This window comes from Salvia splendens, chromosome 21, assembly GCF_004379255.2.
Source record: "Salvia splendens isolate huo1 chromosome 21, SspV2, whole genome shotgun sequence".
Taxonomy (NCBI): domain Eukaryota; kingdom Viridiplantae; phylum Streptophyta; class Magnoliopsida; order Lamiales; family Lamiaceae; genus Salvia; species Salvia splendens.
In genome coordinates this window covers 23,220,312-23,360,482 of record NC_056052.1, presented here as the reverse complement: position 1 = coordinate 23,360,482, position 140,171 = coordinate 23,220,312, and the positions used below count along the sequence as shown (strand labels likewise).

Genomic DNA, 140,171 nt, shown 5'->3' with positions numbered 1-140,171 from the left:
CCAAAACCAAGACTCCTCACTACCCTCCTTATGCACATATGTTACTAAATATCCATCATCCTCTTCATCCGCCCCCTCCCTCGCCACGAAATACGCCTCCCCACCGTAACATCCCTCCCCAAACTCCCGCATCGCCACCGTGCAATCGCTGCCCTCCGCCCCAGCTTTCCACAAGTCAATCTTCACAACCCCACCCGCCTTCGGCATTTCAGCTATAACCGCCGCGTAAATATATCTTCATCCAAAACACAAACATAAGATGCTCATCAGGTTAAATGATTGATTTTGTCCCTTCATTTAGATAATTATAGTTAGCATCCCTCGTTTCATTTTAAGAAAAACAAAATGTCCTGCAAAAAATTTCTTGCCAAAATTAGAAAATATGTAAACCAATACTAGTATATAATTTACCTGTTCTTGTTTCCAGCGTAAGCTTGATTAATAACTCCAAATTCCATGTTCTTCCCGCTCAACACATACCTACAAACCACCTTCTTTTCTTTAATATCCAATTCGATCATTTCAAACCGCGAATGCATCAAACTCGTGTGGAGAAATCCCCGATCCGCCGCGAGGAAATTCGGCGCCACGATCACAATCCTTCCGCCGCAGTCTCCCTCCCAAGCATTAGTAATTGTAGAAATCGATAATTTTATTGCTTGAATATCACTAATGTATTACACATCATATATAGACTAGATTCCTCACTATACATGGTAAGATATTCCCTCAATCAAATCTTTATAATTACATGGTAAAGATACTACGTAATCTCCGCATTTACTCCGTGATCTCCTCGTTGATCTTGCAGAATATTCTAGGCCTTTCTAACACTCCCCCTCAAGTTAAGTAACGGGATCTCCAAAACTTAACTTGCCCAACACTTCTTGGAAGTTCCTTGCAGAAACGGCCTTAGTCAGGATGTCTGCTAGCTGATCCTCTGATTTTACATATGGTATCTCTACTATCTTCTCATCGAGATTTTCCTTTATGAAGTGTCGGTCAATTTCGATGTGTTTCGTTCTGTCATGTTGCACCGGATTCTCTGAAATGCTGATTGCAGCTTTATTATCGCATAACAACTTGCAAGTCTTCTGTGACTCCAAGTTCAACTCCCTCATCAACCTTCTGAGCCAAAGTATTTCAGTCAAGCCACTCCTAATTCCTCGGAATTCAGCCTCGGCACTTGAGAGTGCCACTACCTTCTGCTTCTTACTCCTCCAAGTTACTAAGTTTCCACCAACAAAGGTGAAATATCCTCCAGTGGATCGTCTGTCCATCAAATTTCCTGCCCAGTCAGCATCAGTATACCCGTGAATGTCTAGGTGTCCATTCTTCCGAAATAGTACCCCATGTCCAGCAGTTCCTTTTAAGTATCGTACCACTCTCAGCGCGGCTTCCCAATGTTCTTCTTGAGGACTGTGCATAAATTGGCTGAGGACTCCTACAGCGTAGGCAATGTCTGGTCTCGTATGGGATAAGTAGATGAGTTTCCCAACGAGTCTCTGGTATCTTCCCCGGTCAGTAGGTTTTGCCCCTTTTATGAGTTGGAGTCCATGATTCTGAACGATTGGAGTGTCTGCTGGCCTACAGTCTAACAATCCGATCTCTGCCAATAGATCTAGCACATACTTGCGTTGATTGATGAAAATCCCTTTTCCAGATCTAAGCACTTCAATCCCGAGGAAGTACTTGAGGTCGCCCAGATTCTTCATCTCAAACTCCGCAGCTAGGTGGTCCTTTAGTCGCTCTATCTCAGTTTCATTATCTCCAGTAATAATCATATCATCAACGTAAATAATTAAGCAAGTAATCTTCTCACCTTCTCGTTTGATGAAGAGTGTGTGATCAGAGCTGCTTTGTTGGTACCCATATTTCTTCATCACTTCTGTAAATCTGCCGAACCAAGCCCTTGGGGATTGCTTCAACCCGTATAGAGTTTTCTTCAACTTGCACACCTTCTCTTTCCCGAATTCTTCTGAAAAACCTGGTGGAGCTTCCATGTAGATCGGGTCTTTCAATTCTCCATGAAGAAAAGCATTAGTGACATCGTACTGGTGGAGAGGCCAATCCTTATTTGCCGCAATGGATAGGAGTACTCTCACAGTATTCATTTTGGCGACTGGAGAAAAGGTTTCAGAATAGTCGATACCTTGAGTTTGTGTGTATCCTTTCGCCACTAGCCGAGCTTTGTATCGTTCAATACTTCCATCTGGTCTCCGTTTAATGGTGAAGACCCATCTGCACCCTACTGTATGCTTCCCCTTAGGCAGTGAACTGATCTCCCAGGTATGATTTCTCTGCAAGGCTTTCATCTCAACTAGCATTGCGTCCCTCCAATGTCTGTCTTTTATGGCTTCTTCAAATGTGCGAGGTATTTCTTCCTCGTACAGTGCAACTTGGAATGCCCTTGCCATTTTTGAAATGTTAGCTTCAGCAAAGCTTGCCACTGAGTATCTACTCCTTCTTCCGATCTTCTCAGGTGAATATCTTTTTGGAGGAATTCCTCTTGTGCTGCGCAGCGGAAGTACATACTGTCCTGTGTCTTGATCAATGGTAGTTTCTTCCTCTGTATCAGGGGGGTTAGATGAAATAATCTCATCCTCAGAAGGTGTATCAGAGGTTACCTCGGATTCCGGTGCGGTTGGATCAAAGGAGGATGGCACCGGAGATGTCGAAGAGCTCGTTTCTGCAGATGAAATTGACTCATGGATGGTACCAACTTGCTCTGGTGGTCCCGTATCGAAGTGACTTGGCATATGCCACCGAAGGGAGTCGCTCACTTGGGTCTCCCCCTGTCTCTCACTCTCCCCCTGAGTCCCAAGGTGGTAATAGAATTCTGTTTCGAGGAAGTTACAGTTCATGGTAGTGATAATTCTTTTCGTTTTAGGGTCATAACATCGATATCCCTTTTGGTTGATCCCATACCCCATAAACACACACTTAATAGCACACGGGGAAAATTTGGTTCTTTCTTGTTTTGGGACGTGTACATAGACAGTGCAGCCGAAAATTTTTGGAGGAAGGGACAAAGCAGCAGGGATTTGTGTCAAGGTAGCCAGATGATCCAAGGGGGTTTTACGATGCAATGTTTTCGTGGGAAGACGGTTGAGAAGATAAATGGAAGTAGCAATGGCTTCGGGCCAAAAAACTGGTGGGACTTTAGAATCAAAAAGGAGCGCTCGAGTCATTTCCAGGATGATCCTATTCTTTCTTTCTGCTACCCCGTTTTGTTCTGGTGTGTGTGGGCATGAGGTTTGGTGTATTAACCCATTATCCCTAAAAAACTAAGACATAGAATTATTCACGAATTCCCCCCCCCCCCCGTTGTCTGATCGCAGGATTTTAATGGTTGTTTGAAATTGGGTCTGGATCATCTTATAAAACAAAATAAATTTATCAACAACTTCTGACTTATGTTTCATAAAATATACCCATGTAGCCCTACTGCAATCATCAACGAATATCACAAAGTATTTAAAACCTGAAATAGTGGCAATCGGTGCTGGGCCCCACACATCAGAATGAATTAAGGAAAAAACAGTCTCAACACGTGTATCATTGGGTTTAAATGAGTTACGGTGGCTCTTGGCCAAAACACACGATTCACAAGAAAAGTCTTTAGGAACAAAAAGTTTAGGAAATAAAGATTTCAGATAACCCGGAGATGTATGACCCATTCTTCGGTGCCAGAGCCAAGTCTCCTGAGTGGTGGGTCCGTGAGCAAGCATCGTCGTACCATCATGTCGAGCGATTTCTTCTACAAAATAGAGTCCCCGGCGTTCAGTGCCACGTCCAATAATCTTCCCCGTCCTGATATCCTGTAAGAGACAGAAGTTTGGTTGCATTAGCAGGGTACAGTTCAACTCTTTAGTCACATGACTAATTGACATCAATTTCTGAGATAAATTCGGCACATAGAGACAATTTGTAATCTGCACATTCGGGAATATTTCTATGGTTCCCGCCCCTTCAACTGGCGTTAACCCCCCATTGGCTGTTTGGATATGCGATTTATGGGTTTTATGAAGTTTCACGAAGTCCTTTTTGTCATAGGTCATGGTATCGGTGGCCCCACAATCAAAAATCCAACCAGTATCATCAAATTCATCACAATCCCGGGCCTCAAACGCATAAGATAAGTTTTCTAGGGGGGCAAACGAATTTTTACACACAATAGGGTCAAATTCGCGGTTTCTCCTAATCTGGGGGTCCATTTCGAATTTTCCTTTGGTCTGGGGGTCATTTTTGTGAACAAGCATATCTCGGGAACTTAATTGAAAATTTCCAGAATTTGAGGGACCTAATTGAGGGGAATCGGAAATATGGGGACTTAATTGAGGCAAATTAAACATAGGGTTAGGGTTTATTTCCCCCAACCCTTTACCTCCGTCGTCTGCGCCGCTCTCCATCTTCAGCGACGCCACCATCGCCTCGGCAGTCCGCCCGCCGCCACCGTCGCCACGTCGACCGCCGCTGGTCTGGAGGCCACCGGTTTCAGCCTTTCGCTCCTGGAATTGCACTGGTTCGCGGTTCCCTTCCGCCCCTGCTCCTTCTCGGTTTCGCCCTCCTTCGGTTCCAATTGCTACTTTGGCCTTGGCCGCCTTCTCCTCCTCCCACCAATCGGGATACCCGATTAATTGAAAGCAAGTATCTTTAGTGTGTTTGTGCATTCCACAGTGGGAGCACCAAAGCTTTGATTTATCCGGTTTGTTGTTTCCCCTGCGGTTGTTGGTCTGTCGTGGTGGCGGTGGTTGGTTCCGGTGCTGGGGTTGAGTCGGCCGGTGTTCTCGGGCTCCAAAGCCGAACCCTACTCCCGATGATGAGTCGATTCCAGCGGCGGCGGTGGGTGATTCGGACGCCGGTGACATGATTTTCAATCGAGCTGCCTCCCGTTTCACCCATCCGTACGCCTCGTCGACTGAGGGATACGGGTCTTCTTTGAGGATCTCACGTCTGACCCAATCGTACCTTTCATTCAGTCCGGTGAGGAACTTAAACAACCTCAATTCAGATTTGATGCTTCGGTATTGCGAGACTCCTTTGTCACAGCAATCGACGGTTTTGTGTGGGCACCGGTCGATATCCATCCACAATCCGTGGAGCTTACTCCAGTATGCTTCTAAACTTGTGTCTCCTTGAACAATTCTGCTTACTTTCTCTCGCAGGTCGTATATGAGGTATGAATCGGCTGAACTCGCGAAGGTTACCGCGAGCGTATCCCATAGGGACTTCGCCGTCTGGTGATGCGCGAAGTCGGCTATGATATGTGTCTCCATGTTATCGATTATACACGAGAAGACTATCAAGTCTATCTCTTCCCAATCGGAGTACCCCTTCTCTCCCGGTTGCGATGGAGTCGGGGTTCCTGTGATGTGGCGGTAGACCCCCCTACCGCCTATGGCCACCTTCATTAGGCGAGCCCATAGTGAGTAATTTGACCCGTTTAACTTGAAGGCCACGGTAACGCTTTTGCTTGATCTAATCTTCTCGGCAATTGGTTCGATTCCATTCTTATTTTCATCGGTCATCTTTGGTTGAGAATTGGATATGGTGGTAAGGTTTTTGGTCGAGAATTGTGTATGGTGGCTAGGGCTATGATGATATTTTTCTGAGCCAAACCTGCTCGGATGCCATGTAGAAATCGATAATTTTATTGCTTGAATATCACTAATGTATTACACATCATATATAGACTAGAATCCTCACTATACATGGTAAGATATTCCCTCAATCAAATCTTTATAATTACATGGTAAAGATACTACGTAATCTCCGCATTTACTCCGTGATCTCCTCGTTGATCTTGCAGAATATTCTAGGCCTTTCTAACAGTAATATGGAACAGATTCAACCCCGGCGTCTCGATCCACACCACACCGCCGTCGTCCGCCGCCTCCCGCGGTAAAATCCCGACGCGCGGCACCTTGTCGCGGTGGCACACCAGCGGCGTCCGCCCCCTCACCATCTCCGCCGGATCCATCTCGATCTGCACATCCTGAAACACGATGAATCTCTTCGTGAGTCCGAAATCATGTACGCACGCCATCCTCTTCATCGACGAGATCGTCAGATCCGATCCTCTTTTCCCTTCCGAATCAATTTTGAAAAACGTAAGAAACGGCGCGAAAACGTTGCATTTGAACGCGAAGACTTCGCCGGAGTCCTGATCGGAATGCGGATGCGCGGTCATCCTCTTCGTCATACCGCGGCCGCCGCCGAAATCGCAGCGGCCTAATGTGATGATGTCACCGTCCTCAGCTAGATGAATTTGGTAGGGTAGATCTGACTCGCATAGAGCGTATAAATTTCCGTTGAAACACGCCAAGCTCGTGTTGGCGGTTCCGAATCCGTTAGCGGAGGGATCGAATTGGCCGAAAGCGCCGCGCGCTACGGCTAGGAGGAAACTCGCGGCGGTGGCGAGGCCGCCGTGGCAGGAGGAGAAGGGGCTGGGAAAGAAGGCGCGGCCGTTTTCGGCCTCGGTTTTGAATTTGTAGGTTTTGACGTATCGGCTGCAGAAGGTGGCTCGGCCGCCGGATATTGTGATGGAGTGGAGCATGCCGTCGCCGTCGAAGGGGTGGTAAGGGCCGCGCGGGAAGAAGTGAGGGTTTGGGCCGTTGCGGATGTAGGCGCCGTTGAGGGAGGCGGGGAGGGAGCCCTCCACCACCACGCAGGCGGTGGGGGGAAGCTCCTCTACCGGCGCGAAGTTGCCGGAGAGGAGGTGGTGGGGATCGATTGATGGTGGGAGGGGTGAGTCTAAGAAGTTGGAGACAAAATCATCCAATGAGTAAAAGATTGTGGTAAGAAGAGATTGTTGCTTCTTTTCTTGGATTTCTACAACAACCTTTGTATTAGATTTTTTATCATAGGAATATATTGATGAAGTGTTGCTAGGCATTTTTGGTTGCAAATTATTTTGTTTGATTGGAGATGGTGAGCGCAATGATTTTGGAAATTTTGGAAGATGTAACACGGTTGCTTGTAACATCTTTTTTTGTGTTTCAATTGTGGGAGTTTACAAGAGAATGAAATTAATTTTCCGAAGAAAAAAGTGTTTATATTAAAGCAGAAGTGTTTTAACTTAGTTAGGCCATCCATAACGCTGTTCCTATACCGTTCCTATCTCGTTCCTTAAACCACTATTTGAGGGCCCCACTGTACTTTTTTACTCCTTTCCTTAACTAAGGAACGGAACCTGCAACCCTCCGTTTCTTATCCGTTCCTTAAATTACTATTCATTCAATTTCATTTTTTATTTTTATTTCCAATCCAATTCAATTAAAACAAACACACTTCATTAAAATTAAAATAACATTACAACATAAAATATAAATACAACTTAAAATTCAAAAAAATAAAAAAAGACATAATTAAAATCCTAAAAAAAATGACATAATTTAAAATACAATTTTATAGAGACATCCTTAAATGTTTTATGTTTCACTTTCGATGTGGGACAAAATCATTCAAGGATGTCTCTATAAAAGAGAAACAACCAAGGATGATTTTATCTCACATCGAAAGTGGAACATAAAACATTCAAGGTTGTCTCTATAAAAGAGAAATAACCAAGAATGAGTTTGTCCCACATCGAAAGAGAAACATAAAACATTCAAGGATGTTTCTATAAAAGAGAAACAACCAAAAATGATTTTATCCCACATCGAAAGTGGAACATAAAACATTCAAGGTTGTATCTATAAAAGAGAACAACCAAGAATGAGTTTGTCCCACATCGAAAGTGAAACATAAAAACATTCAAGGTTGTATCTATAAAAGAGAAACCACTAAGAATGATTTTATCCCACATCGAAAGTGGAACATAAAACATTCAAGGTTGTATCTATAAAAGAGAAACAACCAAGAATGAGTTTGTCCCACATCGAAAGTGAAACATAAAACATTCAAGGATGTCTCTATAAAAGAGAAACAACCAAGAATGATTTTATCCCACATCGAAAGTGGAACATAAAACATTCAAGGTTGTATCTATAAAAGAGAAACAACCAAGAATGAGTTTGTCCCACATCGAAAGTGAAACATAAAACATTCAAGGATGTCTCTATAAAAGAGAAACAACCAAGAATGATTTTATCCCACATCAAAAGTGGAACATAAAACATTCAAGGTTGTATCTATAAAAGAGAAACAACCAAGAATGAGTTGTCCCACATCGAAAGTGAAACATAAAAACATTCAAGGTTGTATCTATAAAAGAGAAACCACCGAGAATGATTTTATCCCACATCGAAAGTGAAACATAAAACATTCAAGGATGTCTCTATAAAAGAGAAACAACCAAGAATGAGTTTGTCCCACATCGAAAGTGGAACATAAAACATTCAAGGTTGTATCTATAAAAGAGAAACAACCAAGAATGAGTTTGTCTCACATCGAAAGTGGAACATAAAACATTCAAGGTTGTCTCTATAAAAGAGAAACAACCAAGAATGGTTTCATAAATTCGCAAGTCCATCAAATATATATGGGATATTACGAATTTCTTGTATTCATTTATTTGTAAAAATTGTTTTTAATTATAAAAACAATTTTTATAAATAAAAGTATTTTTTTTAAATTTGATTTTTTTTTTTTTAAATCGAATTATTGCGTCATCGTGACGACGCCCACTCGCGGGGTAGCGAGTGGGCGTCACGCACGTCGCGGAGAGAGCCACGTCGCCGAAGCGCGTGGCGGCACAGACCGTGCCGTGTCTCGTGCCGACGGCACCCGGGACGGCATGGGCACGGAACCGTGACGAAACGTAGCGCCGCAACGCGTTCCGCTACGGTTTCGTTCCGGAGGAACGAAACGCGGAACGCCCACGGCCCGCGTTGCGGGTACTCTTATATTATATAGACTAGTTAGGTTTGGCAACTCATAATAAAAAAAGACTGCGCTGGCTATAAATGTATGCGAATTGGGAGTATTTTTTATTGCATGAGATCTCAATATTGTATATACTCGAACAAAAATATCTAGTAGGGTACGAGAATAAAAATTTGATACATTAGATTTAATAAATATATACTACTATAATACATCAGAGGCCCTTCTTCTATGAACATCTTTATTTTATAAAATAAATATAATAGTATGATGTCATAAATTCATAAGTATATTATACACTTTAATTAATTATCACAATGTGTACATATAACTATATGAGTAATACGGAGTACAACTATAACGTAATATTGGAAAGTTAAATTACGTATTATTATTATTATTATTATTATTATTATTATTATTATTATTATTATTATTATTATTATTATTATTATTATTATTATTATTATTATTATTATTATATAATATGAAACATTCATAACCACCACCACGGCTCAACAAAACATGATTCCCATGTTAAAAATGGGAATATGAAACATTCTGACTGCGTGTACGATATAATAGAAAGTCACATATCACAAATTAAAATGCAAATACAAAAAGAAAAACAACACAACAGTAGAATACCGAGTCAAAATTAAAAAAAAAGGGCAGTAAAAAAATGGGATAATAGCTTTCTTATTAGTAGGATAATCCCCACCAAATTTATTCAAATGGAGGCGTATCATCTATGATTTGTCATAGCCCTCGGAACCTACACACACACACACACAAAAGCCCAGCCAGGCCCACGATCACGTCGTGAAGGCCCATCAGGCCCACTACAAAATCTTACCCAAATAATTACGGGCCACCAATTCACCACTCAAAAGCCCACCTTATACTATTATGAAACTATAACTAAGTATTACTTAAATTTAATTTGGAGGGGGCCAGAATGATGACCTTTGACCAGTATCATCACTTCTCATAATGGATTGAAAATAGATTACTTCATAAGAGTAGGAATTATTTGCTAAGCACCTCATTTAAATTTAATGGTTAATAAACGTGTGATTCGTATTAATTATACTCTCAACAGTCACACATGTATTATTTATTGACTGAAAATAGATTATTATAAACAGGAATTTGCTAAGCATGTATCCAAGCACTCCTTCTTTTATATCGTTGAATAATTTTACTTGCAAATTCTATTCAGCAATTATTAGATGAGTGTACAATTCTTTTTTTATGGAAGAACTATAGCCCAATAATCATTCTCAAATAAATTATGATAAAATTAAATCCATGCATTCTTCGCTAGGAAATTTTAAATTATGAAATTCTCGTCTACAAGCAAACTGACCTATGACTGAGCATTTATTAAATAGTTTTATTTTTGATGCATTTATAAATATAAGCAGAACACACTATATATGAGTTCAAAATTGAATAACAAAATCCACACATTATATATGTTGGATTTTTAATTCTGAATTCCTCACTGAGTAATTTCCTTTAATCACTTGAATAATCTAACTAAGTTTGTTCAATAAGATCCATGAGGGTTTTGTGATTTAAATTTAAATGTGCTTTTAAACATGATGGCTATATATAATTAGGTAGATATATCAATTAACTAACCAATTATTGATGCAGAGTTTACTTATGAATATTACACATTTAATAATATTATTAATAATAAATAATCCTTGCATTCCTTACCTGAAGATTTTAAATTATAAAGTCGCCGACAACAAGTTGACAAGCACTCCACGTGCATCTTGTGTTGTAGTAATTTAATAGTAGTATTAGTATAAATTTATTTCATATTATTAGCACAATACTACAAAATAATCTACGCGTAATAATATCACTCATTGTTAATCTAACTAAATCAGTTAATTAATAAGTAATATCACATGGTTTTGGTTTTATAAATTAAGATCACGATCTGTGCAGTAGCTGGACAGTAATACAATACTAGTATAATATACGCAGATACTTAGCTATTTCATGTGGCTTCAAATTAAAACAAAAAAAATTATATTAAAGTGCATATATATATATTACCTATTTATGCTACTTAATTATAGGAATTAAATAAAGAAAATTATTAGTATTGCTCCTTTCTTCGAAACCTGGATATTGTACTTCCTATTTTCTTCGTGTCCCGTTTATCTATTTTTGAACTTTCTTTATTAAATGTTTTATTTATATTTTACAAATTTCTTTTATAAATAGACCATACATTCTACTTACTCATTTTATTCGTATTTTATTATAAAACTAATACTCCGTATTTTATAATAGTATGATCTACATTCTTTTATCTTTTTCCACTCATTTTTTCCGGTTTTCTTCATTATAATATTTCATAAAATAAGTGTTGAATCAAAGTGGAATACTACTAAGAAATAAATGTAGTACTAATCAGTCACATTGAAATGGAGGTTTAAGTATGAGAAGAAGTCATATGAGACAGGTTCTTTCTATCCTTCATAATTACAGGTTCTTTTATTCTAAAATTCTCAATTAGTTGAGTTCTTTACTACTATCAGTTTAGTCATTCTCTATACATTTCTGCATTAGTATTAGCCGATGTTGTAAACCAAACATTAAACGTCAACATACCATTCTCGGCAACCTAAATTGAAAATTGTAATACTAATGATGGAGATCAACGACTATGAATGAATAAAATAGAGTAGTAGTACTGTACTTTATATTATATGGAGTAGTTTAATAAGTAGTAGTAGAATTTATACTAGTATATTTGTCACCACTATTAGCAATATTAGCAATATGAGAAGGAGCCCGTCGACGAGCTCCCCGCGGCCGCCTGCGCCGTCGTGGAGGGCTCCCTCCCACCCTGTCTCGCCGGCGCCTACGTCCAAAACGGCCCTAACCCTCGCTTCACCCCTCACGCGCCTTACATCTTTCCCGACGGCGACGGGATGCTCCACTCCCTCAAAATCTCCCGCCGCGGAGACGCCGTCTTCTGCAGCCGCTTCATCAAGACGTTCAAGTACACGACGGAGCAAGGTTATGGATACCCGATTTTCCCCAACATTGTCGCTTATTTCTGCAGCAACGTCACTCCATTTATGGTTCTAACCGCCGCTCGAGTCCTCCTCGGCCAGTTCAACCCTTTCACCGACGGCCTCGGCACAGCCAACACTAGTTTAGCCCTGATCGGGGGCGGCCTCCACGCTTTAATGGAGACCGATCTCCCCTACCAGGTGCGTTGTAAAAAACTAGAATTGAAATGCCAAAGATGAAGAATTTAATACTAATATAATTCGAATTTAATTGGATTTTTTTATAAGTAAAATAGAAAGGAATGAATATGACTTACTTGATTAAGCATATTTTCTTCATTTCGTACATACTAATGACACAATCTTACTAGCTAATTTAGTAAGATTGACTCTTTCTTGGGATTCTAAATTTATACTTATCTCTCTGCAATTGTCTTGGATTGTTAGCACCATCAAATTTTGATTCGCCAATTTGTTCTCTTCCATTAACCTTCCTATTTTCTCTTTCTTCAATTTTTTTTTCTTTCATTCGCTAATACTATGTTCTCCTCATACCGTTAATCATCTCAATTAATTTCTATTTTGATATGTTCGTGAATAATTATTTTATTTATTTTTGTTAATTTTCACTAACTTTATTTCCTTCGCATTTTATAATATAAAAAGTAGTAGTATTACATTCTTAAAACTCTATTTTTGTTTTATTATTAAAAATCACACCGGAGGGAGAAATCACCACCGTCGGCCGCCACGATTTCAAAAGCAGCAACCTGTACCTGACGATGACCGCGCACCCCAAAACCGATCCCGACACCGGCGAATCCTTCGCGTCATCCCTCCTTTCCTCACCTACTTCAGAATCGACTCCAACGGAAAAAAGCAGCGAGACGTCCCCATTTTCTCCCTCAAGAGCCCATCATACATCCACGACTTCGCCGTGACGAAGAGCCACGACGTATTTCCCGATCCACAGATCGTGATGGAGCCTCTCCAGATCCTCAGGGGGAAGCCGGTGCTGAGAATCAACGGCGATAAGGTGCCGAAGCTCGGCGTGATCCGGCGCGACGCGGGGGATGAGAGAGAAATGTACTGGATCGATGAGCCCGGGCTGAACTTGCTGCACGTGGTGAACGCTTGGGACGAACAAGACGGCGAAACCATCGTCGTCGTCGCGTCGAATATTCAACCGGTTGAGCACGTGTTAGAGAAGTTAGATTTGGTGCATTTGTCGTTGGAGAAGATCGTGATCGATGCCAAGACGAAGAAGATCGTGTTGAGGTCTCCATTTTCGGCCTTGAGTCTCGACTTTGGAGTCATCAATCCTCGTTATGCACAAAAGAAGAATAGGTAAAAACAGTCTTAATAGTAGATGACGCTAGTTTTAATAAATAGATAGAATTAAAAAAAAAAATTGGAAAATTTGTGTCACCCGATTTAGAAAGAAAAATAAGTGTCAACTTTAAAAAAGAATTAAACTAAAAATAGATAGAAACTAATTATGATTAACATGATTATTTGATGTGGACATTGATTTTTAAATGTATTTTCACAAATAAAATGATGTTTGTGCAACAGGTATGTATATGCGGCGGTGATGGAGACGATGCCGAGGATGGTGGGATTGGTGAAGATGGACTTGTCGTTGCCTACGGCGGATTGCACGGTGGGATGCCGGATGTATGGTGCGGAATGCTACGGAAGCGAGCCAATATTGGTGGCGAGAGAGGGAGCGGTGGAGGAGGATGATGGGTATTTGGTGACATATGTGAGTAACGGGAAGACACAAGAAACGCATTTTGTGGTGATGGATGCGAAATCGCCAAATCTAGAGATTGTTGCTGCTGTTAAGCTGCCTCGGAGAGTGCCTCAAGCCTTCCATTCTATCTTTGTTAAGGAAACTCACCTACTAACACTCTGATTCTAGAGTTCAAATTCGGTGTTTTGGATATATCATCATCTAATGTGTGTGTCTATGTTCCAACCATTTCATTTTTATTTGTAATTATGTCACTTCTCACTTGTACATGTGATAGGGGCTTGGCCCTCCCAATGCTCTTCAACCGATCAAGCCCACATCAAACGCCATGGAATCCAAGCTAATTAGATATCAAGATTATGTCTCCAAATAAACATTATTTTAGATGGAAACATATCTTTGATTACTTAGTCATATCTTTTAATATCTAGTCTTTGATTTATTAGCTATTTTCATCTCAGTAGAATTCTTATATAAGGAGAACTATGTTTAGTCTTTTGGGCATTGAGAAATATGAAATAAACTTCTATTCTCATTCTTGTTCCAAAAACCCTAGAACTTCAACTAGGGATTATCTCTTTCGCTCCGTTCAATCTTCGCGTGCTCTACAAACCTCTCGATAGGGAACTTAACCCCTATAACATGTGTAGGTATAATATATACTCCATTGGCTGTGAATAAATGTCATATATATATTTAGTCAGTCTTTGATTTTTACAAATGTAAAGGATTATGAAAAAAAGTTTGTTGTCCTATTCATATCATATGCCTATTATATACTTTTCTTCTAGTATGTTTTTCAAAATATTTAAAATTGTAATAATGTCAATCGAGTAACAAGTGCGGCCCATTAGAGACAAAGTAATTGGGCCTGAAGGACTAACAAACTGGAAGCAGAATACAAGTTTGAAAATCTTAAATTGGGTCTCATTATTTCATACTCCACTTATAGGAGTAAGATTGAACATAAATAATTAATCTCATTTGACAAAGCTTATATACTTTGATAGCTCATAAATTAGAGGAAACTCGAAGGTAGATATAGCTATAAAACCACTTGATTCGTTAAGTAGTTTGTAGTACCATATTAATAGTTCATAATCCGTACTATAAAAATAAACAAATTTGTAAATGACACAGATTTTAATGTGCAATTGGTAAAGTAAGAGATATTAGAAAAAGTAAGAGAAAAGAAAAAAAATTAGTCTATTTTTAAGAAAAAAAGCAATTGGAAGGAGTGTTAGTACTGTATTATGAGGTTCATATTATAAATGATGTATAAGATTATTATTTGTTGAAAACTTTCTATATATAGACTTAGTCTAATTTTGGGGATGTCCCAAATTGGTAAAATTAGTCTATTTTTAAGATGAATTAGTATTATCAAATTATAACCTTGCAATTACTATTTTTTCCAATTATTTTTGTTTATATTTTTTAAATCTCGTGTTAGGGGGGTCAAAGTGAGACAAACTTTGGAGGACGACAGAGTATTTCTTAAATTTTTTTTCTTAGACACATGCCCTTTAAAACTTATCGAGTTGAAGAACGTGAAGTCCAGCAAATTTCTTACACGAAGGTAATATAAGTTTATCCTAGAATTCTTTTTAAGGGGCTTTCTCTTCGGTTCCACTTTTTCTTTCCATCATTTTCTACCGAAATGAATGTCACTATATTTTACTCCTCATTTTCACTTTAAAATGAATAATAATATCATATCATTAAGACATGATATTAGAGTGAAAAGGTGCAATAAGGCAGGACGATTTTTTTTTAACATAAAATGATGGGGGAAATGAAAAACTTTAAGCGAGTGAACATTTTTCTATCTCATTCTCATGATAAATTTATAATAAAATAAAAGTCACTCTTAATTTCACATTTTCACGTGCATTGAATTCGTTGGCATTTATTAAATCGAGATTAACTATTTTTTCCATACCAGTTAAATTTACATGTCTCAACTTATAATGGTATAAATCAGAGCATCAATTAAGTAAGAGGATGCAATTATATAACTTTTATCGAGATTAAATAATCACGCTCCTTTTTTATATGTATGACTAAAAAATTAAGTTTTCTTGGGCATGCTCTATATATGACTAAAATTTGTCATGTTTAAAACATGGAGGAGCACTATTAATCACATTTAGACATTTATATTAGAAAATAATTCTTGTTTAATTTCTCATAATTTGCGCGAATCTAGGAGATATTTATAATTTAGTGAAATGATTCCAAAAATAGTAAGTACGATGCAATAAAAATAACACAAACCTCCAGAGTACAATAACTAAAGACAATTTAAAACATCAATTTGAAACGTTGTCATCAATTTAATATCTAACAAATGAACAAACGGACCCAAAAAAAATAGTCGTACATACTATTTTGACCTATTAAAAAATTACCAACCCACTTTTTCGGACTATAGAAGAGTGAAAGAATCTTTATATAAGTCTCTAAATTATGCTCCATAAATTATCAAATGCAAGTTCATTCAAATCAACTTTATATATACTGAGAAATCATAAAATGATAAAAGCATTATACGTCAATGCCGATTTTATTTAGTTGACATCCATATTATTATTTTATTTTATACGTATATTAAAAATGTACAAATTTATTTTAGTAATTATTATTATTATTATTATTATTATTTTGATAATAAACAAAAAAAATTAAACTTTACGGCCAGCCACCACCAACAGTCCACATATTAGTATTAAATTATCATTTCTATATATGTAGGCGCGCTTACCAAAATTGTACCAGAAGATGTAAGGTTGGTAGAACCATAATTTATTTGTTAAAGACTGTAGTAAGATTTAGTAGACATTAATCTTGATGAAAAATATTTAAAAAGTAGTAGTAGTTCTCTCGAAATGCAGAATACACTGAAAACATTGTTTGTCAAAAATAAAAACAAAATAAGAATTTGCCAGGTGGGTGACGGGCGTTGCTTTCAATATTGCATAAATTCAATACGTATTACCTATATGATGATGAGATTTTCTAAAAGAAATTGACATTCTTTTACCAACAAAATGGGAGTATTATTTCCTCAAGCAAACTACACTAAAAGTCTAAAAGCAATCACTTTTATCTAGTTTTCATTGAAAAATTAATAATTTTGGCGGGGCTACCCTATTTATAAATGTATGAGCTAAATGTAAGGCTTCTTTAGAAAATAATTATTGACTAGTACTAATTAATTTGTAAGATCTATTTCTTGCTTGAGTCAAGATCAACAATTAATGGCTGGTAGAACCATCTTATACAAATCTTTTATATATATATATATATATATGCTAGAGCTAACATATAATGATAATTAATGTCCAATTTCATAAACTTTATTTATTTAATTTACTCAATTATTTCAAAATAAAAAAGTACTAATAATTTAAACATCTGCTGTAATGTAAAATGTTGAATTTTATAAAAAAATCTATGAATTTTGTAAAGTTTTAATTTGAAGTTAATATTACTAAAAACATACACATAATTGTGCCACACATGAGCTTGGCAAAATGGATACGTAATAGCAACACATGTGACATTCCTAACTCAATACATTTGTTTTTAATATCTACTTCTTATTGTATAAAGGAATATGCTAATTAAGCTATGCAATTAAAACTAAAGTTTATATACACTAGGATTGATTTATATATATAAATCACCTATACTTTTTAAGAACATACTTCATCCGTCCCATTTAAGATGTCCAATTTTCCTTTTTAGTTTGTCTCACTCAAGATGCCCACTTTCTACATTTAAAAATAAATTCTTCTCCTTATTAAAATATTCAGTTGCCTTTTTTCTTTCTACTTACTCTTTCTATTAGTACTATTTTTTTTAAAATCTCGTGTCACTAAAAAATGTGGACATCTTTCCGTCCGTTCCTGAAAAATTAGTACTCCCTCCGTCCCTGAAAGTTTGTCCGATTTTTCTATTTCCGTCCGTTCCACAAAATTTATCTCATCTCACTTTTTACCATTTTTGGTAGCGGACCCCATATTCCACTAACTCATTTTTACTCATATTTTATTATAAAATCAATATATAAAAGTGTGACTCACATTCCACTAACTTTTTCAACTCACTTTTCATTATATTTCTTAAAACTCATGCCGAGTTAAAGTGGGACAATAAGTCATATTTTGTTACCTGTGTATAAGCCCCACTTCACATCAGCTTCCGCTTCTGACACAATTTGTTTGTAATGTCTATTTGATTAATAAGTAAGTACTACTCCCTTCATTCCATAGTAATAGAGTCATTTTGCCATTTAGGTACGTTCCATAGTAACAGAGTCATTTTCATTTTTAGTAAAAATCAACGCATTTTTTCACACATACTTTACTCTCTCTTACTTTTTTATCTCTTCATCTTTCTACCTTTTTCATTTTCCACTTTATTCTTCCTTTACTTAACTCACCTAACACAATTTTTCTTAATCTCCGTACCGAAAAGAAACGTCTCCACTACTATGGAATGGAGGGAGTACTTGACACACATGTGGTCATTTTAGTAGTACTAGTTTATTTTAAATGTATACGTAAGGGTTGGGTGTTAATTAAGTAATACTACTACTATAAGGATTAAGATTAGGATAAATAGTTCAAAACGGCTTCATGCAATTATCAGAGTGAACCATATCTTCCTTCACAAACAAGAGAGAAAATGGACGCCCTTTCTTCCTCATTCCTCCAAGCGTACACTCTCAAGTCTCAATCACACACCTTCTTCCCCATCACCAATCTTCAAACTCAAAATTTCATCAGTCCAAATAGATGAAAAACAAGCTAAAACATTTCATCAAACAACATTTCCCCCTCAAAAAAAGCGCACACATTCACACAATCCAAATACCACACCTCCAAAAACCAACCAAATCAGCAAATTCTTCACAACATTGGACAATTTCATCACCGATTTCATCGACCTCCCTCTCCGCCCCTCCATCGACCCCCGCCACGTCCTCTCCGGCAACTTCGCCCCCGTCCCCGAGCATCCTCCGACCCCCTGCCCCGATGTCGAGGGCGCCGTCCCCCCGGCCTTAAACGGCACCTACATCCGCAACGGCCCCAACCCCCAGTTCTTCCCCGCGGGCCCTACCACATGTTCGACGGCGACGGCATGCTCCACGCCGTCACCGTCTCCGGCGGTCGCGCCACATTCTGCAGCCGCTTCGTCAAGACGTACAAGTACAACCTCGAGAAGGAGGTCGGATCTCCGGTCATCCTCAACGTCTTCTCCGCCTTCAACGGCCTCCCCGCCTCCCTCGCATGGTGCTCCGTCGCCTTCGCCAGCTTCCTCCTCCGCCAGTACGACCCCCGCCGCGGCGTCGGCGCCGCGAACACCAGCCTCGCTTTGATCAGCGGGAAATTGTTCGCTCTCGGGGAGTCTGATCTCCCCTACAGAGTGGAGATCAGAGCAGACGGAGACATCGTCACCATAGGCCGCCATGAGGCCTTTGGTGAGCCGTACATGACAATGACGGCTCACCCTAAGATGGACGCGGAGACCAGCGAGGTCTTCACGTTCCGCCACAGCATAAAAGCTCCGTATTTATCCTTTTTCAGGATAAATGCGGAGGGGATTAAACAGCCGGAAATTCCGATTGCGTCGCTGAATGAAGCTTCTCTTGTTCACGATTTCGCGATCACGAGAAACTACGCGGTGTTTCCCGATCCGCAGATCGTGATCAAGCCGGCGGAGATCGTGAGGGGGCAGGCGCCGCTGGGGATTGATGCGGCGAAGGTGCCGAGGCTGGGGATCGTGCGGCGCTGCGCGGAGAGCGACGGAGAGATGTGGTGGGTGGACGTGCCGGGGTTTAACATGATGCACGCCGTGAACGCGTGGGAGGAGGACGGCGGCGACACCGTCGTGGTGGTGGCGTCGAATGTGCAGCCGGTGGAGCATGTGCTGGATCGGGTGGATTTGGTTCACTCTTCGATGGTGAGGGTGGAGATAAATGTCAGGGACGAGAGTGTGCGGCGGCGAGGGGTGGCTGCCGGAAATCTGGATTTCGCCGTCATCAATCCGGCTTACGTTGGGAAGAAAAACAGGTATTGAAAAGAAATCTTTTAATTTAAATTTAATTAATTTAGTTAATTTTATAAAAAAAAATTAATTTTCTTAATTTGATTGTTTTTAAGTTTTCGAATCCCTAACTGCCTCGAAAATAGAATCATTCTCTTTCTAGCAAATCACAAAATTAAGGAAAATGGATATAGATTTGTGGGGCCAAGATTTTTTTTTTGCCACACTTACATTTCAAGTTAACAAAGATTCAAATGGAAAGAGATTTAGATTCTATTCTGTCTTCATACTTTCTTTCGCCATTGCGTGCACTCTTCAATAACTATTTAGTGGAGTACAATAAACGGTTTAATTAGTTTCAAAGGAAATTGAAATTTGTATGATTATCACAAATTGTATCTGAAATGTTTATTGGATAAGACGAGTTTAAATAAAAAAAATTGAACGAGTAAAAAAACGAAATATAGAAAAAAATAATTGAAGTAATTATTGATACTAATACTTCAATTGAAGATCAAAGTTTGTGAACTAACTCATTTTATTTTATAATTTTAGTGTCTGTAGTTATTTATTAATTTATCCATAACATTTAATATGACAAACAGGTATGTTTATGCAGCAATAGGAGCTCCAATGCCTAAAATAGGAGGGGTGGTTAAGATAGACCTGTCGCTTTCAACCAAGGACTCCGGCGACTGCACAGTGGCGAGACGCATATATGCACCGGGATGCTACGGCGGCGAACCATTCTTTGTGGCAAAGGAGCCTGATAATCCGGCGGCGGCGGCGGAGGATGACGGCTATTTAGTGACATATTTACACGATGAGAATAGTGAGGAGTCCAAGTTTATAGTGATGGATGCCAAATCTCCAAATCTTGATGTTATTGCTGCGGTTAAGCTACCCGGACGAGTTCCTTATGGATTCCATGGAATTTTTGTGCCTCACAATACCAATTCCTAAGTAGCAATTGAAAAAGTTATAATTATTGATGTCAAAATGTGATTTAGGAAATTGATATTGATAGATATAAGTTGTATTGCTTAGTATACCCACTATATTTAAATTTGCACGAATTCAAATTTGGTTTGAAAATAATTCACGGTTCCCAGAAAAAAATGTATCTGAACTTTTAGAGGAAAAAGGTGTCCTACAATATCTTCTTTTTAAATTGAGAATAAAAGAAACATAAAAAGTAGTAGTATAAAATAAAATAAAATTATTAAACAACAAAAGAAAACCTATTAAAATACTTGGCACTGGACTCTTATCAAATGTGTCAAAAAAACATTATTTTGTAGTACTATTAGATTAAGCACGTACATTATGTTTGAGAGATATTTACAATTAGAAATTACAGAGTTGAGGGATGCCAAAATATTCATTTATTAAAAACAAAGTTATCCAGCTAGCATTGGTGACCAGCTTATCATGCTTAATTTCAACCACATCTCTAAGTTGTTATATGTATTAATCCAGAAGATATTATACAAATAATGGGATTATGCCCAAAATTAGGTTGAGAGCATTAGCAATGGTGCCCGTCCCGGCGGAATTCCGACCGGCGTGCCGGAAGTCCGCGCGGGCGTCCGCCATTGTGCAAGGGAGGCACGGATACGGACATCCGCTGCGGACACCGGAGTTCCGCGGCGTTCCGTGGATATCCGTCGAGACGTCCGTGCGGACGTCCGCCATTGCGTTGACTCCCACGGACGTCCGCGCGGACGTCCCGATTATTACATTAATTTCTTTTTTTTAAATTGCGTTGTCCTTGGGGATGTCCGCCACTGTGCAGTGGGATGTCCGTATGACGTGGCATCCGCAGTGGGATGTCCGTATGACGTGGCAGAAGGTGTTTTTGGGATGTCTGCAAGGATGTCCGTTGAGACATCCGCACCACTGCTAATGCTCTGATGTAGTACAAACAAATTAAAAAGGCCCAAATAAATCTGATACACACGAGTGACAGCACCAACTTGTTTTGTATGGATTATATATGAGTGGAACAACTTTGCAACGAGATTGTGGCACTAATTGGGTGTTACATGATCTGTTATACCGGCATATAACTAACGTAATCCTAATTAAATTAAGCAAGAAACGGAAACACCTAATTAGCAATTCTTATTTTCTTGGGCTATTGGGCATTGGCGCCTAATATCCCAAAACTTTCAAAAAGTTTGTTTTTTCACACGAACTTTAAATTTGACATATAGTATCACAAACTTATATAGTTGTTACATTTTTATCACCGGCGACAAAATTCGATTACATTTCACTTACCATCACAACACGCCGGATATGGTTATCATTGAAAAATGATAGTTACGTGATTACAAAATCCCTAGTTAGAATGCAAATATGACTATCTATCTCATTTTAATGTCGTCGGATTTTGTGGCCAGTGATAAAAATGTAACAACTATATAAGTTGTAATATTATATGCCAAGTTTAAAGTTCATGTGAAAAAATAAAGTTTTGAAGTGTTTCGTGATAATAGGCGACAGTACCCCTAAAATAAATGCACTACTAAATTAGGGTTAGACCTCTATGTGCTGCATCTAAGAACGACACAAAATCTGGTGATGATTAAGAAATAAACCTAATCATCCATATGATATAGAATATAATATCTACACTAATTAATCAACATTAAAAGGATTGTTCAACCTGTTGTTGATGTGCACGGGTTTGGTGTAAGCAGTGAAAAATAGAAATGTGTGGCTTTCAGCCTTGATTTTAGCCGCCTTGATTTTATCTTTCAAGTTTCATTCTATGCAGCCTTGATTTTATGCCACAGACCATGGATTGGGCCTTGTGTGAATTGTAGAGCGAACAAGGTGCATGGAATCGCCTAATCTGGGAGTGCCACGTGGCATTGACAGTTTGAAATTTTCATGTTTTTCTTTTTTTCTATTTCTAAATATTTGTATAGGATATTATGACACTGAAATGTGAAAATAAAGTAGTACTAGCAGACGAAATTAAAAATCTGAATTGTGAACCACATATATAGATGCATATGACCTTTATCAAATTTATTATTTATGGTACAGACGGATATGATGTGGTGGGCCTCTTAACTTGATATTTCAATGTCATATTCGTTGATATTTTTTCTAGTAAGTATACACGCGACATACTATTACAATGTACACATATGAAACACTATTACAAGACACCCTCAGCTGAATTTATACATCTATAACGATATTTATAAACCTTCACAACATTTAAGTATGTATATGCATCTTTTTTATCCTTGAACTATGAAAATTCAATATTTACCGGCCTCATAAATCGACCTAACTAGTAAAATCACAATTTATTAAGGTCGCTTTCACGGACGAAAAGGCCGTGGAAGCCATAGGGCACGCGGCGGGGCAACCTAACGGCAGCCACCGTGGCTAGAGTAGGAGACTTGGCATCCATCACCAAAAATTGTGACTCCCCTTTATTCTCATCATGGATGTAAGTCACCACATATCCGTCGTCCTCGTCCGCATTAGGATTCACCGGCTCCCGGGCCACAAAAAATGGCTCCCCAGCAAAGCAGCCCGGGCCAAACATCCGGCTCCCCACTATACAATCACGACGATCCTCCTCCGTCACTGACACGTCCAGCTTCACTATCCCTGATACCTTCGGCATTGGGTCTCCTACGGCAGCGTATACATACCTGATGTGCCACCATAAAACAATATTCATTACTATAATTGGGATATTTGGAAAAGACCAAATTTATGTCACGGCTTCTAGCTATCGTTTGTCCAATAATATCTCAATGTTCAAATAATTATAATCATATATTTAGATGATGCTTTCGGCCACTGAAAAATAAGTAGTGTTCATATAATTTGATGAATGTTCAATGAATCACAAGTAATGTCTACTGATTCGGTTGATTAGTGAATTTTTTTTCAAAAATAAATAAAACAATTAGTACTTAGTACTTAAGTACTACACAACAAGATTTGATTTTTTTTATGATGCTATCCAAACAACTAATTGATTTACATTAATTTGTTTTTCTAAAAGAAGTTACTCCGTATTGACAGAAAATTTATGAAATTTCTTAATTCGGAAACAATTAAACAAAAATAAATAAATAAACGTACTTGTTTTTCCTGGCAATGAAAGATGGATTGATGACCCCAAAATCCAAATTTCTGGTGGAGAGAGGGTGGCGTGAAACGGTGCCGTTTTTAATATTGATTTTGAGCTTCTCAACCGACGCGTGGATGAGATCCAGCCTCTCGAGCGTGTGCTCCACCGAGAGTATGTTCGGCGCCACCACAACGACGGTGTCGCCGCCGTCTTCTTCCCACGCGTTGATCGCGTGAACCGTATTGAACCCCGACACCTCAAACCACCGCATTTCCGACTCATCCGTGGAGTACCTCGGCAGAATTCCGACCCTCGGCACTTTTCTAGGGTTCGCCGCTACCGGAGATCAGCCGGCCACCATCTCCATCGGATTCATCGCGAGCTGAATCTCGTTGAAAATTGCGTATTTCTTCGTGATCGCGAAATCGTGCAGAAAGCTAGGGCTCGTCATGGAGAAAATCGGCACATCCGGCTGCTTCTCGCCGTTCGCGTCGATCCTGAAATAGGTGAGGAACGGCGGCGCCGGACCGTAGCGGAATGCGAATGTCTCACCGGTTTCGAGATCTGTTTTCGGATGCGCCGTCATGCTCATGAAAAGCTTCCCGTTGAAATCATGGCGGCCGAGCGTGTGAATTTCGCCGTTTTTGTCAATTTTGACAGAGTAAGGCAGATCCGATTCGCCTAGCGCGTGGAGGCGGTTTCCGATCAGAGCTAAGCTCGTGTTAGCCAGACCAATGCCGTTTGCCGGATTGAATTGGCCAGAAATTAACCGCGCCGCCGTGACGGCGCCTCGCGCGGCGGAGGCGGAGAGGCCGTTGAAGCCGGAGAAGACGTTGGGGATGACCGGGAAGCCTCTCTCCCGCTCGATTTTGTATTTGTAGGTCTTGACGTAGCGGCTGCAGAGGGTGGCGCGGCCGTTGGAGATTCTGAGGGCGTGGAGCATGCCGTCGCCGTCGAAGAGGTGGTAGGGCCCGCGGGGGAGGAATTGGGGGTTGGGGCCGTTGCGGATGTAGGCGCCGTCGAGGGAGGGGGGTAGGGTGCCCTCCGCCACGTGGCACTGGGTGGGGGGGAGCTCGTCGACGGGGGCGAAGTTGTCGGAGAGGACGTGGCGCGGGTCGACGGAGGGCTTGAGGGGAGGATCGATGAATGCGTTGATGAAACTGTCGGCGGCGTTGAATATGCTTGCCGGGAGAGACGGCGGCTTTCGCGGTGGGGCTCTGTTGTAGGTGGGTGATGGAGCTTTTTTGATCAGTGGCTTAGGCGGCGGCGGCGGGGGGGTTTTGGTGGTGGCGCGTGGCTTGTCCTCGATTTGGACTGATGAGATTTTTGGGAAAGTTGGGGTTTTAGCGGTGGTGGGGTGGCTGTTTTTGGAGTGTGTTGGGAATGTTGGGAGAAAGGATGAAGAAAGAGAGTCCATGGTGGTTATAATTAATCTTGTTTTGAACAAGTGTTGAGAATCTGTAATTGCCAAATTGAGGAGTATTTATGGTGTGATGAGGAAAATGACAATTCATAAATTGATTCGTTGTTTATGGCGCTAAACATTTCATGTTTGCTAAAGAGTGATGCTAAATGGCCATAATGTGGCCGACCATAAAAAGTTAATTTAGTCCATTTACATGTATAAAAAAATTAGAATTACCGATATAAACTTATATGTGTGTGAATGGACTTGTGAGTTGATACTTATCTTTGAATTCCATTACGTAAAACACATTAATATCACGAATTACTGTATACGTTGAGCAACAATCAAGAAATGACAGTAGTAATAAGTTGAGCAAAAACTACGAAAGAACAACACTAACATGTTGAGCAACATATAATGAAGATGATATAAAAATAAAATCAAATAGTATTAAACCAAAAATTTGAAAAAAAATCAATTTTTTTTGTTATTTACTTAATTTATGGCTGGCCATAATGTGGCCGCATAGCATTATTCTTTGCTAAATAGTATCTATCTTATTGTCTTACCGTATTATTATATCAACTAGTATCACACTGTGCGATGCACGACTCGATTTAATTTCATCACAATGAATTCACATTTTGAATCAATTACTTGAAATCATATACAATTACATTATTTAAGAATTAAAAATCGCAAATATGTAAAACAATTTAAATGTACAATCCAAAAACACAAATAAAGCAACTTTAGAATTCGACAATCACATACACATATTTAAGATGTCGAAAAAGATCGATGCTATATGTACAAATTTATGTACATTTATCACTACACATTGATTAAAACCCCAATTACTAAATTAATAAAATTAAAATTATAAAATTCCAACCCCGTTCTCTAACCTCACGTTTTTGTCTTCCTTGTTTTATTTAAATCTAATTTTGTATGTGCTAAAATGTGACTTGAAAGGCTCCTTTAAGATAATGTACTATTGTGTCAATGTCGTCTATAAAACATTCTAGAATCAATTTTCAAACTTTAAATGAATCCACGAATATGATTTTATAATTCAACTGTGATCATTTTTAAAGAATCGTTTTTGTTTCCCTATAATCTATCCCTATTAATATTTATTAATCCATGAATATTATTTTATAATTCAATTGTGATCATTTTTTAAGAATTTTTTTTTGTTTCAACAAACACGATTTAATTATAGTTTGTGACCAAATTTTAAAGAATACGTATTTTGTTTGTAAATAAAAATAAGCGGAATTTATTCAAAACCCTTTCACTTCCCCACTTAAATGATAATAATCCTATAAAACTTTTCACTTCTCCAAATTTATAACATCAAATATCGATTGTAACATATATACATTTACTCAATTTATTAAAATTAGACTTTCCAGCTTTCTTTCTAGTCTTCTTATTTTGCAATATTTATTACATTCAATGAGAGCTGTGAAATTGTCGTTGCGATATACAGATTCGTATAAAAAAGAGTTTAAATTAAATTACCATTTTTACTTTACAATGGCAATCTTGTCAATATCCCCAAAACTCCCCTTTTACTCTATTTTTTCAGAAAAACGGTTGTTTTTAGTTTAAGTTTTAATATGGTCCGCTTAGTAAAAACAAATGAAGTTATGATTCAGCTAAAATATAAATACGTGGAAAATAATACTGTACATTATTTTTGTAAAATGAAAAAATGACTCTGACCGTGAGACTAAAAAATAAAGCAAATTTACATCACACAAAAAAAAAACCTAAAGAATGTATAATTACCACTTCTTCTAATGAGATTTAAGATATTGTTTATCAAAAGCTTTAATTTAAGATTGCACTAGTGAGACACTTCCTAGTCGAGCTTCATTTCATTGCAATATAGTGACCCTATACACTAAAAACCCAAACCTTGAAACCTAAATCCTAAACCCTTAACTTTAAAATATACTCATCATGACCAACAAATGAGTCAAACATCAATAAAATTCTCCCTCCGTCCCAATTCGATTTTACTTTGTTAATCACTTATTCTATTTTGGGGGAGGGGGAAATAATTTAATGTGAGATGAAATATGATGAAATGTAGTGGAAGGCAATTAACGGTATAGGAAGAGTCCATAGATCCCACTGATTCAGAGACCAGACAAACAACTGATTACTATTTACGACAATTTAGCCAACAAAAAAATAGTTTTATGTAAATAATAATATCTAATTTAAAATGACATTTCCATAAATACCCCCAAACTAAACCCTAAACTTAAAATCATTTTGACTTCCCTTCACTCATGACGTGATTTTATTGCAATTATATGACATTTATGATAATTTCCCTCAAAACTCTCATTCTATTTATGTATATAATATCAAATTATTATTCGCAGAAAACATAAAATAAAAAATTATTTATTAATATTAACACATAAATATTGATTAAAATATTTTGGATATCCAATAAAAAATATGTAATCACATTACATGAATAATTAAGCATATGCAACTTCAAAAGTAATACACCATCAACAAAAAAAATGAAAAAAAAGTAAATAAAATTCCGTATGAAAATTACTATAAAACATTAATTTATAAGTTTTGGAGGATATTCCATTTCTTTGAGTTCCTCCATGATGACGACGAATGCGATGTAGACGCTGAGCAGGATGACTCATCGCCTCTCTCTCCCATTCAGCGGCTGCGTGCTGAAGCCTCTCCACCCTTACTTCTCCGCTGGCGACATGGATGTCACAATCAGATTCAAATTTATAGATGATTTTGTAGCATTTGGTATTCTCAAAATGACTTTTAGTGTTCCAAATCCTAATATCCACTATTATAAATTAAATGCCTTGTAATTATTTGGACCTTTCAAATAGGATTGGTTGATTAAATAAAAAGATTAGTAACCGTCTAACCGATAAAACGCCACTTCATAAAAGAGACGAAAATCAAGACTGATATATAATTACAATTTCATTATCCAAAGTCAAGGTTAATGAAAATATAATTTAAAATCTAAAATGGCATTTTTGTAAATAATTCCAAAACTCCCCAATTACAAAATCTTTAAAATACTAAGCAATTCAAATAAGAATAAAAAATCACTTATGACAAATTATTGATGAATGGAAAATTAAAATAAATATGTAACATGATTTTAATTAGTGAATTATTGATTGATCGGCAATTAATGAGATCAATGAATCTCAAATTGCCAAATTCATTTTTTATTTATGAGATTGATGAGATTAATGGTCATTTAGAAAAATGAGACCAATTAACGGTTAAATTGTTAATTGATTGACAATTACTGAGATTAATGGGTATCAAATTGGCAATTCATTCTTAATTTATGAGATTGGTAAATTAATGAGCCATTTAATAGTCTAAACTATTCAATAAACTAATTAAACAACAAAATGTACACCAAGAATTTAAAATTCATTAGGTTAAAAACAATTTGCCTACATAATAGTCCGCCTCATTTTATCTCTCTCCCAAACCTCCACCTCTCTTTTATCTCTCTCCCAACTCCTGATTTCGTCTATCACTTTGTTCTGCAGTAATCACACCGTCGTTGAAGAGCTCCTCCGCAGAGGGAGACGCGTTTCCCAATTATCTCGACCGACAGCAAATGTAAAATCGAGATCATCATCTCCGGCATTCACAACTAATTTAGGCATACCGACTTTTCCTCCCATTTAAATGGCACCACCGCATGTGTTGGTCAGAGGAATTTTGATTGAAAGAATTATTTTGTGAAGAGTATTTATAGATATTTTACTTTGTGGAGTACATACCAAGAGTTTTTTTTATTTAACTTTTCATCCTTTTTATTTCAATGTTAATGAATATTGATTGTAGAGTAAGGAAAAAATTAATGTGATAATAGAATTAGCATTAGAATGAAGACCAAGCGATGTTTCTTCTGTTATTACTTATTAGCTAGCTATTTTTATTTGATTTCATTATTCATAATGGAATTAAAAGTGGCTGAGGTGTGCTAGTAACTAAAGCAACGGAAGTTTAATTGTACAAGTTCTTTAACAAAATCAATTTTTATTAAATTTTAAATTAAAATGGCAGTTTTGTAAATATCTCCAAAACTCTCCTTTTATATATGTATAGACAAGAAGATAATCATGAATCATGATCAGTTCCAAGTAGTGTACATGCTTGTAGTATAATATTGTGTCATGGTCGTGTTGATGCAAGCAGATTTTTGATAAACTATAATGCCAAGGTTAAAAAAAATCATAAATTTCAATCAAATTTTATTTCGTCGTTAAATTTTTTAAATCAGTAATAATAAATTATGAACTTTTACATTTTTCTCAAATTTTCCATCTATTTGGATTTGCCCATCACCGTGGTTCAGTGAGAATGTATAAGAGGCTCGTGGGATTGCCGTGAGGGGGCAAGGATGGCTGGAATTATATCTACTTTAACTTCTGAAAAAATTCTATGAGAATTAGACTGGTAGTAAATTTTACTAGTATCATCTTTTAACAAATTTGACAAAAAACTCAACAATGTTATCAATATAAAAATATGTCATGTGTATCGAATCAATAATACTCTCTTCGTCCCGTAATAGGAGTCATATTTACTTATGGCACAGGTTTTAAAAATGTATTGAAAAGTGGAAAAAATGTTAAAATTTATAACTTTATTATAGATATTTAAAGTTGCAAAAAAAACTACTAGAAAATTACCTAAATTCAAAATTTTCCGGCAGTTTAATGTAAATTATATTTATGCTTGATTTTATCGTATCATTATATATTATGCATTGTGTTACAAATTTACAATCACGACCTAACATACACTTAATTGGATAAAATCACAACTTAATATGCACAAGATTACAAGTCTCCGTGTTACTTAAATTTTAAATGCGAGTATGTATTTTCCAAACTTTATGCATGTAGCATGATTCGTAGTTGTGATTATAATATGGGTTTGGTGCGGGCCTATAGTATATGTATCAAATTTTTTCAAACTTAATTTGTATCTCATTCTTTATTTCACTATTAAGTTTGTTCCTTTTCTCTCTTTTTTTTACATAACAAAGCACATTCATGTTAATAAATACTTCGTCCAACTAACAAGTCAGATGTTTCAGTTATAATCTATAGAGTTCATTAATGTGAGAATTCCTTTTTTTAGTGATATTTTTCTGAAAATATATGTATCAAATTTTTTCTATTTTTTTTCTTGAAATTTAATATGTTGTGATTTAGTCAAATTTCAAAAATATAAAGTAAAGGATAAATTATTTCAATATGTTTTAGTACTACTTTTATGGAGTAGTTAATTGAGCAACTTTTTATATTTATACATTATTTTAAAAAATAAGTCACTAGTACTAATATGGAATAAATATCACTTATAATGGGCCATATACGTAAAAAATTATTGATTGTTGATGCACCCTACTAGATTAACCTAAGTAGATATTTCACTATATTTATTTGTGGTCCATTCGATTCTTCAATTGTGTAAACAACATTTTGCTTTTCGAAACGAGAAAACCACAAATCAAATTAATAAAGGGAAAAACGATAATTCGAAGATCTAAGGCGGCCATTGATTGTAATGAATGATGATACTTACTATTGACAATCTGAGTTTTTGTATCTTCACATCTAAAACTAAAAGCAATAATGGCTGGAAGGACCACTCTTTGTATTGCTGATATATGAAATATGTGGTTCTCTAATTTTTTCGACAACGAATAATAGTTTCTTATTGGAAAATAAAACGAATTAGTATAATAATTATTTCTAAATACCTAGAAAATAAAACAAAACCAAATACTTCACGTATCGGGTTTGAGTTTCTTCTAATTAGGGTTTACCGAATTAACTCACCTAAAATTGGTTTAATTTTGACAAATACATATATATAATAATACATATACTTTCGTCCAAAATTAAAGATGCACAGATCATATTGCATCCAAATATTTTATTTTATACTCGTAGATGGACTTTTTTTTCATTAATATCATTAAATATTTATCTGTATTTGTCCAACGTACATTTCAAGTGTAAGAAATGAACAAAAAAAAGATACTTACGTTTAATTCTGATAGTGTCCTTTTTCAAACCAATTTTCAACAAATTCTCGAAAATATATTGTATAATATGATATCTCGATGTCAAGAAAATCATCTAAGGCGAGGGCTAGGTAGCCATGAGATATCCATATTAGGTTTATATATCACTCTATACAAATGCAATTAATGGATAGTTACTTCGATTGTATATACAACAACACAAGCAAATTAATTACAGTATTATAAAAGTAGTAGAAAATACAACATTACATACGAAAAAAAAAGAATAGACATGGAAAGGCTAAGAAGAAAAAAATTAGTCCCTAGAAAAGAAGTTGGGTAAAATTAATTCACAATCATGGATTTTAGAGTAAGGAGCACGTGTAAGTTAGCAGTAGTTGAGTAGATATTAAAAGGAAAACCAAGAATAAGTTGAGTGGATATTAAAAAAAATCGTGAATAAATTGAATAGATAATAGGAAGATGATTTATAGTGGAGGAAATAGTTATTTAATTTTTTCAGAGATATTTCTGTGTATTTGAACTAGACGGTAAGAATTTAGGATGATAAGAGAGGGGTACAGAAGGATGACATGGGTTGGGCTTGTGACATTGATTTAAAAATGAGCCCAATTAAATAAAAATATGTTTGGGTTGTTTAAAATGAATAAAAAGAATTTGGGCCCAATCATATTGATGTATCCCTCTCTCTTTTATTCTCTCGTAATTTTGTAACTAATTATAAACCCTAAAGGCTTGAATGTAACGTAAATTTAAACTTTAGTTGGGTTTGGATTATAACTATGCAACTTTGCGGCCCAAACATACCATTAAAAGAATATGAAAAATTAAGTGATGGCTGAATGCCTGAATCAATGTATGCATGTTATATATCCAACTACCCATTAATCAAGTGTATTTATTTAAATAATAATGCATATTTATTGTAGTAATACTCATACACTTTATTTATGGGTATTTAAGAGCATCTCCAATGGCGTCGTCGTCACCGGCACGCCGATTTTTTGCGGACGCCGGTGCTGACGCCGAACCATTGCGAGCGACGTCGGCGAAATCGGCGTGCCCACGCCGATTCTTGGGCAGACACCGATCCTCACGGCGCCATTGTAGGCCTCAGACCGGCGTCAGATTTTTAAATTTTTTTAAAATTTTTCGAAACAAATGCGCACTCAAATGGTGACGTTAGCCGACTTTCGGACGGCGGTGACCCCGAGGAGAAGGCTTATCTTCGCGTATTGCTCCGGAGCATGCGTGAAGAATTGGAGGGGTTGCAGAGGGATACCGGCGGGAGTAGCCGCAGCGTTGGTGGCGACGGCGGCGACGTCGGAGGCGAGGACGGCGGCAAGGAGTGATTTTTTATGTAATTTTTTAATTGTACTTTTTAATTTTTGTACTTTTTTTTAAAATTAATGTATTTTTTTAAAAAATTATTGTACATTTTAAAATTTTAATAGTATTATTCAATTTTCATGTATTTGTCTCGTAAATTAAATTCCGTATGTTGCTACGATTGTAAATTAAATTATATAATTGTTATTAGTGATGTGGATAGGCTATGGGAGAGCTATTGCATATCCAGTTGCTTGTCCAGTTGCATGTCCAGATGATGTGGCTGAAGGATTTTAGTGCTGATGATGTGGCAGTGACAAGGCTATGGGAGAGCTATTGCATGTCCAGAACCACTGGAGATGCTCTAAGCGGTTTCAGACTGAGCAACGTATAACTACAAAAGGACTATGTAAGCCTTTGAATTTTTTAAGAAGATATACGTACGCAATTCAATTCAATACAAACTGAACTTGAAATGTAGAGGATGAGCTCATCAATCCCTTTCTCTTTCATTTTGTAAATCTTTATTCTTGATGTGTGTTTATAAGTTCATTCATAGTACTTCACTTTTGTTGTTTGTAATCTTTGAGAAATGTACACAACTCAATATAATTAGCAATAATAGTACCACCAATCAAGAATATATAAAGTAAAAGATGAAGGCAATCAACATATTAGGGAATTGTAGTTTTGCTTATATAGCCATGAGCCGTTACAACTAGAAAGATATATTTACAAAAGACTGTGTAGTTTACAAGGAAATGCTATAAATAGACTAACCAAGTCATGGAATTGTTAGCCTACCTTTCTGCCCCAACGATTTCCACGACGTCTCAAGCCGCATGAGGTGCAGCTTTTCCACAAACGGCTCCAGGACTTCCGCCTCCTCTTCTGGTGCGAAAGCCATGCAGATGCTGAGCTCTTGAACTGCAGCCTCGTATTCTCTGCACAGGTTAAACGCCAACGTCGTTTCAGCAGAGGACGAGCTCAGACAACTGGAGAAAGAAAAAACTGCGCTCTCTTACCTTTTATAGTACAGCAGCATGCCGTGGTCTCTTCTCAAAGACCAGTTGTGCGGCTCAAGGATTAGCAATCTCTCCGAGGCCATGATGGCGAGCCTGAAAGTGAAGAAACATCAAGTTGAATATTTTGCTCAAGGCGCCTTACGAAGAGACACAAATACACACAAAGCTTGCATAAAATTGAAGAAACGCAAAGGCAGTACGAATAAGTTTCAAGTGTATAGACTTTTGTCTCAAGGTTGTTGCAGAGATAAGCTAATGGAAATTCGTATATGATTAAGATAGTAACTGAGGAACAGAAAGATGTTACTAACGACGTTGACACGAACACCAAATATATCATTCAATCACATTGTTGATTCAAATTTGGTACCACAGTTACATGAGGTAATAGATAGCTACCTTAGCTCCTGAGGCCGCAACAAAGGCATATCCGAACTACCATCTCGGTTGAGCTTCTCCTCGGATTTAAGAACAGATCTCAGTGGAGAAGTCAACATCAACCCGTGGTTTGTTCTTGAAGCACGCTTCCAGTAAAGCCTCTGCAACATTTGCTACGTTTATTACCATTATATGAAAGAATACATCTTCATCATAAAAATTTAGGGAGATTTATTGTGCAGTTAAGTTTCATAAGATGAAGTACTAGTGGTATGAGCTCACAATCAAATTTGCCAAAGCAATCCCAATTATATCTCGGTTCGTTGCAATTTCCAGCCCTAAGAGTGAGTGGCTGTTTATGTCTGAGGCCTTTGATCGAGGGTCCTCCACACACTTCCCGTTGACGACCTCAAACAAGCTGTGTCCCGAAGTTACTTTGAATAGCTCCTGCAAATATCACAGAAGGTTGAAATCAGGCAGCTGAAAATCGAATCTAAGGACTATCAACGATACGTCTGAGATTCTAAGTCATTGAAATAGTGATTGGCATACCTCAGGATTCCCTGTTGGGGGCCATATCAAAAATTCTTCCCCAACTCGAGATCCCACAATGGTCAGATTAAGCCTTCGGCAAACCTCAATATAAATCACACTAAGCAAAATAGCTGTTCAAATTCAATAGTCATAAATCAGGAAACAATGTATGGAAATGGAAACACGCGACAAAATCAAAGAATTAAGAGCATTGATGATGAAATAACAATGAAACTGAGTAGAGAACTGATGGAAGTATACCACTGGCACACCCAGAGCTCAAAGCAGAGTGCAAATACGAACACTTTGGATCCACGATTACAGGTGACCTTCTGAAGCCTCTCGACTTAAAAAGAACTTTGTTCACTGCTTCCATAACTTCGGCTATATGGCATCCTATATCTCGCGAAACTAGCTCAGCTTCAACTTCTTTTGAAATGGCATCCAGTTCAGCCAGCCACGCATTTATATTCTTCTCAGCCATTGGCATAGCATCCACGCTTTCCCACCCTTTGCCGTCACAAAGCAGTGACGTATCCCTCCTTTCATTGTGGGCGGAACAGATGTCTATCTCACGATTGAACGCCAAAAACGCCTCATCCTCAGCCGCAACATAAAGTAGCGCCTACAAAGTACACGGAAGCAACACATGAATTCCAGAACTTGGGATTTTACATCACAATCAATTGAACAACTCCGCCACTCAACATTAGCACGTGTTCAGTTCACAGAGGCAGCAGCAATATGGGAATGGAAGATGAGTTCACAGAGTCTCACAAAGCAAGAAAATGAAAACTTATCGTTTTGCATCATCAATCAATGGTATAAATTGAAATAAGCATTCATAAACTAAACAAACAGAGCAGGGGAGGAGCAAACAAGCTACCTTTGCAAGCGAGATATCTTCATCTTTAGACTGAAAAGAAATCTCCCTCGTAAATTTATCCCTAGCAGCTTCAAGAACCTGATATCTCACACAAAGATAGATCAATGATCACCCTAATCTAAGCAATTACTCGTATTCGAATATGGTTATCAACAAAATGATGAGCAATTAACAAGAGATCATATCCCAACCTCCTTGTAGAAGTTGGCTGCAGACGAATGACGGGACTCTGCCAGCACAGAGGAAGCGAGAGGCGAAACGCTCAACCTCGTCTTCTTGGCTGCAGCATTTCCAGTAGCCCTAAACTTTTCTTTACCATAACCACTCCAACTTCCACCACGACCATCAAAACTATACCTGATGATCGTAAAGAACAAAGGGATGTTGGGCTATGCCAACTACAACTAGTAGCACAAATGCTTCTCCAATCCATTTACTAAAACTTTTACATAAACAAGTGCAATCAAAACATAAACACCAAATTTATCAAATGAGCACAAACAATCTCATACAAATCAAATCCTCAACTCAACTCAAATAAGGATCAAATTTACCTTCCACAATTCCCCAAACGCGGCATAAGCAGAGGAGTAGCCATGGAAACACGCAGCATTTTATTCTAAAATTTCCGAGTGAGGTTATAGAAAAAAAGGAATCTTTCAAGCAAAATTTCCACAATAGAGAGGTTTTCTTGAGAATGGAGTGAAAAAGCTCCCAACTTTCAAGAAAACAACAAAAATGGTTGCTGAAATTCGGGCTCAAACGGGCACCAGCTGTTGTAAATGAGAAGCCCCAAGACAGCATAGAATCAGCAAGAATAAGCTAATTTTTTTCAATTTGAAAATTCAAAAATCAAGCTCTCTCTTTTCTGGTGAGGGATGGAAGAGGCCATTTTAATTGAATGACAACTTCCAAAAGTGAAGGAAGAGGAAGACATAGGTGCTGGTGAGTAGAAGCAACTGCAGCTACATGAATTATAGTGGAAGCTGACACTGCTAGAATTCCAAAGATCCATTGTATTGGAAGCTCTCAATTCTAGCATCAGCAATTTTGATTAATATCTCTCTCTCTCTCTCTCTCTCTCTCTCTCTCTCTCTCTCCCTCCCTCTATATGAATGTAGGAGTATAAAGATTATGATTTTGATATGGAGGAGAGAAATAATATACAAATGTATAATCGGAGAAGGGCCCTCCTCTTTATTTATTCAGTTACGAAAATATGAATTGATTTTTACTGTTTCTATTTCTAATGGGATGTTTTTGAATAACATTGATTTCGATATGGAAATCAAGAAATGATATTTTGGGTGAAATATAAGATGTCCCAGAAATAAAGTGTGGCAAAAATTTATGAGTTAGGTGGGAAATTTAGGATATATTTTGACTTTCTTTACATAGCAATTCTATGTTTTTGGGGTGAATCAGATGAATATGCTTTGTTTGACACGAGACAAAAAGACTCATTATATAGTAAAGTTACTTTTTAGGTATTTTAAAATATATTTACCATAACCACGGAGCAATTAAATAATTGGGGATCATAGACTAATTGGCATGTCCCAACCATTTAAATAAGTTGTTTTGACATAATAGAAATTGACATGTTAAAAAATGGAGCAATAGAAAGACTTGGTGAGAAATGACATCAGTGTGTTCTCTACTCTCTAGGGAGAGAGTCTAGAGAGATAGAGGATAAGGTAGTGCTTGCACCAAGAGAAAAAGTTGAGATTGGACTAATATAAAGTCTCTATTTCGAATTTCATTATTTTTGGGTTTGTAAAGTTGGAATTTTGTGAATAGTTGGATGTTATAGTTTTGTAATGTAAAGAAGTGATGGGGTTACGTACTAAACAAGCCCAATAGCAGTGACGGCCCATCAGCCCAAAGACCAAGGAAGAGTATCAGTTCGGCATTACCAAAGAGTTCGGCCCTAGCCTACAGCTCGGTAAAAGCCGACCAATCAGTTCGGCATTACCAAAGAGTTCGGCCCCATCCTACAGCTCGGTAAAAGCCGACCAATCAAGCTCTACTCTCAGATCGGCAAAAGCTGCTCGGCAATAGTTCAGCAGTTCGGTCTCAGTATTCGACCGAACTGGGAGATAGTGGACTCATGCAGAACCTCCACGACCTCCACTACACGATCTATTTAGTGGTGGACCCATGCAAGATCTCATGACCTCCACGACATCCACGATCTAATTAGTGATGATGTAAGCCACGACCTAGTTAGTGGTGATGTAAGCCACGACCTAGTTAGTGGTGATGTAAGCCACGACCTAGTTATAGGTGATGCAAGCCACGATCTTAGTTCAATGTATAAATAGAACTTAGATCAGAAGGAAAGGGAGTTCTCTAGAGATCAAATATCAAATAGCAAGTCTGTATTGTAAGCTGTAGAAAACAGATCAAGCAATACAACTCTGCCCTCTTTTCTTCCCGTGGACGTAGATTTACCTCAGTAAATCGAACCACGTAAATCTCTGTGTCGTGATCTGTATTTTCCTGCATTCATCACCATCAAAAATTCGCCCAACCATCACTGGCGCCGTCTGTGGGAAACAGAGAACCAAATTTGTGATAAAGCGAGTTTTTGATCCTCTTCTACCAAAAAAAATGCATACCAGATCACATAATACCCGTGCTTCCGTTCGTGATAACCATGAGGAAGCTAGTCCAGCCCGCAGGTCTAGAAAACAGCCTCGGGAGAAATCTACTTCCAGTTCTCACGGAGAAGGAACAAGCCGCTCAAAGACTCATCGCACCGAGTCTTCCCAGCAGCCCGATTTGAACGAGGCTGTCAAGTTGTTTTTGGCCGAGAAGCAGGAAGAGTTCTTAATTTTCCTGCAAAAGGGCCAAAAGCCGGAGACGAAAACGGTGGATTCTCCCTCCTCATCCAGACATGAAAGTCACTACCGCAGTAGTGCCGTGTCTTCCAGGAAGAAGAATCCTCAACCCCGACATGTTCCTGTTCCTCCTCGGTACCGGAATCACAGGAGAACTCCATCTCCTCCATACCGAAGAGATGTCGGGTTCGCCATGTACGGAGCATTGAAGACTCCGTTCTCGGACGATATCACCCGAACTCCCTTGCCACAGAACTACCGAACTCCGTCGATGACTTATGACGGGTTAGTGAATCCTCATGACTTCCTGGGACGCTATCAGTATAACATGGTGAACCAGGGTCTCAACGAGGTCCATATGTGCAAGCTGTTTCCCGAGCTGCTTATCGGGAACGCAAGAAGGTGGTTCGATAGCCTCCCCCAAGGCAGCATTAGATCTTACCGAGATCTAATGGATGCTTTCCACAGGAGGTTCTTTCAGAAAGCGGAAGCCCGAATCACTTCGGCTCAGCTGCTTTCTATACGTCAAGGTCGCGACGAAAAGATCAGCGACTTTATGACGAGGTTCCACAAGGAATGCCTACAAGTAGACGATCTCAATGATCTACTTGTCATTTCGGCATTCCAAAATGGAATCCTGCCCGGAGCTCTATACAGAAAGCTCGTGGAATGCAGTCCGCAAACAGCTCAAGAGATGTGGGACATTGCGGACCAGTTTTCTCGTGCCGATGAGGCAGACCGTCTGAAACGGTCTTTAGACAGCTCATCTAGAGAAGACAAAAAGAAGCCCGATCATAGCGATCAGGGACATCCTCGCCGAACTCCTTTTGGCGATCAGGGACATCCTCGCCGAACTCCTTTTGGCGATCAGGGACATCCTCGCCGAACTCCTTTTGGCGATCAGAGGCTTCCTCGCCGAACTCCTTCCCCACTAAAGGAGGGATAGCGGTCATCCGAGGTGGTCAAAAAAGAGCAAGAGTGCAGATTGCGCTTAAAAGTGCCGAGCAATCAGATCGGCACCATCAAGCATAGCAATCACAGCAGCCGGAGTCAGAGGCAGGCGAAATGACCGAAGTCACACCGGAGCCGAACTCGATGGTGTACGGCACTGAAGCCGTGATTCCGGTTGAGATCGGCATACCCAGTCCCCGAACTCTTAATTTCTCAGCAGAACTGAATGAGGACGGACTGAGAGCCGAACTAGATCTGGCCGAAGAAAGAGGAGAATTGGCCTGCATAAAAGCAGCCAAGTACAAGGAGCAAGTAGCCCGGTATTATAACCAAAGGGTGAAAAAGCTGCAATTTCAAGTGGGAGATCTCGTCTTGAGAAACAACGAAGTAAGCCGAGCAGAAAAGCTGGGCAAGCTCGAACCCACATGGGAAGATCCATATCGGGTGTCAGAAGTCCTCGGCAAAGGGTCTTACAAATTGACTCACATGTCAGGAGAACAAGCACCCCGAACATGGTACATTTCCAACCTCAAGAAGTTCCATTTGTAAGAGACAGTCCGGTCAGTCAGTCTTGTGTCTAGTTCGGTCCTAGGGGTATGTGCTTGCTTTGTTTTTTACTTGTTTTTCATGTTTGTCTATGTGCGTTTTGTCTGTCTATGTGCGTTTTGTCTGTCTATGTTCGTGTCGTCTCTTACAAATGTTACTGAGGTATCTTGTTCTTCGAAGGCTGATCCCCTTTTTAGAACATATATAAGCCAACGATTGTGAGTCCAAGCTTCTAAGGAGGATACAAGACCACAATTCAGCTTAAGAAACAAGCAGTTCGTCTGAAACGAACTGCAACAAAGGGAAAGTCCGATCCACGCGATAAAACTCGCCGAACTAGGACAAGGGAAAGTCCGATCCACGCGATAAAACTCGCCGAATTAGGACAAGGGAAAGTCCGATCCCCAAATTAGGACAAGGGAAAGTCCGATCCGAGCGATAAAACTCGCCAAATTAGGACACAAGCTTAGTCCGGTCAAAGAAGTTTACTTCATAAGACCAAAGACGAGTCCGGTCAAAGAAGTTTATTTCATAAGACCGAGGACCAAGTCCGGTCAAAGAAGTTTACTTCATAAGACCAAAGATGAGTCCGGTCAAAGGAGCTTACTTCATAAGACCGAGGACGAGTCCGGTCAAAGAAGTTTACTTCATAAGACCGAGGACGAGCACGATGAAATTTTTTCGCTGAGCTGTAAATACGCAGTGATAGAAGCGAAATGAAGATTTCATTTATTAAAACTTGTTCGGCATACAACTCCGCTGCCCTACGAGAAGGCGTTACGCTATTACAAAGGACTATTCTACTGTCCCTGGTTGCTAAAGTTGAGCCATCTATTCACAAAATCCTCGTGAAGCCGAGTTCGGGCGTTCTCGGCAGCTGAAGAATAAGCAGGTCGACGAGGTGCTCTAATCGACCTACCGCCTCTTCCCTGAGCCCGGGAAGCTCTAGCACCTCGGCGACGAAGAGTCTCTTCACGAAGCATTTGTTGATCTTGCTCACTCATAATCACAGCTCCTCTACGAACTTCAGTCCGTCCTTGTCTTGACGTTTCCGGTTGCTCCTGAGTCCGTTCTCGTCTTGACGTTTCCGGCTGTTCCTGAGTTCGTTGCTGACTTGGAGTAGGGTTTTGAGCAAGTGAATCAGGGGTTTGAGCTGGAGTGCGAACATCTGTTGGCGGGAAATGCCTAAGGAATCTCTCGATTGAGGGACGCCGGGAAAGAATGATGTCGTACCGAGAAGCCCAGCGCCGCAATGATGTCACGACTTGTTGGCAAGCCGAGCTCTCCAGCGCATTGTTCCTCCGGAGTACGTGATATTCCTCCCACAGTTCGTCAACTCGTTCCTGAACTTCAGAGATGGTCATTCCCCCGCGCCTGCAGATGAAATCCTCATACGCAGTCCTCTCAGCGACGGCAGTGTTCAGCTCGGCCTCCAGATCTTTCTTTTCGGACTCTAAGTCCTTATTGTCGGCCTCCAGCTTCACTGAACGAGCCAAGAGTTCGTCATTCTTCACCTGGTCAGCTATGGCTCTTTTCTCAGCTTCGTCTAAAGCCGAAGAGTACAGCCGCTTCCAGTGAAGTACCTCCAGCTCCTTAAGAGTTCAGAATATAGAGCAGCTATGTCAGTTCGGCATTTCAGATTACTGAGCAGGTAGTAAACCACAACAGGAGTAAAAGAGAGTACGAAAGGCTATACGAAGACACAAGAGCAGAAAGAAGAATTTTTTCATTCATAAGAAAAAAAATTTTCTACACAAGGGCTTCAAGGCCGTTTTACAAGAAGGAAGAAACTAAACTAAGAGAAGGGAGACGAAATCATACTCCGCCAGCTTCGTCTCCGCCTTCTCGGTGAGGTTCAGCTTCCTTCTCCTTGTCTGCTTCAGCTTCAGCCTCGGCCTCCCTGCTCTCCCCAGCCTGCTCGGCGCCACCGTAGCCGATCTGCTACGCCTCCTGCTCGGCCTGCTCATCGCCGGTCTGCCGCTCATGCTGCTCGGTCTCACCCTCTCCATGGAAAATTGGAGCGGGTGAAACTGACCCTATGGAGGCAAAGATAGCCTCCATGTTCTCATCGCGGTCAGCTCGGCAATTACGAACTTGGTCTGCAGAAAGCAGGACCGAGGACGAAGCAAGCTCCTCAAGCACCGGCAGACTCTGAAGCCGAGCTGCTATCTCTCGGCCGTACAGCGGCAAGATGACTTCGGGACCCTGCTCGGCTTTATCGGTCATCAGTTTCAGCAGATCACCGACAAAGGCCGAAAATTGGTTGCTCAGAAAGAGTTTCTCCGCGAAAGCACGAAGAGCCTCTCCTTGGGCAACCACGGCGGCAGCATCCCTCCGTTTCGTCTGCTCTCGCTGGATGACGAGCTGGTTTTTGGCAAGCTGAGCTTCATCCTGGGCCGAAATCCTAGCAGCTCTGGCTTTCTCAAAGTTTGCCTCAGCCTGCTCGGCCCGGTGACAAGCAGCCGCCAACTTCCTCTGCATCTCAGCATAGTCGTTGGACGCTTTGGAGAGTTCGACGGCGACGAGCTTGGAGAGCATATCGTTCCTCTGAAAATGGAAAAAGGAAAGAGTCAACAGGGGCCACCACAAAAAATACAGGAAAAAAGCAAGACCAGAAAATCAAGAAGAAAATTCACCTCGGCGAAGTCCGTGGGCCATAAAAATGGCTCACAGATATGCTCCGAAGGAGGCGCCAAGACCACGTCTTTCTCTGGCGCTCTTGGGGGCTTCTGGGTCTTCCCCTTCCTACTTGCCGAAGTCGACTCCGGCTTCTTTGGATCCGAAAAGGTCTTTTGCCTCTTCGGATTCTTCTCGGCATCAGGCGCCGAGCTGGTAGCCTTCTCTTTCTCCGGCTCCTTAAGCTCGGAGGATTTGCGGCTAATCTTATTCAGCATGTACACTGCCAAAAAGCAAGAAAGCAAAGTTAGTTTTCGCCACAAAAGCAGTAAGGCACAAAAAAGAATTCCTCACCCTCGGTCTCTTCATCCGAAGACGAGGAGTCGAACACGAAGTCGCCCTTGACGAGCTCAGACTCCAGGTACTGCTTCCTAATCATAGGAATCTTATTGAGCTCGCCCTCGAGCTCGTCCAACGGTTCTAACCGAGGATGAGGAATCACGGACTTCGGCCCTCTCCAAGGAAAGCCCGGAGCCGCTGTCCTATTATAAAAAAAGAAGCGATGTTGCCACTTTGGCCACTTGGTTTTGCAGAAGGCCCTAAAAGGCTGTAAAGGGATCAAGTAAAACCAAGATCCTTTTCTCTTAAACTGGAAGAAATTAAGGATTGCCCTCAGAGACAGATCCTTATCTAGCCTACGCAGTTCGGCAGCAAAGGCCGATAAGTGCCTCCAAGAGTTCGGAGTCACCTGACCTAAAGGGAGTTGAAAAAAATCTAGCAACTCTACAAAGGCAGGGGGAAGAGGGAAACGAAGCCCGCATTCCAAGCCGGCTTCATAAACGGTGGCGTAACCCTCCGGCGGCTAGTCAGCCCTATGAAGGTCGTCGGGAATCGCAACCTTCCCCCCAGGAAAAAAATATTTTTCGTGTAAGGATATCACAGTATCCTTACTCAAGATGCTGTGAAAATACTCTACAGTCTTCTCCCCGGATTCTTTCCGGCTAGAAGACCCCTTACCCCCTTTCCTACCGCTACCTGACTCAGAAGAAGAAGAAGAAGACATGGTTCTTACTCTTTGAATGTCTGAAGAAATTCTGAAGGAATTCTTGAAAGTGGAAGGAAATTTTTGCGCAAAAGAGAGAGAAGGCAGAAGAAGCAATAGCAAAAGTGTTCAACTGATGAAGAAAGGACGTATTTATCAGATTCGGAGAAGATTTCAAAATCATCGCACCGTTTCGAATCCCACCTTTTCAGGATTCAACGGCCGGATTTTACTGTCGCATTTAATGCAGTCACGCGCAAGGCACGTCCCCTAACGTCAGCCTCCCCCGTACCTTTATCCAGAATGCCGAAGTGACTCGCTTCGCCGAAGTGATTCACTTCGCTCTTCGGGGGGGGGTAGTGATGGGGTACGTACTAAACAAGCCCAATAGCAGTGACGGCCCATCAGCCCAAAGACCAAGGAAGAGTATCAGTTCGGCATTACCAAAGAGTTCGGCCCTAGCCTACAGCTCGGTAAAAGCCGACCAATCAGTTCGGCATTACCAAAGAGTTCGGCCCCAGCCTACAGCTCGGTAAAAGCCGACCAATCAAGCTCTACTCTCAGATCGGCAAAAGCTGCTCGGCAATAGTTCAGCAGTTCGGTCTCAGTATTCGACCGAACTGGGAGATAGTGGACTCATGCAGAACCTCCACGACCTCCACTACACGATCTATTTAGTGGTGGACCCATGCAAGATCTCATGACCTCCACGACATCCACGATCTAATTAGTGATGATGTAAGCCACGACCTAGTTAGTGGTGATGTAAGCCACGACCTAGTTAGTGGTGATGTAAGCCACGACCTAGTTATAGGTGATGCAAGCCACGATCTTAGTTCAATGTATAAATAGAACTTAGATCAGAAGGAAAGGGAGTTCTCTAGAGATCAAATATCAAATAGCAAGTCTGTATTGTAAGCTGTAGAAAACAGATCAAGCAATACAACTCTGCCCTCTTTTCTTCCCGTGGACGTAGATTTACCTCAGTAAATCGAACCACGTAAATCTCTGTGTCGTGATCTGTATTTTCCTGCATTCATCACCATCAAAAATTCGCCCAACCATCAAGAAGCTGGATGCATTGTTTTAATGAGTGCTGAGTATGACTGTATGAGAGAGAATGAGATAATTATATAGCTGTATCCAATTGCTATCGATGTAGATGATAATATTTTCTTGATTGGATCAAGAATTTCGATGCATTAATTATTCATTATTAATGGAGGGGGCGAGGGGTCTCCCCTATCTGGCCATTATCACCAATTTAAAATGTTTATTGAAATGATTGGATTTGGGTATATATGGGTATGGTAAATTTTGGATTTTATTCTGGAGGTTCTATACTCCATCCGTATTAAAAAAAATAAAAACATTTAAAACGACACAGGTTTTAATGCACAATTAATAAAATAATTGAGACAAATTGGTAAAATAAGAGAGATGAAAAGAAAAATGAGTAAAGTAAGAGAAAAAGTAGTGAAAGTAGAATCAGTGGATTGTGGGATCCATGTACTAAAATAGAAAGATTTTAAAATTTCTATTTTTAAGGAACGGCCCAAAATAGAAAAGTTGTTATTTTAAAAAACAGATAGAGTATACTAGTAGTACAGTACATGTTAAGATTTGAGAAATGTACAGTGTATTTGGTTATGTTACTTACAAAGAGGAAAGGTACTAGTGTACATACTATAAAAAATACAGATTTAATAGTAAAAAAGAAGACAAAATGAAAGAGCTGTTTTGGGATTATATATGTTGTAAAATTACAATTTTACTATCTTGCTTGGTTCGTTCACTTCCAGCCTCGTATCATTTTCATCCAGTAACTTCCTTAAAATTATGTTTTGGACCGATCACTAAAAAGATAATTCTGAATGGTTGCAATTTACTCAAAACATTGCCACATTCACATGCTCTTAATTACTTTTAGCTGATGGGATAAAAATTAGAAAAATGTTTTGGAGATATAATGTCTAAGACATAATGAGGTTAAAGTAGTCATTTTAGATTGTTTTATGTTTTTATTTAAATATATGTTTTGTACATATACCATACTACCCTTATGCATATAAAAACATTTATTTATATTTAATAATTACTTGGTTAGGAAAGTTGTGTGTATTTATATGGATGGCTTGATTTAAGCAAATATATACTCAAATCTTCTCACCAATCTCTCATCCCTACCAAAACGTTCCAAATTCCATCCCAATTGCAGATTTGCAGTAGATATTTCTTCAAACAAAAGTATTGACTTTAATTCTATTTTTGTTTTGTAAGTGTACATAAATTTCCAAATTTTAATTACTCCAATAATTCTAAATATTGAATTATTCTTTCTAACTTCAATCACGTAATATTAGTTTATTTAAATTTAATTTAATATAATGAATTAACCTTTATTTAAATAATACTTTATACAATATTTTTTAAATTCTAAACTTATAGGTAATAGATTTAATACTCGGTCTTAATTTTATTTTTACTAAACATTGTTGAATCTGGAATTTATATTTATAAAAGTAACAAATCAATTTAATTGCATGAGTTCTTAGAGCATCAAAATTAAGATTTGAAATTTATACATCTTTTATTTTATTAATGGACAAAATGTTAGGGAACAACGATTTGAATTTGTATACTGAAATTAAATTCTTGCATGGTGTCAAAAAAATATTTTTTTTAACTATTAGAAAATTAATAGTCATGTTTAACAATAAAGAAATTTCTTTTTTTTTATTCACAACTCTTACTTTCATTGGATGTGAATGACTATTACTATTTCGCTTGCATAATAACACTAAGAAAATAAGAATATTTATATATATATATATATGAGTGCGTTAAAATGATAACCATATTTATGGTGATAACCTAATAACCTATCATTTTATGGGTCAAAAATATCATTTTTACTAAAATTGATATTTATACACTATAAAATGATATTTTTTCAGCATGCATAAAATGATACTTGCATAAAATGATACTTTTAATCCATAAAATGATATTCTGTTTTATAAAATGATACTTTTAATCCATAAAATGCTATTCCGTTTTATAAAATGATATATTTCGTCCATAGAACGATAGGTTATTAGGTTATCACCATAAATATGGGTTATCATATGATCACATCCCTATATATATATATATATATATATATATAGTTATAGTTATATTTATGATTCAGAATTTTAATAATTATTTAATACTACAAATAAAATAATTTGATGCGAATAATATACTATTTCTTTGGATGATAACAATTAGAAATCAAGTGTATATACACATGTAGTCATTTTTATGACTTGGAATTTTAATAATTATTTAATACTAATAAAATAATTAGATGCGAATGATTATTACTATTACATTGGGCAATAACACTAAGCAATTAAGTATGTATATGCATGTAGTCATTTTTATGAATTAGAATTTTAATAATTATTTAGTACTAATAAAATAATTAGATGTGAATGACTATTACTATTTCGTTGGACGATAACACTAAGAAATTAAGTATGTATATGCATGTAGTCATTTTTATGACTAAGAATTTTAATAGTTATTTTATAGTACAACTAATAAAATAATTTGATACGAATGACTATTATTATTTCGTTAGATGATAACAATTAAAAATGAAGTGTATGTACATGGTAGTTGTTTTTATAACTTAGAATTTTAATAATTATTTAATACTTTATTTAAAAAATAATTATTTAATGGAGTACTGATAAAATAATTTGATGCGAATGACTATAACTATTCCGTTGGACGATAATACTAAGAAATTAAGTATGTATGTGCATGTCGTCATTTTTAAGACTTAGAATATTAATAATTATTTAATACTAATAGTATAATTTGATGCGAATGACTATTACTAAGACTAAGAAATTAAGTATGTATGTTTATGTAGTCATTTTTACGACTTAGAATTTTAATAATTATTTAATACCACTAAGAAAATAATTTGATGTGAATAATTATTACTATTTCGTTGGATGATAACAATTAAAAATTAAGTGTGTATACACATGTAGTCATTTTTATGACTTAGAATTTTAGTAATTATTTAATACTAATAAAATAATTTAATTCGAATGATTATTAGTATTTCGTTGGATGATAATACTAAGAAATTAAATATGTATATGCATGTAGTCATTTTTATGATTTATGGAGTGAGAATTTAATATATTTGAGATTTATGCAATTGTTCAATCTCATTAGTTTTGGTTGAGAAATTAATATATTTGAGATTTATGCAATTGTTCAATCTCGTTAGTTTTGATTAGTATATTTAGATGATTGAGTATATTTTGATAAAAGAGTGTAATATGGTGAGTTTACTTTTGATATGAATTTGATTGATTACTTAGATAAATGATATAGCAAATGAATTGTCTTGCCTTTTATAATTTATAATAAGGGTATATTAGTCTATATAATAATTTGGCTTATGGCAAAGTGACATAAGGGTATTATGGCTTGGAGATATTATGTCTCTAAATCATCACCCTAAAAATTAAAGCAACACGAATGAAATTGACTTTATTGAATTTATTTGCAACCTATCGATTTTATATTGGATTTTGCTATATTAATTGTAACGACACACCAAACACCTGTCCTCACGCTTGGCTTACTCACTAAATTGATAGCAGGCTTAGTAGTTGAAGATGCTTTATTAATGTTCATCTGCCTTGATAGGAAATGCAAACCTGTATTCATCAAATTATAAATAGCTTGATTTGGTATTAATTTTAATTTTAGTAAATCTTATTTAAAATAAAGAAAGCTCACATGAAAAATGAGACTAAAAATGAAAACAATACTCACATTACTTAATGTGAGTGTAATGATTCGGTGAAGTACAAGAATGAGATTCATATTTATCTAAAACGAAAAAAAAAACTTCAAATTGTAATGTCCAAAAATGATAAAATGAGATGGGACTTAGGAGTATTATTTTGTGAATAGAGGCATATTTTGTGAAGAGAGAATACGTCTTGTTACTCTGGGGATTTTAAAATTAGTTGTACCAATTTAAATATATAATCATGATGAATATGCCTAACTAAATACCTTAATATATGCATTGTGGATCATACGATCAAGAACAATGGATGCTGACTCAGCCAACATCATCAATTAAAATTTGGGGCCAGTTTCTAGCTTTATTTAATTTTCTAACAGTAGCTAACTGATTGTGTCACGCAGATAGTCTCACACAGAAAAATAAAATGATGGAAACAAGATTATTAATTTTTTTATATTTTTCTTAGAAATTGAAGTGGTCAAAGACTCTGAACTGTAGGGTTTTTTTTTCCCATTTTACATATGTAGCTGAACAAACATTAGATTTTGAAACATTAAGAAAATCATCAAAATTTTGAAATAAAAAATTCAGTGTTTTCAGAGCTTTTATCGTTTTCTTTATTTTTTTTTTGAAAGGAAAGTAACACTGGCCGGTACAATATCAAAATGCTCACAATTTATTTTTCTACCCAAAATAAAATAAATAAAGAAAAAATAATAATAATAACCGTACATTGTTGATTTGACTGCTTAGCACATAGAAAGAAGGGAGTGGAAAAGGGGTGGATTTGAAGTGAACTCTTGTTTGCAGAGTATCTAAGATGGCTGGCCACGAAGAGGCAGCTTTAGATTCTAATAAGAGATCAGGAAAGATGGTTTTCGAGCCGATTCTTGAGGAAGGAGTGTTCCGGTTTGACTGTTCAGCCGATGATAGGAACGCGGCCTTTCCCAGCTTCTCCTTTGAAAATCCTGTAGTTAGAGATACGCCAATCTTGAATGTCCCCAAAATTCCAACCTACATACCCACTTTTGAATGTGTAATGGGGCAGCAAGTAGTTAATGTTGAGGTACTACTCTTTATCATCATATCTTTGTTTACTATGTGTGGAATTAGTTTTTTTGTGCTGTAGAATTCTTATAGTGAAGGGATTGAATAGTGGTGTTATTTAGTTTCCTCCAGGTACCTCTTTCTATGGAACTGGAGAAGTTAGTGGGCCGCTTGAACGAACAGGGAAGAGGGTAAGCCCACTGATTCTTCCTTTTTGATCAATATGATTGTTGTAGTCGCGAAAGAAATCTTACCTGTATTACTTAATGTAATATGGATTAGATTTTTACTTGGAATACTGATGCTTGGGGATATGGTGCTGGGACGACTTCCTTGTATCAATCACACCCCTGGGTTCTGGTGGTGCTTCCAGATGGAGAGGCTCTTGGAGTTCTTGCAGATACAACACGACGTTGTGAGGTAGTTGTTCTCTATTACTGGTCTTGGAAATCCATTTTGATATTGCAGTGACCGGTTATGGTTTAAGCAGATTGATTTGGGGAAGGGATCAAATGTGAAGTTTGTTTCTCCGACATCCTATCCTGTCATCACATTTGGTCCATTTGCTTCGCCAACTGACGTTCTTGTGTCTTTCTCAAGAGCAGTTGGTAAGTTAACTGTTCTGCAGCATGCCTGACTAAAAATTTTCATGTTAAGATTTTTAGGGAAAAGTATGCTGCCAAGTAAAATGGAATTCATCCTTAAACAACGATGTTGCTCTGTTTATCGCAGTAAGCTGTTCTAATTGTTTCTAATGTAAGTTTATGTCTTCAGGAACTATTTTTATGCCTCCTAAGTGGGCATTGGGCTATCATCAGTGTCGTTGGAGTTATGACTCTGATGAACGAGTCCGTGAGGTTACCACTTATCCTGTTTTTGATATCATGCTTGCTCATCTCTCTTTATCTTTATGTTGGTTGTTTCCGAATTGGAATTGTACATCCCACATTGAGTCCAATTTTCTAGGGTAAAGTTTATGAAGGATCCCTACACTAAGTTTTCAGTGTAAACACTAACTTAATACTACTATTTCATACTGCAAGAAAAATTCATATCTCAACTGTTCAACCTTTTAAAACCTTCTCTCTAATCTGATTACAGATTGCAAGGACATTCCGGGAAAAAGGTATTCCTTGTGATGTGATATGGATGGACATAGATTACATGGATGGTTTTCGATGTTTCACGTTCAACCAGGCATGCATCTCAAAATCTCTTTTAATATGTCACATTCATGCTTTTGTATCCAGAAAAATGTAACCATTTTTGGTTGCTTAACATTGCTTGTAAGTGTTGTTCAAGCTGAATAGTCTGATGTAGTTTAAAAAGAAAGACCCTTTTTATGATTGCTCCCAAAGTTTGTTTTCCTAACCATCTTGCATTTATGACATGAATGGTTGAACACACTTCCACTTCCGCAGGAACGCTTTCCAGATCCAAAATCCCTGGGAGATTATCTTCATGAAAACGGGTTCAAAGCCATCTGGATGCTCGACCCAGGGATCAAAAATGAAAAGGGATATTTCGTCTATGATAGTGGTTCAGAGAGGGACATCTGGGTTCAAACTGCAGATGGCAAACCTTTTGCCGGTATATACATTAGTTTTAAGATATTCTAATTTCCAACAACATGCTCATTGTTCGTGGCAATACCAAAAGGGGATCAAACTGCCCTTTTATAAATCTTTTAATATGTTCTTCACAAGTAAATTGTTTGTGTTAAGAGCTATTCATATGTTTTGATGCATTGCTCTATGCATAATTCTTTGTCTTCTTTAGGAGAGGTGTGGCCCGGGCCTTGTGTTTTTCCAGATTTTACACAATCAAGAGCTCGTTCATGGTGGACTGACCTAATTAAAGACTTCAGTTCTAGCAGTGTGGATGGTATATGGAATGATATGAACGAACCAGCTGTTTTCAAGGTAAGGTCCGAAACTGTTTTTTGTATTACAGATTTTTCTGTTTCTTGGTAACATTATTCTTTGTAACAGACTGTGACAAAGACGATGCCTGAGACCAATATTCATAGGGGAGATACAGAATTTGGAGGATGTCAGAACCATTCATACTATCACAATGTACTACACTGGTTAATAGTATTCCACTGATTTGAGTGCGTTTTGACTATTGTTCCACAGACTTAGAATTCAATGTGTAGTAGAACTAGTACACAAGCTAATAAGCTGCCACTGTGGGAGATCCGATAAGTTGCTTGTCTCAGGTTTATGGTATGCTAATGGCAAAATCAACATACGAGGGCATGCTGCTAGCAAAGGAGAAAAAGCGACCGTTTGTTCTTACTCGAGCAGGCTTTGTGGGTAGCCAAAGATATGCTGCAACATGGACAGGCGATAATCTTTCTACTTGGGAGCACCTCCATATGAGTATCCCCATGGTTCTTCAAATGGTTAGTGGTACATTATGCATTTGAGGATTACTTGTGGACCCTGGATCGTCTTACCACAGCGTATCATGATAGAAAATATAAATATAATGTTTCCGTTATATCAGCTATAGGTAGCATGATTTATTTAGATGAGTTATTATGCCCAGGGGCTCAGTGGTCAGCCACTCTCTGGGCCAGACATTGGGGGATATGCCGGTAATGCAACACCTAAGCTGTTTGGGAGATGGATGGGCATTGGCTCCATGTTTCCTTTCTGTCGAGGACATTCTGAAACAGGCACGAAAGATCACGAGCCCTGGTCTTTTGGACAAGAGGTCTGTCTCATTGATTTACAAAATATCTTGAATCTGCTTTCTTTGATTTAAAAGTAAAACAATTTGATAGTTTATGCATGTTCTATGACATAATAGTCTATGAGTAACCGTTACTAACTACATCCCAGATTCACACCATTCTTGCTCTTTTGATGTCCTGTTTTTCTGATCTCTGACAGTGTGAAGAAGTTTGCCGACTTGCATTACAAAGGCGATACCGGATCTTACCTCTTCTATATACTTTATTTTATTTTGCTCATACCAGGGGGATTCCTGTGGTAGCTCCAACATTTTTTGCTGGTATACACTCACCTTTTGCATTGGATGGATTTACCAATTTGGAATCAAAAGCACATTCTCCCCTGCTTTGTTATTTATAAAATTTCAAATTTTAGCGCAGATCCTAAAAATTTGGAGTTAAGATCTCAAGAAAATTCATTTATGCTGGGACCCCTTCTCATACATGCAAGGTATGATATCTTTTCCATAGATATACAACACTGAAATGACTCCGTGTTTTACAATGCTTTTGAAATACTTAGCATTCTCTGTTACGCCTGTGTGTATTTTCAAGGTTGTCGTAGCAAGATAATTTCTCACTGGCTTTAAACTTGCCTGAAATATACATATTCAATTTTCTTGGTGTTGCAGCACTGGAAAGGATGAGGAGTTATATGGAACACCACACAAGTTGCCTAAAGGCATCTGGCACAGTTTTGATTTCGAAGATTCTCACCCAGTATAAATTTCTTAAGTATTCTAATGCAGCTTCTCTGCTTCCTTGAAATCTTATCTGTCTGCAAATTTAGCTGTTCACATACTCTCGACTCTTGGTGTGCGTAGGATTTACCAGCTTTGTACCTAAAAGGTGGATCAATTATTCCTGTAGCTCCGCCCTCTCTACATGTGGATGGAGGTAGTCCCACAGATGATTTGTTGCTGCTTGTGGCTTTAGATGAACACGGTAATATTTCTTCCTAATCCGGTAGTGAACTTTTCACATTGGCATTTTTCAGTAGAAATTCATATAACGAATTATGATAAAAATAGGTGGTTTCTGTCACATGAGTAACACCTGCACCAACGCTTGAATAAGATAAATTATTTCTTTCACACTTTGCAGAAACTGATAGTCTGTATGCAATTGAACTTCAAAATTGCAGGTAAAGCTGAAGGGCTTCTATATGAAGATGATGGCGACGGATATGAATTCAGTAAAGGAGGCTATCTATTGACAACATATGTTGCTGAACGGCTGTCTTCTGTGGTAACTATAAAGGTTCTCAAATCAGAAGGATCTCAGGAGAGACCAAACCGCCGCTTGCATGTGCAACTACTGCTTGGAAAATATTCTACGGTATGTTTTTGTCCCATTAAGCTGTAAATCACGTGAGTGCCGCTTCATTTAATTGTCGATGCATCACACAATGCAGATTGATGCATGGTGTACCGATGGAGATGTCCTACTAATTGAATTGCCTTCTGAAAGTGAATTGTCAGATTTAGTGTCGGCTGGTGAAAAGCAATGGAAGAGTCGAATAGGTGCATACTCTACTTGTATTTCCTTATGTTTGCTGCTGCTGGACAGCTCCTCGACCTTCCAAGATTTTCAATACAACATTTTGCGAAACTAAAGTCAGCATCTTATCTGGTCGAAAACCTAAAGTCTTTTGTTGATTGCAGAAAATGCTACACGGATCCCAGACTTAGAAGTTTCGGGACAGAAAGGAACTGAACTATCATATGCACCCATTGAAATTAAAAGTGGGGATTGGATTCTGAAGGTTGTGCCATGGGTTGGTGGGAGAATTCTTTCTATGGAGCATCTCCCATCAGGTTATGTGATTACCAAATGCATTTGGTTTTATTTCAAACATTCCATTGTCATTTACTTCTTTTCCATCTTAAGAACTTCTGACAAGGTTGTTTTAAATAACTTGGATCATTACGTAATAGTACTCGTTTCCATTGGATGTAAGAGAACTATATTTCTTTGCTTCTGAAAAGTCACCAACACATTGTCATTCACTGCCCAAAGTGAGCTCTTTGGTCGAGTTGTTTAGAGAGTAACTCTACTATTATTAACTGCAAAATACACACTGAAAGGTTGTTCACCTTTTCCCAATTTAGGGACTCAGTGGCTGCACAGTCGGATTGATGTTGATGGCTACGAAGAATATAGTGGTGTGGAGTACCGATCTGCTGGATGTTCGGAGGAGTATTCTGTCATTGAGTAAGTAAAGCACTCAGATCAATATATCCAATTCAAACATGTTCCAATTCTAGCATGCTAGTTCATTATAGATGGTGAAGGCCAACATGACGTTCCTCGTATATTTAGTGTAAGTTTCAGATATAAAATTTGATACTTGACATTCGCTTTGCATTTCTCAGACGAGATATGGAGCAGGATGGAGATGAGGAGGCTCTGATATTAGAGGGTGATATCGGAGGTGGACTAGTTCTTGCTCGAAAGATACATATCTCAAAAGAAAACCCAAAAGTTTTCAGAATCGATTCTGCCATTGTAGCTCGCAATGTTGGTGCTGGCTCTGGAGGATTCTCAAGGTTTCCATCAATACATATACTCTTTCTCTTATATTTTTAAATCTGATCTAACAAAATGAGCCATAAAACTTTGTTTTTACCCAACATTATTACAAATATCTATCCTCATTGTTCCAGGCTCGTTTGCTTGCGAGTGCACCCCACTTTCAACTTGTTACACCCTACTGAATCTTATGTGTCGTTCACTGCCATTAATGGTTCCAAGCATGAGGTGTGGCCCGAATCTGGCGATCAGTTTTTCGAAGGGGATTCCCTCCCCGATGGTAAGATACCTTCCTTGATCCATATAATTATCAAACACGAATAAAAATTTGTATTCTGTGATAAACCTAAACATGAAGAGCTTGAGCTACTTAGGAAAGTGTTTCTGATCTATCAGTACTCATCACCCAATCTTTTCTTAGGGGAATGGATGCTTGTGGATAAAGGGCTGTCGTTGGCACTGGTGAACCGGTTCAGTACCAGTGAGGTGCGCAAATGCCTCGTTCACTGGGGAACAGGTACTGTGAATTTAGAGCTCTGGTCCGAAGAGAGGCCCGTCTCTAAGGAAACGCCACTTCAGATATCTCACGAGTATCAAGTAACAGGACTGCTGTAAACTGCTCACATCTATGAGACCAGCAAACTGCGTGATGGATTGAGCAACAAGAAGCAAAGCACCAAGATTATCATACATGTATGGTCCTTTTGTCGCTTCTATTGCCATGCTTCTTGTTGTTCTTACCAGTTCAAGTTCACATAAGCCTAAATTCGTTTGTTTGCGTTTGCTCACACGGAAATTGAAGCCTTTTATCCTTGTTTAGTGCATTGATCAAATCATCTGTGGAACAAAAATTGCTTTTATGATTAATCACCGAGTTCTGACTATTCCTGCTGTTATCTCAATATTTTCATAATACATTCTTGCACAACATAATCCCAAATATGATATAAAATCTTATGTTAGTTAAAGAAATTTGTCTGAACATTGTTATATGCTTTTTTTTTTGTGTTATCAAGAAAACTATGTTTGCTGCTGGAATTTCTTCAAGCAATTTTGTTCCTGAATCTGATGCCCAAATATAGTGTCACTTTCATGGTCAAATTCCAAATTATTACAGTTATTTCGTCTTAAGCATTGAAATTCTGCTGATTCATCAATTTGTATATATTTAGTTAATATAGAAAAAAAAAGGTAGAGTAATCCTTTGTTTTGTTTTTTTTTGCTTTCTGCCCTTTGCTACAGACAAGTAGGGGAATTAAGGTTGGTAATTAATACTAAATTTGTTTATTTGTGATTTTACTCATCCAAATCTTGATCCAACATTAACTAGTGTTTTTTACCCGAATCTCTCTCTCTCTCTCTCTGCTGACTTGACTTCCTAAACATTTATCTATATATATAAACTTCATACGTGAAATCTGCACATTACCAAGTTTCACTCCACCACATCATCCAATTCAAGATAAACCTACTGTTTATCTCTCTTGATCCATCATGAACTCCGACAACGACGTTAGGCAGCCTTTCGAGATGTCCAAAGGGCCATCGCCCATACTGCCCCTCCTTCTCGTGGTGGGACTCGGCCTCCTCCTCCGAGGCAGCTCCTCCTCTCTCAGCCTCGACCTCCCCTTGGTCTCCGGAGGGGAGAATGCCCTCTTCACATGCTTCGTCTTCATCCCAATCCTCGTCCTCCTCGCAGTATACTCCACGGCCCACACAATCGTGCTGCCCCTCGCCCTGATCCTCATAACTTACACGGTGAGCACCATGCTCCTCGGCCCCCTCATGCTCATACTCATCATATACCTAGCCGGGGCTTATCTGACCTCCGTCAAGTGCAATGGGGAGGAGCTCGGGTGGGGCTGCATCCTCGTGCTCGGCTTCTTCCTGCTGCACTGGGTGCTATCGCAAGAGAGCCGCCAGTTGGCGGCCCTCGTGCTCGCCATAATGATCTTCCTCTGCTACCACTGCTTCCCTTAGGCATCATATATCTATAAATATGTTTTTTTTTTCGAAATACTTGAAATAGGTAGTGTTATTAGTGTGTTTAACATAATCCTTGCAGAATTACTGCAGTTGTGCGCTGAGTGAAACTCATTTTCATGTGACCATTGCAATAAAGGGTTCAAATTATGTGTCAATGAAACTCATTTGCATGTGACAATTGCAATAAAGGAGTATATTCTTTAATTTCTATTTCAATTATTTCTTTGTGTATCATACTTTCTTTGATAATTATTTTGCTTTCTTGACACATGAAGATTGAGAACTGCCGATAAGATAGGTTTGGACATTGAGATTTGTTGAAATTCTATGTCATGATGGAGGCGTTGTTCTTAATTTTAGGAAGCATGAAATTGGTTTCGTTGTTTGCTTATAAATTAGTTTTACTAAACTTGTAGAATTTCAAGCATCCAAAATTTATAAGGCATCAAATCGATCATGTTGTTTGGAATCCATGCATGATTTTTGTTTATCGAATTCCTAGGTGATGGGCCTAATTTTAATCAGGTAACCTGTATTAATTTTTTATACAATATTTAGTAGGAGAAATAGCTTCATAAATAGATTTTAATTTATATGGGCGTAACAGCATCCCCATCCATGCTCTTGTCTAAGAGCATGGAAGTGGGCCCGAACCCACTTTTATTCAATTTTTACTCTCTGCTCTTCCCCAAGAGCACAACACTCACATTCATGCTCTTCTGCAAGGACATGCTCAAGGTCCCATCATTCTATTATTCAATTTAAATAAAAACATTTCCACAATATTAAAATGCATTAAAAATACCCGGAATACTATTCCAAATTGCAAAAAAATTTAAAAGTACATAATTAAAATCCTAAAAATTAAAAATTACATAATTAAAGTCCTAAAAATAAAAAAATACATAAATAAAATCCTACAAATTAAAAATTACATAATTAAAAATACCCACGTGGAAGACTATTCCTCTGGCCATATCCCCAATGTTTTTCGGAGATCCCGTATCATTGCCAAATGTGAATCAAGTTGCTCGGGAGTCATCCGAGACCTATCGGCCAAATTGAGTTGAGCCAAAAGGGTCCACGACGAGTTGGTGGGGGGTTGAGGTGGCACAAAGGGAGCGGGAGCGGGGGCTGATGGAGTCTCGGCGCGACGACAGTTGGCCGTCGCCTTCTTCCTTCCTTGCGGCCGGCGTTGGGAACTGCCCGTGCCGGCGTCGGGGCTACCCAAGTTAGCTCCGGCAAGCTGGCTAGCCACCTCATCGGAGCCGCCGTCGGATAGGGATAACGACCTTGACTGTTTGCTGGAGGAGCTGGAGGAGGATGATAAGCCTCCCATATACTTCGGATTTCTACGCACCTGCTGCCAAGCACCGAGGTGCTTGAATGGTTTGTAATGCATGGAATGGTAGATCGACATGGTGGTCGTGATGATGTCGGCCTCTCTCATGCCGCTCCCCGCCGACCGCTGTTCGTGGTGATATTACCCTTGGAACTTTTGGATTTCTTCGTTGGCTCTGAAGATGGCATTGCGCACCATACTCTCGTTGCGCTCGATGATTCCCTCCGGTCGGTTGGCATTGTACCAGCGAGAGACGTGCCACCAAAACCTCTCCCCGTTTTTCAGATCTTCGGATATTTTGAAATAGGTTGTGAACATCTTCTCCATCTCCGACGGAGTGTACGCGGTGCGGACATGAACGTCACCGTCACGACTATGAGTAGGAACACTACGAGGACGAGGATGAGGAGCGCTGAGGTTGTCCTCCGGAGTTTGGGAGCCGCCGATCCCTCCCTATCCTTGTTCGGGTGTCCACCCGTATCGCCCATCGGTGGCATCTTGCTCGTCCACAGGATAAGGGCGATAGCCACCCGGAATTTGAGAACCTTGGGGTTGAGGAGGGACCGAGAATTCCGTATCCGGATGAGGGAATGGTGTTGGGTTGAACCATTCGTGATTCCATCCGCGGGAGTCGCAGGAGTGATCGCCGGAGCCAGACATTTTTTTTGCAAGAGTGAAAAGATTGAGAATTGATGAGAGAATTTAGATGATAATTGTATAGTGTGGTGTGAAATTTTTTGTGTGGAAATGAGAGTTATTTATAGATGAAAAATGTGAATTTTGGGGGGAAAAAATGAAAAATAAAGTAAAAGTATAGAGAAAACGGATATAATTTATTGAGAAGTGGGAAAATATATATTTTTTAATTTAAAAATGATTTTTTAAATTAAAATTTAAAATAAATAGAAAAAGCCAAAGGCAATAGGAGGCTGCCACGTCGACTGCTCAGCGGCACGGACATGCTCTTATTATCGAGCAGCGCCGTGCCGTCGGCGCGAGCACATCGGCGGACACGAGTGTGTCGCGCCGTCGGCACGGACGCCGTCTGCCCCATCGAGCAGCGATGGGGATGCTCTAATCAATTACGTGACGGCCTAATTCTTTAACACCACATTTAATTTAAACAACCTACCAAGTGATAGGCCTAATCTTGTTATACAACATTTAAGGAGTAAATTATATAAGTACGCATATGAGTGTAGAATTTTTTTTCTTCAAATACACAGCTTTTTAATTTTTCCCTGTTTGTACATATCCTAATTTAACCACATCAAAGTTTATTGTGGCACGTGACTAATGAAGCTGAATGAATCCCCTACTCCATAATTCTTGTTTCACTCCTATTCCACCTATTCACAATAATATTTTAACTCTAAGTGTGGAGTAGGAGTTAAGTAGGAATTGTGGAGTAGGGGATCCGCTCCGTGAAGCGGAGTGTACACGTGTAGCTGAAATCGACATAGTAGTATACAAATCTAGTGTTCTTACATTTTTAAAACTAAAAACGATGTACTATTATGTTGATCAATTATAGTATATTTATATATTCTAAGTTACTAATTAATATTTTTTAAAGATAAGAATTACTTTTATTTTATTAACCTTGTTTTTTTGGATTACATACATGGATTGCAAAATTATTTGTGAATTTGAGGTGATGGAATGAGAAAATTGATAAGAGATGGATGAAGTTGGCAGTGGGAAGGTTATTGGATAATTTTCTTAATATTTTCAGTAGGCATCCATATATATAGATGTTGACGACAAGTTAAACCTAAATTGCAGATCAAATATTTAGCTCCTAGGAAATTTCTCTTTTATTTTTCTCTGTCTCTAATTTTTGAGTAGCGACTCCGTCAGTCATATCTATCGGTAATTTGGAATTTTGAACCACGGCTCATTTTGCCGATACGTACTGTATAAAACAATTAAAGAGCATTGACATGGAATATTCTAAATTGAGAGAATCACCCCCAACTTGGCCAATGATAATTGGTTGGGTTGATTCCAAAGTCTCCCCATACCCTTAAAGAGCATTGATCATTTAAAGATATCAAAGGTGTTTCGATTCATGTGAAAACAAAAGAGGACCACATATATATATAATCGGTATGTTGATGTTTTTGTCTTAAACTACATTAGAAGAAAGCTCAAAACAACTGAGACTGACATTGAATAATGAGATGTTCCAAATGAGTTTGACTAACAACAAAATAGGCTGGCTATATAAATCTTGAAGATGGAATTCCAATTCCAATTCCAATTCCAATTCCAATGAACTGTCCACCCTTTGAATTCTCAGCTAAGTATTACCACGTAGACGGCGGCAGCTGTGTTAGGCAGAGCAGCTTCTTTGGCGGCCAGCCAGTTCTCAATCAAGCCGTCGGATATTCCGTCATCCTTGGCTTCGGTGCCTTCTTCGCCTTCTTCACATCCTTCCTCGTACTCTGCTACTCACTTACTCTCATATTTTTCACTTTCTTTCCATTTGCACCTTTTATATATCTTGGTTTCTTGGATTAGGTATGGTTGGAAAAGAGATACGTCGGTTCGCACCATACATCCGAATGGTTCAACACGGCTGGCAGGAACGTCAAGACCGGCCTTATCGCCAGTGTCATTGTTTCTCAGGTACCAATACAACACCATGCTAACAAACAAATGTTATACACTTGTAGTGTTTCGACATCTCGTGTTTGGATAAAAAGGAAGTAAATCAGTCCACGATCATAATACGAATCCTAGGATTAGGGCTCGCTATATTTCCTATATATTTAGTTGTTCTCTCATTGCAAGCTGTATACGAAATATGCATCATAACGAACTGGATAAGCGATTTATGTGTTTATGTCTGTTTTTATTAGTGATTACTTGTACGCTTATTTCCTAGTGGACTTGGGCTGCTACCATCTTACAAAGCTCCAACGTTGCCTGGGAGTATGGAATCAGTGGTCCTTTTTGGTATGCAAGTGGAGCTACTATCCAGGCAAGCAAAACACTTGTTCAAATAACCAAGTTTGTACACTTTTTAACACTTTCACTCATCATAAATAGGTCCTCCTTTTTGGAGTAATGGCTATCGAGATCAAAAGGAAAGTCCCCCATGCTCACACCGTTTGTGAGATTGTCAAAGCCAGGTCTACTTGGCTACTAGTAATTTCTATTACATCTTAGTCACAATCAAATGAACCAACTTGTTGTATGTTTTTTGCTAGATGGGGCACCGCAGCCCACATCGTGTTCCTAACCTTCTGCTTCATGACCAACATCATCGTGACCGCCATGCTTCTCCTAGGAGGCTCTGCGGTTGTGAATGCTCTCACTGGAGTCAACATTTACGCTGCCAGCTTCCTCATACCGCTCGGTGTCATCGTCTACACTTTAGCAGGAGGGCTAAAAGCCACCTTCTTAGCAAGCTACATTCATTCTGTTATCGGTATGCATCTCTCATTTTCGTAATTCTTTGTATATCAAGTCTAGTTGTTTCTAGATTGCCCTGTTTTCCTGTGCAGTGCATGTTGTGCTGGTGATCTTTGTGTACCTAGTGTATGTTGCAAGCAGCGAGCTAGGCAGCCCGGGCGTGGTGTACAGGCGCCTGCTGGAGGTTGCAAGTAAAGAGCGGAGCTGCCAAGAACCGACCTCTCACACGGGCCAGTCGTGTGGCTCGGTTAGTGGCAACTACAGAGGCTCTCACCTCACAATGCTGAGCTCTGGAGGGCTTGTCTTTGGCATCATCAACATTGTTGGCAATTTTGGGACAGTCTTCGTTGACAACGTATGTGTTAGTTACGGACTTCAGTATCCCACATCTGTTGCGTAAAGCTTTCTATCCTGATAGGCTAACTTTTTGGGATGAATTTTCCTGTTTGGTCTGTTTTAATTCTGCTGATCGAAATTGCAGGGATATTGGGTGAGTGCAATTGCAGCAAGGCCATCTTCGACTCATAAGGGCTACTTGCTAGGTGGATTGGTGTGGTTTGCAGTTCCATTTTCCTTAGCTACGTCGCTCGGGTTAGGAGCATTGGCACTTGATCTTCCCATAACCGCGAGTGAGGCAAGCAGAGGGCTCGTCCCTCCCGCCACAGCCATTGCTCTGATGGGGAAAGGAGGATCCGTGCTGCTCCTTACCATGCTGTTTATGTAAGCCCGCCTTCTTTTTGTTAAAAACGCGAGTTGGCCTAGAGGCAGAGTGGTAATGCCTAAACGCCTAACATTTTTATATTTATTTTTGGAAATGTGATGAAGGGCTGTTACATCTGCTGGTTCGTCCGAATTGATTGTTGTTTCTTCGCTATGCACGTAAGACATTTATCGAACATACGTGAATCCTGAGGCGACAGGGAAGCAGATCCTGAGAGTGTCAAGGAGCGTGGTTCTTGGATTCGGGTGTTTGATGGGGATTCTAGCTGTGATGCTGAACAAAGCCGGAGTTTCTCTCGGTTGGATGTACTTAGCAATGGGGGTGTTTGTTGGATCTGCTGTTCTCCCCATAGCCTTCATGCTTCTTTGGAGAAAGGCCAATGCGAAAGGTGCAATCCTTGGCACAATCAGTGGCTGTTTGCTCGGAATCACAACTTGGCTGACCGTAGCCAAAGTGGAATACGGGCGTGTTGACCTTGACACGACCGGGAGGAACGCGCCAATGCTGGCTGGCAACCTCGTCTCCATACTCGTTGGAGGAGCAGTTCACGCCGCGTGCAGCTTTGCCTGGCCTCAGGACTACGACTGGGAGAGCACGAAGCAGATAACCGTGGTTGACAAGGAGAAGAGTGAGGTTTCGGATGAGGAGTTGAAGGAGGAGAAGCTGGTTTTAGCAAAGACATGGATAGTTAAATGGGGGATTGGATTCACACTAGTCATTGCTGTCATTTGGCCTATTCTAACTCTCCCAGCAGGTATAAATTGTTGAAATATCGAAAATGTGAAGTAAAAAGAACGTCTTAAATATTATTAAACTGAAACTTTGTTAAGGTTTGGTTGGTCTTTGCTTCACGTATTTTGCAGGACAATTCAGCAAGGGGTACTTCACATTTTGGGCAGTGATAGCGATAGGATGGGGCACGGTGGCATCGGGTGTGATCATAGCTCTGCCTTTGATGGAGAGCTGGACGACGATCAAGATGGTGGTTCTAGGCATGTTCACCAACGATAGGCTGATGGCGAAGATGGAAGAGATTGATGTGAAGCTGCAGACGATCCTTTCCGCGATTCCAGATGTCGAGAGAATGCGATTGCTGGAGACAGACAAGGCTGCAGGTAATAAACAGGCATCAGAGATTCAGCTTGAGGTTGTTTCACATTGATGGATTTTATGAGATTGGTCTGTTTCTTGCTGCTGTTGGAAGTTATGTGATTCATTTACATTTTGTTAATGATCATGTAAATAGAAGTTGTTTTGCTTGTTTTTCAAAGTTAAGTTTAGATCATCTGGAAAATTGATAATGCAAAAATTGGCACGGTGAGTTATGTAAACTAAATACTGTGGTGGGTATATAAAGTGATTGTATACTGTAACTTATTGTATTCGTTAAAAATGAAAATTTCATTAATTGTACACAGAAAAATGAAATGAAATTTATGTCTCTTGGTGGATTGAGATTATGGTTCACGTATCAGCAAGGATATGTATTCACTATGAAGTTTTGCAATTGAATAACTGAAAATGATCTTTGTTGGATAAATGTATCACATGAGTTTGAATCCATTTTATTTTCGTTAAATGAAGTAAATTTCATAACAAATGCATGTATTTTACACGTTTAGTATATGGTAGTCTGACATCTAATCATGGAATTTTTATCACACACTATGTATAGTCAATTAAATGAGTTAAGGATTTTATTTGTGAGACGCGTGTTTATTTGTGAGACACATGTATGAATATTTATGCCCATTTTACACGAGATATATACTTCGTATATTCAGCTAGTATGCATATAACCATTTTTAAATAAAATACTATTCACATAAAAGATTCAAAGAATGTGGCTACAAATGTGAAACCGGAAAGTCTAGTCTACAAATTACGCAGAGCGACATAAAATTCACATTAATAAATTTTATTTCTTTAATAACAAAAATCAAGTAATTTTGAATGTCTATAAATATTAGATACTGAATAGTGAATAATTGTGTATATGATTGTCCATCGCATTCTTTTCATTTCCCTTTCCAAATATCCTTTTCGTGTTTGACTATAATTAAAATCCAACAAGCGTGCTAAGCTTTATCTTCACACTTTTGAAATGCTTCCACCAACTTGATTTAGGAGGTGGGTATCTAGTTTGGACTAATTATATTTTTTATTTATAATTTTACGAAATACATGTCATAATGAATTAAATTTCGGTTCTTCAATTTTAGTTAAGTAGTTTGAACTATATTTGAACTCAACATGTTATAAGGCTATATGTCTAACTGCCCATGTGAACGGCAAACTGAACTCATATACACTAATAAATTATTTATATTATACACTACGGCTCTGTTTGGTTGAGCTGACTGTCACTGACTACACTAATAAATTTCTTTTTTCGCGGCCAGCATCTAGGCCCGTCTCCCAATAGATTTTTGGATCTTATCTCGCGACTACCCATCTGGCGCCGACCCCTCACATAACATCCTATACTATTATAGTCTTGGATAAAGTTCATCTCCACCAATCTCATATTGTATCTCACTATTATTTAATCTAATGTACCGAACGCGCGACTGAGTAGTACAAAATAAAATCAAAGGTATTCAAACCTTTTCACATTCAATGATTTACAAAATTTATGAGATTTTAATTTTTCCATCGTGGTATGTTGGGTTTCTTGTGCATGATTGAGCAACAAAATTTGGACATATAATCTCCTCTATTTTGTCTTCATCATAGATAGGGTAGGATTTTTTTGGTTTATTGTTTCTAAATTCTAATCCACTTGCACTTATCAATTTTATTTGCCTTATATATATAGATGACTTGGGATAATCTAAAATAAACACTAGTAAATACGGAAATGGTTGATGTATATTACTGTATGAGATTCGAGCGCAACACTCTTGTTTAATGCACGTTAAATATTGTTTGTTTTGTTTATATACATTTAATTCGATTTTATTATATATAAAATTATTAATATTTTTAATTTTACAATTCATAAAAAAAGTCATTTGTAATTTTATTTATTTTTATTTTAAATTACAGAGAACACGAACAAAACGAACTTTGACCGTCATGAAAAATTTAAAATTATACTCCACTATCAAATGTGTTTTAATTATTACTCATACTTATCAGTGTTGTTTGAAGACAATTGAGTAAACGACGGTGGATCTTCCACAATGTTCATATACCTATAGTATAATACAGTAACAAAATGAAATAAAATGCAATCCTTTCAAAAGAATCGAACAATGTTGACTAATTAAGATACAGATAAGCCCTAAAACACTCATCATCTCTCTGTGATAAACTGATTTGGTATCTTGTTATATCTACGGCCCCACCCCTCACTCCCTCTCCTTTTCTTTCCCTCTCAACCGTGTTGTTTTCCTCCAATTATTATTCACTAATTTATTTATTACTTACTTCATATAAATATATATACAAACATGTATATGTCAGTTTGAAGCCATATTCTCTGCCGCCCTTTTCTTTCTACCAAACACCAATGGCTGCCGACGCCGGAGAAAACACCACCGCCGCCACCACCGCTATTCCGGCCAACCACAAAGCATCTGATCCTACCGTTGTTGCCGGCGATGGAACTCCACCTGCAAATACTAAAACACACACCTCTCCAAATTCTATCGACCAGGTATGTAAATATGTGTGTTTATTTTACTTTTAATAATATTCGATAATAATTATCATCAAAGAAATTGGTGCTCTGGAATAAATGCTATTTGACCCTATGAGTTCTCTTTTCTAGAATTATGATCTTTTAGTAATTTTTTAAGTATTGTTAATTTGATGCAGTTTATGTAAGTACGATAGATTAATTATTTGAGGATACAATAGTTAAATAAGCTTAAAATTAACTAATTCATCATAATAAATAAAAAATTAACTTAAAGCCGCATTACATTGAAAAATAGGTGGATAGGGCCCCTATACATTGTGGCGGTTTGGCGTATTGGATTTTGCATCTTAATTATTTCTTGATTATGTATATTTCTATCAAACCTTAGAAAATGTGAAATTTTAACATACTAGCTAGGAGTAATTTATGGAGTTCATTTTAGCTCATTTTTCACCGTACATATATATTTCAATTATCACGCCATTGTAATAACAAGGTTGAGTTATCAACAAAATAGTACAGTATAATTTAATACTAATAGTAAGGATATAGGATTTGGACATGGATGACTCTCAAAAGTAAAAAGAGTCAGATTTGATATGATTTTTCGAAGATTTCACTATTGCAACTTGTGGTTAACTACTCCTTTTTATTCATAAACTATAATTAAGTCCATAATTATGCCACCAAATTTTCCCATTTGTTGGTATGTACTTGTAGACATGCATAGATATGGGAAAAGAGAAGATTTTGTGATCTGAATGAATTAATAATTAATAATTGAATCAAACATGATAAGATTTAAATACTCCATATTATAGCTAAATCACGTGGACATGTGATGTGTTGTTATCAATAATTTTATCATTCCCACGCTTACATGATTTGTGGGCTTCTATTCCTAGTTATGACACTGTGCCACTAAGTGCTCAACTTTTTAAGGTCAAATGAATAATAAAGTAGAGCATTCCATAAAATTTTCCACTGCACCAAGTCACTAACACTATTTTACTGTACAACAAATACGTCTACTTCCATTTGAGATTATGTGATTACCTCAATATTTTGAAGTAATCAATATAACCTCAGTAATATTTTAAAGACTAGGATGTATACAAGAGGTTAAAATTCTACAACCCCAAAAAAATGTCACACTTAAAATTTTTTTATTCTACAATTTGATTACAACTGAAAGTGTGATACTACTATAACTATATATTATGGCACATGACTGATTGTTAGGTTTGAGCCCATTATTGCGCAAGCTTTGTGTTTATTTATCATTAAAAATAGTCCTAAGATTGGACTTAGTAAATGTATGCATCATATCATACCTCGCTATTGACGAATCACTCTGAATTGCGATTGAATGCAGAAAGCAAGGGACACTCCAACCCCAACCGAAATGGGAGCACACAACAACGGCGATTACATAGGAATCAGCATAACACCTTCCCCTCCATCAAATCATCACAGCCACCGAAAAGTATCAATGCTACCCCTCATTTTCTTGATCTTCTACGAGGTTTCAGGAGGCCCCTTCGGCATCGAAGACAGCGTCGGCGCCGCCGGCCCCCTTCTCGCTCTCGCCGGCTTCCTACTCTTCCCAATAATCTGGAGCATCCCAGAAGCCCTAATCACCGCCGAGATGGGCACAATGTTCCCCGAAAACGGCGGCTATGTCGTCTGGGTGTCCTCCGCTCTAGGCCCCTTTTGGGGCTTCCAGCAAGGCTGGATGAAGTGGCTCAGTGGCGTAATCGACAATGCCCTTTACCCTCTTTTATTTCTTGATTATCTCAAATCAGGAATCCCTGCGTTGGGCGGCGGTTTGCCTAGGGTTATGGCCGTCGTTGCCTTGACCATTTTCCTTACTTACATCAACTACAGAGGCTTGACGATTGTGGGATGGGTTGCTGTGGTTCTTGGTGTTTTCTCTGTTCTTCCATTTGTGGTGATGGGCTTGATTTCAATCCCTAAATGGGAGCCCAAGAGATGGCTGGTTGCTGATATCCACAATGTTGATTGGAATTTGTATCTGAATACTCTGTTTTGGAATCTCAACTATTGGGATTCGATAAGTACTCTTGCTGGCGAAGTCGAGAGCCCGAAAAGGAACCTTCCGAGGGCTCTGTTTTTCGCTCTGCTTCTCGTTGTTATCGGGTATTTCTTTCCCTTGCTAACGAGCACGGGAGCGATCCCCTTGCAACGGGAGCTGTGGACCGATGGGTATTTTTCGGATGTGGCTAAGATCATCGGTGGCGCGTGGCTGAGCTGGTGGATACAGGGGGCTGCAGCGGTGTCGAACATGGGGATGTTCGTGGCGGAGATGAGTGGGGACTCGTTCCAGCTGCTGGGGATGGCGGAGAGGGGGATGCTCCCGGAGGTTTTTGCTAGGAGGTCGCGGTATGGGACTCCCGTGGTGGGGATACTGTTCTCTGCTTCTGGGGTGGTTTTGCTGTCGTGGCTGAGCTTTCAGGAGATTGTGGCGGCGGAGAACTTCTTGTATTGCTTTGGGATGATACTGGAGTTTATAGCGTTTGTGAGGCTGAGGGTGGTGGCGCCGGGTGTGGCACGGCCTTATAGGATCCCGGTGGGGACGTGGGGGGCTGCGGCCATGTGTGTGCCTCCGACTGCGTTGATATGTGTGGTGCTGGGATTGTCGTCGCTCAAGGTGATGGGCGTGAGCCTTGTCGCGGTTGCGTTGGGGCTGGTGTTGCAGCCGTGTATCAAGCATTGTGAGAAGAAGAAATGGCTTAGATTTTCTACGAGTTCTAGTCTTCCGGATATTCATCGTGAGAATGAGACGTTGATCCACTGAGGATTCATGATTCCTATTTCCTAGTTTAGGTGAAACGTCACGAGGAATTTTGTACATGAAACATAATGGAGATTCTAATGAGAATATATGTATTTGTAAGCTGAAAGTTTACATTCATGTTATACTAACATCTAACTATCTTATAAGAATTGTGCAAAGTGCTATATTGCTAATTCAATAATTAATTGTTAACTATAATTAAATAATAGTCATTAGATATTCAAATTAAGGGTCTAGATCATCAGCTTTGGAATGTCAATACGATCAATAAAAAACGTCAATAATGGTATTAAAGTCAATTTACAACAAATTAGTTATAACTATCTTTTGAAAAATATCATATAACTTTCTCAATTTAAATTATATTTTCGCACAACATATATCAAATTGAAGATAATTTCATAAGGATTTTAACGAGATCTCACTTGCATATGTTCCGATGTCAAAATTTGAATTTTTTTTTGAAAATTTTCAATTTTTTCGTACAGCAACAAATGTCACATAGTATATAAAATATGTCAATATAATACATGTAGAATGTCAATATAAGCAATGTGTTAACATTCTCAAAGCATTGAGTTGATATTTTCGGAACACTATATAGACATTTTCATCCAAAACCCTAATTTAGTAGTTTTTTTATCTTTTCCGATTTAATTAATAAAAATGAAAATTACACGTGACAAATTTTAGACCACAAGTTTTCTAAAATCTTATGGTTTTAAATTAGTTGTAGTTAGCAATTAAATGATGAGTTAACAATTGATCACTCCCCTTCTTGGTATAGGTGTTTCTTCATGTCTAGAAAATATCCCTTTTGATAAATAATTTCAAATTTCACAATAATTACTACTTCCTTGCTTAAAAGATCGTCGACCAATACCATCACATAACATAACATAATTTAATTTAGCTATTTGAATACAAAACCTCTAAGCAAAATTTTCTAATAGTACCCTAATTTAGCTATTTGAGTTGGACGACCTATGCACATTTGTAATCCCATTAACAAGGCATGTTAGTAGTTTTGAAATCTTAACCGGACTATATAGGCCTTTTTTAAAATGAAAAGCCCACATAAAATTATTTCAATTTAGCACACAAAAACAATATGCAAATAATGTGAAAAGCCCACTTCTCTACTTCTTCTGATTTTCCTTTTTCTACTGTTATTCTTCTGATTCATGCTGCAATTATTCCCCTTCACCCACTCGTGTCAGTTTCAAGTATCACCATCTTCTCGATTTGCCTCCTTCTAACCCCTCTCATTTCTCTCTCTCTCTCGCTCAATCTCGCCTCTCCGGAAGGAAAGGCGCTGCTGGATGCCGCCACACCGTTCATCTCCTTATGCTCTCTACCTCAACTCAGCAAATCAACAAGTCATTATTCCATTTGATCCGTAAGAATTGCGCATCTTGTTAATAGGGATTCTGACTGGTAGAAGATTTGAATTATACTTGTATTTTTAGTAGTATAAAATTAAATGGTTTTTTGGAGCCTAAATCTTAGTCTCCAGTTATATGCGTATTAACTGCAAGTTTTAGCAATACCCAATGGTTATAGAATAAAGATATGTTGCTGCAATCTATTGCGATGAAAATGGTAAAAAAACGTGCCACATTATTTGTTTGTGGAAGCCACTTGATCAATCAATCTTCTCTATTCCTACCACAGATTACATGGATGTGTTTATTTTCTCAAATTGCATTGAATGTAAGCATATGAGGTCATTCGGCAGATTTACCTAATGTATTGAACAAAATAATAGCTGTTGATCGATTGTTTTTCTTTATTAGTAGTAACTATTGCTTCTAAGTTCAAGTGTTGTATAATATATTGTTTGATATCTATTAAACCAGCTACTGAAAATGCGATCACTATACGAGAAATGGTTATAGATAACATAGCACAGGAAAGACTAGGTTTCTTTCAAAATCATATATTTTCCTTTACTGTAGCAGATTCTTAGTAAGTTGGCCATAAGCATAGATTTTAATATGCCTTGTTAACTAGTTTCCCATAATTTTGGGCAATATGATAACTTTTTGACAGCTAGGTTTGCGATACGTGTCATTTTTGCGCACTACCATTTTCCTTAAATGTGTGCTTACCCTTTAATGTGCCTAAAAGAACAGTTCATCATCAGTGTTTAGTTCACATAGCCCCTCATTATATGGGGTAGTAACAGTACCTCTTCAACTTCTAGTTTTCTGACACGTGCCAGGTCTGGTGTGCGATCTTATTCCTTAAAATGCAAGCATCATGCATTGTGAAGCTTTATACGAAATCAACCCATGGCATGGATAATATTAACACATCTTTGTGTACTAATTTCAGTTCAGCTGCATGATCATTTTCCACAAAGTGGCCAGCGGCTGGATTGGTTGATGGCGTTAGCTACTTAACAACGAAAATGCTTTTATTCTTTTGGCCAAGGTTTACCTATTGAACTGCATTATTAATAATTGTTACAATGGACAATCATTTTGCATTGTCTACTTTTCTCTATGATTTTTATGGGAGTTTACTTTTTTTAAGTCCCATGGTTAAGCTCTTTTAATATATATACTATATACAGAAGACCTAAACTATATACTTTTATTTTAGAGCACATGATTTTGTTGTTGGTGGATAATGACTAGGGTGTTTATTTAAATCAATAATCATATAAATTTGTTTGTAGTTGACGTCTCTGATGGTTCACTTGGAACATGATAGGGATACATTTTATGGACACAAATTTTCAAGCCTAAATGTGGTTTCTTCATACATACATAATTTACCTTTCCTCTAATCTATCTATCGATCTTCTCATGATGATTAGTTTTTAGCATCCGTCATAGTAAATGCTGAGTCTGTGTTCTTGCTCAATTGATTGATATATGTCTGCAGATTTATACTATTAGAAAATGAATTTTACAGTAGCTGCAGATCTCTATGTACTTTTGTTTTTCTTTATTGGTGATCATGGCTTCTAACTGTAGTTTACAGTATTGTCTATTATATATTGGATCAGCTACAGAAAAATCAGATAACGTCGATTTGTTGAGCTTGATACACATGCACCAGCTGTTTACATTGGTCATTTGTTCTAACTTTTGTATTCTGTTTCAGATATTCATTTCGTACTGTACTCGTTTCCTCTCTTTTTTAGCTTTGTTCTGCTGTTGGCTTTCCTTGTAAAGGAAGGTCTCCTGCAATTTACGTTAATTCACATGGATCTTGGCAAAAGGAATGAAGCAAAAGTGCAAGCATTTTCCTGACGTGGAAAGAGAATATCACAAGTTTTGAGACTTTCTCCTGTTGGCGGAAGCAGACTTCGTTCAATGCAGAAAGAAGAAGGTTAGTAATCTGTTTACTGGCAGAATTGGATGTTACCAACAAAATATATAGATGATATTTTTGGTAGCTCCACAGTTCTCTCTCTTTCTCCCTTTCTTTTAAAAAAATAATTAATTTAAAATTTTTCCTTGCTATGATATATGTTTTGTTGCATGGGGGTTACTGGTTAGCGTGTGGTTCACGTCAAGAAAATTGTCTTTTGATGTGATTTAGAGCTCCTTCTAGGACCCTCGCCTGCAATTTTGTATTTTTATCCAAATTTGGAAGTTGGTCATGAAACTAAGGTGGGTTGTTTATAGACGAAGAAATGAGAGAAGACAATAAATGCATCACTAGGCTAGGGCTGGATCATGGTTGGTTGGAGCAATTTTGAAATTGATAGTAGGGCTGGTGTCTGGGTGACACTGGTTAAGTGTAAGAATTTGACATTTTAGGAAGTAAGGCTTATCATCAACTATCAATATGTATTCAGTCGCAGGCTGGCCTGTATCTATTTCTATATGTTTTTATTATTTCCTTCCGGAAAATTCTCTAAATTCTATTTTATCTAAACTAGAACAGTAGTTTTAACCTGTAGATTTGTTAAGTCTTATTAATTGACCTTCCATAAATTAGGCTATAATTGTTTCTTCTTTGACCGCTAGTTTTACATGGAAATTTCGGCTGCAGGATCAGTTGATTTATATTATAACTATAATTTACCTGAAAGAACAGTGATACAATCATGGATTAAGTATCTTAGCACCTCGTCAACTGATTGTTTTATGATACTCTTCACTTTTGATGTATGATCATTTTCCTTAAAATGGAAACATCCAGCAGTTGTGCGTTATAAGAGAAAATAGTATGACACATGTCAGTTTTGACGCATTTTCCACAAATTCGAGCAGCTGGTGTTTGGGTGACACTGGTTAAAAATTGAGCAATATTATTTCTTTTTTTGGCCTCTAGTTTTACGATACGTGTCAGTTCCGCCGCAGGGTCCCAGTTGATGAATATACTACTTTAATGGATCTATAAAGGAAGGTGTTAAACGGTAGCTTATGATGTATGGACATTTTCCTTAAAAAGTAACCATCCTGCATTGGTGCAGCTATAAAAGGAAAGCACCCTGTCGCATTTGTGTTCCTTGAGTACATGATGTAAGAGTTGACATTTTTCAAAGTAGGGCTTATATATACATGTTCATGGAAGCTATGAAGAGCTAAATCTAATTTTGTATATTCGATATGGTTTAGCTTTTTCTCCCGGAAAATTCGCCCCTTTATTTACGTAAGCAAAAAGAGTAGTTTTAACCTATAGCTTTTAATAAGGCTTGTTAAGTAACCGCCCATAAATTGAGCAACATTATTTCTTTATTGACCACTAGTTTTATAATAGGTGTCAGTTTTACCACAGGATCAGTTGATCAACATTATTACTTTAATTCACCTCAAAGAGAAGTGTTGAACAACGGTAGCTTAGCATGCATGTATCACATACTATTAGTACCTCTTCAACTGCTAGTTGTATGACACGTTTCAGTTCTGACGTACGATCATTTTACTTGAGTTCAAACATCCTGCATTGGTGCAGGTATAAGAAGAAAACAAACCATGTCATGAGTAATAATATTATTTGCGCCGCATTAGACTGCTAGTTTCATGACACGTGTCACTTTTTCCGCATTTTTCACAAAATGCTAGCCGCTGGATTGGTTGATGGCTATAGCTGGTTAAAACATCAATGCTATTATTATTGCTAGGCTGACACATGTGGTTTCAACTGTTTTAGGTTTGCGTTGTTTAGTTTTCTTGTGGCTTTTATAGCAGTATCACATACTCTCTTACATATATTGTACATTGTTCATAAGGATACATGCTAGACATCTAATGAGGCAACAACATGATACCTTATGGTTTAAGTTGAAGATACATGTATTGAATTTTTATATGGGATCTCTTAGCAGCCTTATTATTCTTGAAATATATTTGTCTAAGTAGTTGTCTTCCGAATGAAGTGGTACATACGTAAATTCTTTTTTGGAGCTTCAGTCTTATTGAATACTTGGCTAATTTTGTTATATCACGGAGCTTCAGCTTTATATGTATTCCTCATTACGGAGTTCTTGAGGCTGTTTTCTTTCTTAGTTCATTGATACTTATCTTGATTTACATGAGGGCTTGTTGGGACTGATTCCAGCATATATTTGCACATTGTACTAGGCATTTTTAAAATATTTTTTTATGGAAACAAGAGGAAGATATTTTCTGATGCCCTAATATGGATCATGATACTCAATTGTACACCAATATCACAATATTTACTTTTAATGGTCAATCATTTATCAACATTCTACATTAGCCTGGTTCTAAAAGGATTTTGGCCTTGACAATCAATCATGAGGAGATAACTAATGACTCTAAAAAGTTTGACAGCCGTTGCAATATGAGGTGACGAGAGAGATTACAGGTACACTATAGTTCCAGTATTTATTTTTCTTCATTTGTTGGCTCTTAGCATCATAGTGAAACCAATTTTCTACTTATCATGCAACTCAGTTTGGTGATGTTGTTCTGCTTCTCTCAAAATATTGATAATTTGATTTATAGGAGTAAAAAAAATTGGTGGGTGGGGGGTTAAGTCCCCGTTGCTCTCTTAGCTGCTCCGCCACTGTTTTGATGGATGTACAATTTTGAGCTCGTTAACATTCCATACTTAAAATACTCAACCTTATTCTTAAATATTGTCAATCTAATTGATAACCTTGATGTTTCATTGTGTTACTATGAAGCTCAATGTCTATAATTTGCAAAAAATGGCAATTGTTTCAGTTTGTGATGCATCAATGCTGTCTATCTTTATCTTCCATCTCTCTTTTATCTTTATATTTAGAATGTTTAGACTATTTTTGCCATTTCTCTCTTTTATCTTTATATTTAGAATGTTTAGACTATTTTTGCCATTTCTCTCTTTTTTGCAGCAGTCTTATAAGCAAAAGCCTGGCTTTCACGGTTGATTTTCTTTGCTTTGGGTGATGCATCGTATTAGGATCGATGGGATCTCTACGCGTTAATGCTTATGCAGTGCTGCTGTTTTGTAGTAACTTTTTTTGGGGTTAGGTAGGCTCCACAAGTTATTGTTGAGAATTTCTTGTAATATTGTCAATGAAATATTTGTTCTAGATATTATTTTTTTATCTCTATGCACTGTAAAGAACCGAATGGATAAACTAAAAATAAATCTGATGATTTTCCGTCACCTATCTAAACAAGGATGTGTTATAGAGATGCAAATTGTGTTAAATGTTAATATATATACGATTTGAATATATCTCGATAAGCAAGGTGTCAATGTAAACTCCCCAACAGCATATTTGTCCTCTCTTTTTTTCTAAGATGTTGCAACACGAATAAAATCTTTCAAACTATGTTCTTAAATCAGTTAAATGTATGATTTACCTAGTGAATTGCTATAATTTCATCCACAACCCAAACCATGTCTTCTTCTTTTTTTTTTCCTAGCGTGCTTGTTTTCTCTATTCACAAATACGTAAATTCTTAAATACAGATGGTGAGAAAAATGAAATAATTAAATGTTTATTAGATTCTTGGTTTATAGTGTAGTAAATATGTAAGAAAGGGTTGAAAATATAAGTGACACTCTACAATTTCCTATGCGCCTTCTTTTTCACTGAAACAATTGTAACGACCAGTCACCTTGAGGTTAGGTCATCCGCCGCTAAATTAAGAACAAACCCTAGAGAGAATGATCTGGTGCAGCAAGCCCACCATGGGTGATTGGTCCGCCGAAAACCTCCTTAGGCGCCCGCACTCAGAATTCAAAACCACTATTGATGTTGACGTACGTACGAGGACACGTGGCGCGACTGGGCGGGCAGTGACGTGGATATGGCTACAAATGGCGGGAGGCCACTCAACACGTAGCACTACTAAGCCTTCTCTGCAGTTGGACACTTGAACGCTGCTTCCCCTTTTCTCTTTCCGCCTTAATTACACCCTAATTCAATACATAATCGCCTCACATGGGTTTTGTTTGCACGTGTAAGGCTGGTTGGCTGAGTCCCTCTATATAAATGCGCCTCTCCAAACACATCTCAAGCACTCAAAAATGGCCGACATCGCTGGCTCTCAGGCCTACTACAACAAGTCCGTCGACAGCGCTGCCGCCCGCAGGAGGCGGAGGAACCAGCTCAGGAGGAAGAGGAGGAGCTCCGAGGAGGGGCCGACTGACCAGGAGGACGAGGGCCGGGATCTGGCCCCGGGGGCAGAGGCCGCGGTGTTGGAGAGGAAGCTTGTTCTTGTGCCTGTTCCTGTTCCCGGGGCCTTGGCCGTTGCCGGCCGCCAGCGCCAGATGGAGGACGCCGCCACTGTGTGGATGGACCTTTGCTCGCCGCTCATCTCCGGCGGCCTCCCCGTGCATTACTTTGGGGTTTACGACGGCCATGGCGGAGACCATGTAAAACTTTAAAAATATGAATTATTTATTTTTTAAGTCTTACTATCTCTTAAAATTATGAACTTTCTAATTTTAAAAATATTTTTTTTTATACATTAAAATCAGTTTTTCAAAAAAAATTGCATTGATTTCCGATTTTAATTTCATTTGTGCCCTAATTCACGATGTTTGAGATTTGATTTGTTTCCGGTGTAGTTCTCTATAATGTGCAGGCAGAGGATGCATGAGATCTTCAAGGAGGAGCTGATGGGAGAGGCGGGGTACCCACCCCCGGCACCGGCGCCGCCGGGGTTTGCAGTCAATGAGGGCATGCTGAAGGAGGCATGGAGGGTGTTGATAAAGCGCGTTTTCAAGAGGACTGAGAAGGTGGCGCTGGATACATGCAGCTGCGGAAGCGAGGGCTTCCGATGCGGCTGCGACCGCGACTCCATCTCCTACTCAGGCACCACCGCCGTCTCGGTGCTCATGACCGAGCACCACATCGTGGTGGGAAACTGCGGCGACTCACGCGCCGCCCTCTACAGCGCCGGCCACATCATCCCCCTCTCCTACGACCACAAGGTATATACTCCTTTCGTAGCATAAAATTAGTCAACTTCTATTTTTCACAAAGTTTTTCTCAATACGTCTAATTCTCAATTAACAATAATTCAATTTTTTTATTTTTTATTTATTTAAACTTTACCAATTTTGAATTAAAAATCATTTTCTGTGAAATTCGCAAGAAAAAACATTTCTGGGCTGCACCTGCACATATTCTTGCAATTAGCTTTTTGACAACGAAACGTGCCCTAAATTGTAACAATGAGTAGTTGACAGTCAATAGTCAGACGAAATTTTTAAAAAATGAGACACTCTAATTAATTGTACCTAAATAGTTAAGTAATTCACACCATTTTTTTCTCAAAAATGGGAAAGTAAATTTATTGCTAAATGCCAAATGTATTTGCAGCCAGGGAGGCCTGATGAAAGGGCCAGGATTCAAGCCAGCGGTGGACAGGTTGTCACCACTGATACTGAAAGAGTTGAAGGAGTTTTAGCTATGTCTCGAGCAATAGGTATATAGATATATTTCAATTAATCATAATTTTTTATGTGTTTGAATTAATTATACTAACTTTTAATTAAACAGGAGATGTGTTTCTGAAGCCATCGGTGATATCTGAGCCAGACATGACCATCACAAAAAGGAACCATGAAGAAGAAGAATTTGTGATAGTGGCAAGTGATGGGATGTGGGACGTGGTCCCGATGGCGATGGCCGGGCGAGTGGTGCACCAGTGTCTGAATGAGCCGCCCGGAGGTGGCCCTCGCGTGTCCGAGTACGAAGTTAATACCAATAATGGAGCGCTGCTTACTTCCCGGAGCGCGTGTGCAGCGGCTGTGCTCACGCGCCTCGCCTTGGGTAGGAATAGCATCGACAACATCGCCGTCGTGGTGATTGATCTCAAGGGGATGGGTGTGGGTGATAAGCCCTAGCTAGATGCTCATTAGATATGTTGAGGGGAATAATTTGTTAAACTATGAGTTAAGTTGGTATTGTTTAACATATGCTAATATTTAAGTCGTTTTTATTAATCATGAAGGTACTATTTTCAATTTAGTCTATGTTGTTGATCTACAAATTTTGGTGGTCTTTGGAATGGTTTGCTATATATATTGATATGCATTTCAAAGTTGTGTGTAATGGTTTGTTTTGAAGACAAAACAAACCATATATTGCTTTGAAGTTTTCATTTGGGGGAACCCTATATCATAGTTTTACACTACCATTTTGAATAAAAAACTAAACCCTTGATTTGCTTGCAAATGTTGAATGGGGAAAACCCTAATGGCTAATAATCAAAGTCCAACTGAAAGTTTGAAGCAGGAATTCACTTCTTATTTTTTAAGGAATAATCAATAAGGTTTTGTGCTTTAATACTAGTTAATCTTGAAATAACTTGATTGCCACTAGATGGGGCAGATCTTTCATATTGGAAAATTGGGGAATTCAATTGGTCCAAAGTAAAATATAAGCCAATGTAATGAATTAGCCACCCTTGATTTGCTCAATCTCCTTAAACCTTATGCAAAATCAATCTTGTTGCTTTTCAGCAAGAGATTGTGACTGCTCTGATATGTTCATAACTCAGTTTAAGAGGATTATTTCAATTTTCAAACAACCGTTGAACATTCCTTTTATGTTCAATCTCTACCTAATACACGCGTATTAATATTTTTGTGAACTTTTAAATGTCAAAAAATCTAATTTGGTGTCACTTTGACAAATATATGGCCATCTATAATTAAATGGAGTTCCAAATAAATTGTTGGTTATTTCATGATCAGCAGATTGTTTTCTGGTTATATTTTAAAATCAATCAAGTGTTAGTATATTTATGTATTTTGAAACGGAATTATCTGGATGTTTTGGTTGTGTTTGGATTGATTGATTGTGTTGTAAAATGAATTGAAGGATTATGACGACAATGTAAAAAAAGGAATCTCTAAATTTTTTTGTAATTATACATATGTTTTACTTTTAATATGTGAATAAATTTCACTTACCCCTTCTAATTAAACCTCCAATAAAATCAACCACAGCCAACCGCCGTGTCTTAAAACCCCCTTAATATGTGTTGCTGTGAGGTTCTTATACAAGTAGACAAGAATTTGAAGAACAGTACAAATTAATTTGATTTGCTCTATTTTCAATAATATATAGCCAATTCAAGAGCACAAACATGGTTATAAGTATTTCAAATAGAATTTCTTGAGTTTCCCATAAGTGAAAATAGCTAATTAATTGGAGAAAACATTTGATTTCACTGTTACAGATGTTTTAGGTTGTCTTATAATGTCGTCTATCTTGGTCTGATCACTACAGATTTCAGAGGAATGTATGAATGATAACTCAAAAGTGTGTCCCCTCAAATCAATTTTGGCATTTATATTAAGTACAACCACAAGAATATTGATTCTTTTGATCAATTCCTTTTCTATACATCCTTTCTATTATGACACAATTTGTGATAGCAATTTTATGCAATGATAGCAATGATAACTTGGTAATGTTTTTGCAATTACAAGCACTACACAAAAAAAAGGTGTTTTGCAAGCACCAAAATGCTTGCAAATAACCAAATATATTTGCAAAACGTCATTTTGCAAGCACTTTGTGAGCACAAAGGCCATTTGGCTCGTTGCAAAAATTGCAAGCACTTTAGCAAGCACATGCTGAAACTTTGCGAGCACATTGACCAGTGTTCGCAAAATGGCTTTCAAAATCTGTTAGTCGAATTATTACTTTGCAAGCACTTTTTTTGCTCGCAAATATCCTAGATCCTCTCTTGTGCTCGCAATGTGCTCGAAATTAAACCCATTTTCTAGCTTATTTGCAAGCACAGTTGTGCTCGCAAATTGATATTTTTTTTAGAAAATTATATAATTTTTTTAATTATCAGTATTATTTTTTTTAAATTAATATTAATGTTTATTTTTGTAAAATTATATGAAATTAATCAAAAGAATTTTAAAAAAATCAAATTTTACATAAAATAAAAAATACTAACTATTTTTACAACCAAACGAATGATTTGAATCTTCCAAAATGATCTATCAAGCCACGGTTTCACAACATAGAAGACCATGAAGCTAGAATAGAAAATATAAATGTCAAAACCTAACACAAGCTAAATCTTTTCACTTTTTCTCATCTCTTGAACTTTTTTACTAAGGACATTTACCAGCTCCCGCAATTCCTTGATTTCCTGTTGTATTAACATAACCTAAGTTTAGGATCAAGAAAATACTTCAGATGCGCATTAATGTATTTCTTGTCGTTATTCTAAGCACAACTCCTCTTATATATATACCAATGTTTGCAGTTCTCTTATATATATACCACCCATCCTTGAGCGTGTGTATATTATGGAACGAGTCATACACACAATCTATCACTGAGACTTCTCTCTCGACAGCCTATTTATCCAAGTATCAACAGTTAACAATTGCATAAAAATTAGTATATCGCTATTAAATGTAAATATCTGAAACTTTAGCATGACCTCAGATACAAGTAGGAACATTTGAGTAATGAAATATCCAATGTAGAATTAAAAGATTGTCTAGAAGAGTAAAGTGTCCTGATATCTGAATTATGTACTGTCTAACTCTAACTTGCCACCTCATATACAAGAACATTTAATTTAAAAGCAGGGCTGGTGCAAAATCCATTGAGGGGGATGATTGATGATGAAGTGACCGTAATAAAGGTCTAACTTTGGTGACTGAAATTATATGATCTACTTATCTAATGAGTAAACAGTTGAATATATTACCCTCTGACTACTTCTGAAGAATGTTCAGCAGCAGTGCTCCTTGGCCAGCCTATTTATCAAAAGGTCAAATACTAGGATCAAGATAATTAGCACGTATTGACTTTCTTTTTTTGAATTGATATACAAAGATTCATATCAAATTATCAATATTGGGATAGCATCCACACCCATACATATATCAAGTCACAATTATCAAGAATACAAACAAACCTTTGATTCAGTAATTTCTCCGTAGCTAGCATGCTCTTTTGTAACAGAGACCAGAGCAACACTGATGCAGATTTTCAATTCTGGAAGAACGGTCTCAATATGTTGAACAAGATCCATAACAAGAACAAAGCCAACATCAAGAAAATCCGAAACTCAAAAGGTACCTGTTAGTTTTCAGAAAGCATCAACACCAATATCTCCAGCTCTAAAGTATAGTGGCATATCTTAATTTTCCTTAAATTCATTTTTATATAAGGCAGACAGCATTTAAGCATCTCACAAGTTTCAACCAGCAATCGCAAACTGAAGGAAAATACACTGTGTCGTTCCATTGGCACGTCTATGCTCAGTTAGGAACCTAGGTAATACTACTAATGCAAGTGACAGATTATGTAGCCAAACAATGCAAGGATTGTGAAAGAAATCCAACTACTGAGAGTAGAACAAACTAAGCAGTTATCTAAAAACTTTATGCATTAATATTTGAATAGGAGTATAGGACACAACCTAACATTATATACCTGGTTTAACTTTTTGGCCAACTAAGGTACAACGATCGGCAAGATCACTGTGCACCTGCAGAACATATATTTAAATCATTAGAAAATAATAATGAATTCCAGAAATCAGTTCTCAAAGGAAGAGATCAAGGTCATACTGAAAGAATTTCTCTTCTGTTACAAGTGCATCCTTGATGCTTCAAACTTAACAAATTATCCTGCATATATCCAAATATATATGAATATTTTGATTTAAATGATGATTCCTGACATAATCAAAATCTTTCTAATAATATCAAGAACTTCCGTTGCTCTAGAACTATTAAATGCTTCCTCTACTAATTGATGGAGGAGAGGAAGAAACGCATCATAATTTTTGTCACATTCTCATCCATACATTTATGATAAGAAACTTAAAATATCCACATCGCATGCTTTAATTAGATCCAAAATTATTCAAATCTAACTCCAAAGAAACTGTAGTAGATTCAGATAGTTACCCCTTCTCATATAGCAATGGATTGTCATATATTCCTTCACAAGGATCCAGATGCATCTACCTGATAATTGAACAAAACCTTTCATTACTTGAATCATACATTCAGAAATTAGACTATTAATAAAGACAGATAAGTCAAAAATGGTAAACTATGTTCTAACTATCTTTATTTATAAAAAAACAGATCAGTAAAATTATTTTTTGTGGAATATATTATGTAATGTAATGCTACGGGAAACACTAAAAGGGCTACCGGTTTTATATGTATATTATTTAATGTTAACAAATTAGAAAAAGTTATACTCCTATAAGACTATATTTTAGTATGTGATCATCTATAAAATATGGAGTAATAATTTGGTCATATCATGATAACATGTTTTTAGATTTTTAAGTAAAATATTAGTTTTTGAAATTTGGTTCCACTTTTTATTTGGAGTGATTTAATTTTGAAAAACCAAACATAACGATAAACCAATTTAATTTTTATATATTATTATTATTTTAAAATTTGGTTTTACCTCTTTAATCATGTTTTATCATTTTATCATTTTTATTTGGTGATAACAATTATATATTTTCCCTAATTTTAATTAATATGATCAATATATTATTTTTCATTATTAAATTTAATTACCTTCCTTTCTATATTAATGGATTAAATTTTTTCAAAAAGATCTCGAGTTTCTGTTAGTTGTTTTAGCTAATGTTGAATAAGAATCACAACGTCTAGAAAATTTTGTGAGATAGTTTCTATTGATAGTTTTGATATGAATATTATATATCAGTTATCACGTTTAACATAAGATGGATACATTTCATTTATAATGTATTTTTATTAAACACACATATTTAAATACTATTATTTATTTTCTCATTCGACCCCACGATTTTTTATTTCTGGATCCGCCATTGGTCGCGTTACTGGATCAACGAGTTCGAGAGAAAAAAAAACAGCAGAAATCTGGAGGGGGAAAGCAGAGATTGAGAAGAAATCGGTTGCAGGGAGAGGATATAGTTAAAACAATAGCATGAGATTTGAATCACACCAAATTTAGGGATTTTTCGTTTTTGTTTATCTCAATTATTCATTTACTTATGAATATATTTCTAAACAAATTAATTAGTAAAGAAAAAAATAGAATAATTAATGACGGATGTGATGCCGTCAGTAATTCCGTCACTAAATAGCGTTGATGTGTCTGGATAAGTACTATTTTGCGAGCACCATTAATTGTGCTCGCATATCTGCAAGCAATTTAGCAAGCACCGTTCGTTTCCTCGCAAATGGTTGGTTTAACGACAAAATAGTTGTTTTGCGAGCACCGTTTGCTCGCAACTAGCGAGTACAAGCATTTTCCTCGCAATTTTGCTCGCAAATTTATGTGCTTGCGAACATGAGTTTTTTTTATAGTGAAGGTTTTTCTAAGAAAAATATTTAGCTATGAATGAAAGATGGCTAACACGAAATACAATTTAGTTGGTATAAGATGACTTGGATTTGCTAAGTTTAGGTAAGATGATTCTTCTCTAGCAAATCCGAGTCATCTAATGTATGTGAATGTGGATATGTGTGAGTTGTAATTCAAGGAAGGCAAAGAACTTCTTTTAGACATGTACAGAAAATGACATTTTATGTCGTATTGTACATTAAATTTTAGAATTTTAAATGATGTATATCCAATTAAAGAACACAAATTACTCTAAAATGGTTATAATTATTTCAATTAGAAGACTTGAGTCTACCATGAGCGAAAATAAGTAGATTGGACAAAATATTTTATTTCAACAGATGTTTTCATATTTTGGCTGTCTTATAATGTCGTCTATCTTGGTCTGGTCACTACAGATTTCATTCAGAGGAAGGTATAAATGATAACTCAAAAAAGGTGTGTTCCCTTCAAATCAATCTGGCTTTTATGATTAAGTAAAACCTCACGAATATGGATTCTTTTGAGATAACATGTCAATTCCTTTAGCACACTATTTGTGATACTAATTTGATGTGCAAAATTAATTGAACTGTCATTTGGTAATAAACAACCCAAGTTGAATAAAGTTCATGTTTTTGTGCTACAAAGTGTTTCTAAGAAAATGATTTTAGCTAGAGAGGAAAGAGTGATGATTAAACATGTTCTAGTTGGTAAGATATTTCTCCTCTAACAATTATGTTTCTCATCTAATGTGCGTGAATGTGGATATGTGTCAGTTGTAATTCAAGGAAGACATAAGGAACTTCTTTTAGACGTATATAGAAAATTAGATTTTTTGTCGTATTGTGCATTAAATTTTAGAATTTCAGTAATTTGGTTGTATTGCTCTGCATGAAACAAATCTTGGTGTATGTGATCCATGTGAATTGAAGTGGCTAATGACGCAATACATAGGATATTTATTGAGAAAAAAATCGAAGGCAGTTAGGGATGCCTGAATTTTGGGTTATTGAAAAGTTAAATAAACAAAAAGCATTGGGATGCCGAATTTCAAACATAAATTAATAAGATTTGTATTGTGAATTAAACGAAATAATGTTGTCCGTATATATATGAGATGAGGCCATGTTCTTTGAATTTTGGGTATAGATTTCTTCAAAATGTTTTTGAAATTTTATTTGGTTTTCGAGTAAAATATAATCATCACACAAAAAATGTTTTGGTGCATTCTTACATAATGTCCTTGTTGAAATAAAGGCAAATTATAATAGCTTGTTTATGAAAGTATTTAAATTCTTCTTATCTATACATCATTCAGAGTTGCGATCAATGTCGAACCAATTTTAAAGACCGAACTAAAGACCAAATCTGGGCCATTAGATCAAGTTTATTTGATGAGATGTGCTGATGTGTAAATTTTTTGGTCTTCATTACAAGCCCATTTTACTTCATTGTATAGGTTTATTACTTCATTCCGTACGTAATACCTTGAAACTACAACATGTTTTTACTTTCTTCCAGTAAGTTTTGAAATGATTCAACATATGTTTCATTTGAATTCATTGACCTGAATTTTTACTTTATTTACATTAAAAAATGCAATTTATTCAAGTGCGTTTATTACTTCATTCAGAAACGTTATTACTTCATTGGATAAGGTTTATACTTCATTCCAGTAGGACTTCAAATGCTTCTACACATACTTCATTCTAATAATTTATTACATCATTCCATGTGTTTATTACATCATATCAGCGTTGTGGCGGTGGTGATAGATATTGTAGAGAGAAAGAACGGCACGCGACGGCGAAACCGCATTTACGTACTAGAATGAAGTAATGATCATACTGGAATGAAGTAAAAACCTACTAGAATGAAGTAAAAACCTACTGGAATGGAGTTAAATCTTCGTAACATGTTAGTATAACTTATTTACCTTCGGATGAATTAAAATAGGCTCGTAATGAAGGCGAAAATAATTGATAAATTTGTGTCTCTCATCCATAAAAAACTAGATCTAAAAACCCTAATTTGGTATGGTTCGGTGGTACGGTCTTTAAGAGTGGATTTGTCAATAATGGAACTCTATGAATTCATCTACAATTTTAAATTTTTCTTTATTTAATAGTAGTAAAATTTAATTAATGTTTCTTGTTTTGGACTGGGGAAAGGGGAGCAGGTCTGATCTTCACACCTCTCTTAAAGACATATTACTATATAAGCACGTTGTTTGAAATTTTAAAGAAATTTAATAGGTTGATTAATAGTTCACTTACATATAACTCGGTATTTTGACCCATAAATTAGATTTAAATTATTGTAACTTAATTTTGTTATATATTCTTTACGTTACTAGATTAATAGATAAGTTATATGATTCCAAAAATATCTTCTATCAACATTAATAAAATAATACAATCCATGCCTGAATATTCTATACAAAAAATCTACATATGTTTTTTTAAAAAAATAATTTTCAAGAGCCAAAAAAGGAGTATTAAGCACTAAGGGCGAAACATGATATTTTCAGTGTGCGGCTTAATTTTCTTCAAAATACTAGTGTATTAGAAAATGAATAATGCTATATATAGAATTCCCCTCCTGTAGCACTATAAATCTGTAATATATTATCATACTGATTTTTGTATTAAAAAAACAAAAACAAATACTCGTAACTCAGCCACCCTTCAAGTGGGCCATATTTCTTGGACCTTCAGTCCTTAACAATTACTGGGCCCATATTCCAGCCCATAGTGTTTATATTCTCAACTAATTACAACCAACTCACTTTAGCTACCCCTATCCATTAATAGGAGGAAAAGAATATGTTCATCATTATTTTCATATATCAAATGATTAGCGATTTTAATACAATATATCCTCTCAATTTACCAACTGCTTATCCTTTTATAATATGCCTTGAAAATTGATAACATATTCGTAATTTAAGAATGACATGTAGTAAAATAATGAATTTGAGTTAACGCAGTGATCCAAGTAATGAATAAATCAGTACAATAAATAGTTAAATTTTTCAATGATTACATTGGCTTAACATGAAAAAAGAGATATAATACTTTATGGTAGGACAATCAAATACTGCTACGACTATCAATTCTCTTCGATATCTCATCCACAAATTCTTCATATCACTTTTTTCACAATCAAATTTCTACAACTGGAATCCAAAATAATGTTTCGAATAAATTGCATAAGAAAAATTAATTCAAAATGGGGGCCCAATTAGTCGGTCACCTCTCATCCCCATCCCAATAATTTTTCATCTTGGGCCCAGTGGGCCCATCCTCCCCGAATAATTCCGCCGGCAGCGCCTGCACCACCTTATCCAACTGCCCCTTCAAACTCGCCGGCACCAACTTCTCCAGCCTCTTCACTTCCTCCACGCTGTCATGACTCCTCGTGGGCCCCCACTTCCTGTAGTAGTTCAGCCACGGCGGCTCCTCCACCCCCGCCGCCGCCACCACCGTGAACCTCGCCGCCGTGTCCATCACCATCGCGCTCCTCGCCGTGTCGTTCCTTATCCCCGCACTCCCCCCTCTCTGCAACACAACCCCCGCCGCCGCATACGTCGCGTGCCCGTTCAGCGACGAGTACCCCACAAACCTGTTCCCTCCGCGGCTGAATTCGAGCTTAGACGCATCCACCCACCGCCCGCCGCTGTGCTCCGCGAAGTAAACCCTGCGTAAAATCCCATCGAAATTGCTGATTCTCAGCGTCACATGCTCCCAGTCCCCCACGTGTGAGCCGATTTTCCCCAATGGGATTTTATCAACTATCCCAACCTTCGCCGTTGCCGGGCCGTTAAACGGGTAGAATATCCACACCTGGATATCCGTACCCGACCCGCCCAGAACCGGTTTCACGTGGAGATAAGCCTCCGCGCTCTCCAAATTCCCTTTCTTCACTTCATTGGCTCGTACTGCCTCGATCGGAAGGTCGAGCCAGTACGAACCGTCGTTCGAACCTCCGTGCGGGAGGTTCGAACCATCCGGTTCGACACGAACCGGATTCGATTCCTCCCCTTTCTTGTACAGCAAGACACCATTGCTGAAATACCAATTTACCGAAGAAGGAAGGTAGATTTCATCGGGATGGAAGTATATGAACGGTGCATACGATCGAAACACAGCTTCAATCTGTGCTAGATTAGGCATGGCGGATAGAATTGAGCTCTTGTTGAGTAAACAAGATAATGCAACTTCATTGCTTTGGACTGTAAACGTGCCTACGCTTACTGATTTAGCATTGCTCCCTCTTGTCTTCGGCCTTAATCCATACACGTTAAAATCCCCATTGGCGTTTCTCCAAATCAGGCTTTCAGTCTCTGCCTCGTCGGTGAAGTCGGACCGGACACATCGGATTTTGTCGAGAGGCGGCTTCTCCGACGAGGCCGTGACGACGAGCCCGACGGCTCTGAAGCCGTCGGGCGGAGTCGGGAGCCAGAAGTAGGCTGCTTCAGAATTAATGAGAGTGTAATCAGTTGGTTGCTTCAGAATTTCACCTGATTGGTCTGTTGCGTCTGTTTTGGCCACCAAACCGAAAAGTGGTTGGTTGTTGGGCTGGGCGTAGCAGCCAAGCATGGAGCTAGAAGCCATCTGGTATGTTGGAAGGTTCCAGAAAGGTCGCGCCTAAGTCGCCGGGGGCGGTCCAAATTTTGTGGAACGACGTGACTTGCCGGAGTTGCAGGCCGCCGAGATCGATCTCGCCGGTGGTAAAACCGCCACCGGGTGGAAGAGTGGGCGGTGGAGAAGGGAATTTGAAGAGGGTGTCGATTGGGAGAGCAGCCGGGGCGGCGGCGGCTCTGTTTGAGGAGGAGGAGGAGGTGGTGGGGAGACAGTTGCCCATGGCGATTATGTGAAAAAGAAGGAGAGCTTGGAAAGGTTGATAACGCTTTATTATACTACAAGAGTCATATTCAAGTTGAGAAATGAAGATGATCAAGTCGGCACTGGTCCCTACCTCTGTCCAGGACTCCAAGTATTTCTCTCGTACAAGTTTTTTTTAGAAGATCGATAATGATTTCTCATCTACCCGCACATATGACTCGAGCTTCCAATTTATTACACGGACGAAAAATGATTCACTAAATTTTATCGTTATTTTTGACATCCAAGTTTTTTTAAGATGGCCACTGATTGATTTTTATCTATTGTAAATTTTGATTCGAACCTCCAACCTATTAAATCGGCGAAAAGCAAAGCATCTTCCCAGTTCAGTTTTGCACTGTCCTCCTGGTCTGGAGAAATGAAACAAAAAAAACAGTAAATTAAGATTTGATACGATTTGATTGTTATTTAGATTAATCTCTAATTAATGCATATAACTCAAGCTTTGTTGTAACCTCTGAGGGAAAAGACGAAAAGCAGATTCTGTTGGCCACACATATACCCCATAAGATAGGAGAAAAGTCAAGACTGTCGGTGGTGTAACGTTGAAGTATTGTTAGCAATTTCTTTCGATTTCTTTTTGAATTAGTATTACGTTATGAAGAGAAAAAGGTAATGCGTTTATTTTTCGAAAAGCCCTCAGACGTATGAATGATGAACAAATGATAAGTATTCGATAAAAATCATGATAAGTACTAGCATGTCATTTTTTAGTTGAAGCATTTTGTATTGCATAAAAAAAGTAATCGCTGCAATTTCAGTTTTTCTTACAAAGAAGGCAAGATAAAAAACTATTTGTAAAACAAATTGTAGCTTACAATAAGCTAGCAGTACCATTATTATTATCTTAAACTATAATAAGTTCAAGATGAAAGAGGTATATATATACTAATACTACTATATTCTATTTTATCATATTTCATCTTCCTCATGAAATAACTCACTCTATACTTCGTCGCCACTCCAGTTTTTTTTTACCTTGGGTCCTGTGGGCCCATCCATCCCATAAACTTCATCAATCACCTTCACCAATTTATCCAATTCTTTCTTCAACGGTCCCGGCAGAAACTTCCTCACCTTCCTCACTTCCGCAGCAGTATCATACTGCTTCGTGGGCCCCCACTTGCTCTGATAACTCAGCCACGGCGGCTCCACCACGGCCTCCGCCTCCCCCTCTGACGCCACCAACACGAACCTCGCCCCTGTATCCACCACCTTGTTGCTCTTGGCCCAATCATTCCTTATCCCGACCCCATCCCCAGGTCCCTGCAGATACAGCCCCGGCTCGTTATTCGCAGCGTGCCCGTTCTTCGAAGAATACCATGCAAACCTATTCCCGCTTTCAAACTGCAACAGAGAAGCATTAACCCATTTCCCCCCACTGTGTTGGGAGAAATACACTTTGTCAAGAACCCCATCCACGTTTCTCACTCTCAGCGTCACGTGCTCCCAGTCGCTCACATGCTCCCCGATTCTCCCCAGCGACACTCTCTTAATAAACTTTATTTTCGCAGTCGCGTGACCGTTGAAAGGATAAAACATCCACACCTGAACAGTGGTGGACGCAAATAAAAATTTTAATAAAGGCTAAATTAATTTTATAATTTTCTAAGCATTAATTTCATAAATACTAACACATTTTTTTTTAATTTATACTTTATCTATCCACTAAAAATAGTCTCATGGGTAGACAACACGAATTTTAATGAAAAATTGGTTGAGTAAGAGAAAATTATAAAATTTGGATAAAGTATGAAAGAAAAAGTGAAAAAAAAATGGGTAAAGTATGAGAGAAAAAGAAAAATTAGATTAAATATTTTAGAGAAATTTTTATTTTTTGATGAGACTATTCTTTAAGGACAGATTGAAATGAAAAAATTGATTGGCAGCACTTTAGTGGTTCCGCCCATACACCTAAATACATGGACGGACAGCAAGGTTGAGGGGCTTAAGCCCCTAATAAACATGCTTTTTTTTTTTCCTTTTGTAATTTGTTTAAAAATTATATCGATTATTTTTATGTAATTATTTTATAAAATGGCCCATATTGTTGATGATTTTTGCGTCCACCCTTGCCTGAATATCTGTGAACGCCCCGTTCTCAACGCCCGGTTTGAAGTGGACGTACGCCTCCGCGCTTGCTATATCACCGTGGCTAACCCTATCCCGACCTCCCTTGTCGGCCGGGAGGTCAATCCAGTACGAGCCGTCCGGATCATCTCCCTTAGGGAGGTTCGCCCCATCTGGCTCGATCTGGAGAGGCTTCGACTCCTTCCCTTTCTTGTAAAGTAAGGCGCCGTTGCGGAAAAACCAATCAACGGATGAGGGGAGGTATTCTTCGTCGGGATGGAGATAAAGATAGGGAGCGTAGGCTCGGAACAAGTCTTCCATTTGGGTTCGGGTGAGCGGCGTGTTGATAGGGAGAGGATTGGAAGCTGCTCCCCCCAGTAATAGCAACACATATGTAAGAAGAAGAAACATCGACAATTTACTCATCTTGCTGGGATTAAACCATAATCCTCCTTCGGTATAAGAAGATGAAGAGCTGCAAAGAAATGAATCCTTTGACATGATCATCCTACCTCATAAATTGTCTGCGTTTCTGTTTAATAACCAACCCCATTAACTCTTATATTTATATCTTTGATAATTAGAGGAGTTATGATTGTGAAATTCGGCTTCATTGATTCCAGATTATAAAAACAATCTCTATTTAATTCGTCACAAAATCCTCTCGTCAAACATTATAAATTATAAAGATCTGAAGATTGTGATTACAAAGTCAAAAGTGAACTTAGCTAAATATTTCAGTCAACGCACTTACTTACTGGAAAAAATAACAAGATACACTTAATATATAATTGCATCAGATGGGACATGATAAAAAATAAAATTTAGCTTTACATATGACAAAAAAAAAGGTAAGTGTATAATGCGTATTCATAATAAAACTTAATATTGTAAACACGCAATCAAATTTGATATATAAAATCTTCTGAATAATTTAAAGAAATCGTAATCAGAGAAATAATATAAAAATACAAAAAAATCATACTAATATATAAATATATAGTTACATCTTAGTATCAAAAAATATTGCGTACAATTTTTGTTAAGTTGTTGGACTAGTATTAAGTACTCCACTCAGTTATTAATTAATCAGTAGAATTATAATTCTTAATCAAATTTAGTACCGACTTAATAAAATTTCTGAGTTCCTGCGGCAGCTAGGGGTGTGCATTCAGGTTTCGGTTCGGTTTTTTGCCAAAACCGAACCAAAACCGAAAAAACCGAATTTAGTTCAAAATCCAAACCTAACCGAACCCGAAAAACCGAAAAACCGAAAACCGAACTTAAAAAACCAAAAAACCCGAACAAACCGAAAAACCTGAAAAAAATAAATATAATATAAATATATATTTATATATGTGTATTTTATTTTATTTTATATATACTAATAGAATATTTATATATAATATAAAATTAATAACACATATAATATATATTATATAGTAGAATATATTAAAAGAATATATATATATTATATATAATATAATATATTAAATTAATAGAATATATATATAATTCGGTTTTTCGGTTTTTCGGTTTTTTTCTTCGCCCGAACCGAACCGAACCGAAAAACCAAATTTTTTTTATTTTTAAAACTGAACCGAACCGAAAAACCGAAAAACCGAAAAAACCGAACCGAATTTCAAAATTTCGGTTTGGTTCGGTTCGGATATTCGGTTTCCGATTTTTTTGCTCACCCCTAGCGGCAGCGGATCTATTTAACGTTTAAGATTTGTGAAACTGATCATTAATCTTAGCATTATAGTCATTTAATATGGTTATTTTAACCGTTTCTACTTATCTAGGGTTTGCGAAACTTCTTCTAGCCACGTCAGATTATTAATTATTCTTTTTATTATTAACTTAGTCGCAGTGGATTCTCACAATATCACCAATTATTTGTCAGATAATTACAATGCTCTGTCTAATTACTTAACGAACCCTTCATTTCAAAATCTCAAACAGTATATTTTGGATTCTCAAAGATGTAGTCTGTATTGAATGGATAAAAACAATTAACTTCGGAGTTATTTGTAATACAGTATATAATAGTTTGAACTAAAAAAATGGTCTGAATTTTAAAAAAACTAAAAAATAAGGATATTCTCTAATTCTTAAGCTAACCACATAAACTTTGAATTTTTATGATTTTTTTCACAAAATTAATTTATTCTAAATTTTATCTGCTGTGTTCATCGGAAGTGCCAACATTGCAAAAAACGACAAGTAATACAACAATGTCATTGATCAGAAGAAGGCAACTTTTTAGATTTTTTTTACTTTTCCCTGTTAATAAAATTTTTCGAAAATCACTCATGATTACTAGTAATTTATAATTGTTGAAATTTGAAGAGAATGATTTCTGAAAAAAAATCATCAAATTTTAAATCACATAATTTAATAAAATTATATAATCAAACTAAATTTTATATGCAAATTCTTACATAATTATGTCAAATAAAAAATTAAACACTAGTAATTAATATATATAAATGAAATCAATCACCATCCTAACTAAATGTCATTTAAAATATAATAATTAAAATCATATCAATTCATAATTAAAATGTCAAGTATCTTGCTCTTCTAATTATAATTAAATCATTTGATAAAATTATTTTAGAAAACATAAATTTTATTAAAATTTCATTATAATTAAACATAAATGCTTACTCTGTGTAACGAGATCTTCTTTTTCATCTCAAATGATCCCAACATTTAGGCCTTAAACTATAATTAATTCATTTAATTAAGTGTTGGGATTAGATGAATGAGGCGTTGAGGATTAAGAACTTGGAGATTTCGAATCTTGAAGAGAATTTCCTTCTTGGAATATTGGAATGGAATTGTGTAAAAGCTACTGTACAAAGCTAACTAAAAGATTAGCTATTTAACAAACTAACGGCTATTTTTAATCCTACGGCTAGGATTAAATCTTGACTACCAACCAGATCTAATGGCTGTTAAAACGAGTTGTCATAGCAGCCGAGCTCTTCTTCATGTTTTGATCTTTCTCTCCAGATCACGGAGCTGCCGAGCTTGTTGCCGAACTGCCGAACTACCGAACTGCCGAACTTGCGAACTGCCGAACTTGCGAACTGGCGAACTTGCCGAACTTGCCGAACTCGGTGCGCGAACTGCCGAGCTATCACAATCTACCAACAAATTGCAACTGAGCAATTAATGTCTTCACAAATCTCCACCTTCATTGACCAGTTGGAATTGTGGCTCTCTGCAAGCCAACCAACTCCAAACAAAACTCAAATTTCTCTCTTGTCAACGGCTTTGTCAGCATATCCGCAGGGTTCTCCTTTGTATCCACCTTGAACAATCTGACCCTACCTTTCTCCACCTCTTCTCTCACAAAATGTAGCCGCACATCTATGTGCTTGCTACGTTCGTGGAATACCTGGTGCCTCGCTAAACACAATGCACCGTTGTTATCACACCCTATGGGAATGACTTGCTGCTTTACCCCAAAATCTGCAGCTATCCCTCTCAACCAAAAACTTTCTTTAACCGCAGACGTAAGGGCAATATACTCGGCCTCGGTTGTGGACAATGCCACCACATCTTGCAACATTGACTTCCAACTCACAGCCGAACCATACAAGGTGAAAATGTATCCGGACTGAGACCTCCTTGTATCAACATTGCCTGCGAAATCACTATCACAGAACCCCATCAACACCTCAGTCTCTTTTCCAGCATCAGCTTTGAACAAGATCCCAATATCTCCAGCTCCCTTGAGATATCTGAGTATCCATCTTAAAGCCAGCCAATGCTCCTTTCCATGGTTGCTCATGAATCTGCTTGTGCAGCTTATTGCTTGAGCCACATCTGGCCTGGTTCCAATCATTGCATACATAACACTCCCTACAATGTTTGCATACGGGATAGCTTCCATTTCCTGCCTTTCTTCCTCTGTCTTCGGTGATTGCTCCATTGATAGCCTGAAATGCTGTGCTAATGGAGTCTTTGTCAGTTTAGTATCCTCCATCCTAAACCTCTTGACGACTCTGGAAATATAGTCAGTTTGATTCAACCACAACTCTCCTTTCTGCCTGTTTCTGACTATATTCATACCCAGAATTCGTTTGGCTCCACCTAGGTCCTTCATATCAAATGCAGACCCCAGATCATCCTTCACCTTCTGTACTTCTTGCTGCGAGGCTCCTGCCACCAACATATCATCCACGTACAGAAGTAAATAAGCAACAGTAACACCTTTCCTCTTCTTTATGTACACACACTCATCATACTTGGACCTCACAAACCCATTCTTGAGTACATGGTCATCAAATTTTTTATGCCATTGCCTACTAGCTTGCTTGAGACCATATATGCTCTTCTTGAGCAGACACACCTTGTCTTCCATCCCTGGCTTAATGAACCCCTCAGGCTGAGACATGTAGATAGTTTCCTCCAAGTCTCCATGCAAGAATGCTGTTCTTACATCCAATTGCTCGAGTTCCCAGTTCATTCTTGTCACCACAGCCAAGAGAATCCTAATTGATGTGTGCTTGACTACGGGTGAGAACACCTCATTGTAGTCCACCCCATATTCCTGAGTGAATCCTCTGGCTACCAACCTAGCCTTGAACCTTATTTGTTCATTATCAGCGGACTCAATCTTTTTCTTGAAAAGCCATTTGCAGCTGACTAATTTTCTGCCCTCCACCTTATCTACCAGGATCCAAGTCCCATTCTTGATGAGGGAATCTATCTCCTCAATCATAGCCTTTAACCATCTGTCTTTTTCTTTGCAATTCATGGCCTCTGCATAAGAGCCAGGCTCTGCAAAGTCTAATTCTTCAGCCACACAGAGAGCAAAGTACAACATCTCTGCATCTGCAAATCTGCTTGGTGGCCTTACATTCTGCCTTCTTGTCCTGTCTCTTGCTAGTTGATAATCTCTCAGGTTAGTTTCTCCAGCTACAGTTACTGGAGTATCTCCATCAGAGCCTTCAGATTCTGATGAGTCATCCATTCCCCCAACCTCAACACTAGCACCAGGCACAGAAGTTTCAGCATTCCCAGATGGCTTTTCGGTTTTCTTGAAGGGCAGCTCAGTCTCAGTGAACACCACATCTCTGCTCACAACTACCTTCTGCATTCCAGGCTCCAAGCACCAGAGTCTATAGCCTTTTACCCCAGATTGATAGCCCAACATCACACATCTTAAAGCTCTTGCATCTAACTTTGTTTGCTTCATATAGGCATATGCTTTACACCCAAAAATCTTGAGTTGTGAGTAATCTCCATAACTTCCATACCATCTCAAGTCCGGAGTGTCACTTTTAATGCTAGAGGAAGGGCATTTATTTATTAATTTGACAGCAGTGGACACAGCCTCTGCCCAAAACCTTTTCTCCATACCCGAGGTGAACAACATGCACCTTACCCTCTCCATAATAGTTCTATTAGCCCGCTCCGCTACACCATTCTGCTGGGGATTTAAGGGGACGGTTCTATGCCTCTTAATGCCCCTAGACTGACAAAAGGTCTCAAACTCTTTAGATAGGAACTCCAAACCATTGTCAGTCCTTAATCACTTGACTGCACAGCCTTTCTCTTTCTCCACAATTAGGCACCACTCCCTAAACTTGGAGAAAGCCTCTGACTTCTCCTTTAGTATGTAAACCCACATCTTTCTAGAGTAGTCATCTATTACTGTCATGTAATATCTCCCTCCCCCAACAGATAGAACCGGAGAAGGCCCCCACAAGTCGCTGTGCACATAATCAAGTGGGGCAGTGGAGGTGTGTTTACCTTTCTGATATAAAAGCTTCTTGGCTTTGCTCAGGATGCATTCTTCACATGGTTTGCCGGATCTTTCTTCAGATCCTTCAATCACATCCCTTTTCATCAGTTCTTTAATGCTCCTATCAGCTGGATGCCCAAGCCTTAAATGCCAAAGCTCCATAGACCCTGACTTCACTGCATTTGCCTGAGCAGCATCTCTGACAGCAGATCCACATAGATAATACAAGCTGCCATTTCTTTTGCCTCTAAGCACCAAACTTCCACTTCTCCTGACTTCCATTGCCCCATTAACAGAACCAAAAGAGCAGCCCTTCTTTTCAAGGGACCCCAAAGATATCAGATTACGTTTTACTTCAGGTATGTATCTGACATTACTCAAGATCATAGTGGAGTTATCTTCAAGCTTGAATCGAACACTCCCAATTCCTTTAACCTGGCACACTTGGTTGTTGCCCAACACCACAGTCCCTTGTGCCCCTGAAATCTCTTCAAATAGCTCAACACTGGGACACATGTGAAAACTACATCCGGAATCAAGAATCCATGATCCTACTCCCGGCCATTCCATCACATTCAAGGCATGAGTGGTCTCTTGCTCCTCAACACAATCGGAGCTGGGCTTGGGGTTGTCACCTTCTTGGGCTTGCTTCCGCTTCCAAGCGAAGCAATCTTTCTTGAGATGCCCCGGCTTCTTGCACCAATGGCAAGAGCGTGTCTCTTTCTGGCCGCTCCCATTAAACTTGGGGGCTTCCTTGTCCTTCTTGAATCCCCTTTTTCCCTTGAACTTTTTGATAGTCAAGCTCTCGGGGACTACCTGAGTTCCTTGGTCCCCATTCTTCTGCAATTCCTTTGATCTGAGGGCCGACTGAACCTGTAGCAAAGTCACAGTCCCCTCCCTTCCAAACAGAATTGCATCCCGCATCTGATCGTATGTTTTAGGCAGGGCATTCAATAGGAGTATGGCCTTATCCTCTTCCCCGATGGTGACGTCGATGTTCTCAAGATCATCGATTGCCTTTCCGAAATCTTCCAATTGCTCCAAAATATTATTCTCCTCACTAAAGCGGTATGAATACAGCCGCTGCTTCATAAAAAGTCGATTGGCAAGGGATTTTGTCATGTACAACTCCTCGCACTTCTCAAGAATTCCGATCGCCGTAGTCTCCTTTGAAACTTCTCGCAAGACCTTGTCTCCGAGAGATAACACTACCACGCTATGCGCTTTAGCAAGTACCTCAGCTCGCTTCTGTTTTGATCTCTCATCGAGAACTACTTCCGGATCATCTTTGTTGAGTGCATCCGCCAACCCTTGCTGGATTAGCAACGCCTTGATCTTCATTCTCCACAAACCGAAATCATTTTTTCCGGTAAACTTTTCTGCTTCAAATCGCGAAGCCATTGAAATCGATTTTAGGGCTTGATCGATTCACCACTGGAGCTTTCCCACAGACGGCGCCACTTGTTGGGATTAGATGAATGAGGCGTTGAGGATTAAGAACTTGGAGATTTCGAATCTTGAAGAGAATTTCCTTCTTGGAATATTGGAATGGAATTGTGTAAAAGCTATTGTACAAAGCTAACTAAAAGATTAGCTATTTAACAAACTAACGGCTATTTTTAATCCTACGGCTAGGATTAAATCTTGACTACCAACCAGATCTAATGGCTGTTAAAACGAGTTGTCATAGCAGCCGAGCTCTTCTTCATGTTTTGATCTTTCTCTCCAGATCACGGAGCTGCCGAGCTTGTTGCCGAACTGCCGAACTACCGAACTGCCGAACTTGCGAACTGCCGAACTTGCGAACTGGCGAACTTGCCGAACTTGCCGAACTCGGTGCGCGAACTGCCGAGCTATCACAATCTACCAACAAATTGCAACTGAGCAATTAATGTCTTCACATTAAGTAATTTAGAAATTATAAATTTTCTAAAAATTTCTTTATATTCATCATAAATGCTCCATATTTCTAATAAGATCTCCTTTTTCATCTCAGATTGAGTAGTAGTAATTTTATTTTATTAGTATTCGGGTAATCAAAATAATATTTTAACGATCAATATGATGGAGTGGCTAATTAATTTAATACTACTCCTCTAGTAAGAGAACCTAAGCAGTGTAATCAATGAGTGAAAAATATAGTACTCCCTCCGTCCCGGACTACTCGCACATTTCCTTTTCGGCACGGAGATTAAGGAATGAGTGTATAACAAAGTCAACAATTGCGGCTGTAGGTGATAATTTTTACTAAAAATGGAAATAGTGCAAATAACTTGGGACGCCCAGAAAGAAAATAAGTGTAAGTAGTCCAGGACGGAGGGAGTACTAACAGACATCATTAATTTGTAATTGGCTCCTCTCTCTATCTGATTATTCTATCTCTCTATCTCTATTTCTGTTTATATATCTCTCCATCTCTATTTCTGTTTATCTCTATCTCTATCTATATCTATTTTGTTTGTATATCTCTTTATCTTTATCTCTATCTCCATCTCTATCGGTTTTGGACTATCCACAATTTCCGTTCACTTCTCTTCCATCTCTTATATAAGAGCACAACTAAGTAACAAACAGAACCCTCTTCAATGGTTCGGCATCGGCTAAGCCCCTGCTAGAGCGGCGGCTTGGCCCATGCTGCCTCGTTGTTGGGGCCAACTGGTGACCAAAGAAATGTCATTAAAGAAGTTGGCCCCAAAGGGCAGCATGTGCGGTCCGTGGACGTAGTAACTCAAAAGGTGGATATTCACTCGCCACTACTCCCTCTAGATGATATGTGCATCCCTCGCCTCTTCAGCTTAGTCACCTTAAATCATCAATTCGATTCAAAGCATAATAATGCCTCCATCTTAAAAATCGCTACGATCTAAATTTGTTAAATTTGACAACCGGTGCAGTTTAAGATTTTGGTTTAATTATTTTTATGGTTCATTTTTATGCTTATTTTAAGATGTAATCGATAGAGATTGTTTTTATGTTTGGGTAGTAGTAAACTGTTTGAAATATTGAAAAATCGAAACTCTCAAATATTCTTTTTAAATATATTCTATAAATCACAAGATATATCCACCAGGCAAATAAACAGTTTTCTTACAAATATAAAGAAAACTGTTTGTAAAACAAAAAGTAGCATGTTTGACTCTATGCTTCATTGCCACTCCAATTATTTTTGACCTTGGGTCCCGTGGGCCCATCTGTCCCATAAACTTCATCAATCACGTTCACCAATTTATCCAACGCTTTCTTCAATTTTCCCAGCAGAAACTTCCTCACTCTCTTCACTTCCACAGCCGTATCATACTGCTTCGTGGGCCCCCACTTGCTCTGATAACTCAACCACGGCGGCTCCACCACGGCCTCCGCCTCCCCCTCCGACGCCACCACCACGAACCTCGCCCCCGTATCCACCACCTTGTTGCTCTTTGCCCAATCGTTCCTTATCCCGACCCCATTCCCGGGCCCCTGCAGATACAGCCCCGGCTCGTTGTTCCCAGCGTGCCCGTTCCTCGAAGAATACCATGCGAACCTATTCCCGCTTTCAAACTGCAGCAGAGAAGCATTAACCCATTTCCCCCCGCTGTGTTGGGAGAAATATACTCTGTCTAGAACTCCATCCACGTTCCTTACTCTTAGCGTCACGTGCTCCCAATCGCTCACGTGCTCGCCGACTTTCCCCAGCGACACTCTCTTAATAAACAATATTTTCGCAGTCGCGTGGCCGTTGAATGGATAAAACATCCACACCTGAATAGTGGCGGATGCAGATAAAAATATTAGCAAAGTATTAATTTTATAGTAATTTGATAAGGACAAAAAAAGTCTAAAATTTACTCAATACATCCATGATTAATTGACACGGATTGACCTGACACGGGTTTAAGAAATGTAGTGAAAATTACGTGTAAAAAGTTAGTGAAATGTTATGTACATTACCAAAAGTAGTAAAAATAATTGAGAATTAATTATAGACGGAAAAAAATGAAAGTTACGGTAATTAATCATGGACGGAGGGGGAGTTAAGTTAAAAGAAAAAAGTTAAATAGTAACAGCTTAAGCCCCTAGAGAGTCCTTAGTAGTTCCGCCCATGCACCTGAATATCTGTGAACTTCCCGTTCTCAACGCCCGGTTTGAAGTGGACGTACGCCTCTGCACTCGCTATATCCCCGTGGCTAACCCTATCCCGGCCTCCCTTGTCGGCCGGGAGGTCAATCCAGTACGAGCCATCCGGATAACCTTCCATAGGGAGGTTCGCGCCATCTGGCTCGATCCGGACCGGCCTCGACTCCTCCCCATTCTTATACAGCAATGCGCCGTTGCTGAAAAACCAATCCACCGAAGACGGGAGGTATTCTTCATCAGGGTGGAGATAAAGATACGGAGCGTAGGCGCGGAACAAGTCTTCCATTTGGGTTCGGGTTAGCGGCGAGTTGATTGGGAGAGGATTGGAAGCTGCTCCCCTCAATAATAGCAACACATATGTAAGAAGAAGTAACATCGACAATGCACATTTCTTGGTGGGATTAAACCCTAATCCTCCTTCGGTAGAAGATGAAGAGCAAAGAAATGAATCCTTTGTCATGATCATCCTACCTCAAAAATTGTCTACGTTTTTTATTTACTAACCAACCTCATTAACTCTACTATTTATATCTTTGATACTAAGAAGAGGAGTTATGATTGTGAAATTCGGTTTCATTGATTCCGGATTATAAAATCTATTAATGAACTCCTACTATTTAATTCGTCGCAAAATTGCAATCAACCTCCTCTCCTCAAACATTAAGAAGATCTGAAAATGTGATTATGAACTTAGCCTATTTTAGTATTTTAGTCAATGCACTTAACTGGAAAAAATTAAGAGATTCTTAAATTTTACTAGATTGGCCATGATAGAAAGTTAGCTGATCCATCCGATAAAGATTGTAAGTTATCAATTTGAGATGAAAAATAAGATCTTATAGACAGATCGAGCATTTATGAAGAACATAAACAAATTTTTCAGAAAATTTATGTATTTTCTCAAATAGTTTAATTATAGTTTATGCCCCATATTTTTGGATCATTTGAGATGAAAAAGAAGATCTTATTAGACAGAGGGAGCATTTATGATCAATATAAAGAAATTTTCAGAAAATTTATATTTTCTAAAATATTTTAACTATAGTTTATGGCCCAAAGTTTTGAATCATTTGTAAGAGGCCGCCGTGTTCAAGTTGAGAGTACCTCACCAATGCAAACTTTCTTTTCTTCAAATTTAAATATATGAATTATATATGGGATTATATTTTTTTTCCCCAAGAACAATTTCAGTCAAAAATATGATTTTTTGAATTACTCTAATTTAGCTCTTTCCTCAATTGTATTGTTTGTTTTTTTAGATAATAATTTTTTTAATTATATTGAACAATTTTTATATCATGGATAAAATCAGAAAATTAAATTCAAAATTAATGTATTTAGATTTTAAATGAAGGCTTAGAGAATTTACAGGTAAATAACTCTTTAATATTTTATGTTTAAGAATTCAATTTTATTTTTTATATTTTTTTAGTTCAAACTATTTTGACAAATAACTCCAAAATTATTTGTTTTTATCCCTTCAATACAGACTTACACCTTTGAGAATCCAAATACATGAATTGCGATTTTGAAATAAAGACTCCATAAGTAATTAGAGAAAGCATTGACATTTCACGCAAATAATTGGTGATATTAGAGACCGAGAGAGTTCCATTAAGACTAGGTTAACAATACTACTATGGAGTAGCTAATAATCTGACGTGGCTAGAAGAATTACTTACACAAACCCCATGAAAAAGTGGAAGATACAGTTACAATAACAATATTCAATGCACTATCAATGCCTATAATCATCAGTTTCATAAATTTTAAACGTTACTTTTAAATTAGTCCACTCTGGTTCAAACCCCACCACCCGCTGGGAGACTTTCGGCCTTAATTCGCAAGCCTAGTCGAGTAGGATTAATCCGATTCCGTCGAAGACAGATTCGGAACACCTGTGGTCAAACCAAAAAAAAATTAATCCATTCTATTTTAATTTGTAAAGTTTGACACATATTTTAAGAAAATAATTAGCGGATGTGTTTTCAACGGAGATAAACTATTAGTACTACATAGATTATAGTGTATTTTCTTAAATAAGAGGTGTTATAATAAACCCTAACCAGAAATCTTTGGTCTCATATCTCTAATTGCTCTATTACTAGGTCTGCACACGCACTAACATACAACTCTATCGCTATTTTTCATCACCAGTCCAATAATCTTTGGACTTGGGTCCGGTGGACCCATCTTTCCCAAAATCCCAAAAACTTGATCAATCACCTTCACCAATTTATCCAACGTGTCCTTCAACTCCCCGGCAGCAAATTCCTCACGTCCCTCACCTTCGCCGCCGTATCATACTGCACTGTGGGCCCCCACTTCCTCTCATAGTTCAACCACGGCCTCCCCCTCCGACGCCACCACCACGAACCTCGCCTCTGTATCCACCATCTTGTCACTCTTGGCCCAATCATTCCTTATCCCGACATCATTCCCGGCGGGCCCCTGCAGAAACAGTCCCTCCTCGTTATTTCCAGCGTGCCCGTTCCTCGAAGAATACCATGCGAACATTTTCTCCGTTTGATTTTGAAACTGCAGCTCAGAAGCATTAACCCATTTCCCCCCAGTGTGCTGGGAGAAATACACTCTGTCAAGAACTCCATCCACGTTTCTCACTCTTAGCGTCACGTGCTCCCAGTCCCCCACATGCTCGCCGACTTTCCCCAACGGCAATTTGTTAATAAACCCTATTTTTGCAGTCGCGTGGCCATTGTAAGGATAAAACATCCACACTTAATAGTGGTTGAAGCATATAAAAGTATTGATAAAGACTACATTAAATTTTACTACTTCTGTACAAATAAAAACTTTTGAAACGACACGAGTTTTAATGCATAATTGGTAAAGTAAGAAAGAAGAATATAAAGTAAGAGAGAGAAGAATTAGTAAAGTAAGAGAGAGAAAATAAATAGTAAAGTAAGATAGAGAAAGAGAAAAAATAAAATAAATAGTAAAGTAAGATAGAGAAAGAGAAAAAATAGTGAAAATAGTGATAGTGGATTGTAGGGTCCACTTCCTAAAATAGAAAGTTAAGAAAGTTAACTGACCAAAATGGAAAATATGTTCTATTTTTAAGGGACGAGGGTTCTAAGCATTAATTTGATAAGCACTAAACACATATTTTATAAATATACAAATTTTTAGATCTAAGAAAAAAAAATTACTCTCTTTATCCCTCATTACATGTCTCAGTTTTATTTCGGTTCGTCTCTTATTAGTTGTCTCACTTAATACTACTATTATTAGAGCATCTCCAAGGGGAGAATGTATATAGAAAATGTATATTATGTATTTACCTTCTTAAAAAGTGAAATATATCATTCTAAAAAGTAACACATTCCAAAGGGAAAATGTATATAGAAAGGTAAATTATTTTTTAAAAATAAAATAATAGTACAAAATGCATTAAAAAAATATAAAGTGCCTTCTCAAATACCTTTCTCCTTGGAGAAGAGTTTTTCATGAAAAGAAGGCAAATATGATAGTTATAAGATTTTACCTCTCCATTGATGGGGAGGTAAAGATATCTGTTCAAAATGAGAAAATGTATAATACCTTCTCAAATATCTCTCCCTTTGGAGAATGATTTTTCATGAAAAAAGGTAAATATGGTAGTTATATTAGTTTACCTCTCCCCTTGGAGATGCTCTTATATAAAAGTATGACTCGCATATGCCTAACTTTTTCAACTCACTTTCCTTTGCATTTCTTAAAACCGTGTCGAGTGAAGTGGGACATATATTGGAGGGACTGACGGAGTAACTAGTAGGGCTTAAGTCTGACCATGCACCTGAATATCTGTGAATGTCCCGTTGAGAACGGCCGGTTTGAAGAGGATGTACGCCTCCGCGCTTGCTATATCCCTGCATCTAACCTTATCCTGGGCTTCCTTCTCGTTTGGGAAGTCAAGCCAGTACAAGCCGTCGTTCGGATCTCCTCCCTTAGGGAGGTTCGCGCCACCCGGCCAATCCGGACGGGCTTAGACTCGTCCTCTTTGTTGTAGAGCAATGCGCCGTTGCTGAAAAACCTATCCACCGAAGAGGGGTGGTATTTATCGTTGGGGTGGAGATAAACGTACGAGCGTAGGCTCGGAACCAAGCTTGGGTTCGGTTGAGCAGCGTGTTGGTTGGGAGTGGGAGAGGCCTCGAGGCTGCTCCCCAAAATAATAGAAACACATATGTTAGAAGAAGCATCGGCCATGCACGCTTCTTCGATTAATAACTGCAGAGAAATCAATCCTTTATTAATTATTAACATGATCCCACCTCAAAAAATGTCTATGTTTACACCTCGATTTATATAGTTTAGAGGAGTTATGATTGTGAAATTATTATGGAGCTATTCTAATGTAGGTTTGTTAATAAACCCACATTTCTATAACCACATTTAGTATTTCTGGTTTCTTATAACAATATTTTTAATATAAAATGAATTTGTTGAATCTCTAATATGTAAATTATAATAGCATGTACACGACTAGATTGTTCATCACTCATTATGATTTATGAATTCATTGTTCTTATGAAACTGCGCATGGTAATATTAATTTATGATCATGTGGAAATTGTACATCTTTACGAATTCCTCCCCCATCCCATAATACCCAAATCAAGAAAAGGAAAAACAGAACAAATTAAGAAGAAACAAGGGCCTATTTATATAGAATAATTGACAAAAAAGTTTTGAAGCTACCTTTTAGATGAAGAAGCCTGATCCAAACCTTGGATTAGCAGGATTGAGATGAGATATGATCTTATTCCTTTTCTTCTTCTTTTTTTCTTTTAATTTGTTTGTTATGTGGTTCAATCTACAATTCTACACATCATTCCAGTTGCTGTTTGTAAAAAGAAAATAGTGAAATGGCCAATTGGCCTCGTAAAAGTGGAAACAGGTTTGTTTGTTTTTGTTGCTATTTCTTTGACGAACACTCTTGTGAGGAAGAGCGCACCATGCGCTCCTCATTTATTAAGATAATTAGAGCACCCACAACCGTGCTCTTGCCAACGAGCACGGTTGTGGGCCCGGCCCCACTTTTTCTGCATGCTCTTAAGCAAGAGCACAACACCCACAGCCGTGCTCTTCCGCAAGGACCAGCACAAGGGTCCCACCATTCCATTATTCAATTTAAATAAAAACATTTTCACAAAATTAAAATACATTACACATACCCGGAATAATATTACAAAATACATTAAAAATTAAAAATTACATAATCAAAATTCTAAAAAATAATAATTACATAATTAAAATCCTAAAAATTAAAAATTTCATAATTAAACTCATAAAAATTAAAAATTACATAATTAAATTCATAAAATTAAAAAACCCACTACTCGTGGCCGAATTTCGCCCACATGTGTTTGATTAGGTCTTCTTGTAGCTCAACGTGGGTTCGGGTATCGCGCATTGTGTGCCTTGTTTCGATCCTCTCACCCACCGTCGTATGCACACCTCGGCGTGGGGGAGACCTCGCGCTTGAGCTTCCGGCTTCATCCTCGTCGTAGAAGCTAGCCGCCCTCGGTCCTTCGTCGGCTATAATCATGTTGTGTAAGATAATACACGTGTACATGATGTCGTCGATATTTTTCACGTACCACAGCCGAGCCGGGGCCTTCACAGTGTTGAATCGGGTTTGAAGGACCCTAAAGGCTCTTTCGACGTCTTTCCGGGCGGACTCTTGGCGCTGCGCAAAAAGAACCCGTCTCGGGTCTTGCAGGTTGTTGAGCGTATTCACGAAAGTCGACCACCGTGGGTAGATACCATCGGCGAGATAGTAACCCATGTGGTATAAATTTCCGTTGACGGTGAAGTCGATCGTCGGTCCTACACCATTCAACACATCATTGAAGAGGGGTGAATAATAGAGCACATTCAAGTCGTTGTTGGATCCGGCAACACCGAAATATGCATGCCAAATTCTAGGCGGTAGTCGACGACCGCTTCAAGGATAAGTGTTTGGCCGCCGCCTTTGTGGCCGCTTAAGTGTTGCCCCCTCCAAGCAGTCGGGCAATTCTTCCACCTCCAATGCATGCAGTCAATGCTACCAAGCATTCCGGGAAAGCGATGGAATGATTCGTGAAGACGAAGCAACCGTTGGCAATCATCGGTGGTGGGTGCCTGAAGGAATTCATCACTGAAAGTTGTACGAACTCCCTCGCAAAAAATTTTAAGGCAAAGGATTTCAGTGGACTCACCGACATGCAAATACTCATCGAAGAGGTCGGTCGTTTGCCCAGTAGCGAGTTGTCGGATGGCACACGTACACTTCTGCAACGCCGAGAGACTTTGTCGACCGGCTACACCTGGACCTGTTTGGAAGAATTCAACACGGGCGGACAATGTGTTGACAATACGCATAAACAAGCGCTTTGACATGAGAAAACGGCGTCTAAAGTAATCTTCCGGAAACCGCGGTGGGTCGGCAAAATAGTCGGCAACGAGCCTTTCGTGGGCTCCCTCCCGGTCACGATGGATGTAGCGGCGAGTTGATCTAGTTGGTTGAAGAGGAGGGGCGGGGGTATTCGCTGCGACATATGCTTCATAAGCGGCACGATGTTGTTCGTAGTATTCTTGTTTTTCGCGCTCCGCTTCCGCAATGAGATGGGTGAAATCCATTTGAGGTTTTGAGTGACAGATGAAGGTGTAGATAAGTTGTATGAAAAATATGAATGAGAGATGATTTGATGTGAAAAATGGATGATGAATGTGTGTATTTATAGATGATTTTGGGGAAAAAAATAAAAAATAAATAAATAAAATACAGAAAAACGGGAAAAAACGGCCATTTTTTGGGATTGGGAAAATATTTTTTTTTATTTTTTGGTATTATTTTCAATTTTAAAAAAAATAAAAAAAATGATTTTCCAACGGATATGTCGTTGGCCAATCACACGCTGCCACGTCGCCTGCTCGCTAACACGGACGTGCTCGATGCATCGAGCAGCGCCGTGCCAGCGGCAAGAGCGCAGCGGCGGACAGCGGTGCCGCGCCGCTGGCACGAACTGACGGACGAGCGCCTACTCTCCGCTGTGCATGCTCTTATGTGATTATAAAAGTGATTAAATGAGTAATTAATTATATGGTCATTAACTGTTTGATTGATGATTAAGGAATGGTTGAACAATATTGGTGAAAATAAATTTGCAGCTGCTGCATCAGTGCCAAAGGAAATTAACAAATACCCAACTAACTCTGTCTATATTCCAAGCCATAAACATTACAACTTGATGGTAATTATACTAGCAAACATGAGCACCATCCCTTGAGCTGCTTTCTTTTCCGGACATTCTTGCTTAAAGATCTGGCATTCCCTTACCAGTTGTACGATCATATGTCTTCTCGAGAACCACATCCATCGGAGTGTCCTTGGGACCGGCTGTAGAACAAGACACGAGATTGAGCACAAATATTATTTCAAGTATGAACAAAATTGGCCGGTACTAAGCCTGTTTACAAGTTAGCCCATTTATGACCTTCTCTTCCTAAATTACTATACCTCATCAAACCAAATACACAAGCAGACAAAGATAAATCAGCAGTCATTACCGCAACAGGCTAACACTAAAACTTCATAAAGGAAACTCAAGTCTCAATCGTCATTCACCACAGACTACATGTCTTAAATTTTGTCATCTTCTCCACAGATCTGTTCTCATTAGTGCTTGAGGTGAGGTACATTCAAAATAAAGAATATGCAAAGACCCGGCACCATGCAGATCAAGTATAAATATTATATAGTACTACTATTATTCATGACAATCCACCTGTAGTTTCCTTCTACATAGGCAGATACCCGGGATAAAGCAAAATCCACACAGAAATTTCTCCTAGTACATATCTGATTTGGATCCTAAATTTCATTTTACGGTGTAGATAAGTAAAAAAATCAGAGAACTCTATTTGAAGTTGACTTGAGTATCAGAATTTCTTATTTTACATGACATCGCATTTTATGATGTTCATCACTATATCTTCCACTCTTATCAGTGAGAACTATCGTATTTGTTTTGAGCGATTAGCGAAGAGAAGTTTCTATTTTCAAGCTATGAAGTTTAAGCATTGCCAGCTAAAGCTCAATATACTGCTCAGTCTAATCACCACTGTCCCTACAGTCACATAAGGATTACAGCATCCACTCACAGATAGGTATATTTCGGGCTGCAATTTGCCATTACATCATGTTTTGTTTTAACAAAGCAAAAGCATCATTGAACAGCTCGACATATATACAGGACCAAGCTTCAAATGTACTGAAGACATTATGTGCATAAATATACGGTTGAAAATGCAAGAATCTTACCAACAGTAGGTCTAGGGGTCGTCCTCATCTTCAAGATTTCTGGACGAGGAATTATGGATCCTGATGCTCCAACGCCTCTTGCTACTCTAACCTTGCTACCATCTTCTAAGTATTTAATTCCGACTTTGCAGGGCTTCCTACAGGCAAAACATTAGCCACTACTCATACAGGACAACAGGAAAACAAGAAAATGTATTATCATCCCACCCTGTGACTGGATCGACAACCTGAACATTTGAGACATGAAGAGGGGCTTCTACAGTGAATATTCCGCCTTCATGGCCCTGCCCTTGCTTGATATGCTTCTTCACCTGCAAGGAGATTATTATCAGAAAATGTGTGAAGTATGGAATCAATATACTGAGGTGGTGTTCGGTTTCCAAAATAAAATAATACCAAGATACAATCTAGGATTGAGTTGTGAGATTATTTTAGTCATAGGAGGTTAGCTATGACTAATTATCTCATCATTATCCATCTAAGATTAAGTTGTGAGGTTGAATCTCATGAACCAAACACACTACAAATTTAATCTCGGATACAATCTTGCAAACCGAACACCCCCTCAGGGCGCCAAAACTGATTAGACACTCAACGGCGTGATGCATCACGACACGAACAAAAACGGATAAAGAGCCATTCATCAGTGCAGCTTCCAGCCAACGTGTTCTTTTCTTCTAAGTTCACTAACTACATTGAAATCTTCACCTATTTCAGTTTTCATGTATAAAAAGGCCTCATCTAGATATCCAATAAAAATCGGAAGCTTGTTTAATTGAATCAAACAGAGCATTGGATACTAGAAACAAATTCAATCAAATACAAAATTCTTCAATAACTAATCGAAATGGCTTACCAGATTCTTGCCCTCAACAATAACACGATTCTGAGATCGAACTATACGCTTAACAACACCAGTCTCACCTTTATCTTTACCCCTGATTATCATGACCTGCCAATCATAATTAAAGGAAATGTTAATAGAAATCTTTGGCTATAAAGCGAAACTCATCAAAGTAGCCAGAAGCAGCACCATACGATTTCATTAGCTCTTACATTGTCACCTCTAAGAATCTTCCAATGATGAATCAGTTTCTGTGCTGCTTTCCAACCCATATTGTCCTACACCAATTTCGACTTCTGAAATCAATCAAAACTTGTACTATACAGAAAATTACAACTAGAAATTCTATAGAGTTAGCAACTACTCGGAAACCAATAAGCAAAAAAGTTGAATGGATACCTGAAGATTTCAGTATGCGCAACACATAGATGAAAAGGGCTTTTGTCTAACACGTGATTCAAGTTCAAAGAATTGGGATTTAACATTGGGCTTTAATCATATCGGCCCATCAACTGTTGTTTTCTAGCTTTCGGAATTTGGGTTTCGGGGCGGCTAATAATAAGTATTCATTTACATCGCTATATTCCTTTTATACTAAGGGCTTGTTCTGTTTGTCATATAGAGGTCATTTAAATTATGTATCTGTGCCTATCATGTGTTCTATTTGACATACACCATAAATGCACAGCCCTACAAATGGGCTTTGGCCCGTTTCTTTTTGGCCATATAATGGCGTTAGTGTATCGGGGTCTGGCCCTACGATACATATTAGGCTCTAATCAGGGTTTGAGGTAAACCAATAACATTTGCTTTGAACATGCATAGAAAATTGGGGGAATCGTAGCATAACATTCCCAAACCAACACAAGCCCTTTGAACAAATCTGTGCAGAAGAGAAGCGACACTCACCGCAACGAGAGATTTCAGGTGAGTCTGTTCTTTGTTTTGTTTGCATTGATTAATTTTTTCGAAGGCTACAAACCCAATTCGAATTTGTAATTTTGAATTAATCCTCCTACCGGTTCATTCCCTATTTTTTTTTCGAAATCTACAAAACCCATGGAATCTCCCTTTCTAATTGAATAATTTGAATTTGTAATTTTGAATCCAACCCAAGTTTACAATTGAATTGATTAATTCATTTGAATTTGAATTTTTTTGGAGGCTAAAAAACCCTAGATCGTATTGTGGGGAATCTGCCTTTCAGTTAATGTAGCAAACGAATTTATTAATTCATTTGGCCGTTTTCGAATGCAATCCGGTGTTATAGGTTATATGGATTGTAGAATTACGTGGCTGATTCGTTTTGTGCGTCTCGACGTGTGATTTGGGGTTTTTGAATGCAAATGAAACCGCGTAATAGATGTTAATTAAGATGTCTGGTTTAATGATAAAGAATTAAAGATGCTGAATTTTGGTTGAACTCAGTGAGAAAAATGGGAATTTTGAAGTTTTCCACTGCAATGGTGCATAGTTTAATTTTTTCTCATCCAATTGCTTACTTTGAATTTGTAATGTTGAATCCAATCGATTCAAAATATAGTGTGAGAAATATACCAGTATTTCAGCAACTTGTTGTGTGAAAAAAATTAATATTGATGTTGCATCGTGCTAATTGTGATGTAGAGAATTCACAGCTTTGTGGTTATTATTTGAATAATGAAAGGGTAGTTGAATAGTTTAAGCTTCCTTTATTTGAATGATGAAAGATTAGTTGGAATTGAAACTTATTTGTATATCTATGCACAGATGAGGGAACATAAGAAGCAAAATGCTTATGTGAGGCAAATAATTGAGGACATAATTTGGACTCAAACCGTGGCGCGAATTTGTATACTGCACATGATTTTTAGCAAAGTTTCGAAGAAAAGGAGGCGAGCTGAATTTGCGTTGGCTTACGACATTCTGAATCGAGTACCGATGCAGATTCAACGTTTAAACAGACTCGTTGGGGTAACTGACACAGATTGTTTAGTTAATTGTAGGATGGACCGGAATACGTTTGGAAGGTTGTGTTCATTGTTTACAGAGTTGGGAATGTTACGCGTCCGGCGGTTCGTAGGGATAGAAGAGCAAGTCGCCATTTTTCTAGGTGTCATAGCACATCACAAGAAAAACCGTGTTGTTCGATTTGATCATTGGCGATCAGGGAACACAGTTTCATTCTACGTTCATGAGGTCCTTGCAGCAGTATTAAAGTTGCATTCCTTGTTCTTGGTCAAACCCGAGCCTATTCGCGAAGATTGTGTAGATTGGCGATGGAAATGTTTTCAGGTATGTTTTATATTTTAGTAGCGAAGACTATTCTTTTTGGAATAAACTATATATTCAGCATTTCACTACGTGAGTGTGTGGCTACTTCTTGTGCATACAGGGGTGTCTTGGTGCTCTTGATGGCACCTACATTGACGTTTTAGTACCAAACGAGGACAAACCACGGTTTAGGAATAGGAAGGGTCAGATAACAACCAACACTTTGGCCGCTTGCGACAGGCACATGCGTTTCACATACATATTACCCGGCTGGGAGGGATCAGCTGGCGATGCTCGAGTGCTTCGCGATGCCGTAACTCGTCCTCATGGGTTGCGAGTCCCAATAGGTAAATTGACTAGCTTTGAATAAGTTACAATATTCAGCAACATATATCAATTCAAATGGAAAATTTATATTTGGTTAGTTTTTACTAAACTGATGTTGAGTTTTGTCTGGTCTAGGTAATTATTATTTGTGTGATAATGGATATGCGAACAGTGAAGGTTTTCTAACCCCTTACAAGGGGGTGAGGTATCACCTCCAAGATTGGGGTCCTGATGCGCAAATTCCACAAAATGCTGTAGAGCTCTTCAACATGCGTCATACCAAAGCTAGGAATGTAATTGAGAGAGCATTCGCGGTACTGAAGATGCGGTGGGGTATTTTGCGCAGTGCCTCCTTCTATCCCCTCAAAGTTCAAATAAATTTAATTATAGCATGCTTCCTTCTCCATAACTACGTTCGGTCTGAGATGCCAATTGATCCACTCGATGACCTTTTGGACTGCATGCCTGAGAGCCAAGGGGCTGAGGCCGAGGGAGATCATAGGGACAGTGAATACGTTGACTACGTTGAGGCAACGTCATCTTGGAATCAGCGTCGCGATGATCTGGCAAACTCGATGTGGGCTGAAGTGAGTACACCTACATGCAAATCTGTTCTTTTTTTACATGTTTCAATGCTTACATATACTGAAATGGATTCATTGCTTTATTCCATTGTCACAGCGCATATCCACAATGCAGTGATTGCTTATGCGAGTTGCAAGAAGGATAGCTGCTAGCAATGTATTTCGTGTTTGGCAATATCATGTGGGACTATCAAACTTTATCAAATGTTTTCTCTAGTAATCATTAGACTTGTACACCTTCCTTCTGATTAGAAACTTGGTCAGCTTAATATGTCATTAATCTGAACTGATTTTTTTGTGTTTAATAATGTTTTCAACTTGGAACCCTTGTGGGAGTATTTATGTTTTTGTTAGTATAGTCGTTGTTTTTGGGCCAGCCTTAGAGAGTATTTGACTCCAACATATATAAATTTGTCTGAAAAAAAAACAAAAACAAAAAATATGTTCGCTTAAACTACAGGCAACATCCACATACTGAAATACATTCTGATTTGGGTCCACTTTGTACAATTATTTAAAAGTTACATAGGTTCCATAACTAAAAAGATACCCGAAATTTTGTGACTTCAGCCGGTAACAACTCGAACTTGCACATGCTCCCTACGGCGAGATTGTTGTCTGCTACAAATTTGTTCCAACCGTGAATTATTTTCACGTTATCATTTTGAATCTTGACGTAGACATTCCATGAATGATCACCAACCAAAAGATTCACAGATTGAATTTTGTTATGGTCAGCAATGTGGGTTTTCCACCAAATTTCAGGCAAGCACTGCGTCAGAATTTGCAAATGAATATGATTACTTTTTGAAAATGTACAAGTTTTATGCTTCCACAATTGAAATGAGGACAATACCATGATCCGGTCCAGTTGCGACGCAAGAAGGATAATGGTAAAAGAGGGAAGGGTCGGCACCTCCTCAACCCGTCTAACCGGACATCCCGTGTCGTCGTCGTCAGTGGATTCTGATTCACTAAATTCCTCATAGTATGATTTGTCCTTACGCTTGGGATTGTACTCCCAATCTGGAAAGTCTAGAATAAAAAATATACATTATCGCAACCAGATAGTTGAGGACATAAGATCAAAAAGTATTCTAAATAATTTAAAATTCATTTAATAAGCATAGAAACACTTCTAAGATTATGCACCATTAGTTTGAACGAAGATATCGGTCGATGGCATACAACCACTTGCATTGAACCTCATGACCTTGAATTCGCCTTCACCGTGGTAACTGAAAACAACGACGTGTTTCATCCCGAGACTATTAGCAGATACAAATGCATTCCAGTTTTGATCAAAGTAGCTCTCACGACCATCCCTTGTTACGCCCACCACCCATTCAAGGCCATTGAGCATTTGGAGTCTGCAGAGATTAGGTAAGCTACCTCCATGCTCGCACATCCATTCATAAGGAATAACCTTCATGTCAAAAAAGTATGTGTCGTTGTTAGTTTGGAAAGCAAGCCTCGCATGTAAAATACATATGAATTTTCCAACTTACCATGCGGTACAAGCATGACCGTGTAGTCAATGTCCGACAAAACGATGGTTTAATGTGCCTAGGAACCGGAAAGTTAGTGGTTATATGCAAATAAAAATGTTCGATAATCGACAACAATAAATTACTTACTCCGGCAGCAGTGGCGGAGGAGCTGATGCTGATGCCATTGCATACATGATGTGATTAGAGAATACAGTTTGGTTCCGAAGAGTGATACTTTGGGGGCTTGTACAACATAAGCTCTTCAATATAGCTTTGTGGAGGCTACATCTTACCCGTGAGCTGATTTGACAAAGCATTTTCCAAACAAAATAAATCTGCTCCACCCATCACTATATGAAAGACAACACAGTAGCAACAATGAGCTGTAAAATCATGCAGGAATCTCCTATTATCATGCAGGAATCTACTCTAAACAAGGCTGCGATGGCAGATATGCCCCTCACGAGTCTGATTTGTCTAGTCATTCACGGGCATACAATTGCTTGGGATGGTGATGAAATAACTCATATTTAGCTGACCCTTCAATTGAAGCTTGGACCCAGCAACTTTGGCTTCTTTCATTCCTTCACTTGAAATGGGAACAAAAATCCCTCAACAAGGCTTTTTCTTTTACAAATCAAGCTGGACAGCTGAGGTAGATTCACTGCTGCTATCCTTGATAATCAAAACCAAAGAAATGAACAAGTGGAGCGGTTCCGTGATCCCCATACCCATCCTCGAAGAAGTGGCGGAGGTGCTCACCAAAGAAGTGGGGGTGCCATTCACATGGCCACAATTGTACGAGAGATTTCAGAACCTTGAAGAGAGACACATACTTTTCGACAAGGTAGTCAAAACCAACGGTGTGTATTGGAATGCTAACACCAACGTGGTCATGGCACCGGAGCAAGTATGGAAACCCATTTTGAAGGTAGGTGGATACAATGTTTGTTTTATGTCAGCTTGTTCATTGTAACTCCATGGCTCCGTTGTTCTTGTAGGAAAATAAATTGGCTGCAGCTTATTACTATTGTGGGGACCCCGAATTTCCAAGATTGAGGTTGCTGTTCGGACCGCAAGATATTAAGCAGGAGAGTGCACCACTGATATTCAATATTTCTGACACTACCGTGCCCGTAGAGGATCTCAATCTGATGTTTAAGCCATTAGATGGAGTTGGAATGGCGCCGACCGTGGAGCTAAGCGTGTCCGTCTCTTCTCCTCCCATGCCCAAAGTGCCAAAGATGAAACGCAATTTGTTTGGAGACGGGTTCACGAATGTGGGTAGTCAGTCCAATAACGAGGATATGGACCCGCGTATCGGGAAGAAATACCCCCCAAAGCCGAAGAAATTTCCTCCAAGCAATTTAGGTTCGCCACATGGAAGTTCATGTGGCTCTTCGAACACCCACAAGTATTGACGTTTTATGTTGTATTTGTCTTCCTTCTACTCTATTAAGCTAGGTTGTGTATGTGATCTATCTCGTGTACGTTTTGCTGGAATATCTATGTGGAAATTCAATCAATGAGATCAATATTTGCTGATTAAGGTTTTCCTTCAAATGCAGCTGATTAAGGAATACTAGGAAATCGTTTACTGATTAAGGCAACATAATCCTTCCTACAAAAGATGATAGATAATAATATAATCTACAGACAATTGCAACAAGCCAATGTTGAAGAGGGGCTTCCAAAAAAAAAGTTTCAGACAGAAAATAGGCTTTATAAATTATATCAGGCAAGCCATCGACCTACGCCACCCCTTCACCCGTTGTAGATTCCCCCATCTATCCCGAACCATATTTCGCAAGCACACGAAGCACGAACGCGATACGGTCATCATCCGGCATCCCAAGAAAGAAATCCAACCTTTCCACCTTCTCCAGAATAATCTCCCCTGCATCAAACTTTTGCTCCCTTGTCAGTCCAGGCAAGCGACCTAGTTCAGCAAATACTTCCTTCCGTGCTTTGCTCAGATCGAACTCATAACCAATGCGGAGGGATAAAGAATCCAACCTCACGTTGGTGGCGTCATTGATTTTCCCCAGCAGTTCAATGAGACCATCTATAGAATGGTCAGCCTTTCTCTTTTTCCCACCCGCAGGCCGAGCAGCTTTCTCACGGTTAGTGTTGCCTGAGCTTTCAACCGGAGCATCGGGAGGAGTGCTGGTCTGACTCAGTGGATGAGAAGTGGGCACATCAGTAGAGCCAACAGAGTTGCCAACCTCACCTCCATCGCTTGAGCCTGAGCCGGTGTCCTGAGTGTAAAGCCCATTGACCGCATCCATCAAACCAGTAGCTGATCCCCCAGCAGCCCTATCCTTACCAAAGATGACCTGCCAATGGTCCCAGAATGGCCAGCTCTTATCCCTCATGTAGCGAGCATGAGGGTCTTGCTGTACATACGAATTCGTAACATAACACACACCATCAGAATTGCCAATGTGAAGCAAACATATTGAGTATTATTTTTAAAACTAACTTGAAAACATGATGATATCCATTAGAACGAGATTTGGTACCTTGACAATTTGCGACCACTGATCGTCGTCGCAATCTATCTTGTAGTCGTCGTGGAGGTTGAACCCCACACCGCTACGACTTAAGATGCCACGCAAAGAATTGTAGCATCTTTTCCAGGAAGTGAGCTTCGAGTTAATATGAGGAGTTGCTTTGATGTCAGTGTTGGGGTAATGCTTCTTCAGGGCTTCCTCGAGTCTGCCAAGGTAGCCTGTCCGAAATCCATTATCGGCTTTCCATCCGGTGACAACAAGGTCCTTCAGCGCAACCACAAGAATCTCCTCCTCACGGTATGACCAGGTTCGGCGGGTTCGGTCACCGTTGCCTCTCCTTGACCGTCCAAGGCGGGAATTCACTGAACCACAACAAAATCACCCAATTAAAACTGTAAAGCACTGCAAGATCTAAGAACGAAATGCGAATTCACTGGTGCTTTCAAATAAATTACCAAACGAAATGATGTTGAACCATACGAAAATAAACTCTCTTTTATTCAATTCTGAGATAGCTATATGTACCTTGCGAACTCGGCACATCAGGGGAAGTGAACCTTGAACGCATGTAGTCAGACATCTTCAACTGGACAAAGTGAAAATAGCTTCTGCGGAATTTGCGAGGCGATTCTGGAACACTGAAATGGAAGAGCGGCGGAAGAGAGTTGTAATATATATTCTCCAATTTAGGTTTGGGTATTGTGGTATTTGATTTACAGCAAACCAAACACACGATATATATCACTTGTGCTTTATATAGTGCAAACCAAACAGCTGAAATGAATAACCCAACTTCTAATTTGTGTCATATTTATCTGGCCTCTCCTTATCTACCCTAAATCCTATTGGACAAACAGAACAAGCCCTAATAATACTAGGAAAATAAAAGTAGGGGATTTTAAAGTTAGGATTCTGTTTTGCTTTGCACTTTCTTTCTTCCGCCGCCCACCTCCACGACGAGCACCATTTTCATGGCCTCGCCAAAATCCAGTGGTGATTAACTGATTTCTTCGGGACGCCACACTCCGTCGTTCTCTTTCGCGCCGCATCCCAACTTCTTAACCCTTTCTTCATCCTTCTTCTCAGGTACTCTTCTCTTCTTCTTTCTTTCCTTTCTTTTCTTTTACACACATATTCAAGTGCGAAATCCGGCACTACGCTATGTTCTGAACTGTTACGGTGTACTGGATCCTTCTTCTTATCTAATCTTGGTTAATTATATAGTTTCTCTGGTTTATTCATAAGTAATCTGGCAATTTCCTCTTTATAACATGTCCTTTTAGCGATAAATCTCCTTTCATTTGTATACCTAATTCTTAAATTAATCTATTGATCAAATCCTGACTCTGAACTGATCCAAATTGCATTATTTTTATGACTAAAATCAATTCAGAGTGTTGAGTGATGCATAAAACCTAATTGATTTAAATTCTGATAGCTCTCTCTGTATCTGGTGGATGAAGTAGTGAATGTGATGATCTGATTTTGATCAATCCTCATTGCATTTTTAGTCTTATTGTGGCAGAATGTATACATTGCTATACCTATTAATTCTTTTGAGTGGCTGTAGTTTAGTTTCTGGTAATGGTGGGTTAAAGTAAAGTGTATTGTTTGTGAGGATTTTGTCAAATTGGGCTATTATATTTATTTTGTGTTTCATTTGCTGTTATAAAAGATTCAGCAATTGTATGTTTTGAGCAATGTGTTCAACAGCTATGGTAAGAGGTTAAGCAATTGTGTGGTTTATGACTAGTCAATTTAGGTATGAATCGGGCGGTTGTTACAGCCGGCAAGAGGAAGAGAGCTAGTGAACCACCTCTAACAAGAGATGAGCAGCAGATCCTTGATTTGATCCTCAGCAAAGAGGGCTCCGGCATTCAGCCGAGAGAGATCAAATATCAGCTTAAGATCCCTGACCCTGTCATCACCAAAGCAAACAAAACCCTCCTGGCTAAAAATTTGATAAAAGAGGTGAAAGGCATTCAACGAGGGGGTGCAGCAAGGAAAATCTTCATGGGATTCAACTTCACCCCCTCTGATGTAGTTAGTGGGGGCGTATGGTACGAGGATGGGAAGATCGACACTGAATTTGTTAACGGTCTTAAAATGCTCTGCCTTTCGATGGTGAGGAAGAGCAAGGTTACTACCCTGGAGGGGCTCCACAAGTTCGTGAAAGAGGCCAAGGTGGCGAAAGTTGAAATCCCTAAGCTACAGCTCGATGAATTGCTGACTTCAATGGTACTAGAGAAGGAATTAGTGGAGGTGAAGAGCACTGGTATGGGAGCTTTTTGTGGGATTCGCATTGGAGAAACATGTTACAAGCTTCCAACTGCAGGACGAGGGGTGGCAAAGGGTTCGATTACAGGTGCATTTGCTTCGATTCCTTGTGGTGCGTGTCCCAGGATTGATCTCTGCACACCGGATGGGGTCATCTCCCCCACTACTTGTGTCTATTTCAATCAGTGGTTAGACATCAAACTCTAAGACTCCCAATTTATTGTCATTCATTAGACCTTTTGTTGGTATAGATGCTTCCTTGAGTTGAGACACACACATTTAAGGCTAAACTAAAGTAGTAAAGCTACCAACCAAATATGGATCATACAGAAACTCAGCTTGTTTTTCTTTTACAACAAGAATTCAGCTGTTCGTTGTCTCATTTTTTTAGTTCAGTCACAATTCCTCAATCTACAGTGCATATTCGTGTCCCTAAATTTAACTTCGACCCATTTTGTCAGCAAGCATTATGAAGCTGATTTTCTTGGCCACACGATTTTAAAAATTAGATGGAAAATCATTAAATTTGGATTTGTTTGCAACTATGTATAGTGAAAAAAAATCCGATCGCTTGTGTGTAATATGTTATTGGTATTTTCGCCCGCCTGCATGTGCTATATTGTTGATGTTTTTCTACCATTAATACACTAACATCTTTAACTAATTAAATTTTACAAATTTTAGATAAAAAGTCAGGCTATTTTACATTTTTCAATTCATGCCATTTAAATAGTAACTCTAAAATTTTAGGTGAATAAAATATATCGGCTCAATAGTCAAATACATTTATTTATTCGCAGGGATACAATTGATGATCATTGTTTCAGTCAATAGGAGACTAAAAGCTCCCCAATTAAAGATCAAGTACCTGAAGACTTGCAGCATAAACAAGGACCAAGATGCACTTAATTAATATTCAGAAATTATCTTCTTTTTTTCTTTTCCAAACCTACGAGAATCAGCATAACACCAGCAATAAACAGAAAACTGGTAACAATAGTAAAGCTTATAACTCGATCAAAACGCAACTAGGTAAAATCTTCGACCAAACTCGGACATCTGCCTCAATCCCCAATTCCACAGAATGCTCACAGAAATTCTGCAAGCCTGAGGAAATCATATGCGGCGCTTCTTTGGAAGACGGCAGCCATTATGTGGTTTCCTAGTCGTATCTTCAATGTATACAACAGGATTTACATCTCCACGTGAATGAGTGTACCCATCTTTGAAGGCCAATATAGAATCCTTCTTCCTCCTAAAAAAGGTGAATCCGCTCACTTTCACCACGACTGATTTGATTTTCATCTGCTTCACTACTCGTCCCATATACTCAGCAGCTGCTTCACCAGAATACCGGCCAGGTTTATCTCCTTTTGCAGCCACTTGTCCAGCAGAAACCGACATCTTTCTGTTGCCTTTATGATCAGTTAAGGTGACATAAGAATTGTTTCGCATCAACTTAATGTGGACGATATCAGCATTTGACTCTCGTTGCGGCTGCTGATAAAATGCAGGGCCTCCTATTGGACCTCTGCCCTGGAATACTCCCTGGACATCATCAGGTCTCTGCGTTCTTCCTGCCCCGGGTCTTTCATCTTGGAGTAATCCACGAACATAGTCCATATTAGGCATTGGAGTTCTTCCTGACTCGTTCTCAAATGGAGGTAGCCCATTCACGCCATTTCCTCTTTCTCGGTTCAACAATTGAGCATAGCCAACGGAACCAAGATTACGCCCTACCCCAACCTCACGTGGAGGTAGTCCATTCACACCTCCTCTTTCCCGGTTTAGCAACTGATCGTAGCCAATGGAACCAAGATTCCATCCCCCAACCTCCTGTGGAGGTAGTCCATTCACACCAGTTCCTCTTTCCCCATTTAACAACTGATCATAGCCATTTGAACGAAGATTCCTTCCTACCCCAACCTCTCGTGGAGGTCTTTCGCCTACACCATTTCCACTTTCCTCTGTTGCCTGCCTGTGATTCCTTCCTGCCTCGACCTCTGGTTTTTCTCCAGAATGTAAAAAACTCCTGAAACTCAACGCACAAGGCAAATGAACATTCCCTGCCGCTCTGACCAAGTCCAGTTTCATGCCCACGTTTCCCAAAATTGACATGGGAAGATGTGTCTCAATTTTCAAACTCCTGAGTAATCCTACATAACAAGATACACATGAAAAAGTAATACACAAGGCAGTAGTCTAGAAGACTGGAAGTGTGAACCAACAAGCTAATTCAATTTCTCTATTAAACCAAACCTACAGGCAGAAAGGTAATTCAGCACTCAATAGGAATCATAGCAACAATAAAACACTAAAACTTAATAAAAAACTAAAGTCTCGATCACCATTCACCACAGACTACAAGTTTTACATTTTATCGCCTTCTCCAAAAATCTGGGTTCATAGTGTTTGGAGTGAATTATATTCAAAGTAAAGCATATGCAAAGGCATGATGCCATGCAGGTCATGTAGAAAATTTTATATATAATTCATGGCAATCTATCTCTAGGTTCCTTTTCCAGAGGAAGGAAGATACATTGGCATGAGGGCAGGATATGGCAAAAATCCACATTCAAAAAATCAATAGAAACTTTCTCCTAGTTTTTATCTGAGATCTGATTTGAAGTTCCTAAATTTCATCAGTGTAGAGTAAAAAATTCAAGTACAAAATAGGTCACATATATTAGTGTAAGAATGAGTGCACATTCAGATCCTAGTTCTAGAAGAATTAAAGGAAGAAGGAATCAGAAAACTAGCCGTTAGGAAGTTAGTTATTCTGTTAGGAAAGAGCAGTTATTAGCTCTAGTTCTTGATTCTTGTTTCTTGATTCTTTTTCTGTTAGTAGCAGTTACCAGATTGTATGAGCTTCATATATAGCTCTGTTTTTTACTTGTAACTAGAGTAGTGAGTCAATCAATAAAAGAGAATTCCTTTTCTCCAAGAAACCCTCTTTCTTCATCAAGTTTAGTGTGTGTTCTCTGTGTGCTTGGTGTGTGTGTGTTCTGTGTGAATTACAGAGAGAATACCAAAGAGTGTGTGAGCCTTGTGTGCTGAGTTAACTATTAGAAATTTAGAAATTGTAACTTCAGCATTGGATTTATTATTTGACATGACATCCCTTATAAAATGCACTATATGAGGTTCATCACTATATCTTTAAAATCACTCCAATGAGAACTGCCATATTTATTGTGAGCCAAGAGAAGGTGAAATTAACACTAGCTGACCCTACACTCAAATGTAATCACTAGAGCATCCGCTCACATAGGGGTACATTTCAAGCTGTATTCTGCCATTATAAAATGTCTTGTCTTGAACAAAGCAATAGCAACTTTCAACCGCTCCATATAAACGCAGAAACAAGCTCAAATGATTTGAAGACAAATAAGGTATGTGCATAAATATCCGGGTAAAAATGTAAGAATCTTACCAGCGGTAGGTCTAGGGGCCGTCCTCATCTTCAAGATTTCTGGACAAGGAATTATGGATCCAACTTTGCAGGGCTTCCTACAGTTAAAACATTAGCCACCTCATTTGGGACAACAGGGAAACGAGCAAAATGCATTATCATCTCACCATGTGACTGGATTGACAGCCTGAGCATTTGAGACACGAGGGGCTTCTACAGTGAATATCCCGCCATCATGACCCTGCCTTTGCTTGATGTGTTTCTTCAGATGCAAGGAGATTATTATCAGAAAATGTGTGAAGTAAGGAATCAATACACCAATAACGTTTTTCCATTGCTTTCACTCCCTATAATTAAAATACCTCATTTCATTTTTCACTTGAATCAAACAAAGTGTTTGGATAGTAAAATCACATCCAATCAAATACTCCTACAAATTTCTTCAATAACTAATCCAAATGGCTTACCAGATTCTTGCCATCAACAATAACACGATTCTGAGATCGAATTACACGCTCAACAACAGTCTCCCCTTTACCTTTACCCCTGAATATCATGGCCTGCCAATCATAATGACCGAAAAAATTTAGAAGAAAATCCTTGGCAATAACAGCGAAACTCGACAAAATATAAGAAGAAGAAGCATATGATTTCAGTTTCCCTTACATTGTTCCCTCTAGGAATCTTCCATTGATAAATCAGCTTCTGTGCTGCCTTCCAACCCATTTTCTCCTACACCGGTTTCAGCTTCGAAATCAGTTCAAAACTTCTTTTATACAGCATAAAACAACTAAAAATTCTACAAATTAGTAACCAATCAGATGATAATTGAGAATGGATACCTGAAGAATTCAGATTGCGCACCGCAAATGAATGAAAAGGGTTTAATTCTTAACTCATGAGAGCTGTTCAACAATTGGGTTTCTTGGAGCAGCGTGGTGACTGAATCGTTGGGCCGAATCAAAAGGCTTCAATCACGCTCGGCCCATCACTAGTTTCTTTTTAATGCTTTTCTGGTTTGGATTCCAGAGTTCATGTTAATTCAAGAGAAGTTTAGTTAAATTTTTAGTTGTCCCATATTTTTTAAAAAATTTGATGACAGATTGTGAAGTTTCAAAATTCCCAATTATCATGTAATGATTTTTTTCGAGCAAATGAGACCTAAATTGGTTCATATATGTAGATTTTTGGTGATGTTGATGAATAGTAACGTCGACGCTTTTGACTTAATGGACATTGTTTTGAGCCTAAGAAAATTTGAATGGTTAAAACAAATTTAATCAAATAGGACAATTAAATTTTTTTCGAAACTTCGTGATTACATCATTCAGTTTTGAAAGGTGGAGGACAAACCGAAAATCTAATGAGGAACAAAATTGTTTAATTATGTTTATTTTTATTTGTAGCTTGTTTGTACTCTTTTGCAAAAAATTGTTTCCCCCCATTTAATTTAACTTGTTAGTAACTAGGCAAATATTGACGACTATTTATTATTACATTAGCTCATGGAGATAATAGTTGATACAAACAGCACAAGATGCAAGCCATTACATTTCCAGATTTTACATAACGTCTTATATACACATATTAATATATTATAGACATTATTTAGTGAATCTGGTTGAATATACTTAAACCGATTATTTAGGTAAGAACCCATTGGTGAGTTCAGAAACACACACTAGGTGGTGGAGATGAGATCTTGGCAATCTTATTGGCGAGTGGATCCCACTCGCCTCCCTGCTTCCCACAATGACCAGCAGTCAGCGCATCCGCCTGGACCGAACCATAACCCGAACAACCTGCCGGCAAAGCCTGAGCAACCAGCTTGGCATTCTCAGCTTTGGCCTTCAGTCGAAGGCGCTCAGCCCGAGAGCCAATGATCTGTCCAAGGATAGAACCTGCAATGGTTATTGCCATGGCAGTTTTAGGCATCAAGACAGACTTCCTGAGCATGGCTATGAAGGGGACTGCAGCATGCACTGCAGTGAACCATGAGGGTGAGAACTTTCTGGTATGCTCTCTCCATACGCCTAACGGAATGTTGGCTGCGATGCCCAAGCAGCCAATGGCAAGTATTTTTGCAGGTAATGGCTGTGGACGAATGGTTTTAACTAGGGCGGTCTTGGCAAGGGCTGCCCTGGCTGCAATTACCGCGGGTGGACACTTGAGCTTGATTCCAGGTGGTGGTCGAAGAGCTGTCGCCACAAGTGGAAGAATGCCACTTACAGCTCTGTAAGACTTGGCCAGTGGACAGTTTCCTGTTGTAAGCCACTCGTTTCCAAGTGCGTCGTGTTCTGAGGAACCGCCCTGAAATTCATATACTCGTCCGTTAATCATGATCCATCTAGTTACCCAGTTGCATATACAAACCAAATATAGGTATGCATGAAAAGTGAAATAGTAATACTACCTTAGTGGAATGCTCTTGTTTTCTTGATGACTCAGATTCCTTATTCTGTTTCTTTCTAAAGAAAGAATGAAAACCGAAAGGCCCTCCAGGTCCAAATGCTGACATGCTGATAGATGCTGCTTTTAATTCCAAACGGTTGAACTCTGACACAGGCTCAGTTTCCAGTTTGTCAACGTCGGGAGGGAGAGGAAGTACCCCATCTTTCCCATGAAAAAGCTTGAAGGCCAAGTCAAAATTGGGACCATCCTCAAAAATTGGGCCTTTGGCTCCTTTACACTGAACAAAAGTTGAAAGGAAGGAATTTAAAACGGTATACTTGCTGTACCAAGGGAGAAGAAGATAGCATTTCACAATGGTGCTGTGGAAACTGGAAACAGATTATTAAATTAGGAGAAGGAGAAACCAACTTACAGGAACAGGAATATTCAGAGGAGCAAAAGAAAAGCTGGTTGGCTTATCAATATTCCTCAAGAATGGACATTTTTTAATATCCTGCTCGATGAAGGAACAATCAGAAGGTTCCAAATTCAGTGGCTTGAAGAGGAAATCCATTGGTTTATCCCAGGAGCTACTTATCTGTGGGTAGAAAATGATTTACTACAAGATTTCAGTACTTTAAAAGATACTTAGAATATATTACTAGGATGTATCATGATTCATGAATGGAGAGGAAAATTAACACCACTAAGACAGAAAATTTGGTTCACCATCATTTGCAATCAGAGTCATGGAGTTGCTAATAGGAACAACTTAAGGGCCATGGCAGCTTGGTTGTTACTCATTAAAGCATAAACTCAATGATATTATAACAGTATGTAAAAAAGTAGGAGTACTAAACAAGTCACATTAGGAACTTTGACACAGATAGAACTTTACTCTTAATCACAGATACACAGTAACTTGACATACATCTATAGGAGATGATTAGAGCTTGGTTACGACTTACGACGTTTGAATTTTCTCCTGAATTTGTGCCCTCAGTCAGCTATTGGAGCTTTTTATGCAAATATTGACAATTTGCACTTAATGCAAAACAAAAAGCATCCGAAAGATGGAGGTCTTAATTAGTACTCCTATTCTTAGACCAAGAAACTCTAATCCGATGATCAATCTTGCTCTCTAGCAACGAACTGTCGGACATGCGCAAATAAACATTCTCCCCAGCAGCCAAGCCACAAAATCCCAACAGCCACATAAAGTAGTGAATAAATAACATGAGTTGTACAATTAGAAAGGACTGGTTTAAATTTAAAGTGGATCAAATGAAAGACTCTATTCAACAATCAAGCACAGAACTTCTGCATCAAGGAGCTAAAACCTCGAAACTGAACCTTAGCAGCTCTTCGGTTTCATCTGAATGTCATTAAAATCATCTAATTCCAAAGGCTCAATCCTGACTACATGAAGCCAAACCAAATTAAAATAAGCTAAAAACTGGATTTGCAATGCAAAAACAAAATACAATAGCTTTACGTTCAATTCATCTCCTAGTTCACTATATCCAACCGAATCACACCACATGCTTACAGAAAATTCAGGAAAAGAAGAATTACACGACGAAAATTAGAGCAACAAAATTGCAGTAATAAAGAGAATATCGACGTACAAATATGGGGGAATGGTAAAATAGGCTTCCTGCCGGTGACGGCGGCAGAGCTACGGCAGTAGGAGAGACGTGTGGAGAGCACAATACCGAACGATGCAGAATCAAGGAGCAGAGGCCTGAGAATTATTGTGGTCAGATTTTCCACATATTTTAATTTCACATTTAATATCAGCACTTCGCACGTGGAAAACCGGCTCTTCCGGTCAAACTTGGCGGCTTACTTATATTTGCCGGTCAATTTCCGGACTCATTTAGGCCATCCACTACGCTGTCTCTATACCGTCCCTTAAACCGTCTCTTAACTACTATTTGAGCACTATTTGAGGGCCCCACTGTCCTTTTTTCCTCCATCCATTAACTAAGGGACGGACCTTCAACGCTCCGTCTCCTAACCGTCTCTATACCGTCCCTTAATTACTATTCATTCAATTTCATTTAGAATTTTTTTTTCTACCCAATTCAATTTAAACAAACACACTTTATTAAAAAACACACAGACTAAATAAACACACAAAATAAAAAAGACACAAAATAAAAAACACACAAAATAAAAAAAAACTACTCCGCCGGCGAATCATCCTCTGGAGGCGGTCGAGGTTTAGGGGGTGTCGGAAGGTCAAGCTGTGCTGCCATAGCAACAATTCCGTTCCACCAGGCCGTGAATTGGGCGTACGAGAAGTGGGAAGTGTCTGCCATTGTGGCGGTCATGTACGCCACCATAAGTGTGTCCGAGCCTCCCCGCGAGCCCGAGGCCGGCTGGCTTGATTCGCCTCGGCCCTTCCTTGCTCTAGCCGCTTTCGCCGCCTTAGTCCCTTGCGGCCGACGGAGCCCACGCGCGGATCCTCCAGCATCGCCGACCGTACCCGCAAACTCCCGGGATTCAGCCTCAGGTTGGCTGATGCCATCGGTGTCACCACCGGACACACCACCAAACGAGTATTGGCCACTCGCCGTATGCTTCGTGCGCTTCGAGGTTGAGCCCGAGCTGGAGCGGAAACCTCCGGCCCACCGTTCCTCGTCCTTGACGGCCTGCCAAACATCAACAAATCTGAATTGATGACCCTCGTCCTGGTAGTAGGCGCGCAAAGCGGACGTCAAGATGTCGGTGGCCGTGGCGCCGCTTTGGTAGCGCGCCTCTTCAGTCGAGTAGATGCCGCAGAATTTTTTGATCTGTCGGTCGACTCGGTCAAAGTGAGAGAGGAGCATTTTAACTTTGCGCTTGCGGGAGCCTTTCGGCTTTATCTGGTGGTAGACCTCGCAGACCTTTTCCCAGAAACACTTCCGGGTTTGTTGATTCCCGACGATGGGATCGTACGAGACCGTGATCCAGGCGTTGTACACCGCCATCGTTTCGAAGTTGCTGTACGGATGCCGGCCAAGATCCTCTTCTTCTTCTTCCTCCTCGTCCTCGCCCGCCTAGGGTTGTACACCGCCAGTGCCACCTCCACCGCCTCGGCCACCTCCACCGCCAGTGCCACCGGGAAAATCCTCCCGGATCTGGGATAATCCCTGCGAATACCGCGTGGCAGAGGGACGGACATATGCATCAAGGTCAAAATTGGGTGGTTGGTACCCCCCGGCGTCGCCGAACCCTGAGTCCCAGGGGTTGACGAACCAGAACCGCTCAATGTGTTGATCATGGTCTCCCAATCGCCGAACGCGTTGAGATCCCACCCGCCGGAGCCGGAACCGCCGTAGTTGCCGTCGCCGTCGCCGGACATCTTGAGTTGGTTTATGAAAATTTGAGAGAAAATTTAGATGATAGGAAGAATAGATGTGTAGTTGTGTGTGAAATGAGGATGAGTTTAGGAGTATTTATAGAGTAAAAAAATTAATAAAAAATCAAAAAAATTATAAAAAAAAAACAAAAAAACGGTATTATTACCGTTACAAAAATTTTTTTATTTATATTCGAATTTTTTTTAAAAAAATATTTATTGCGTCAGCACGTGACGACGCCCACTCGCGGGCCGGCGAGTGGGCGTTACGCACGACGCCGGGTTGCTCCACGTCGCCTCGGCGCGTGGCGAGACAGCCCGTCTCGTGGCTCGCCGGGACGAGACGCGGAACGAGACGGGACGAGATGGAGGCTGCAACGCGTCGCGCCGGCGTCCCGTCTCGCCGGGACGAGACGCGAGACGCCGGCCAGACCCGTAGTGGATGGTCTTTATCATTCATGGCTGAGGATTCAGGCTTGTGCGTGGGTGGGCAATCGCAGGCCCACTACGAAAAAATAGGTGGCAGAAAATCGATTGGGAATGGAAAAATCGATGGTCATGTTTGATTGCCATTTAATTTTAGGATTTCAGAAATTTATTTTATATCAATTGGATGCGAGTATTAAAATTTAAAACAACTTAGTTGGGAATCTATATCTATCTATTTTCTACTATGTAGAGTTTAGTCAACATTTACATTACATCTTTGTCATTTTCCTCAAAGTTAGAAGAGATATTTATATTTTCAAATCATGTGACGCTCTTGATTTGGAAGCTAGGCCCAATAGAGTTAATTATAGATTCATAATTATTTATGTAACTCGATCTTTCCCAAGTTAAACCAAAATAAAATAATTTAGAAAATTGTTTTTTGCACAAAATGTAGTGAATTAATTGAAAAGATAATAAATTAGATAATTAATATAAAGAATAAAATACTCCATGAAAGATGATAGAGTAGGAAAAAATAAAATAATTGAATTTATTAAAAGAAAAAAATTACTCATTTAACTTTAAACGTGCCAAAAAATGTGTACGAGGCATTTAAATTGGGGTGGATAAATTGTGTGCTATAAATATAATAATCTAAATATCAGTTGTTTTATTTATAATGCCCAATTTGGTTGAACTACTAGTCTTAGGTACTTTAAAGGAAGCCCAATTGCTTATTTGGGCTTTAGTAACTACCAATTGACTTCTTTCTCTCTCTTTAAAAAATAAAAATTAAAGAAAAACATTAAATCATGGAGTATAGTTTAGTGATATATTCGTATGATTTAAATGATCATAGTTCAATTCAAATTCTACCGCCAACTCTAATTTAATTTTTCTAGAAATACATACATAGTAGTACCAGTAAATACCCTCCTATATTTCACTAATCTATTCTATCGTGTATTGAATGTGGTGTTTGCTTTGAGTAATTATTCAAGATTGAATGATATAATCCAACTTAAACAATATTTGGTTTGCATAATAAATTAATATGACATGTTAGATCATTTGGACCCCATCTACTCACTCAATTTGGTGATTATTTAATCATCATCCGATCTGGAGTATAATACTGTACAAAGTTCTCAAATACTCTTACAAATGTTATTAATATTGGCTTTCTTTATTCTCCATTAGTAGTAATATTTTATTTACATTTAGTCATAATCCTTCATTTTATCCTATACAAAAATCAATCAATCAAAACATCTCAAACAGTACTAATAATAACTATACACCAAAATATCTCTTTTGATCCCACAAAAATAATGGAAGCTTTGTGGTAGCTAGTATAAAAATATTCCTCAAATTTAGGATGAGGATTGCAGTTGCACTTATGTATATGGTCTGTTTTTTAGTACTTTTGTAATTTTCCATCATTAGGTAGCATGCCATGTGGGAGAATGGACTTTAGATATAGTTTATTTTTTATTTTTTGTGATTAGATCGACTCGTCTGCATGCACAATATTGTAGTTTTCAATCATTTAGGTAACAAGTCATATGGGAAAATGGACTTTCAATTTTATTTTTTTGTTTTTCGTTTTTTAAATGAGAGCGACTCAAATGCAAAACTATGCAGTAAATCGCACTTAGAATAAATGAAAAATCTAACACAAACTCATTGAATTAATGATCATTCAATTAATTTTGTATATAGTGATTTCTTTACAAGTTGCTACAAGTGGTCATAGGAGTATATATTACTAGTGTCCAACTTCGTGTCATTATCAAGTTTTAAATCTATTTTTCTCAATTTTTAGTCTATTTTTACTTAATTCAATTTTTCATTTGATTGATAACCATGGTTCACCAATTCGATTAGAGTTTTCAATTAACTTCTTTAATTAATTAGTATATTTTTAAATTTCAAATGATTATTTGGGTTGATAATTAAATATTTTGAATGTCTAAAATTTCTATAATCAATACTCCTACTAAATTGTTTTTACATTTAATTTGACTTGTAATTTTAATTAACCCAATAATATTGAAAAACGAAGTAGGCTTCTACAGACTACACCCATAACTGCCAATTGTCATCTTCATCAGACGAAAATTATTTTTTTCAAATTGATGTTACATTTTTCTCGATTATAATTGTATAAATATTGGGCCGGAGCCTATGCTTTGAATAGTCCACATTAAACTTCCTAATAATTAATTAGTAACATAATTTATTCGAATTAATACTCTTCACCAATTAGAATATAGAATGAGTTAATTACGTCTTCTTCGTTAATTACTTATTAAAGTTCTACCTAACAGAAAGTTATAATTACTTTTATATATATGCCAATCATGCTCTTTGTTTCTAATAATTTCTTGCGAGTACAACGAAATTAAATATGATTTTAAAATGGCAAAAAAAAATAAATTAAGATCTAACTGTGTTTTCCATCAATTACTTATTGAACATGCTGGCTTCAATATTAATTGCTTGTGGGACCAAATTAGGCATCACCAAACATGAAAAATTGCATTCTTTTCAAAACTAATTAAATTTTAGTACTCCTATATAACTTACCAATGCACTTCTTTGTCATTGATATTGACGATACGCCAAACTCAGGCATGTAAGATGGATAATGCATGGAATGATATCTAAATCAAAATAATTCAAGTACCTCCAATTAATGAAACTGATTTTTTCAAATTTTAATATTTAAATGGACTCGTAATACCTAGTTGTGCCGAAACGGGTTACTCGCGGATACCCGTACGCGATTTTAGCCAAATTTGTTATCCCAATACCCGCCCCGCGACATACCGGGATTACCCGATACCCGTGTCGAGTATCTCATACCCGACCCGAAATCCTAATAAAAAAAATGAAAACCATAATAACGGTCAATGTTCCCTAATTTACTTTATTAATATCGATGGTAAACTTTGAATAGATTAAGAATAAAAGTGAAGGGACACTCTATAGCTAATTCCGGTGAGTTTTCTATTGTATGTTCGTTGGAATATAAAAATATTTTAAAAGAACTCTTAGATTATAAAGTACTCTCACTGTTCCGTCTTAATAGGGGCATTTCATTCATTTTGAAAATATAATAATATAAATACTCTTCTCTACATTATTATCTTTCTTACTTGATTTTTTCTCTATTCTAACTATTTATTTTCAATTTTTCAAAATGAGTGCGTATATGACTCTTATTATTCAACTATTTACTTTTTTTCTCCACTTTAACTATTTGAAGCGCCTCTATTAATATGGAACGGAGGGAGTATTAAAAAATGGTATATGGCTAATACTAATAATAACGGGTATTATTGGGACTAACGAGTATACCCGCGCAGGTAATGGGTATACCCGCTACCCGCAAAACTCTAAAACACATTACCCGATCTCGCCCCGTTTCCCATTATCATCGGGTAGCGGGTCAAGATGGGAATTGCCCATTACCCGCTACCCATTTTGCGACCCTACTAATACCTCTTCGATAATGTATGCATCATAATCTTGTAGAAATCTATTGTTTATATACAGTTGACACGCAACCGTTAGCGGAGCGGTAGGGTCCCAATTTTGAAAAATTAATACTACTAGTATATACAGTACATATTTTGGTCATTCCAATTATTAATGAATTTAATATTTTTTTAATTGCGATTATTTCCTCTTTGATTTATGTATTCCCTTCTTTGCATATTATAATTTGCTCATACTTCTTCAAATCCAAGTGCATCGATATAATTTCTCGAATCTTGCTAGGTCTAGTAAAAAAAGTCAGCAGTTGCCGGTCCGCCTAGGTGAATATTTTTAGAAATTAACCAATAAAAGTCTTTCCAATTCGAGATGTAAGTATTATGATTAATATTTCATTTTCATTCCTAACTATCACATTTGCCATTAACTACAGAGTACTATTAAAGAATACGACTAATCAAATATATTCATAGTATGTAATTAAGTGTCATAATACAATTTGAAATTAATAATGGTCTCAAAGATGTAATCATTTAATGTGTATAAAATCAAGTGTAAGAAAAGGAGGGAGTTCTTCAGCTGTATTGCACACCGTGACAAGCAAATACTTAATAAAGTAGTTGCAATAAATATTTATAATAAATAAATGATGTCGGTGATCCCAAACTTCTTCTCCATTTATTTATCACTAGCCCCACCACCAACCTATAGAAAGGAAAAGAATCACGAAATACCGTGTAGATGAAATAGAGATTTCCATGCCATTTTTTTACATATAATATGAGACAATATTTCATGACATACTTTTATTTATATGACATGAATGGTAACTATGTTGGAAATATTGTAGTCTTTACACGGAAAAACTCTTGCTATTACAAAAGAACAAAACTGGAAGGTAAATATAATAATATAAATTACAACGAAAGTAAAGAGATGCAAACTATATTATTCTTCAAGTCGAGTCGAGGTATCCCTCTCTCCGCAAGACGAAATACGCCCCGGCTAGTGCTCACGGATTGGCGTAATGTCCCCAAAGATGAAACGACTTTCCTCCTATCGAGTTGAAGCACCTCAAACTCGTAGGCACCGGCGAACTTGAATTGGAGGCGAGAACCGAGCAATGCAATGCTCCTAATGCGAACTATAAAGCTTAAGCTAGAGAGAAGAGAGAGTGATTTGTTTTTGTTGTGTATCTCTTCTTCCAAATCCTACCTATTTATAGGATAGGAAATTGGACTCCAAAAGGCAAAGCCTTCAAGACACCTCATAAAAAAATGGAAGTGAAAGGCCAAAGGCCTAGCCTTTTCACAATTCCACACGTTTTTCCTACAATCTCCCACATTGGTTAGAGCGCTGCAAGCTCAAACCAACACCAGACACAAATGCATGTATGCAGACTCTTTTGCTCAGTTCTCAGGAAACGATACTGTATTTGGAGATGTAACTTGTGGTTTTGAACCTTCCATAGTCAACACTATCGGACATACCGGCGGACTAGTGGACGCGATGCCTTGAACTATTCCTCCTTGGTGTATGCCTAGTCAATAACATTAACACAATATTGTCTCAACTCCATCAGTTCTCACGTTTGTGTCCGTTTCGGCCGTGGAACACCTCTTTGGAATTCATAAGTGACTCACTCACACGAAGCGGCCTCACTTCTCACTTATATAGGTGATTCTTTCATGAGTATCCTGCCATACTGCATCTCCTTGAGATTTCAAGAATCATTAAAAGTCAAAAGACTTAACCTCTTACCACCTGCAGGTTACAACACTCAAAGCTTTCTAAAGAATGGGCGAAGATTAAAATCTTCTGAGTGTTACAGCTAGATTTGTATAGCTTCATTTTCCCATTGAACCAATCCCATGGGATCTTCAATCGTATGGTTGGGTTACCACTATACTCATCTTTTAAGATGTGGTTTTCAGTCCCATTCCTTTTAGCAATTTATGCATTTGATCACGGTTTAAACCTTTTGTTAACGGATCCGCTAAGTTATCCACTGACCTTACATAGTCAACTGTGATAACACCACTTGTGATCAATTGTCTGACGGTATTATGTCGCCGACGAATATGTCGAGACTTACCATTGTATAAGCCACTGTGTGCTCTACCTATAGCTGCTTGGCTATCACAGTGTATCACTACTGTCGGCACTGGCTTCTTCCAACATTGAATATCTTCTAGGAAGTTTCTAAGCCACTCGGCTTCTTCCCCTGCTTTATCCAAAGCGATAAACTCAGATTCCATGGTGGAACGAGCAATACACGTCTGTTTCGTTGATTTCCACGAGACAACACCACCCCCCACAATGAACACATACCCACTTGTAGAAAATGAGTCTTTTGAATCAGAGATCAAATTTGCATCACAGTACCCTTCAAGTACTTGGGGATATCTTGTGTAATGCAACCCAAAGTTAATAGTATACTTCAAGTATCTCAAAACTCTACACAGAGCTTTCCAATGTTCCTTGCTTGGGTTGCTCGTAAATCGGCTCAACTTGTTTACAGGACAAGCAAGATCAGGCCGAGTACAGTTTGTGATAAACATCAAACTTCCTATGACCTTTGCATACTCTTCTTGAGCAACGGAATCACCCATATTCTTGCTTAGATGGACATTGAGCTCCAAAAGAGTCTTTGCTGGCTTACAATCAAACGAGTTGAATTTCTTAAGCATTTTCTCAACATAATGAGATTGCGTTAAGGTAATTCCCTCATTAGTCCTCAATATTTTGATTCCGAGAATCACATCATCTAGACCCATATCTTTCATATCAAAATTTCTTTTCAACATGTTTTTTGTCTCGTTAATAATGGCACTATTGCTGCCCATTATCAACATATCATCAACATACAGACACACAATAACAAACCCGTTATCTGTGTTCTTAATGTAAACACACTTATCACACTCATTGATAGTGAATCCATTTGCCAACATCACGTTGCCAAATTTACTCTTGTTGAAATCATGTCGACCGAAGCTGGAGGAAACATGAAATTCAAAGCTGGAATAAAGCAACGAACGGTCACAATGTCAATGCGCCATGTAGTGGTTAATTCCTTGAGATCTATTCTCCTGAGAACGATGTTTATCGTTTGTCATTTGACAAGCAAGACCAATTTAGATTTGGTAGTAGCAATTGGGATGCATGGGTTGATGAATATATCAATGCACATTTGGTTCAATATAATTGTGTACTTATTGTTGAAAATATTGTAGCCTTTACACAGGAAAACTCTTGCTATTACAAAAGAACAAAACTGGAAGGTAAATATAATAATATAAATTACAACGAAAGTAAAGAGATGCAAACTATAGTATTCTTCAAGTCGAGTCGATGTATCCCTCTCTCCGCAAGACGAAATACGCCCCGGCTAGTGCTCACGGATTGGCGTAATGTCCCCAAAGATGAAACGACTTTCCTCCTATCGAGTTGAAGCACCTCAAACTCGTAGGCACCGGCGAACTTGAATTGGAGGCGAGAACCGAGCAATGCAATGCTCCTAATGCGAACTATAAAGCTTAAGCTAGAGAGAAGAGAGAGTGATTTGTTTTTGTTGTGTATCTCTTCTTCCAAATCCTACATATTTATAGGATAGGAAATTGGACTCCAAAAGGCAAAGCCTTCAAGACACCTCATAAAAAAAATGGAAGTGAAAGGCCAAAGGCCTAGCCTTTTCACAATTCCACACGTTTTTCCTACAAACTATTAGTCATTCATTAGCTTAATCAATCTTGTACCATTTTTTACATGAAAATTGAAATACTAATATATATGGAATGACATAAAAAAAGATTCACTATTTGTACAAATATTCTTGTTCATGAAACGTCGGCCCGAAATATGCTATACATCTTCACATGTAATGAACCGAAAATTTTCATTGTACAAGAATCAAGATAGTTCATTATATAAATATAGCATCCAAAAGTAGAGAGAAAAGTGTTGCAACTTAACAATGTTAATATATATGTCGTGGTAGCCAGGGGCGTATCTACATACAAGAAGAGAAGGGGCAGCCCCACCTCACATTTTCATATTCATATATATATATATAGATGTATTCATTTCTTTTTTACATATTTTGTTTTATTGTCCTTCTTAATCTCAGCCATTCAATTTCAAGATCTGATGGCCCAAAATAATGTCACATTAATTTAATTTAATTGATTAAAAAATTGAAAAGGTCAAAATCGGGATACACAAATGAGTTTGTCATGGTAAGTAGCTTGATTTTCTCCCTCAAAAGATTGCAGCGGTTTTCTTCTGCAAATACACGATTTTGTATTCCCTCTATCTCCAAATTTCATTCTCTCTGAAGATTGCAGCGTTGAAGACAATCGTCTTTGAAAGCAAACGTTGTTGAAGTCATAAGCAATACAAAATTTTGTTTTTGTTTTTCATCCTACAAAATCGTTTATCTTCGAGTCGTCGTTGATTGTGGTCGTTTTCGTCAATAAAATATGTAAAAAGGAAATGAATATATTGTGTATTTTACAATTTAATTTTTTCAATTTCTTCTTAAATACCCCTCCTCAAATTCTTAAAATTCTCTCATATGTAAACTTGGCCCTCTCCCTACAAATTCCTAGCTCTGCCCATGGTGGCAGCGACATGTGATGCAATGTAGCAACAACATGGAAATTGACAGTGCTTCAATTCGATACCATGTGCATTATGTTTCTCTTAATTAGGCCAACGATAATGATATGTATTTAATTAACGCTCCTCACGTTTTATTCAATTTTGTTGTATGTATGCTTTCACCAATCAATTATATCATGGATCGTGGGTAGCACTAGTTAAACACTATTTTGCATGTTCGCATTGAATTAATCTCTCGATATTGTCAATTTTACGTTCATTTGTGTATCCTTCACCAAAAAATATAATAGTACGGCTTTAAGTAATAAATCTGTATGACTTAATTATCCATTTTATCCGTAGGTATATATGTATAAGCTAAAATAAGAAATGTGACATTTCACAATTTAACTATATTATGTATAATTGTGTGTCGCTGTCGATGAAGTCCGAGGACCACAATCATGTCCCTTTAGGTTGATTATGTTCATATTATTAGCCTGGTAACGATCGATAATGGTGTTTTTTTGATCTCTTTTTGATAGGTTCGATCGGATTGAATAATTATGCTTTGTCTATAAAATGCAAATTGCTTTTTAATTACTAATATGTTAGACCATGTATGTTAACTTTTACTAGCTAGGTAAATGCAAATTAATTGCGTTTTAATATGCTTGAGATATGTTTGGCATACATATATATATAAATTGTTTCTAAGGCCATCTTGGCGTTTGGGTGTTTCATGTCCTAGATGTGGCGCGACATATTTATATGATTTGTGTTATTATGTATAGTATAGTTTCATAATATAAAATGGTGATATTAGGTTTTAGGATGTTGAAAAATATACGAATGATAGTTAGGTAATAATTTGAGGATTAAAGTGATATATAGTCCATCGAGCCACGTCAAAATTCTGGTATAGAAAAATGGACCTGTGGAAAATTAATTGATACAAAATCAATAATTCACGTACAGTAAAAAAAATCCGAGAATTAATTATGTAATTAAAAAATGAAAACAATTAATTCGGATTTAAAGTGATAATTAGGCTTAAAATATAAGTCACGTTTAATTAATTGATTAGCTAAAGATAAATCTGATCCGTAATCATAATGTTTACTCTTAATTCCATACGTTAAGTCTGCAAACAGTGATTTTCGAATTGTCGCACACTCATACTATATTTTAGTCTGTAAACATAAAAAAACAATCTAGTGAATTTAACTCCGCATTAAAAGTTTTTAATATTATTATACTTTTATGGGAAGATAAATTGTATATATTTCAATAGATATTTGAATATTGGGCTACTGCCTGTTATCGAGAGGGACAAAATAGAGCAGCATTGAAATAAAAAAATGAATACAATGATAATACTAATAATTACGAATTATTTCAGATAATTAATACAGCTGTTAATTATTCTGATATTCTAAGTACTTATTTTATTTTCAGTATTTTTATCACCATCGTCATTATCTAATTACCTATAGTATTGCTATTTAGTAATATGATTTTTTCTTATACTAATAATTTATTATTATTGTTATATAGTAGAAATTTTACTATGAAATATTTTTTTAGTATTAAAAAATAATAATTGTTGTTATTATTATTATTATATTAAACATAAATAACTTTATCGAAAAAGATTTATTCATGACTACTCGTCGTGTTAATGGGTATGAGAAACGTTATGAAAAAAATTTATGTTAAACTAATGTCTGTGATACGATTTGTTTTTTCGAATATTTTGCTCAACACTATATATGGTTGACTCCTATAAGTGTTGTTGTCTTTTCAGTTTTATATGCATATCTATACGTATATTGATGGATCGGGCGAGTTTTTGATGGTGATGAATGCTGGTAAATATAGATCACGACACAGAGATTTACGTGGTTCGATTTACTGAGGTAAATCTACGTCCACGGGAAGAAAGGAGGGCAGAGTTGTATTGCTTGATCTGGTTTACAGCTTACAATACAGACTTGCTATCTGATATTTGATCTCTAGAGAACTTGACCTCTGTCTATCTGATCTAAGTTCTATTTATACATTGAACTAAGATCGTGGCTTGCATCACCACTAATGATGGTTGTGGATGTCGTGGAGGTCATGGAGATCCTGCATGGGTCCACTATCTCTTTGTCTGGTCCACTATCCTGCATGAGATCCTGCATGAGTCCACTATCTCTCTGTTTGGTCCACTATCCTGCATGAGTTGACTATCTCCCAGTTCGGTCGAATACTGAGACCGAACTGCTGAACTATTGCCGAGCAGCTTTTGCCGATCTGAGAGTAGAGCTTGATTGGTCGGCTTTTACCGAGCTGTAGGCTGGGGCCGAACTCTTTGGTAATGCCGAACTGATAGCTGTAGGCTGGGGCCGAACTCTTTGGTAATGTTTAGTACGTACCCCATCACTACCCCCCCCCCCGAAAAGCGAAGTGAATCACTTCGGCGAAGCGAGTCACTTCGGCATTCTGATAAATGAAATTTTTATTTCACTTCTAACACTGCGTATTTACAGCTCGGCGAAAAAATTTCATCGTGCTCGTCCTCGGTCTTATGAAGTAAACTTCTTTTGACCGGACTCGTCCTCGGTCTTATGAAGTGAGCTTCTTTGACCGGACTCGTCTTTGGTCTTATGAAGTAAACTTCTTTGACCGGACTTGGTCCTCGGTCTTATGAAATAAACTTCTTTGACCGGACTCGTCTTTGGTCTTATGAAGTAAATTTCTTTGACCGGACTAAGCTTGTGTCCTAATTCGGCGAGTTTTATCGCGTGGATCGGACTTTCCCTTGTCCTAATTCGGCGAGTTTTATCGCGTGGATCGGACTTTCCCTTGTCCTAATTCGGCGAGTTTTATCGCGTGGATCGGACTTTCCCTTGTCCTAATTCGGCGAGTTTTATCGCGTGGATCGGACTTTCCCTTTGTTGCAGTTCGTTTCAGACGGACTGCTTGTTTCTTAAGCTGAATTGTGGTCTTGTATCCTCCTTAGAAGCTTGGACTCACAATCGTTGGCTTATATATGTTCTAAGAAGGGGATCAGCCTTTAAAGAACAAGATACCTCAGTAACATTTGTAAGAGACGACACGCACATAGACAGACAAAACGCACATAGACAAACCAAACGCACATAGACAAACCAAACGCACATAGACAAAAAAGGACGAACAAGCACAAAGAAAGCACATACCTCTAGGACCGAACTAGACACAAGACTGACTGACCGGACTGTCTCTTACAAATGGAACTTCTTGAGGTTGGAAATGTGCCATGTTCGGGGTACTTGTTCTCCTGACATGTGAGTCAATTTGTAAGACCCTTTGCCGAGGACTTATGACACCCGATATGGACCTTCCCATGTGGGTTCGAGTTTGCCCAGCTTTTCTGCTCGGCTTACTTCGTTGTTTCTCAAGACGAGATCTCCCACTTGAAATTGCAGCTTTTTCACCCTTTGGTTATAATACCGGGCTACTTGCTCCTTGTACTTGGCTGCTTTTATGCAGGCCAATTCTCTTCTTTCTTCGGCCAGATCTAGTTCGGCTCTCAGTCCGTCATCATTCATTTCTGAGGAGAAATTTAGAGTTCGGGGACTGGGTACGCCGATCTCAACCGGAATCACGGCTTCAGTGCCGTACACTAGACTGTACGGAGTTTCACCGTTGGAGGCTTTGGGTGTAGTTCGGTAGGACCATAGGACTTGAGGGAGATTTTCTACCCATTGTCCTTTGGCT

General features: G+C 38.2%; 16 protein-coding genes, 1 long non-coding RNA gene and 5 pseudogenes across 25 annotated transcripts; 10 read left to right on the top strand and 12 right to left on the bottom strand.

Moving 5' to 3' along the window:
• Positions 1-5,818: 5,818 nt before the first annotated feature.
• On the bottom strand, positions 5,819-6,900 carry LOC121784400 (probable carotenoid cleavage dioxygenase 4, chloroplastic). Its single transcript, XM_042182543.1, has one exon. The coding sequence runs from the start codon at positions 6,896-6,898 to the stop codon at positions 5,819-5,821; it is 1,080 nt and encodes a 359-aa protein (XP_042038477.1). The 5' UTR covers positions 6,899-6,900.
• A 4,379-nt stretch (positions 6,901-11,279) lies between these two features.
• On the top strand, positions 11,280-13,791 carry LOC121784399 (annotated as a pseudogene).
• A 4,397-nt stretch (positions 13,792-18,188) lies between these two features.
• On the top strand, positions 18,189-20,789 carry LOC121784398 (annotated as a pseudogene).
• Positions 20,790-22,768: 1,979 nt separating this feature from the next.
• LOC121783172 lies at positions 22,769-25,286 on the bottom strand (annotated as a pseudogene).
• A 7,984-nt stretch (positions 25,287-33,270) lies between these two features.
• Positions 33,271-36,620, bottom strand: LOC121784911. The gene is made up of 9 exons (XM_042183183.1): positions 36,003-36,620; positions 35,640-35,805; positions 35,449-35,526; positions 34,824-35,187; positions 34,581-34,693; positions 34,311-34,475; positions 34,050-34,189; positions 33,651-33,743; positions 33,271-33,569 (listed from the first exon to the last, which is right to left on the bottom strand). Exons 1-9 carry the CDS (start codon positions 36,059-36,061, stop codon positions 33,410-33,412), a joined length of 1,338 nt encoding a protein of 445 aa, XP_042039117.1. The 5' UTR covers positions 36,062-36,620; the 3' UTR covers positions 33,271-33,409.
• Positions 36,621-49,035: 12,415 nt separating this feature from the next.
• Positions 49,036-55,477, top strand: LOC121785072 (alpha-glucosidase 2-like). Its single transcript, XM_042183410.1, has 22 exons — positions 49,036-49,340; positions 49,444-49,512; positions 49,604-49,741; positions 49,812-49,929; positions 50,096-50,178; positions 50,423-50,518; positions 50,743-50,911; positions 51,101-51,243; positions 51,313-51,399; positions 51,543-51,728; positions 51,875-52,042; positions 52,222-52,342; positions 52,443-52,512; positions 52,694-52,781; positions 52,886-53,006; positions 53,206-53,399; positions 53,476-53,584; positions 53,726-53,878; positions 54,173-54,275; positions 54,437-54,610; positions 54,728-54,873; positions 55,015-55,477. The coding sequence occupies exons 1-22, from the start codon at positions 49,095-49,097 to the stop codon at positions 55,206-55,208; spliced, it is 2,976 nt and encodes a 991-aa protein (XP_042039344.1). The 5' UTR covers positions 49,036-49,094; the 3' UTR covers positions 55,209-55,477.
• Positions 55,478-60,114: 4,637 nt separating this feature from the next.
• Positions 60,115-63,485, top strand: LOC121783476 (annotated as a pseudogene).
• A 1,976-nt stretch (positions 63,486-65,461) lies between these two features.
• LOC121784504 (probable polyamine transporter At1g31830) lies at positions 65,462-68,632 on the top strand. Its single transcript, XM_042182652.1, has 2 exons — positions 65,462-65,723; positions 67,084-68,632. The coding sequence occupies exons 1-2, from the start codon at positions 65,577-65,579 to the stop codon at positions 68,524-68,526; spliced, it is 1,590 nt and encodes a 529-aa protein (XP_042038586.1). The 5' UTR covers positions 65,462-65,576; the 3' UTR covers positions 68,527-68,632.
• A 1,088-nt stretch (positions 68,633-69,720) lies between these two features.
• Positions 69,721-75,118, top strand: LOC121784505. The gene is made up of 2 exons (XR_006046721.1): positions 69,721-69,925; positions 70,864-75,118. It is a non-coding gene; the product is annotated as an uncharacterized LOC121784505 (long non-coding RNA).
• Positions 75,119-75,978: 860 nt separating this feature from the next.
• On the top strand, positions 75,979-77,805 carry LOC121784396 (probable protein phosphatase 2C 75). The gene is made up of 4 exons (XM_042182542.1): positions 75,979-76,326; positions 76,522-76,887; positions 77,279-77,384; positions 77,459-77,805. The coding sequence occupies exons 1-4, from the start codon at positions 75,979-75,981 to the stop codon at positions 77,803-77,805; spliced, it is 1,167 nt and encodes a 388-aa protein (XP_042038476.1).
• A 2,033-nt stretch (positions 77,806-79,838) lies between these two features.
• LOC121784498 (dynamin-related protein 3A-like) lies at positions 79,839-81,704 on the bottom strand. Of its 5 annotated transcripts, none has more exons than XR_006046719.1 (5): positions 81,517-81,704; positions 81,380-81,434; positions 80,649-81,022; positions 80,184-80,289; positions 79,839-80,078 (listed from the first exon to the last, which is right to left on the bottom strand). XR_006046719.1 is itself a non-coding variant. In XM_042182644.1 (5 exons), the coding sequence occupies exons 1-4, from the start codon at positions 81,580-81,582 to the stop codon at positions 80,656-80,658; spliced, it is 243 nt and encodes an 80-aa protein (XP_042038578.1). In that variant the 5' UTR covers positions 81,583-81,704; the 3' UTR covers positions 79,839-80,078; positions 80,649-80,655. The 5 variants fall into 5 exon arrangements, 2 of the variants coding, with proteins under 2 accessions (XP_042038578.1, XP_042038577.1); XM_042182644.1 differs by lacking the exon at positions 80,184-80,289 and having other exon boundaries at positions 80,649-80,697; positions 80,859-80,938; XM_042182643.1 differs by lacking the exon at positions 79,839-80,078 and having other exon boundaries at positions 80,102-80,289; positions 80,649-80,697; positions 80,859-80,938.
• Positions 81,705-86,308: 4,604 nt separating this feature from the next.
• Positions 86,309-88,278, bottom strand: LOC121783853 (annotated as a pseudogene).
• Positions 88,279-89,142: 864 nt separating this feature from the next.
• Positions 89,143-90,588, bottom strand: LOC121784395. The gene is made up of 2 exons (XM_042182541.1): positions 90,274-90,588; positions 89,143-89,745 (listed from the first exon to the last, which is right to left on the bottom strand). Exons 1-2 carry the CDS (start codon positions 90,586-90,588, stop codon positions 89,143-89,145), a joined length of 918 nt encoding a protein of 305 aa, XP_042038475.1.
• Positions 90,589-99,169: 8,581 nt separating this feature from the next.
• On the bottom strand, positions 99,170-100,433 carry LOC121784394. The gene is made up of 2 exons (XM_042182540.1): positions 100,119-100,433; positions 99,170-99,772 (listed from the first exon to the last, which is right to left on the bottom strand). The coding sequence occupies exons 1-2, from the start codon at positions 100,431-100,433 to the stop codon at positions 99,170-99,172; spliced, it is 918 nt and encodes a 305-aa protein (XP_042038474.1).
• Positions 100,434-107,323: 6,890 nt separating this feature from the next.
• LOC121783626 (50S ribosomal protein L24-like) lies at positions 107,324-109,834 on the bottom strand. 2 transcript variants are annotated; one of them, XM_042181760.1, is made up of 6 exons: positions 109,696-109,834; positions 109,491-109,574; positions 109,309-109,404; positions 108,660-108,763; positions 108,453-108,589; positions 107,324-107,528 (listed from the first exon to the last, which is right to left on the bottom strand). In XM_042181760.1, the coding sequence occupies exons 2-6, from the start codon at positions 109,566-109,568 to the stop codon at positions 107,446-107,448; spliced, it is 498 nt and encodes a 165-aa protein (XP_042037694.1). In that variant the 5' UTR covers positions 109,569-109,574; positions 109,696-109,834; the 3' UTR covers positions 107,324-107,445. The 2 variants fall into 2 exon arrangements, with proteins under 2 accessions (XP_042037694.1, XP_042037695.1); XM_042181761.1 differs by having other exon boundaries at positions 109,509-109,574; positions 109,696-109,831.
• Positions 109,835-109,998: 164 nt separating this feature from the next.
• LOC121784852 lies at positions 109,999-112,784 on the top strand. The gene is made up of 5 exons (XM_042183104.1): positions 109,999-110,223; positions 111,046-111,570; positions 111,671-111,896; positions 112,012-112,463; positions 112,558-112,784. Exons 2-5 carry the CDS (start codon positions 111,046-111,048, stop codon positions 112,576-112,578), a joined length of 1,224 nt encoding a protein of 407 aa, XP_042039038.1. The 5' UTR covers positions 109,999-110,223; the 3' UTR covers positions 112,579-112,784.
• Positions 110,234-115,499, top strand: LOC121784854. Its single transcript, XM_042183106.1, has 3 exons — positions 110,234-110,523; positions 114,522-114,881; positions 114,952-115,499. The coding sequence occupies exons 2-3, from the start codon at positions 114,546-114,548 to the stop codon at positions 115,369-115,371; spliced, it is 756 nt and encodes a 251-aa protein (XP_042039040.1). The 5' UTR covers positions 110,234-110,523; positions 114,522-114,545; the 3' UTR covers positions 115,372-115,499.
• Positions 112,905-114,586, bottom strand: LOC121784856 (putative B3 domain-containing protein Os03g0621600). Of its 2 annotated transcripts, XM_042183110.1 has the most exons (4): positions 114,098-114,586; positions 113,613-114,026; positions 113,317-113,495; positions 112,905-113,232 (listed from the first exon to the last, which is right to left on the bottom strand). In XM_042183110.1, exons 2-4 carry the CDS (start codon positions 113,890-113,892, stop codon positions 112,999-113,001), a joined length of 693 nt encoding a protein of 230 aa, XP_042039044.1. In that variant the 5' UTR covers positions 113,893-114,026; positions 114,098-114,586; the 3' UTR covers positions 112,905-112,998. The 2 variants fall into 2 exon arrangements, with proteins under 2 accessions (XP_042039044.1, XP_042039043.1); XM_042183109.1 differs by lacking the exon at positions 114,098-114,586 and having other exon boundaries at positions 113,613-114,053.
• A 23-nt stretch (positions 115,500-115,522) lies between the features above and the next one.
• LOC121784853 lies at positions 115,523-117,323 on the bottom strand. The gene is made up of 3 exons (XM_042183105.1): positions 116,989-117,323; positions 116,473-116,825; positions 115,523-116,346 (listed from the first exon to the last, which is right to left on the bottom strand). Exons 1-3 carry the CDS (start codon positions 117,041-117,043, stop codon positions 115,738-115,740), a joined length of 1,017 nt encoding a protein of 338 aa, XP_042039039.1. The 5' UTR covers positions 117,044-117,323; the 3' UTR covers positions 115,523-115,737.
• An 18-nt stretch (positions 117,324-117,341) lies between these two features.
• Positions 117,342-119,763, top strand: LOC121784855 (DNA-directed RNA polymerase III subunit rpc6-like). Of its 2 annotated transcripts, none has more exons than XM_042183108.1 (3): positions 117,342-117,549; positions 118,226-118,928; positions 119,541-119,763. In XM_042183108.1, the coding sequence occupies exons 2-3, from the start codon at positions 118,228-118,230 to the stop codon at positions 119,572-119,574; spliced, it is 735 nt and encodes a 244-aa protein (XP_042039042.1). In that variant the 5' UTR covers positions 117,342-117,549; positions 118,226-118,227; the 3' UTR covers positions 119,575-119,763. The 2 variants fall into 2 exon arrangements, with proteins under 2 accessions (XP_042039042.1, XP_042039041.1); XM_042183107.1 differs by having other exon boundaries at positions 117,343-117,549; positions 118,217-118,928.
• Positions 119,505-123,105, bottom strand: LOC121784851. The gene is made up of 6 exons (XM_042183103.1): positions 122,995-123,105; positions 122,819-122,884; positions 122,620-122,712; positions 122,320-122,414; positions 122,174-122,250; positions 119,505-120,896 (listed from the first exon to the last, which is right to left on the bottom strand). The coding sequence occupies exons 2-6, from the start codon at positions 122,876-122,878 to the stop codon at positions 119,857-119,859; spliced, it is 1,365 nt and encodes a 454-aa protein (XP_042039037.1). The 5' UTR covers positions 122,879-122,884; positions 122,995-123,105; the 3' UTR covers positions 119,505-119,856.
• Positions 123,106-123,670: 565 nt separating this feature from the next.
• On the bottom strand, positions 123,671-126,294 carry LOC121784934. Of its 2 annotated transcripts, XM_042183214.1 has the most exons (5): positions 126,172-126,294; positions 125,512-125,962; positions 124,977-125,141; positions 124,566-124,841; positions 123,671-124,462 (listed from the first exon to the last, which is right to left on the bottom strand). In XM_042183214.1, the coding sequence occupies exons 3-5, from the start codon at positions 125,115-125,117 to the stop codon at positions 123,821-123,823; spliced, it is 1,059 nt and encodes a 352-aa protein (XP_042039148.1). In that variant the 5' UTR covers positions 125,118-125,141; positions 125,512-125,962; positions 126,172-126,294; the 3' UTR covers positions 123,671-123,820. The 2 variants fall into 2 exon arrangements, with proteins under 2 accessions (XP_042039148.1, XP_042039147.1); XM_042183213.1 differs by lacking the exon at positions 125,512-125,962.
• Between the last annotated feature and the right edge of the window lie 13,877 nt (positions 126,295-140,171).

What these genes read in the sequence shown, in the direction of transcription:
- LOC121784394 (XM_042182540.1), bottom strand. Translation starts at nt 100,433, where the DNA reads ATGGAAGACTTGTTCCGCGCCTACGCTCCGTATCTTTATCTCCACCCT. An exon ending in GGAAGTTCACAGATATTCAG is followed by an intron (nt 99,773 to 100,118) that starts GTGCATGGGCGG and finishes GCCACTATTCAG; the next exon opens with GTGTGGATGTTTTATCCATT.
- LOC121785072 (XM_042183410.1), top strand. Translation starts at nt 49,095, where the DNA reads ATGGCTGGCCACGAAGAGGCAGCTTTAGATTCTAATAAGAGATCAGGA. An exon ending in GATGTTTCACGTTCAACCAG is followed by an intron (nt 50,519 to 50,742) that starts GCATGCATCTCA and finishes CCACTTCCGCAG; the next exon opens with GAACGCTTTCCAGATCCAAA. An exon ending in TGTGGCTTTAGATGAACACG is followed by an intron (nt 53,007 to 53,205) that starts GTAATATTTCTT and finishes TCAAAATTGCAG; the next exon opens with GTAAAGCTGAAGGGCTTCTA.
- LOC121784854 (XM_042183106.1), top strand. Translation starts at nt 114,546, where the DNA reads ATGGGAACAAAAATCCCTCAACAAGGCTTTTTCTTTTACAAATCAAGC. An exon ending in TATGGAAACCCATTTTGAAG is followed by an intron (nt 114,882 to 114,951) that starts GTAGGTGGATAC and finishes TTGTTCTTGTAG; the next exon opens with GAAAATAAATTGGCTGCAGC.
- LOC121784852 (XM_042183104.1), top strand. Translation starts at nt 111,046, where the DNA reads ATGAGGGAACATAAGAAGCAAAATGCTTATGTGAGGCAAATAATTGAG. An exon ending in TGGGTTGCGAGTCCCAATAG is followed by an intron (nt 111,897 to 112,011) that starts GTAAATTGACTA and finishes TGTCTGGTCTAG; the next exon opens with GTAATTATTATTTGTGTGAT. An exon ending in CAAACTCGATGTGGGCTGAA is followed by an intron (nt 112,464 to 112,557) that starts GTGAGTACACCT and finishes CCATTGTCACAG; the next exon opens with CGCATATCCACAATGCAGTG.
- LOC121784911 (XM_042183183.1), bottom strand. Translation starts at nt 36,061, where the DNA reads ATGCTGCGTGTTTCCATGGCTACTCCTCTGCTTATGCCGCGTTTGGGG. An exon ending in GAGCTCTGGGTGTGCCAGTG is followed by an intron (nt 34,694 to 34,823) that starts GTATACTTCCAT and finishes GAATTTGAACAG; the next exon opens with CTATTTTGCTTAGTGTGATT. An exon ending in CCCCAACAGGGAATCCTGAG is followed by an intron (nt 34,476 to 34,580) that starts GTATGCCAATCA and finishes TGATATTTGCAG; the next exon opens with GAGCTATTCAAAGTAACTTC.
- LOC121784400 (XM_042182543.1), bottom strand. Translation starts at nt 6,898, where the DNA reads ATGCCTAGCAACACTTCATCAATATATTCCTATGATAAAAAATCTAAT.
- LOC121784853 (XM_042183105.1), bottom strand. Translation starts at nt 117,043, where the DNA reads ATGTCTGACTACATGCGTTCAAGGTTCACTTCCCCTGATGTGCCGAGT. An exon ending in TGATGTGCCGAGTTCGCAAG is followed by an intron (nt 116,826 to 116,988) that starts GTACATATAGCT and finishes GTTGTGGTTCAG; the next exon opens with TGAATTCCCGCCTTGGACGG. An exon ending in AGTGGTCGCAAATTGTCAAG is followed by an intron (nt 116,347 to 116,472) that starts GTACCAAATCTC and finishes TCGTATGTACAG; the next exon opens with CAAGACCCTCATGCTCGCTA.
- LOC121784504 (XM_042182652.1), top strand. Translation starts at nt 65,577, where the DNA reads ATGGCTGCCGACGCCGGAGAAAACACCACCGCCGCCACCACCGCTATT. An exon ending in CTCCAAATTCTATCGACCAG is followed by an intron (nt 65,724 to 67,083) that starts GTATGTAAATAT and finishes GATTGAATGCAG; the next exon opens with AAAGCAAGGGACACTCCAAC.
- LOC121784855 (XM_042183108.1), top strand. Translation starts at nt 118,228, where the DNA reads ATGAATCGGGCGGTTGTTACAGCCGGCAAGAGGAAGAGAGCTAGTGAA. An exon ending in TGTGTCTATTTCAATCAGTG is followed by an intron (nt 118,929 to 119,540) that starts GTTAGACATCAA and finishes ATTTATTCGCAG; the next exon opens with GGATACAATTGATGATCATT.
- LOC121784395 (XM_042182541.1), bottom strand. Translation starts at nt 90,588, where the DNA reads ATGGAAGACTTGTTCCGAGCCTACGCTCCCTATCTTTATCTCCATCCC. An exon ending in GGGCGTTCACAGATATTCAG is followed by an intron (nt 89,746 to 90,273) that starts GCAAGGGTGGAC and finishes ACCACTGTTCAG; the next exon opens with GTGTGGATGTTTTATCCTTT.
- LOC121784856 (XM_042183110.1), bottom strand. Translation starts at nt 113,892, where the DNA reads ATGAAGGTTATTCCTTATGAATGGATGTGCGAGCATGGAGGTAGCTTA. An exon ending in TATCTTCGTTCAAACTAATG is followed by an intron (nt 113,496 to 113,612) that starts GTGCATAATCTT and finishes TTTTTATTCTAG; the next exon opens with ACTTTCCAGATTGGGAGTAC. An exon ending in CGCAACTGGACCGGATCATG is followed by an intron (nt 113,233 to 113,316) that starts GTATTGTCCTCA and finishes ATTCTGACGCAG; the next exon opens with TGCTTGCCTGAAATTTGGTG.
- LOC121784396 (XM_042182542.1), top strand. Translation starts at nt 75,979, where the DNA reads ATGGCCGACATCGCTGGCTCTCAGGCCTACTACAACAAGTCCGTCGAC. An exon ending in ACGGCCATGGCGGAGACCAT is followed by an intron (nt 76,327 to 76,521) that starts GTAAAACTTTAA and finishes TTTCCGGTGTAG; the next exon opens with TTCTCTATAATGTGCAGGCA. An exon ending in CCCTCTCCTACGACCACAAG is followed by an intron (nt 76,888 to 77,278) that starts GTATATACTCCT and finishes ATGTATTTGCAG; the next exon opens with CCAGGGAGGCCTGATGAAAG.
- LOC121784498 (XM_042182644.1), bottom strand. Translation starts at nt 81,582, where the DNA reads ATGCAGGATAATTTGTTAAGTTTGAAGCATCAAGGATGCACTTGTAAC. An exon ending in TGGCCAAAAAGTTAAACCAG is followed by an intron (nt 80,939 to 81,379) that starts GTATATAATGTT and finishes CCGTTCTTCCAG; the next exon opens with AATTGAAAATCTGCATCAGT. An exon ending in GAGAAATTACTGAATCAAAG is followed by an intron (nt 80,698 to 80,858) that starts GTTTGTTTGTAT and finishes TTTGATAAATAG; the next exon opens with GCTGGCCAAGGAGCACTGCT.
- LOC121784934 (XM_042183214.1), bottom strand. Translation starts at nt 125,117, where the DNA reads ATGGATTTCCTCTTCAAGCCACTGAATTTGGAACCTTCTGATTGTTCC. An exon ending in CTCTGAATATTCCTGTTCCT is followed by an intron (nt 124,842 to 124,976) that starts GTAAGTTGGTTT and finishes ACTTTTGTTCAG; the next exon opens with TGTAAAGGAGCCAAAGGCCC. An exon ending in AACAAGAGCATTCCACTAAG is followed by an intron (nt 124,463 to 124,565) that starts GTAGTATTACTA and finishes TATGAATTTCAG; the next exon opens with GGCGGTTCCTCAGAACACGA.
- LOC121784851 (XM_042183103.1), bottom strand. Translation starts at nt 122,878, where the DNA reads ATGGGTTGGAAGGCAGCACAGAAGCTGATTTATCAATGGAAGATTCCT. An exon ending in GCTGTCAATCCAGTCACATG is followed by an intron (nt 122,251 to 122,319) that starts GTGAGATGATAA and finishes TTTTAACTGTAG; the next exon opens with GAAGCCCTGCAAAGTTGGAT. An exon ending in GGCCCCTAGACCTACCGCTG is followed by an intron (nt 120,897 to 122,173) that starts GTAAGATTCTTA and finishes CTTGTTATGTAG; the next exon opens with GATTACTCAGGAGTTTGAAA.
- LOC121783626 (XM_042181760.1), bottom strand. Translation starts at nt 109,568, where the DNA reads ATGGGTTGGAAAGCAGCACAGAAACTGATTCATCATTGGAAGATTCTT. An exon ending in ATGTAAGAGCTAATGAAATC is followed by an intron (nt 109,405 to 109,490) that starts GTATGGTGCTGC and finishes TATGATTGGCAG; the next exon opens with GTCATGATAATCAGGGGTAA. An exon ending in TTGTTGAGGGCAAGAATCTG is followed by an intron (nt 108,764 to 109,308) that starts GTAAGCCATTTC and finishes ATCTCCTTGCAG; the next exon opens with GTGAAGAAGCATATCAAGCA.